The 136,521-nt window shown below is 26.3% G+C and overlaps 8 protein-coding genes across 14 annotated transcripts in view; 3 read left to right on the forward strand and 5 right to left on the reverse strand.

Annotated features, from left to right (window-relative positions):
* The window catches only part of LOC112598922 (formin-like protein CG32138), a 28,752-nt gene extending 21,683 nt beyond the window's left edge, over positions 1-7,069 (reverse strand). The window contains exon 1 of the mRNA XM_025345589.1: positions 6,500-7,069. Coding sequence (XP_025201374.1) covers positions 6,500-6,751 — 252 coding nt within the window. The 5' untranslated portion in view covers positions 6,752-7,069. The remainder of the gene's footprint in view (positions 1-6,499) is intronic.
* A 6,569-nt stretch (positions 7,070-13,638) lies between these two features.
* On the forward strand, positions 13,639-14,382 carry LOC112598859 (translationally-controlled tumor protein homolog). Its single transcript, XM_025345504.1, has 2 exons — positions 13,639-13,992; positions 14,111-14,382. Exons 1-2 carry the CDS (start codon positions 13,639-13,641, stop codon positions 14,276-14,278), a joined length of 522 nt encoding a protein of 173 aa, XP_025201289.1. The 3' UTR covers positions 14,279-14,382.
* A 1,365-nt stretch (positions 14,383-15,747) lies between these two features.
* LOC112598935 (NADH dehydrogenase [ubiquinone] 1 beta subcomplex subunit 9) lies at positions 15,748-17,815 on the reverse strand. Its single transcript, XM_025345602.1, has 3 exons — positions 17,558-17,815; positions 16,989-17,131; positions 15,748-16,070 (listed from the first exon to the last, which is right to left on the reverse strand). Exons 1-3 carry the CDS (start codon positions 17,653-17,655, stop codon positions 15,877-15,879), a joined length of 435 nt encoding a protein of 144 aa, XP_025201387.1. The 5' UTR covers positions 17,656-17,815; the 3' UTR covers positions 15,748-15,876.
* Positions 17,816-18,815: 1,000 nt separating this feature from the next.
* Positions 18,816-24,996, forward strand: LOC112599015 (exportin-2). The gene is made up of 21 exons (XM_025345713.1): positions 18,816-19,080; positions 19,152-19,236; positions 19,317-19,468; positions 20,022-20,223; positions 20,294-20,451; positions 20,545-20,637; positions 20,706-20,798; positions 20,864-21,031; positions 21,129-21,258; positions 21,382-21,545; positions 21,643-21,829; positions 21,927-22,128; positions 22,232-22,335; positions 22,410-22,566; positions 22,669-22,760; positions 22,825-23,033; positions 23,087-23,184; positions 23,244-23,411; positions 23,490-23,636; positions 24,511-24,671; positions 24,727-24,996. The coding sequence occupies exons 2-21, from the start codon at positions 19,152-19,154 to the stop codon at positions 24,879-24,881; spliced, it is 2,925 nt and encodes a 974-aa protein (XP_025201498.1). The 5' UTR covers positions 18,816-19,080; the 3' UTR covers positions 24,882-24,996.
* Positions 24,997-29,287: 4,291 nt separating this feature from the next.
* Positions 29,288-39,929, forward strand: LOC112598856 (erythroid differentiation-related factor 1). The gene is made up of 20 exons (XM_025345497.1): positions 29,288-29,796; positions 30,496-30,719; positions 30,794-30,899; positions 31,722-31,868; positions 32,044-32,196; positions 34,084-34,259; positions 34,340-34,599; positions 34,690-34,925; positions 34,994-35,219; positions 35,274-35,416; positions 35,482-35,666; positions 36,209-36,376; positions 36,438-36,676; positions 36,751-36,927; positions 36,991-37,223; positions 37,316-37,459; positions 37,529-37,683; positions 37,852-38,009; positions 38,072-38,351; positions 39,751-39,929. The coding sequence occupies exons 1-20, from the start codon at positions 29,794-29,796 to the stop codon at positions 39,872-39,874; spliced, it is 3,537 nt and encodes a 1,178-aa protein (XP_025201282.1). The 5' UTR covers positions 29,288-29,793; the 3' UTR covers positions 39,875-39,929.
* A 1,707-nt stretch (positions 39,930-41,636) lies between these two features.
* LOC112598842 (NGFI-A-binding protein homolog) lies at positions 41,637-66,579 on the reverse strand. Of its 2 annotated transcripts, XM_025345476.1 has the most exons (13): positions 65,924-66,577; positions 55,343-55,444; positions 54,083-54,220; positions 50,423-50,637; positions 48,585-48,803; positions 47,475-47,594; positions 47,137-47,270; positions 46,847-46,955; positions 46,245-46,408; positions 46,055-46,166; positions 45,733-45,819; positions 43,156-43,296; positions 41,637-41,947 (listed from the first exon to the last, which is right to left on the reverse strand). In XM_025345476.1, exons 1-13 carry the CDS (start codon positions 66,081-66,083, stop codon positions 41,783-41,785), a joined length of 1,866 nt encoding a protein of 621 aa, XP_025201261.1. In that variant the 5' UTR covers positions 66,084-66,577; the 3' UTR covers positions 41,637-41,782. The 2 variants fall into 2 exon arrangements, with proteins under 2 accessions (XP_025201261.1, XP_025201262.1); XM_025345477.1 differs by lacking the exon at positions 41,637-41,947 and having other exon boundaries at positions 43,212-43,296; positions 45,741-45,819; positions 65,924-66,579.
* Positions 66,580-74,877: 8,298 nt separating this feature from the next.
* LOC112599138 lies at positions 74,878-77,068 on the reverse strand. Its single transcript, XM_025345903.1, has 2 exons — positions 76,984-77,068; positions 74,878-75,302 (listed from the first exon to the last, which is right to left on the reverse strand). Exons 1-2 carry the CDS (start codon positions 77,005-77,007, stop codon positions 75,045-75,047), a joined length of 282 nt encoding a protein of 93 aa, XP_025201688.1. The 5' UTR covers positions 77,008-77,068; the 3' UTR covers positions 74,878-75,044.
* A 4,330-nt stretch (positions 77,069-81,398) lies between these two features.
* Positions 81,399-119,090, reverse strand: LOC112599162 (glutamate-gated chloride channel). Of its 6 annotated transcripts, none has more exons than XM_025345947.1 (10): positions 118,843-119,090; positions 101,794-101,877; positions 100,359-100,513; positions 99,695-99,762; positions 91,945-92,014; positions 91,278-91,431; positions 91,110-91,192; positions 90,894-91,028; positions 87,699-88,132; positions 81,399-83,498 (listed from the first exon to the last, which is right to left on the reverse strand). In XM_025345947.1, the coding sequence occupies exons 2-10, from the start codon at positions 101,862-101,864 to the stop codon at positions 83,262-83,264; spliced, it is 1,407 nt and encodes a 468-aa protein (XP_025201732.1). In that variant the 5' UTR covers positions 101,865-101,877; positions 118,843-119,090; the 3' UTR covers positions 81,399-83,261. The 6 variants fall into 6 exon arrangements, with proteins under 6 accessions (XP_025201732.1, XP_025201730.1, XP_025201729.1 ...); XM_025345945.1 differs by lacking the exon at positions 99,695-99,762 and adding an exon at positions 98,598-98,665 and having other exon boundaries at positions 118,843-119,089; XM_025345944.1 differs by lacking the exon at positions 99,695-99,762 and adding an exon at positions 95,529-95,599 and having other exon boundaries at positions 118,843-119,088.
* Positions 119,091-136,521: the final 17,431 nt, after the last annotated feature.

The raw sequence follows: 136,521 nt of genomic DNA on the forward strand, positions 1-136,521 counted from the left end.
GTATAGCGGTCATAAATCCAACATTCCTCGAGAATATTTACCACTCTTTTCTTATCAATCCTCAGAACGATTCAAACAACAATAAAATGCTTATGATGTAAAATAAGAAATATTAATGCAAACACATGTTTCATGTTTGCGACCCTAGTACCCCACTTCATTGTTTGCTTGAATGCGGGTGCAAATAATGATAAAAAATTTGATGGTTTGTATTTTGTTGGATTTTAGGTACATTTAAAATGATTACATAAAGAAAAATCTGATGACATTAATCCAAAAAGAATATGAAAAATCAGGCATTCATCAACAATAGGATATATATAATGGATAATGCAAATCAAATTGGATAAACTCAGGAATATAAAATAATATTATTTTTAATTAGTAATTTTATATGATATTAAAACTTAAATGGTCACAAAAAGTAAAACATTGTTAAATATGTATAATATTTTTAAAAAAAACTTGCTTTTACTATCAAACTATAAAAATTAATTCCTATTAATATGTCCATTCATGCATAATATTAACAAAGTGCAATACTTTTATTTAAACATAAATTGATGAGGCTTTAGCCTATAAGATATTTAAACAATTTTTTATCTTTACTTTATGGACAGTAAAGTGGAATTCCCAAAATATAAACATAAATAATTTCGTAAGATAAAGAAATTTCGCAGCTAATTTAATTTTTAATGACTATTGACTAGGTACCAAATAACATAGTATGTAATATATTATAAATTTATTTTGTTGTAAATTTATAATCACCCAACAGTAATCTATATTTATTATTTCTACAAAACATGTCAATAAGTGAGACAAACATTTTTAATAAAATACAGAACATTACATGAATATGATGAAAATAATACATTTTAATTAATCTATTAAAACATTAAATTATAATTGTTCCCATTCAATTCTATTATTATGTTAGGTATTAATCGTTGCATTTCATATACCTATTGTTTTAGTAAAATTGCTATTTAACCACTTGTCTTTAATTTCAGCCTATTGTCTATGACTAAACATTATTAAATTAATTTATTTAACTATATTATACAATTAAATTATTGTCCACTAAATAGTTTTACATTAATATAGGAAACTATAAAAAAACCTTGTTACAATAGGTATAGAGACTCCAAAATATTGAGTAGTAATATTACTCGTTTCGCATCGCTCACTTAACCCAGCTAATATCTTATTTATTATCATTATACATTTGAATCGGTCGAAATCTCAAATGAAATCTAAAATAAAACACCTAGGTAACATATACATGTTATTAAGTTAATATCAATAAAAAAAAGCAAAAAAACAATTTTTTTAACAAAGCGTATTCAATATTAAAAAGAAAATCTTTCCTAAGTGAATTATAGATACACAATATAACATTAAACATTGAAAAAATTGAAGAATTAGATTCTAGTTTTAGTATTGAAAATAGAACAAATCATGCTGAGATTTTATATATTTCTAAAAGAAGACGGCAGGTAAAAATTATAATCGAATATATATATATATTTTATTTTACCGTTAATTAAATGACAATTTAACAAAATAATATATTATCCTTATGCAGTTAATTAGAATTTAAATTATAGAAAATCAAAATTAAATTAAAATTAAATTATTTATTAATACAGTCTTATAAACCTTTATTTAATTTAAAAAATGAGAGTTCATGTAATACAATACTTATTAAACTACGAATATATTATACTTAATTTAAAACAATAAAATTAATTATGTAAATATAATACTCATTATATATAAGTTATATTATCAAGAAAATACATATTTCAGAGTCAGTATACTTATCTAAAAATATGTCAATATATAGTACGCAAGTACGCTGTATAAATCAGAGTTCAAAATAAATACTGTAACAGTGTAAAATTAATAAATTTTACAATAGAAACCTATGCCTCCATTTAGTTTTGATTGCTTCGTCATTCTATTATACATTTTAATTATGACAAAATCAACGAAATTTTTTACTGTAAATATTAATAACATTTTTGGTAGATTTTTCTTACTTCAAGTGAAACTAATAATAAAATATAAAATGTTGAATTTTCAATTTTGTTTGTTTGCATTTAGAGTACCTCACCTTTTTAAAATTTTTAAAAATTCGTGTAATTAACACAGTTTTACTATAGTTGAAAAAACTATATATTAATATACCAAAAATAATATTATATTGAGTTACGTCGCTATTTTTTTTTTTTTTTTTTTTTTTTTAACAGTGAAAGTTTGTATTTTAAAGTGTATCCAAACTACTAATGTAAATCCTCGGGTAAATTTAAACTAAAACAAAAATAGACATTAGAAAACTTTTAGGGTTTTACTAAAATTGCACATACATGAAATAATTATAAATAAATATTGAGAAATTTTTAGCTGTTATCTTTGAAAGTTGTAAATGATTCATGGTATAAAGGCATGCAGTAATCACAAAATTTAGCTCAATAAGTACCTGTATTATCTTAATAGTCCAATATACCTCAAACTTTGGATAAACCTTTTAGATTTCTGGTTCTAGTAACCTGCGTATTATACTTCTATGATATATTTATTACTTTATAATCAATCTTTTAGAAATTAGCAATCATGACACCAGAAAATTATTTAGTTGTTCATAAAATATACCTAAAACAAATATTGACGTATAAATTATGTACATTACTGCACCATAAAAAGACAACCAGAGATTTTGATTGTTTAACTACTTTAACTTAAGAGGATGTCAGAGCATTACTTTTATTTGTTTCCCTGACCTACTGACATCATGACAATTTTTTCAACCTTGTATTGTCAGCTTTGGTGATTTGATGTATAATGAAACATAAAATTAAGAACATTATCTATATTCTACCTTTAATATTGTTATGATATTTCAATTTATACGCAAATTATTAATAAATAAAATATTACAATTTTAAAATGTTTATATCTAGCTTAAAATTTTAAATATTGTAAAAACTAGAAGCCAAAGTAAAAACACAGAGAAATATTAGATCAATTGTTAAGGTTGATCCTGATGAACTCAAATTTGATTATTGTCGTGTGGGTCAGAATGAAAAAACAATTAGTTTGCCGATAATTAATATCCTTTTAAAGAAAGGGCTTAACAGTTTATTTTTAAAAAAGACTACCTATATAAACGTTGAAATTTAGTTGTGAGCGTAGAAAATTATTATTAGTATCCATGTATATCCACAACATTTAAATTCTACATGTCACTACTTATGTCGTGTTTAAGAACGCTACTTTTCGCTCAATGTGTACCTAACTTATATTTCTTGTACATCATACCAGATTATCAGTTTATCAATATTGATCGGATAAGACTATATATATATAGTTAGTATACTAACAATAGATTTTTATTTAATTTATTCTTTATTTTTTTAAATTGTTTAACTCAATAAATCACTGCATGAAATATTTATTATTTTTTTTAATTTTTAATTTTTAATTATTCAGAAAAAGGTAGGGAAAAAATTTTAACAAAAGAAAATATCGGTATAAAGTTAAGTTGTTGACAAATTTCAATCTGTTCTTTTAATTAATATGGAAAAAATTGGGATTTGACATAAAATAACACTAAGAACCATTTTTTAATTTTTTTATAATTTACTAGAAAACTGGTAGAAATAACCAACAAATTAAAAATAGTTAAATGTTGAACTTAAAAGTTAAGATAAGATATCAGCGCACTAATAGTTTTTCTTTATTTGACCCACGCACAACATACAAATAAATTTATGTTCACCAGAATCAATCAAGTTTTATTAGGTAGCTTTAGAATTTGAGTTATTTACCTCTTATAAAACTTTAAGTTAAGAATATTATCTGTATCTTTTAGTCACATTTTAAAACAAGATGTAAACATTTTTTAGTTGTAATACTTTACGTACTCTTAACGCTATAACATGTATAAAAATTAAAATATTTATCATAAAAAAGTTAACATACAAACAAAAATAATGTCATGGATAATATTCTTAATTTTAATTTCCATAATAGGTCAATTAACCCTAATACCAAAGCTAACAACACTAGATTTTGTTTTTCCAAACATAAATTTTCTATGATGTGCGTGCCGAGAAAAAAAAAACAAATAAGAGCATTAAAAATAGTAATTTTAATGATAAAACTCAATTTTTTTAAATTAATTTAAAAAATTATATTTTCATAATTAATTAATTTGAATATTTAATAAATATAGTATGATTGTTAACAGCGAACATTTTGTATCTCAATATAGATTGAATAATTTGAAATTTGAAGAATACGTGCATACAAATATAGTATAAAGTTAATAAAAATTAATCATAATATGTAGGATTTATAAAAAAGAATCATATGTTTTTTAGATATATTTAAAATATTCTAAAACATCATTATTTAGTTAATGCATTTGGCAAGTGTTTAAATAATAAATAGTTGTTTTTATGGAAAAAAATATATATAAATGTATTTGATTAATTTTAAAGATGTAGTGATTTACCATTTTTATCATTACTTTAAAAATAATATAAATAATAGGTACAATACTAACTTACACAGAGACCCAATTATATCTTATTCTTGCCCGTTATTGAAATTTAAGAATACTGTTTGAATAGTTAATACTTAATTTTAAAACCGTTTTTATTCCTAATATAGAAAAATAACACCACTTTAAAATATAATATTATACAAATTATGTATCTGATTCTATGGCTAACCCAATAAAATAGCTTAATGCACAAACAATATTCCCTTTAATGTATTAACAAATATTATTTTTAATAATTATTAACTAGTAAATACAATATTCAAATAACAAAGATTAAATCCTAAAATTTCATGATTGAATACTTAACAATAGGGTTATAAACACTAAATAAACATAACAACTCATTTTCTTAATTTTTCCAAAGAAAACATGCAAGTTTTACCATAGTTAAGATTTTTTTTTAGAATTAGTTTGTAATATATTTTAAATTATAGGTAATAACGAAACCAACATAAAAATCCCTGTCTAACACCACTAACTAACAACATTATACATCAATTAAATATTTATAAAAGAACAATTTAATGATATAGGTACCTACTATAATCTTCGAACACTAAGCAATTTATAATAGTTACACAATTATTAATAGGTAGACACTAGACACTAATCACCAAACTTTAACAAATTACATTATACAAAATATTGGGTATACTTTCATTCCAAATTCTTGCACAATAGTCAGATAATATAATAATTTAAATTAAAATAACTTATGGTTATAAATGAGTAAGGTTATATTTTATATTTTTATTTATATAACTAGTTGTATCACTAGTATCTATGCTGAGTAATATTAATGAATATTTAATCACAAAATATTATACCTACTTATTTTATACTCTTACACCACTAACAATAATATTTATAAATGACACACCTTAAAATTTTATCATTATAATTTTTAAGTTTCTATCAGCAATTACATAAATGTACCTAAGTTTATTTCATTCTATATATTTAAGGATCATAAATAATCTTAAAAAATAGCTTTAGATTGTTTACCTATGAGGTTATAACTTATAAATTATTTCATTATTATTAAACTAAATTCTAAGAATATCTTAATACACTTATAATTAATGTACATATTATTAGTTAACACAATAATACGTAATAACAATTTGGTAAGTACCATAATGTTTTCAATACAGTTTTATGTGTTTTTAAAAACAAAAATTGACAGGCAAGTACTTTGATAAGTACTCAATAAATAATAATCTATAATTACATAGATATATGCAGAGATTCAATTATTATATAGGTGCACAATATATTTTAAAAGTTTATTGCATAAATTTAAATATATTACATCAATAATTTCTAATAAGTTATAAGCCAAAACAAACCTACCAATATGGCAATTTTTAAATTACTCAGCCAATAAACAAAAATATAAAAATATTTATTAAAATTTGTTTTTATAGGTAATATAAAGGGACTTTTGATGAATTAAAATGTTATAATAACGTATGAATAGTAAGTAAGCACTTGATTTAAAAACGTATATTATTTATTTAGCTTTTAAATGATGGACAGTCAGTTAAAATATACAATGTGAATAATAGATATGACATAAATACAATAGAGATAGAAACTAAATAGCTAAAATATGTTTCTATAGACTATTAATACCTGATAAATAATTAAATTGGTAGAACATGAGTAATAATTATAACAAATTAATAAGAATAAGAATATATACAATAGATAATATAATATGTTTTGTTTTTATTATAGTAAATAACAAAGTACCTATGTTTATAATCTAACCAGAATATTTATTAAGAATTAACTAATCAATTGTAATGAAACTGGTAATAAGTGGGTACCATAATTTTAATCATAATATTAATAATGTAAAATAATGAAAATTTTATTCAACTATATTTATATTTTATATTAAAATAAAAAAAAATAACATACCAAGACTTTTGTGAACCGCCTTTCCAACTCACTCTTGTCTGGCATCGGTATTTTAGTCCGAATACTCGCTCGCAAATTATGAGTCCTGGGCAATTCTACAGGCAAATGAAGTTGGTGCTGTGGAGTCGAAATCGGCGAGTTGTATTCGGGCTTACGGGTTTGTATATTGCCCATTTTCACGTCATCCAATTTTGATTGTGACACAAAAAACTTTAAACAACATAAAACTCTCACCTCGTCACCATTCCGCATTTAAAATCGATTTGATAATTTTTATTAAATAATTAGAACAAATAACATCAACTTAAATGCAACAGGTGCAAGGCTGAACATATGGCCAGCCACGTACATGAGAAAATCGAAGATCACGTCATAATAATATTTATACAGAACATAGCATTATTGACACGATATAAATGAGGCTGTTGTAATTTTACTTAAAAAACAAAAAAAAAAAAAAAGGAAAAAAAAAACAGAAATTCGAATTTTCTATCACACAGAAGGAAAGCAACAATATCACTCATCCACTTGCGAGTGCTGACTACTACTGAGGTCTGAGAGACTAAAAAGAGTAAAAAGTGAAAACACAAACGATTGACAACAATAATATTATGTAGCGTAGCGGCCAGCGGCGGCAAACTCAGCACTCGGCAGCAGTAAATCCAAAAGACGAAACGAGATGGCAGTTTCTGATCAATGCAGTGTTGCCCGATCGTCATATCACAAAACTCTTGGAAACAATATTGATATATAAATATTCGAATTGAGACTTTTTTATAGAAATAATAAAAAATTTTAATAAGTGTATAGTGTATTTATATTATAATATATATTATTTAATGAATATTGTATTGCAAACGTTGTACGTATTTATAAATAATATATACTATATACGTTTTCAACTTGCAAGTATTGGTGTTTCATTCACGAATGTGAACTAAATATTAAAGTATAGTATATTATGACTATTATGTTTGAGAATAATTATGTTTTCGAACTGACGTATTAATATATTATATAGGTATCTAGATAATTTACAATCGATGTACCTAGTACCTAGTAAAGAGGCAAGGGTAAGCTTTAGATTTTAGAATAATTCAATAATATATTGTTAATATTCAACAGACAACAACTAGAATCTATGAATTTATATTTAATTATTTATACATAGATATTATTAAGTAATACAATATATTATAAGATGCATTATCATACATGTATGATGTATAGCCATTAACCATATAGGTATAATATTTTTTATGCCTATGCCCTTTATTGGATATATTTTACTTTCCTGTAGTGGCTAGTATTTATTATAATATTTATGTTACGTTATAACTTATAAGTAATAAGTAACTTACTATACAACCTACCCATGATCATGAATAATGTTTAGATACCTACGTACCTATCATAATATAATAAGTGTATAGTATAATATTGTCTATTTTTAGTTAAACATTGTTATTTCAAGAATACTTATTATATTACCTATAGCCTAAAGGTATTACTGTATTAGATATCATAGACCAACTTGAACCTACTTGCTCTATACAATAAAATAGGTAACCATAATTCAATATTCAATATTAAAAAAGTATTTGAGTACTCTGATTAGAACTATTTTAATTGAAGGAGCGAAGTTTTACACATACCTACCACCCACGATCCACCCATATTTTATACCTATCTGGCATTTGCCAATCGAAATCGCTCGCTTCGCTTGCATTATACTCTTCACACATTCACAAATATATGTAGGTACCTGGTACATGCAGTGACGTAACCAGGATTTTGCAAGGCGGGAGGTTTAAGTGAAAATTAAACTTAGTTTTTCACTGTTTTTGTTATGTTTGTTACTCAATTGAACTATTTAAGAACACAGTTTAGTTGTAAACTTGTGAATATACAATATTATAATATATTATAAGCACCTCAATATAAAAATAGAATTAATGAAATGTGCAATAATATAAATAATACATTTATTAGATGTGGAAAGACAATGGTGACGGGGGGAGGGGGGTTTAAACACCCAAACCTCCCTGTCTGTGCCACTGAGTACGTGGAATAATATAGATAAGTAGATAACTATCTCGTAACATAATGTTTATATACGCGATACGTCCATTAATCATTAGTCATTACCAGGATTGGGATTTTATAGCATTTGCATATATCTTATGCGACGCTTAAGAAATAGCAGAATAAGCTGAAAATGCATTTTATGATACAAAGAACTTAAATTAAAAATTTGGTTTTGCATAGATACTTTGCAATTTTTGGATTTTAGTGCTATTTTTAGACTTTTGAGACGTTTTGCATTTTTACCTGTTTTTGAATCAAAATTGGTCATATTCTATGAATTTATATTTCAATAAACGTATCTCTAAATTATTGTCAAATTAAATAAATAGAATATAGATAATAAATTAAATTTACATACCAAATATACAAAACACCCTGATGCGACGCGATTAAACTAGTTATCTGCTGATTTTGTTGGGGTTTTTTTCTATTGATAACGACTGCGATTGCCGATTATCATCGAACATGTATTGAAAGCATTAAAAGTATACTCTATTATATTTCCGTTTTTTTGCATTTTTTGTTATTTTTAACGCATATTTACTCATGTTTAAAGTCATATTTATGCAATTTTAAGTGTAATTTAAAATCCCAATCTTGGTCATTGGCTGAACAATAAAACATATTTATACTGACATGACCTGATTCAACTCTCAGTCAACAAAAAAAAATGAATCTTAGTCCTAAGGTATTGTGTACAAAATTGAAAAGTATTAAAGTTTTTGGAAATTTAAATGTTGTTATTTGAAGTCATTACAAAACAACTTTTTTTTAAATTTATTTTTGCTTTTTTATATCAGCTTTTTTTGTATCTACTTTTTTAATATCAGCATACATTTTAAATTTCATATTTCAAAACAGAATATTCTTACTACATTTTGAAATATGCAAATATAATTTCGAACGAGTATCTAGTTCAGGGGTCGGCAACCTTTTTAACCACACGGGCCATTTTTTTTTCAAATGTTCATCAAGGGCCACATTAAAAAAAAAAAATTACATATTATGATATAATACTTATAATTGTATTGCTATTATGAAACGGTTAGATTAGATTTTATTTATAAAGGAAAAAGAATTATATAATATTGAAAATTATATGAAAAATGTTATTGAACAAAAGTAAAACACAAAAATTAACCACCTTTGTGCGGGCCATCAAAAATTGCTCTGCGGGCCGCGGGTTGCCGACCCCTGATCTAGTTGATTAATAATTAACCACTATAGTTATAAATTATTATTAAAGCTCAATGATCGAAAATAATGGCACAAGGGTCTTAGGTATTCCAAAAAAGTTTAGTCTAATGTCCACTACCAACTCTATTCATCTAAACTTGAAATACCTATCTATAAAACAGTTATATCTCTAAGCTTTAAACCAATAATATTTTTCACTGAGGTTTTTTATTGCCTCGTTTCTATTATCCTTATTGTTTTTTCCTGTCGGATTTTTACCTTAACTTTTATTCAGGTTGCAAAATAATACATATAACATGTATATGATCATATTTAATAATTATTTTTTGTTATTTCTGATTTTATCTTATAAAATTAGTAAAATTATTATTAAAATGTTGAAAATCTTAACATAAACTCGTTTGTTCCTTTTGTACATAGTTATATACTTATATCTAGTTAAGGTAGTTCAAAACATTATTGGATAATTAAATATTTTTATTTTCCATAAGCACTGTAAAAACGAGAATATATCGTTGCAAAATTGATTTTTAAATGGTTATTTAAATAAAAAATGTTGAAGTTTTATTTTTAATTTTTTTTTTTTAGAAAAATGAAAATTAATCAATCAAAGAACAATTACAGTTGCATTTTTTTTTTATATAAAAAGCAGTAACTCAATATAATTTTAATAAAATAGTAACCAAATAACAGTACGTATACAATGTACATGTAGAGTACATTTTGGTACCAATATATTACATTTTTCAAACTATAAAGTATATATTGACTATTGAGTGAGCATTTGACATTTATTATTATTTATCAGCTCATTTCATTTTGATGTATTATTTAATTTTTTAAATTGCTATTCAACCTCTAATCTTTTTACGTAATAAGAATTCATAGTTGTAATTTGTTAGAGCACAAGTAGGTACATAATATAATATAAAAATACTAAAATATATTAAAATATTGTTCTAGAAAATAATCACTTTATTTAAAATCTATTATTTTAATTTATATTTAATCAATAACGCCTGTATAGATTTTTTTTATTTTAGTGAAATACTGAAATATAAATAAAAATTATTAGATTTTAACCGTTACATATTCGGGAATAAACCAATAAATAACGATTGTTAGTTACAAAAATTAGTTGCGGTTATTACATGTTATTACGACTAATTATAGATGGTTTTATTTTAAAACCAGTTTTAAGAATATAATTTAGATAGAATTAAATAATTGAAAATAAATAAATTAATAAATTAAAAACGGGTGTAAAAGAAAGTAAATTATCTTTTTAATCTTAGCTTAAGGAAAAAACTGGATAATTAATTAATAAGTTGTAAAAATCATATCATTCGCCCACACTGCAGTTAATGAGGGTGTGATATTTACATAGAGTAATATTACTCTATGGATATTTTTTAGTTTATAATAAATAACACAGAGGGTACATTAGGTAGGGACTGTGATTCTGATATAAGAGTCCTAAATTGAACGAGTGTTAGTTACGGTAACAAAATATGACTCATCAATCATCATCCATACTCCATAGTCCATAGACCATAGCGATCACATAGCGTAGATTACAATAAACTATTGTTTTACGCTAATGTTAAGGAAAATTGGTTTGAACTGTTTGAAGATAGGCATTATTAGATACAGAGACATTTTACTATTATAAACTTCATAAAAACCAAAAAATTATTTTACTTTTACAGTATAGTTATAACTTATAAGTTATAATACTAAATTATTAAATATATAGCTTTACTGGTTTACTGTTAAACTACTAAAAACGGCTAAGCGTAGAAAAATGTATAACAAGTTTAATGACACTTTTAATTTAATGAATAATTTTTAAATCTAGCATTCTAGCTGGTTTACCAACATTCAATGTCAGTCAAACCATTGTAATTTATAGTATAATATAATAATTGTAATAAATTAATAAGTATGGTTTGCGAGCGTGTCGCACCCAATGCCCTAATAATATGAACTAAGAAGTTTAATTTTAATATCTTACGACTTACACAGTTGCACCACGGCTAATGAAATGTGCTGTATCATTAATATATTATATATATATAGGTTACATATGTAAACTATAGCGCCGGTGACATCTGAAATACCTACTAAAAATGTCTATGTATATATATATATATATACCTATAATAGTATATACACCACGCATCCCAACCCACCAGAGTTCATTAATTCCCTTTAAATTAAATAAATGGTAAAAAAAATAAGAGGTAATTTAAAAAAATATATATACTATATTAATATTAATTTATGGAAAAATATCCTGAAATCTGATAACTAAGACTTAATACTTACAGCATGCTAAAAAATTATGAAGTACTTATATTTTTTAATATATACAATCTATAACAAAAGACAATAAGCATAAAAGTAAAAACAAAATAATTTACAGAACATGAAAACTTGAAAAGAGTAACTATACTCAGTGGCCTGTAGTAACACTTGGACGCAATAGGTACTTTTTTTTTGTAGTAACAATAATTAACTTGAAAAAATGTAAAATACCGCGAAACGGTACTTTTCTTTCGTAAGATATTCCTGATGTTTTCTGGAAAACAGTTTAATTCTAGGAAATTTTTTTAAAAGCAATAGATAATATAGGTATCAATATTTTTTATAAAAGCCGTTTACTGTGGTGTATATAGTATTGATATTTTATAGGTAAGCAGTGGAGTATTTTTTTTATTATTATTATTATTATTTCTTTTTTGGAGGAAAGGGGAAGGATGTACTTAATATTTGAATACCCGCGACTTAAAAAAAAAATAAATAGTTCAATTTATCTCAATTCACAATGTATTATTCATGCCTATTATAATATTTATATTCAAATTGCAAAAATGAAATTAATTTTTTTTTTTTATCATTTATTATTAAAATACACAATCTGTAGATATTATTTTATAATAAGCGTATGTGATGGAGGTGAAATGGCTTGAGTGGCGGGAGATAAGAAGTCGCTCATTGGAGGCACTTAAAAGAAAAATTAAATTAGGTAATTAACTAGATCTGACGCCATGTTTTAAGGAATATTTTTAAGCGAAATTTACAGTTTATCTAGAATATCTAGGAATTATTCAAATTTTCCTAGGTTAAAAAGAGAATTTTAAATACAGCTCCGAAGAATTACCCAAAATACGCCACTTTTGGTAAGTATTTATAACTTAACATAATACTATCATATGACAATAGAAATGAAAATCATAATTATATTTTAATGTTTATCGTTTAGTTAATTTAAAGCCTAAACCAAAACTATTGAGAATTTATTATTTAAAAGAATTGACAATTTTCATTTCTTGGCCATTTTTATGAAAATGTTAGATCTTAAAATTCAGTAGGTAGCGTAGATTAAAATAATAAATGTATTGTGTTTTTAACCGTGTCATATACAATTGAATATATTCAGCTTTCAAGTAACTCAATAATATATTATTAACATTATTGTATGTATAGAACATTACAATATGAGCCCAGTAAGTGAAGTTATGAATACATCAAAATTTCTAGCATGTAAAGATGCAAAATTAAAAAATACTAAATAGACACGATTGACGATATCAATAAATTTCCCGCCATAAAACTACAGAGATTTCATGTAACACAAACTGATTGTATTATCCAACCTCTTTGCAATCGAACATAGACAAATCAAAAAATGTTAATGATATCTAAGTGATAAATTCCACGTTATTCCTTTTTAGACGAATTCTTTTGTACTTCGGGTCTTTTGCCCTCTTTCCACTGCCCTGGCCGCGTGTCAGTAACCGTCTGTCGTTTTTATTTTTTTATCGTTCATCTCCGGTCATCTATTTTTAATAATGAAGATCTTTAAAGATATTTTCTCTGGTGACGAGATGTTCTCGGACACCTACAAGTTCAAACTCGTTGACGGCGTCTTGTACGAGGTATACGGAAAGCTGATTACACGAAAAGTGGGCGATGTGACGCTTGACGGCGCCAATCCATCTGCTGAAGAGGCCAGTGAAGACAATGATGAGGCCGTAGAAAGCGGTGTGGACGTAGTACTCAATCATCGTCTGATGGAGACATACGCATTCCCGGATAAGAAATCTTTCACTCTATACCTTAAAGAGTACATGAAACGGTTAGTGGACAAGATGGTCGAGAATGGTAGTACCGAAGTGGATGTCTTCAAAACCAATATTAACAAAGTGAGTTTAATGGGTCTTTTTATTGTATGCAAGATCTGGCTATATTGTGTTGCCTTAATACAATGTGCTGAGTAGTTATTTTTACCACTGTTAATACCGTCTGTTTTGTTTTACAAAGGTTATGAAAGATCTGCTCACAAGATTTAAAGACCTCCAGTTCTTCACAGGTGAAAATATGGATATCGAGAACGGCATGGTAGCTATGCTTGAATACAGAGACATTGGTGACGACAATGTACCAGTGTTGATGTTGTTCAAACACGGACTTGAGGAAGAAAAATTTTAAGCAAATAAATGGTTTAATGATACTGTCATTTGCAATATATTTGCTTGAACATGATTCGCTATACCAACTAAATAAGCGATATAAAAATAATTTTTCGAAACAAACTACTGTATTTTTATTTATCCATACTAAACCAAAATGAATTAAATAAATCTGAGATTTGATTCTTTTATAATTTAATAAGATTGGTTTTAATCTGTTGCATTGTGTTAGGGTAATCACTAATATTACTTATTAATATAAACATAAAAAATCAATACGAACAACACTAAATATACTGTATCAATTATGGTTTAAAAAAGTGAGTAATGACTAATGTTGTCTATACACTATAATTTAGATCAGAGGTGTCCAACCTCTTGTAAAGAGTGGACCACATACATTTTAATAATAATACATTCAGATTTAATGATTATATTTTAATACAATATATTTTTTTATAATTACATGGAAAAATATATTTATAACAAAAAAATTTTTTTTAATAATATAACGTTTTATAAAAATTGGTTGAGTCGGTCAATTGATTACCCGTATTGATAATGTGTGCCTAATGTCCATGCTATTGCTATCGGACCCAATAAAGATAAAAATGTCACACTATTAAATTTTTAAACCTTCTATGGGTTTATTGCTACTGATTTAGATTATGATATTGATACTGGTTATAGAATTACTATCAAGAAATTCAATTTAGTATAATGCATAAAATAATTAAATCTATTATGTTTTATTCTGCTAACATTTTAAAGTTTCAGTTATTTATGTTAATTAATCATTACTAAGTAGTTTATTTAGAAAAAATAATATTTTAATACTTATGGTTATTTTTAAAACCTCACTCTAACTGTCAACTAAAAAGTACAAATAAATGTCATTGACTTTAATGGATTGATATTTGATAATAAAACAATACAAAATTTAAAAAAGTATCAGGTAATTTTAGTAATTAATTTGTATCAATAAACAATTTTTTGGTTTATTAATTTGATAGTAATCAATATTCTGACGTAAGTAATGAACTTAATGAAGTATGTAATATGTGTAAGTAATTTTTAAATTCATTATTAAAATACTTTGGTCATTCAACATTATCATAATATATAAGGTTACTTACATTAATTAAAACATATTTTATTGAAAAGAGTATTTTATACTGTATATCTCATGGTTAAATTATGAAAAATACTCATTTAAGTAATTTATATTGAATATTGTATAATGTTTAAAAAATATTGGATGACTTATTTCATGTATCAATTTAACAATTATTGGTTGTTAGCATGTAGACTGACTAATAACTTTAAAATTAAAAATATAAATAATGATACTATTCAATACAACATAATATGACTCCTCGATATTTTTATTAAATAATAAAATTTAGTTACTTTATTATTTTACTTTTTAAACAATTACTAGTTACCTATAGTAAAAGTTAAGAATATAATTTAAAAGTGAAAATGATGATTTAATTCAGAAATCTAAGTTTATTTATTATTTATTTTACATACAAGATACATCATATTATTTTATGATAACAATCGCTAATTAGCAACAATCAATATTCCACTACAATCCACATAAAGAAAATTAATTTAATGATCGTCATGTGGAATGAATGGCTTTCCCCAGCGTTTTTCCCATAATGCTATGTATTCTTTTTTGCGTTCTTCTCTTTTAGCAAAGTACTTTGGATACTGTGCTTTTTCTAATGGATGCCAAGAATCCAAAACCCAGTCGGGAGGGAAACAATCTCGGTCAAAGGCTGTTCCGCCAGGTGAAGATGGAACTATAAAATAAATAATATTAGCATAGAATAGCACAAATAATTAAAAAAGTTAAATCAATTACCCATATTTAATTTTTAATATTAATGATTATTTTTTAAAGACTCAATTATAAATAATAAGATATTACATCAGTAGTTCTCAACCTTTTTTGATTCGTGTCACCTTCAGTCACTAGAACCAAATACTGTGTCACCCAAACATCAAAATAATAAACAATCTTAGCTGTGTATCGCACGACAAATGACTAGGTACACGTGTTTATCGGACCAAAAGATTAAATATAAATAATACAAACTATTATAAAGATACGAACTTTGAGGTATGTTATGTACATGATAGTGGTGGTATAGGTGTATAATATATTTATTATAAGAAATAGGTAATATGATTGTTTTTGAAAAAATTAATTTTTTTTTCTTTTCTTGTTAAAATTCTGCGTCACCCCTAAGCTAGGTCTGTGTCATCCTAAGGTGACATGTCACCCCGGTTGGGAACTACTGTATTACATTCAATACTCATTAAATTTTCACGGAACCAAGATATGCCACTACCAAACACCATGTCTTGTTTATAGAGTAATTAAATTAGAATTAATAAGAACTTCTACTGATATAACATAATAGGCACTAGTAATATACTTTACTTGTACCTAAATACCTATTAAATATTAATATTAATATTTCTTCATATACAAGGGCTCCACTTTTTAAAATGTAGAGGTCATATTAGGTATGCTAAAATTTCATGTTATTCTAAAATACCTTTCACTTTATTTTAACAATACAAATCATATTTATATCAACAGAAAAGAAAACTATTAAATAGGTATAGAATATTAGAAATGAAATTAAAAAAATGTAATTTTTATAGTTTTTAGTGAATTTTGATTTAACTATAGTCTATAAGTTTTTACTTACACTGATGAGGATAATAATGTTGATTAGCCCATAGCTCATGTTGACCTTTTTTTAACAATTCTTGTGCAGTTGGTACATCTATTATATTCTTGTTGTCATCAAAACGTTTTCTTAAGCGAATAATATTAATTCGCATCAATGGTCTAAGAAAAAATAAAGTAAAGAATGAAACAATAGGTAAAGTATTATAGCTATTTATTAATACATTTTAGAGAATAACACATCACAAGTATTGTAACCACGCTTAATATTAATTTAATAATTTGAATGTCAACTTTAGCTGTGACCTTTATAATTAAATAAAACAATTTACACAATTTAAATCTATAAAGTGTAATATTTTATACTACAAATTTTTGGACAGTTATAGATGATTAAAATAACCCAGGGTTACACATTAACACTTAATTTACAATAAAACTAAGTACAAAATTTTTTTTTTTTGATAATTTTGTTGGTATAATTATATATTTATCTTAAGAGTAATAATGATATTTATTATACTAATATTAGACTTAATAATAATTATAGATATTTTATTATTAGATCTCAAAAATTAAGCGTTTTACCTGTAATGATACCAATCCTCGATGGTCCTGCATGCTTTTTTATAAAGTGAACATACTTGTCTTTTATGAGTAATTATCTCATACGGTATATAAGACATGGTAAGGTAAAATGTAATACCTCTTACTATATTATATAAGAATAAAACTAAAAAATTGGGAAAATACCAGTAGATAACTCTCTACCTATTGAATATTCTGAAATTCCTATTCTGAAATCTGAAAAATTTTCATTTTTATCAGCGTTATCATAGAGCGACAGGAGGTACAGCTCGTATAATTTTTAACATACAAGTACATAATATAATATATATATATATATTATATATATTATATATACTATGTTTACAACGATAACAAAACATATGATTTTCTTTGAGGTGATGGGATATCAAACTATCGTTACAGATTCGATAGATGTCAGATGACAGATACATTATATCTAAAAATTAAATTTTCTTGATTCTTCAATAAGTCTTGAGATTTTAAAAACTCTTTTCTAACAATTTTCGTTCGAACCATTTGAGTTAATCTTGACTATCAAGTGGTTAGTGAATACCCCAGAAAATTGTAACTAGGTTGGTGTCCTTGTAAGACAAATTCAAACATTGGGATGGGAGATTTTCATTTTCATGATATCGCAGTTACAGACACGATATTGTATGTTTTAAAAATACATTGCATGGCGAAATATTATGTTTAAGGTAAATACAATTATAGTTAATTTTTTTAACCTAGTGATTTAAAAACAGATTGGCGCCACTGTCATACCATGAACAACGAACATATTAAAATGATTAAGTTATAAGACCATGCATCTAATGTCAATAATTCTAACCGTCTATTTTAAAACAAGTTACGACTTACGACTAACAAATCAAAGATAAAAGTAAAAGAGTAATTTAATTTGTAAATAATTAACTAAAATAACATAATTATGGGTTTTTTGATAGTATAATCTTCGATTAGTACGATTTAAGAAAATATTTAAAAGATAATTTTACTAACCACACAATACACGTTTTCTAGTGGTTTGTTTTGTTTAATCTCAAGTGTGTTGAATGTTAATGTTACTTAAAAAGTAGTGTATTCAAAGTATAAATAAAATCTATTCTATGGAATAATACTAAAATAGCACAAATTAGTAAATTTTATTATTTATTAAATCATAATATATCAGCAAGTTAGCATTTGAAAATAATTAGTGTGGTAAACCTGATAGATAAACAGTTTTAGCTAATAAAATTGATAATGTTTTGTTTGGTCTTTCTTTGGCCGCTTAGCCGAAGTTTCGTTATTTTCGAAGGAACGGTTGTTAAAATCATAACGTGATTTATTTGTTTTTAGTATTATAGTAATAATACACGTTAAAATTTATTTCCGGATTTCTCTAAATATATTTTTAAAGTATCTATACGTTTTCTTCACCTACATTTTTCATCTAAATTAGTATAGGACATAGGTTACAATAATTTATACATATCCAGATCAATTTTTTTTCTTCACTTATTTAAACGTGCTCTACGGTGAGTTGGAGATTATTTACAATTACTATGTAATGTGTATTGTAAAGTAAATATTTTTATTTTTTTTATAGATGGAAATTTCAACTGATAATATTAATAATTTGGTGAAATGCCTCCAGGGTACATTAAGTCCTGATCCAAGTGAACGCAAACAAGGTAAGAATAATTAACAGCATTTAATTGTAATTATCTGCAACATAAATTATAATGAAATACCTATTTTGTTCATTTTGTAGCTGAAAACTTCTTACTTTCAATTGAATGTAATAAAAATTATCCATTATTATTACTTCACATTATCAGTGCACCAAATGACGTCAATGTTGATTTGGTTAAGAAAATTGGATCAGTTACATTTAAGAATTATATTAAACGAAATTGGCCTATTGTAAGTATATTAGTTAATTTTTAACATTAAAATGTTTTAAATTACAGGAATAATAATTTTTCTCCAATTTTTATAACAAGTTTCCAATAGTTAATTAGCACATTATTTCATATCTGTTATTAATATTACCTCTACAACTTATTAAACATTCTGGAATTAAATATATTTAGTCATTAATTACAACTCTTAGAATCCTCACAGACACATTATTGTTTTGAATTAAGGAATTCAATTTTTTTGACTATAATTGACTATGAAATCATCCTAATCAAGTTAAAAATAACTAATAAGCTGTTACATATTTTATTATACAACCTTCATTAGCCATTATTAGTTGCCATAAGTTTTAAAGTATAGTTAATTTCTTGATTATTTTTAAAATAAGTAAAATATTGTGTTGAATGTTATAAGCTATTACTAGAAAAATAAAAAAATATAACATAATTTAATATTTTTTCTTTAAAAAAAAAAATGTAATTATGTAGTTAAAATCATTGATAAATAACATGTGGTACTTTATTACTTAGATTTATCAAAAATGTAATTTTTTTAGGATGAAGACACACTTCAAAACAAAATACATCAAGAAGATCGTATATTAATAAAAGAACAAATTGTGACTGTTATGTTGAGTGCTCCAGATGCTGTTCAAAAGCAATTAAGTGATGCTATTTCACTTATAGGCAAATATGATTTCCCAGACCAATGGCCAAATTTATTGACAACACTTATTGAAAACTTTGCTGCATTTGCTAGTATGAGTATTCGTTATTTTGTTACATATTGTTTTTATATTATAAAATGTAATACTATGATATGTTATAGATGCACCAGCAAGCGATCTAACACCTATAAATGGAGCATTAGAAACTGCTCATTCGTTGTTTAGAAAATATAGATATGAGCTTAAGTCACAAAAGCTTTGGACTGAAATAAAATTTGTGTTAGACACTTTTGCCAAACCTTTAACTGAATTATTTGTTGTAAGTTTGTTAAATTCCCCAAATTAAAGTTATTATTTTTATGTATGAAATAAAATGTGCATTATTAAGTTACTAATAGAAAGTTATTTCCAGCTTACTATGAATTTATGTGAAGTTTCAAAAGATCCTAAAGTTTATAATGTAATACTTGTATTGACTAAAATATTTTATTCATTAAACTATCAGGTAATTAAACATTGTTATTTTTATTTTCTAGTGACTTAAAAATTATTAATTATTTTAATATTAAATAGGATCTTCCAGAATTTTTTGAAGATAATATGCAAATTTGGATTGGCAATTTCCAGAAATTATTAGAATTAGAAATTAAAGAATTGGAAACTGAGGTTGTTTTTATTATAAAAAATATGTTTACTAGTGTATATTATATATAAATATTATTTTTTCTCAGAGTGATGATGAAACTGGTGTATTGCATCAAATTCAATCACAAATTTGTGAAAATATATCATTATATGCACAAAAATATGAAGAAGAATTTTCATCTTTTATGCGATCATTAGTTACAATTATTTGGAAATTATTAATTAAGACTGGATCACAACCTAAATATGACACAGTAAAGATTTATCATTTATTTTTTAAATTAATAATTTTTATTAAAATTTAATCAAATTTATGTTTATTTATTTAAAAAAACGTTATCATTTATTTAGCTTGTTATAAATGCCTTGCAATTTTTGTCAACAACTGTTATTAAACCACAGTACCGTGACCTTTTTGATGATCCATCAGTTTTTTCTGCTATTTGTGAAAAAGTTGCTATTCCTAATATGCAGTTTAAAGGTATGCAAAAAGTTATTTTTTTATTATTAAATGAATGAAGGTATTAGAAACAATGACTATTTGTTTTATTAAATGTATACAGTTTTATCTATATTTTATTAATTAGTCCATGTTTCACTATAGCATCAGATGAAGAGTTATTTGAAGACAACCCAGAAGAATATATTAGAAGAGACATTGAAGGTTCTGATGTGGATACAAGAAGAAGAGCAGCATGTGATCTAGTTAAGGCACTTTCAAAGGAGTTTGAACAAGTTACTATGTCTTCATTTGGTTTATATGTAAAAGTAAGATAATTTTGTATTATTTAATTTAAATTTTAAAAATACACACATATGTATACATATTTATTAATATAAACTAACATTTTTGTTTTTATTTTAGTCTATGTTAGAGCAATATGCAGCTAATGAACAAAATTGGCGTAGTAAAGATGCTGCATTATTTTTGGTAACAACGCTAGCTTCACGGGGTAGTACTCAACGTCATGGTACCACTAAAATTAGTGAACTTGTTAATTTAGAAGAATTTACCACTATGCATGTATTACCTGAACTGGCAAAACCAAATAGTGAGTTCACAGTGCCTTAATATGTATAAATGTTTATAAAAATTACTTAATTGTTTATAAGTATGTTAATAAATGTATCTATGTTTAATGTCTTTAGTTAATGGAATGCCTGTCATGAAAGCTGATGCAATTAAATATATAGTAACGTTTCGTAGTGTCTTACCCCCTCAAGTTGTTGTTAGCACATTACCAGCACTCACAAAGCTTTTAGAAGCCGAGAGTGTAGTTGTTAGAATTTATGCTGCAGCTGCTATTGATAAAATTTTACTTTTGAAACGACCTGACTCTAAAATTCCAGTGTGGGTATATTTTTCATTAATTATATTATGTTAATTATTATAAAAAAAATTAATTTATGATTAAGAATTTATAAATCTATTATTATGTTTATTTTATGTTTAGGGTTGATGCAGCTACATTATCTCCGTTTGCAGAACAACTAATTAAATCTCTTTTTGGAATTTTAACAAAACCTGGCTCAGAAGAAAATAGCCACACAATGAAAGGTAATGTTAATAATTATTTTTATTCCTATTTGATTGTTATTATGTGTAATATAAACATTTTTTTATATTAATAGCTATAATGAGAACATTTTTCACACTGAAACAACAAATAATTCCCCTTTTGGCTGAACTCTTACCTGTCCTGACCGACAAACTTACTATTGTTGCTCGTAATCCTAGTCAGCCAGAATTCAATCATTTTCTTTTTGAAACCATTTCATTTTGTGTAAAGTAAGTTTAATTGAAAATTAAATTTCAACATTCGTAAATTATTAATTTTATTTAAATTTAAATAGAATTATAGTGTATATTATTTTGTTTTTTTTATATTAGACTAGTCTGCACTGTAACACCTGAAGGAGTTGGTTCATTCGAAGGAGTATTGTTTCCTATATTTCAAATTATTTTGCAGCAAGATATTTTAGGTATAATTGGACAATTTTGTTATTTTATTGTATACTCTAATATTGGTTTTATAAATTGTTTTAGAATTTATGCCGTATACATTTCAATTGTTAGCTCAACTACTTGAATTCCACAGTCCCGGCAATGTAGGTGACACTTATACAATATTATATCCATTTTTATTGACACCAATGCTGTGGGAGAAAACTAGTAATATTCATCCATTAGTTAGACTTTTAAGATCATATGTGCGTAAAACTTCCCCAGAAAATTTTGAGAAATCTTTGAATATTGTAAGTGTTAAAAATTTTATCTTTAGAAAATTATTAATTTATAAAATATTTAGAATGGGCTTTTAGGTGTATTTCAAAAACTTATTGCATCAAAATCACAAGATCAAGAAGGATTCAGATTATTAAAAACAATAATAGAGCATTGTCCTATGTTAGTTAATACATTAATATTTAAAGATTTTATTTAACTATAAACTCAATTAATTTCAGGGAAATATTACAATCTCAGATGAAAAATATATTTGTTCTTTTGTTCCAACGACTAACTTCGTCTAAAACTACTAAATTTATACGTGAACTTATTGTGTTCATATTCTTCTGTGTTATCAAATATGGTGCATCATTTATGGTAGATCTTATAGATTCAATTCAAAATGGGTTTGTATTTTTTGTAAATATTTTCATTAATAATAATCATGAGAAATTATTGGTTAAATAAACCTTATTATATTTTAGTATGTTTGGTATGCTGTTAGAGAAAATTATGTTACCTGATGTTCAAAAAGTAACTGGAAATATTAATAAAAAAATTACTGCAGTTGGCATTATAAAGGTACTTACAGATACTCAAAAACTAATTGACGGACCTTATGCACAATTTTGGTATGTTTTTTATTTTATTATTTATTCACATAATATGGTAAAATAAATTTGTTATTTAAGTAGCGTACTTTATTAGTATCTGAACATTTAAAACTACAAAAATTTGAAAATTTTGTTTTATATTTTTCATTTAAATAATTTACTAATTCAAATAAATTATAATCTATGGAAATAATTAATTTTTTTATGTATGTTTTTGATTAATACTGATTAAAATTTAATGAATTGGTATTAATAAAATCTGATTAAAAGGAAATGTTTAAGAAATGTAGTATCATTCCCTTTTCTCTTAGTGACTTGACTAGAGAAAGAGTATTATCCTTCTTTTGTTTAATATAAACCTATATGGGGTCTTTAAAAATGCTGTCACCAGGAAACTTGATCTTGGCATACAAAGTAATCTTCTTCGGTTTTTTTAAAGGCCATTGAGGCCCATTACCGCAACACAAACTTGCTTCCATCTGTCTCTGTCTTGTGCTATTGTTTCTTCATCTCGTATTCCGATCTCTGTTAAGTTCTTCTCCACTTTGTCGATCCACCTTTGTTTCGGCCTACCAAGTGGTCTTTTCCCCCGGGGTTTCTATTTTAAAACTTCTTTCATAAGACCATTTGACCTCCATACATGACCGGCCCATGCCATTCTCCTATTTTTTAATACTGCTACTGTCTGGCTCTTTATATAACTGTTGTATTTCTATATTGTTTCTTTTCTCATATTGTTGTGTCATGTTATTTATTTTTGGCCCAAATATTCTTCTTAATATTCTTCTTATACAAAGTAATAAATTTATTAAAGTAATATTTCATAAATTATATAAGCTGTAACTATATGTTACTAAGGTTATAATTAAAATTGCTAAAAACAATGTTACAGGGCTCTCCTTCTTCAATCTGTTGTTTGCTTATTTGAACTTCCAGAAGATGAAACTGTTTATTCAGAAGACAAATTATTACAAGATGACAATGATAATTCTTATGAAGCTGGTTATTCACAACTTGCTTTTGCAAGTGAAACTGAATATGATCCTTTAGAAGGTATGTAACAAATAATATATGATAATTAACTTTATTAATGTATTATGTATTTCAGGAGTTGAAGCAAAAATGTTCCTAGGTCAATCATTAACCAAACTCATGAACCAATTACCTGGACGAGTTTCTATATTAATGAGTCAAGGAATTACTGAAGAGCGGCGTGCCCAAATTCAAAACTATCTAATTAGTCTCAATGTGCAAATTATGTGAATTATATGTGTCACTGTTTCATTGATCAAAGATCCCAAGGTTATTTTATAAATAAGTTTTGAATCTTGTATGTAACTGAAAAATAATTTATTTTTCTTGAGTTTTAATTAATTATTTTGTTTAACAGCCATGAACACAAAATATCTTTTTTTCAGTTCTGTTACAATATTATAATAAATAACATGTTTTAGCTAAGTATTACATTTAATCTTACAATGTGTATATTTTTTTATCTTGTTTACAAAATTGTTTGAATAAAATATGTTCATTTTACTGTAGTTTATAACAACTATTAATTGCGAGAAAACAATTAATTACTAATGATATGATTATAGGACAATGGAATCTTAAATTCTAATTGGATTTTATTTTATGTGATAAAAAAAAAAAAAAGAGGAATAATGACAATTACCAGATATTTAAAAAAACATTTTATTATAATATATGTGATGACAACCAATTAAAAATAGCAACATTTGTTTCAGTTGTGATATCTTGTAATTTTAGGTAAACTGTTATATAAAATATTTTCATGCAATCTGTGATATAGTATTATTTTAGAATGCTCACCATTCATAGTAAGATTTATAACCCAAGCGAGTATGTTAAAAAGAAATGACGAATACATTTTTGTTTAACACATGATGCCAATGTATAATTTTTTTTAATCGATACGAGTCAAATAACAACTGTATAATTATTGTATTTATTATTTATGCAGTTTGATAGTTAACTTAATGTAACTACGATATAAATATATATTTTGATTAATTAGCAATTTAATCTAATTTGAAGTCAAAAATAAAGACAACCAGTTTATTCTTTGTATAGCAATAGAAATAATCTAAACTGTGAGTCTGTTGATATTTATTTATACATTTTAATTGTTAACTTATTCGCTTAAAAGAAGAAAAAAATGTAGTTTACAAAAATAAAATGCAATACGATGACATGAATTATGAAATAGGTAACTTGGTAAATTTACTAAAAATATTAATTGTAATAATCTTGGTAAAAGGTCAAAGTTAAGATCTACTACTAAGACAATGACTACGGTAATGTTTATAATTACCTAATAACTTAATTCTTGATAGAAATGTATGGAATTAATAAATAATATTCTCGTATTAATGGATTGAATGTTAATACCTAGTTAGTATAGGTAGTTATTAGTTAACAGCCATCTATCCGAATATTGGATTTACGATCACACAACCTTCCCCCCAACAATCTTATGGTAATAGGATCTTAGAACGGTGGAAAGAGGATAATGTAAACAATTTAAAATGCTCGTTTTTTAAGAATATAATGTAAGATAATGTACCTAATTATGCTTTATTTAAAAATAAAACAATTTTAAAATAACCTATATACAATCATTAATATAATAAATTGTTATGGTGATATGTGGCTTAGAGAAATGAAATAGGTAATTAAATAAGGTCATAAGCAGAATAGTTCTGAATTGAACACCGAGAAGGAAAAGACCTCAAGGGTGGCCTAAGAAAAGATAGTATGATGTGAAAGACTTTGATAGAATGTGAATACAGTAGTCAGTACTCAGTATGACTGTAAGACTGTAAAAGGAATAGTTAAAGATCGAAAAAAATGTAGGAAAATACCAACCCGGTCGAATAGATTAGGATGCTATTGTTTTTGTGAAGTGCCATTAATCGTCGTTACCTAAACGTTAAAACTAATTTCCAAAAAAAGATACTTCGTTACTGAATGTTGATACTGCTAAAATGTTTGGCTGCAGGTGAGTTCTGGCCCTTGTAATTACAATTAAATAATGTTGGATATACATGGCAATAAACGAATAGATAACAGTAAATGAAACATTCGATACGAATGGGAAGTTATATTTTTATATAATATGATATCTCAGATTTATAAAAGTACCTAGACGTAGAGCAGTTACTCGTCCCGAGTGACTTTTACTTATAAATAAGCCCGTCTTCACGTTGTTACCACAGAATCGAAGCTAGGTGAATTGGGTCCGCGATAATTTTGGTTCGTTTTGAAAGCGGTAAGTTGAGTCCCGGGTATAAAATGGTATAGTAGGTAAGTTGGGTCCCGGCTATAAAAAGGTAATAAGTAAGTTGGGTCCCGGCTATAAATCATTGGCACAATTAGGTCTAAAATATTAACTTAAAACTTAATATATTTCATATTTATATAATTTACTTTTGAATAATTGTTACAATAATACGTCATATTGCATACAGTGTGGTACACCGCCTGGACACCTATTAATTCTACGCATGATGTTAATGTGTGTATAGACAGCTATTCTTCTTTATTTAGCTTATTAACATTTTTAATATTATTTATACCACATATTGTAAAATTTGACGTGCTATATTATTTAGCGTATTGACATTTTTTTCCCGGTACACAATTTTTTAATCATCTATACCATATATTATTTATTGAGAACATAATATTATAAAAACCATATACATTTTAATTTATATATTTTTTCCGGGACTCAACTTACCTACAACCTTTTTTTTCCGGGGACCCAATTTACCGAGATAAGGTCATTTGGGACCTAATTTACCAATCCCGACAGAATCGACTTCATTACTTTTGTCGCGCTAAGCTGTATGGTCCCGTTAAAACTGTCATATTTCTGAACGGTTTTTTGTGCTGTACATTCGTAGCCCGTAGGTACTCGTGTTAAAGTCGTAGGAGCCTCATGACAACATATTTATATGTTATTATTACACTTCTAATTTGATTTTGTTGTGAGTATATAATATATATATTATAAATATTAATATGTAATATATACATTAATGCATGGTCGCAATTCGTACGTACCTACTATCTCTCATTAATCCGGGCCGTAACTCACTTACATCGAAATGCTAAGTTTTTGTTCAAAGTGTGTATAGCACACTAGTTACTACGTTTATTGTTGAAATTGAGAAATTAGAATAGATAAGTAAGTAGTGATATTAGTTAATCGCTCTACGGGAAGTGACTAAAAGTAAGGTGATTAGTGAGGAATTACAAACAATTGTGAACTGTTCAATATTATTTAAAAAAAAATAATAAACGACTGATGAGTGATTACTTAATATAAGTGAATAAAATAGAAAAATATTTTAAATCTTTATTTAATATTTGTCATTTGTGGAAATGATTTAACTCGTAATCGATGTATGTGTAAGCGCACAAATAACATTTTGAGCGTTATTCGTTGAAATATCATCGAATTAATCTGATACTTTTATAAGTATCAACGCCTTCAAATAATATGTTTAATAATAATTGAAAAATAAATTATATCACTATTTGTATTTCCTGAATAGAAGTTACTAGTTACTAGTTATTGTTTTACAGATTTAAGAGAAGGTACCTAGTACCTAAGTACCGATTAAGCGATTGTCGCATTAGCAGTATTAACTCTGTAATAATTGATAATTGCACTTTGTAGTTACCTATTAGCTTATTGCACAATACTTATATCACTAACGTCGCTGTCTATTTCTCTATTACATGTTTGTTAAATTTCTGTTTTTTTTTTTTACTTTTATTTGATAGATAATTATTATTACATAAAAAGTATACCGTACTTTTTATTAAAGGATAGAAATATTCATATTTTTATGTCTCTACAATTCGACTTTTTAAGTTGATCGAACAAATAATGTTATAAAAATTAAAAAGTAGAATATGAGTGCTGCCCTCATAGTGTAGTCAGTGTACTAACGAAGGTTAAGATAAATCTATTAGGTAGGTATATATATGGATATATTAATTATTTAATAACATTATGTACATATTTTGTGGATATATCTTAAATGGTACCTATTTGTGACACAATTTAGAGGTTATAGAGTATAGACTATAGTTAGGGACAAATTTGAAATTATCGATATTTGATTCGCTAACCAATAACCATACATCAACTAGCAGTACTAGCACACTATAGCATTTCACTAAATTGTGTTTACTGTATTAATCCCTATTCTCTAAAAATAAAATAGCTTGTAATTGTAGCGTCATTACGTCTGAGTGCCTGTCTACTAAAATTATGAACAAATTTAAAACTATTAAATTATTAGAATACAAAAAGCAAAAGATTACTTAGATCTTTGTACATCATAAGAACACGATATTTTAAAAACAATTTTATATTTTTGAAAAATGTAAGCAAATTTAGAATAAGTATAATTATTGGATTCAATTTTTTTTAACATGTACCATAGTTCCGAGTGTTCCGACAGATATAACTCAATTAGATGGCGCGGCGCTAACGCAGTAACGCCGTTAACTATCTAAGACAATTTTGTTATTTTTGTATTATTATCGTTATGGTTTGTAGTTATCAAAATATACCAAGATCACAGAATTTGAACGTCGCTGCTATCAGTCATTTTCCTTTATCATCTAACATCAGTTAAATTCATTATTATTTTCAATTTTACTTATTTTAAATAATATGGCTTGTAATGATGTTGATGTACCTATTGACGTCCTATTCTGTTGACTTATATTTATTTTTTGTCCAATTTTGTTCAGTCCCGGGATCGTACTGATATATACGTGTGAAATTATTATATTTAAAAACTATTTTTATTCTGTGCTATCATTGACTAAAATAGTGTTGTTAACTACAGTAAATACTAAATAATTAAGATCAAATCTATCATCTATCTTTAATCGTACTAGTGTATTAATTTTACTTTCGAGTCGTTACTCGAGGTGATATCGCTGATATTGCACTTCCTACTATTTGAACGGTGTTGACCATGTCTTAGTGTTTTACGCGCGGTTAGTATTGTTTTAGTGTGAAATATGGAAAACTCGTTCAGATTTGGCGTTTGACGATCAATACATTTTGCTGTTTAAAAGTGTGTTTTAACTTTTCAACAACGAATTGTTTGTAAGCTCAACAATCATGGTAAGATAACAATTTAAAATAATTGGAAAAATGAAATAGATTAGGTATAACGAATACAACTGTGATAGTCTATCTTTAAGACTAGTTCTAGTTTAAAATCCAGCCTACAGTGTGACAAAACTTATTCTAGTCGACTAACTAATCATATTTTTTACTTGTTATACTTTAATAATATCTTTTGGGCTTTGAATGTTAATTTTTTTTTTACACATACCGGCTATTTAAAGGATTTAAAATAGGCAATTTATTGACATTTTGAGAAGAACTAAAATTTTAAATCTTAAATACATTTAAATACTAATTCAAATTAAAGTTTTTTTTTTTTAAATGGTCTGTTTATAATACAATTAACAAACAATGATTATTAATACAATTTTTAGATTATTTAGGAAAACAGTTCTGGTGTAGCACTAACTTACAAGAACAATCTGATCTTTCGATATTTTTACGTTATATAGAATACTTTATCTGTTATTTAGCAAATAATACTTATTAATTTGTACTTAATAGATGAAAAAAAAAAATGAATGATTTAGATTATTTTTAGGTTAAGTATATACATATATATATAATGTTACAAAATAGTTGCATTTATTTTCATAAAATAATTTCCCAAATAGTCAATTATCTATATGAAATCCTTAGCCTCACTAAAAAAAATATTTAAAATTATTATATAATGTTACAAATTTGTTTTAGGATAAAAAAAATAATAGAATTAATTCTCTTCAAATATCAAAAACTGAATTTGATACAATTAAATCAAAGGCAGTTGTTAAATATTCCTCAGTTCTTCGACCACCTAATTTTGCTCATCTCCAATGTAATACTGATCTTAATTTACCACCATCAAATTGGTTGAGCAGTGCAGCAGAATCATATGGCTTAAAACACATGTTATCTCATTCAGATGGGTTTTCTAGGTAAAAAAAAAAATATTAGATTTTTAAATTATTATTATTTATTGATTTATTGTCTTCATTTTATGTTTTTTTAGTTTTCAAATGGCTCACATGTTTCCAGATTGCATTGGTGAAGTTGATGTTGTATCAGATGCTGAAAATATCAAACGACTATTAAAAATACCCTACAGTAACAAATCTGTAATTTTTTAAAATTTAATAATCATGTTAGCTTATAAGTAATAATGTAATAAACTATCGTTGTATTATTAAGTTGTGTATATCATATATATAGCAACTTGGTATTTATTGGTGAGCATGCAAGTATATTCAATGCATATATTATTAATCTATAACAAAAATGATAAAGCATAAAAGTTATCAGAGTTTAGACTGTAATCATACATATTGTTACATAATTTTTAATAATATTAGACATTTATGTTTGGGGTTTTTGCATTTGTTTGTCTTTTATATGTTTGTAGAATGCCTTATGTAAGACATTATGCATTTATTCTGTTAATGGGTGAAAATAAGTATACATTTTGATTATTTATTTGTTACATTTTACAAAAAAGATGTTTTTGGACAAATTCAATTATTTTAATGACAACCAATAGGAATGCGTGACTGTAATCCTGACTATACACCTAGAAATTTGTATTTAAATTATTGGAGCTTATACTTTGATCTTAGTTACTATTATATTTTGAATCTGAAAATATATCTATTTAAACTGGGCTCTAATAAATAAAAATATAGTGGTAGTGCTATTTTGATAAATTTATGTTTCATTGCGTTTTACTTTTATCTTAGTCTACTGACTTCTGAAAACTGAAATTTGATTATTATATTATTATCAATAAAATCTTAAATTTGTATACATTTTAATCCAAAATTGATAAATTAAGTGTGTAGTTAACAATTAAAGAGATTGTTATACTATAAAAGGTTATATAATATTATATTGCTATTTAAATAGATAATCATTCATTTTAATTAAACTATTAAAATTTATTATAGGTGAGCATGATGGTTCATAGAATTGAAAACACATTGCTTCTAGATGAATTTGATGTTCACAAACATTTAATGGTGCAAACAGTAGATGATTGGGAATGGCTGAGAAAATTTTTCTATGGTCATATTTTAGAATCATTTGATAGAAAAGTAAGATAAATTGTGCTTAGTTATTGTATATCTGATTTAATATTCAATTCTAATACATTATATATATATTTTTTTTTAAATTCATAAAGCAACGTAAATTATTATGAATACTTTTTAGATGCTAAGTTTTAGATTCTAAATTATGATTTATTTTTATTTTTGTTACTTAATATAGGAGAAATGTATTACTCACAAAGTAAATACTTTTGATGTAATACAACAAAGAAGTTTGATTTCAAAGTTCTTACATTATAGCATTGCTGAGTCATCAAATTCTAACAATGACTACCAATCACCAAATAAAATGTTACCTAGTCCACCTTCTTTAGTATGTATTTCTTAGTTATATAATTACACTGGGTGATTCTTATATTGAACAACACTCATTATTTCAAAATCTATAAATGTTTTTGAAAATATTTTTTTACATACTTTCCACTTGAATTAAAAAAGTTAATTTTTAATTTTTTTATATTTCTTAATATTTTTTATTATTATAATTGTTTATGTTTTTACTTTTTTTAAATGAAAATATACATTTTTAATTTTTAATTTTGAAGTTGAATAAAAATCAAAATTTGGACAAATAGTTATGAGTTATAATGGAGAGTGAATTAGTATACTAACATTTTGCAAGGTATCCCTGTATCTCATCACTCTCTCTGCTCATCTAAACTTTAAATACTTAGAACTCATAAACTACCTATTTGTCCGATTTTTGATTTTTATTTATAAAAATACTTCAAAAAACATTCTGCTTCAAAATATATAATTAAAAATGTATGTTCTCATTCAATAAATTAAAATTTTTTAAAAAATGTGGCTTAATTTTTCTTCTTCAGCTTAACAATTCATGAAGGATCTGAGTAACCACAAGCAAGTTTCTCCTTTTTTATTTATTGAATGCTAATTTAACAGGTGCATTCATATTTATTCACTGAACGACTTTTTTTCATAGAATCTTTCTATTACATTTGTGGTCTACCCACTCTATCCAGTAATTGTTTTTCCTGTATCGTTGCAGTTGTAACCTTATTTAATATATCTTCTTCAGCCTTTCAAATATAATCGAATTACTCTATTTTCTTGGTTCTTATATGTGTTAATTAAGTTGTTTTTTCATACAGTTAGTACAAATTTTCATTTGTCCATCTTTCGAATGTTCTTAGATTGAAATTGTACATCGAGCCAAATATTTTTCTCAAAACCTTTTTTTTTAATTATTTTTTTTTGTTTTAGACCAATTCTTATACGCGTAAGTGATAACCTCAGATAACTGATGTAAAGCAGTGTTTCTGATCTTCATGACAAAAATTTAAATTTTAATAACTTATGCATACTATGACAATATTAGTTCCAGTTTGCTAATCGTGCAGATATATTCTTATGCATATAATTTTTACTGTTAATGTTCATACCCAGATACTTAAACTTTTTACTTTTTTTAAACGTGAGATTATAAACTTGTAGATTTGGTTGATCATTTTCTTTCTTAGAAAGAATCATAAATTTTAATTTTTTCTTGTTTATAAATAGTCTCATCATTTTACTAGCTGCCAAAAGATTAGACATGTTTGGGTAGGTAACATCTTGTGTGAAATTTCTTAAGATGACAATGTCATCTATATACACCAATATTATTTCTTTATTTGCCTTTTCTACTTGATTTAATTCTCTTTTCACCCTTTCAAACTTTAAGTTAAATAGGGTTGGGGTTAATGCATCTTCCTGTCTTAAACCTAGGTTTATTTCAAAGACTGACAATAATTCGATCAGAAATCTCATTTAACATTTTGATATACAATTGCATTGTTTTAGTATATTATCATATTTTTTCAGGATCCTGAAGTATATCATTGTGTTTCATATTTCTTCTCTATTTATACTATCATACACTTATTTATGGTCAATGAATACCAATTATAGATTTTTGTTAAATTTGTAATGTTTTTATATTATTTTTCTTAAAATATTATTTGATTTGTAGTTGACCTTCCTTTTCTGAAGTCAGAAATGCTATTGGTGACATAAAGTTGAAGTTACGTGAAATCATGTGAAAATATTATTTTCAAAAACATTAATAGATTTTGAAATAACGAGTGTTGTTTGATAAAACAAACAGTCTGCATATAGGTACTCAGTATTTATTGAAAACGTTGATTACTTGTTAAATAATAAATATATTTATGTGTGTATTAAACTAAAATATTTACAGTCAGCTCCTCCTTTACCAGAACCTACACCTGAAGAAGAATTTCCTGATGATCCTAAAACTCATCGATTATTCAACCAAAATGTTTTATGGAATTTTGAAGATCTGCGAATGTTACTTGGCACAGACTTGCCAATTTTTGGAGGTGGCACTTATCCTTGCATAAGTTTGAGATTAAGGTTTAGTATTTAATTTTAATTAGAACCTATAGTTTTGTATTCTATTAAATTTAATGTTAATATTTAATTTTTAAATTTAGAGACATGTCAAAACCCATTAGTGTATTAACGGGGATTGATTATTGGTTAGATAATTTGATGTGCAATGTTCCTGAAGTTGTAATGTGTTATCATTTAAATGGCATTGTTCAAAAGTATGAGTTAGTAAAAACTGAAGACTTGCCATATTTGAATGACTCAAAATTTTCACCCAAAGTGATTAGAGATGTTGCACAAAATATATTATCATTTTTAAAGTCAAATGCTACTAAAGCTGGACATACATACTGGTTATTCAAAGGTATAAAATAAAAATTTATTAGGAGCTTTAAATACAAGATTTTTGATTGTTTTATGTACAAATGTCTTAATTACATCTATTTCACTGTAGGTAAAAATGATGACGTTGTGAAACTTTACGATTTAACATCATTATGTTCAGAATCACTAGTCGAAGGACGATGTGAAGGTCAAAATCCATTTACTGTTCCTGTTGCTATGCTGTTGTACCGTGTTGCTCGAAATTTAAAACATAACCCAGATGTTGGAATACCATCTAGTCCAATTACTATCCAAATGTTGCTAAACAATTGCTTAAAATTATTAAATAAAACAAAATATCCTCAAGTAATCATTAATAAATAGATGAGTTTGTAACAATTTTAATAATGCATAATCTATTTTATAATCTATAGATTGTTACATCTGTAAACTATATGTTATCTGATCTCTATATCCCAGTTAATACCAATCCCACATCTCCTAAACTAGAAGATTTAACTAACATCGGTGAAGATTCTCTCACGTCTCATATTGATTCTGATGATGACTCGTCATTTGGCTCTGATGATGAATCACCTACTTTTTCTGTTGGAGTACATGATTTATGTTTGTCACACAAGAAAAAAAAAAAATCCAAAAGTAATTAAAATTTATTAAAAATTAAAAATTAATAATAATTATTTATTATTTTAGAACATAAGTTTCCTCGATCAGAGCCTGTAGTAAAGACATTGGAAGAACGTTGTCAAAAAGCATTATATCATGTTGGTTGTGGTTTGAGTTGTCTACAGTATTTTAAGAATCTTAATCCACATTGTATGGATGAAAATAATATGGTATGAAAACTAATAATTTATTTTATATTTTTTTCTTAAATAATATATAAATGCATTAAATTTAGAGACGATCTGAGGATGAACCTAAAATGGCAGCATCTTCTGATGCAATTCCTATGCCATATATTGTTTCTGAAACTGATCAAAAAATGAAAGAAGATGAAAAAATTGTTAACAAAGGCATTAAAAATAAAAATCGTAAACGTAACAAAGCTAATATTATTGAGAATGATAATGAAACTAAAAATATGTAAGTACTTGTTAAAATATGTGCATCAACATAGTATGTTACTTGATATTTTCTTTGTTATACATAAAAACATTGAATTATATATATATATTTATATAACCTCATAGATATATTTTTTAATTATAATATTAAAAAATGTATCTATGAGGTTGCTATGGTAACATAATAATTATATTATTTTAATCATCGGTTGCTATACTCCAGCTCTTAAGAAAATTAAACTGTTTCCTAAGTAAAACATTTTATTTGACGTACTAACAACATTAGCATTGATTGATATTGGCCACTGTTGTCAGTTTATATACTTAAAATGATTTACTTCTTTTGTGGGCTAGAGTATAATGGCATAGATAAAAGTAAAAATTTCAATTACAAAACAAAAATATATATTCATTTTTAGTAGATTTTATTTTTTAATTGCCATGGAAACTGTAATGCAAAATTGGTTAGGAAAAAGTTGTATCCAGCCCAAGAACATATATTATGTTAAAAAAAACTGATACTTTTAAATCATTGCATACTTTTGGTTTCATTGTTTTTAGTCCTAGTTCATTGCTCTGTAAATCTATTGCTGAAACTTTGCCTACTTGGCATAATCCACCTGATGCTAAGGACAGTGATTCATGGAAACAACATTTACGGGTATTACTCTATGAAAAAGCATGTTTATCCTATGCTACATTAGCTGAATACGAATTTACATGTAACAAGTAAGTTGCAAAAACTATTTGTCATAATGTTCTATGTTAAACAATTTTTTTTTTATCATAGGTATGGAATAGCATTAAAACACTTTCGATCTGTATTTGAATGCCGGCTATGTATTATTAATACAAATATCAACGACCTTTTTGGATTTTTATTAGGACGTTGTGGTGATTGCTGTTTGTTGATTGCTCAAAATTGGGATAAAGTCCAACAATACACTGATGAATTCAAAACTGATGTAGATTATGATGTAGAAATAAGAGAAGCATTGCAAATTGAATGTAACAATTGTACACAAGAAGGTAGTTTCTGCTTAAAATTATTAGCTAAAAATATCTATATTTTTATGAAAAAATATTTATTTTTTATGTTATAGATTTCAGTTTAATACCAACATCATTTGATTCAAAGGAGGATATGTTGAATGCAGCAGCTAGTTGTTATGGACGTTCTTTAGAATTAGAAACAAATGAAAAAAACAAAAATAATCTAAATAGAAGAATTGGTAATGTTTACAATGAAATCACATCAGGATACATAGATGAAATTGCAAGTAAGATTTTTCCCTAAACCTAAAATAATTGGTATTGATATCAATTTTACGAAATTTTTATAGCTGCTTTAAGAGATAAAATTGAGCTAACTCCTTCAAGATTACAATGGCTGCTAAAACAATCAAAATATTATTTATCCAAGGGAATAAATAAATTTGAAAGTACTGAAGATCTAATAAATCTCGCATTATTGTATTCAAATATGGGCCGATTGTATAGACATGTATCATACTATTCATCACAATACATGGTTTCTTTAGGAGAATTTTTAAAAAATGAGGAATTTACTAACAAGGTTAGCTATTGCTTTGAAATTGAAATCAAATATTTTAGTTGATTCAAGAGTATTGTAAACAATTTAATTTTTTTATACTAATATATTATTAGGCTGTAGAAAGCTATACAAAAAGTTTGACAGTGCTGGGTAGCCGTCGTTTTAATCCACAACTCTGGGATATGGTTTGCTGGGATTTATCAACAACCATTTATAATATAGCTATTCAATCTCAAGATGATCCATCTGCATTCAGTGTAAGTGTATAGAAGTCTGTTTAATTTAAAATTTTATTCGACTCTTAACAAAAATCATACAACCTTTAGGATAGGGCTGAAGCTGAGAAAGAAGTTATCAGTTTACTCTTAAAAGCTTTAAAATATTGTGATTTGGAAAATGATTCATCTAGAAAATTGTTGTACGAATTTCGAGCAGCATATATTCACGACCGATTGGCTTCTTTGTATCATCATCGTTTAAGGTAATAAGGGAATGTTGTTAAAGTATAATTATAGTTTTAATAATATAATTTATCGTATGTCATTATAAACACTAAGTCTATATTATTTATTTTTAATGATAAATTGTTATTTTGTATTAAATTTTTATTCTCAGTTTGTGACTACAAGTTCTTAATTTTTTTTATCAGGTGTTTGGAAGTGGATATTCCAAAATTTAAAAGTACCCTTCATCAGTGTACATCTCATTATAATCGTGCATATGAAATGTTTTTTAAAATGGATCGCCCATTGGAGTGTCTTGAAATACTCATAAAAAATATAGCTTTAGATGAGCTTCAATTTGATAGTATGTAAATGCCCTTTATTTCCCAATAATATGAATTAATTTAAATTATTATTATCACTTAGGTTCTACAAATTCTCAATCTAAAGTAAAATTTATCATGTCCATAATACAAACTTTGGGAAAATGTATTCCTATATTAAAAATGTTAGAAGAAAATAGTATTGAAGAGTACAAAGAAAAATATTCAGATGATCATAATGATAGTCTTGAAAAAACAGATCGGAGTAGTGAAGATGACCAAGATAGCGAAAAGAAAAAAAAGAAGTTATTAAAACTTTTAGAAGAAAGATTACAACATATATTAAAGTCTATGATTAAGCTGGCTATGGCAAAAACATCAAAGTAAGTGTGGTCTTTTATTAATTATAATGTATATTATTATTCAGTATTTTTTGGTTTATCCTGGGGTTTAACCAAAAATTTGGATTTTTTTTTAAGGGGAAGAAAATTTTTTTGTTTGTTTTATAACTTGAAAATGTTGTACATAATTTTCTTATCAGTCATATTTGTTCTTGTAGAAAATTTAAAATATTGAAAATATAGACAAAATTAATTTGATAAGAGTTATAAGCTAAATCGTTGACAAAATTTAATAAAAATGTAAATATTTTTAAATTATTTTATAAAATTCATAAAGTTTTGAAATTTAAATAAACGTCTTAGCTGTTCTTACAGTTATTAATAATTATTGATTAAATATAGGACACTTTTTTTTAAAAGGCATTTAAAATTTAAATTTTGACAAAATTAGAAATTTGAATGAATAGCCATATATTCCTATAAAGTTTTTACTAATCATGTTGTAATTTAAAAAAATTAATTGCTTTAACTTTTGCTATTAAATATATTTTATTATTTTGATGCACAACAAAATTTTCAAAATATATTATGTTATATTTAAATTATATGACATAATAATTAATATTTAATCACCTCTATGATAGTTAAGTTTTACCTACTTTTTTTACTATGTTACTTAAAAAAAAAAAAAATTACTTATGAAAATTTATATATATATATTATAAAGACTGATACCTCACTTGTGCTCTGAATTGTTTTTTAAATACAATGATTGATTATTGAATTTAAAGTTAACACATCAAGTACAGTGAATTATTCAATGACGAGGTATACTTGATACCTACTTTATAGCAAATTATAACCAATTCTTGGTATTTTAATAATTATTTTATCTAATTTAATAGTTGAAAATATCTAAGAGACTTGTTTCATAAATACTTGAAAAATTTCTAGTTCTGAGATTTTTTTTCAAAATTGTTATTGTTAATATTATAAAACCAGGTGTATAAATGTCTCATGGGGTTATAAAAAAAATGTCTTTTAAGCAGGATTGCATATTACAATTTATTGTTGTAGGAATTATTCTAACTTGAGAAATTGTAACATAATATAATATGCAATTGCCTAATAATGGGATATTTGTATTTTACTAAAGCTAGTTCACAGTTATTGTTGATTTAAAATTGTTGGATAAAATACAGACAATGGGATTTGACATGGTCTCCCTGCATTTCAATTCTTAGTTAAGTTGTGTATATGTAATAAAGGCTAATCATAATAAAAAAAAAAATTAGCCGGTTAATATTAAATTTACAAATACTAAATATTAGAAAATTATTTATATTAAGTGTGAGATAGGTTTAAGTCATTTTTTTATTTTACTAATGTATAAAAAAATGTGTAATATCAATAATTATAAATGTATTTGAACTTATTATAGGTTGGCCAATAAAACAAACGAATTAAAAATAATCTATGGTGAATTGCTGCGAAAAAATGTCGATGCTGATGATTTTTCACATTTACTTAGAGTCATTACACAGATATCAGAATTAAGTTTCTAAGTTTAATAATTGGGTTTAGAGGTTAAAAAAATATCATAACACTTGTGATATTAGCCATAATTACTATATTTGTTATTGTATATTACTTGTTTTATTTTTTATGCTCAACAATATTTAATTGTTGGATACTAAATGGTTATTATTTTTTATACTTTAAATATTAATTTTGTTTTTTTTTCAATACGGCAATACAGCCAAATTTGACTTAAAAAAAAAAAAAATCGAAATAAATAACTATTTAGTATGAACATTATGTAAAGTGATTGAAAACAAATTTTTGTAAGTGTTCAGCACATGTTTATTTATGTCAATGAGTTTTAAATTAAAAAATACACCAAAAATATTTTGTCTTATTTTCACTTTTAGATATATGTCCATTTTTTTTTTATTGACATCTATATAATGTGTATGATCACAATTGTTTAAAAAGAAAAAAAAATTGTACATCATTAAGTTAAATTGGGTTATATTGTTAATTAATTAATAATTTGTAATGATTTATATTTAAGTATTAAAGAGATATTAAAGTACATTTGAGGAATCTATAAACAATAGTTTTAAATTCTATTTACTTAAGGACATTTATTAATGACAGTAGCTGAATAATTGAGCTGTCAAAATATAGTTCTAAACTTAAATAGACTTGCGATCGATCTCAGAGCTTTTTTTTGTTGTCTCAATTGACCAAAAAAAAAAAAGGGTGTACAATAAACAAAAATATATCTCATGTATATTCGTGTTAGACTTTTTTTTATTTAAAATATAAATAAATAATAAAAACATTTAATTTCATAGTTTTACACAACATGTATTTTTATATATTTGATTACAAATTATTACTTTTAACTTATTATTATTTGTTTTCTGAAAAAATTCAAGAAAAGACGAAAGAGAATCACAATTAACATGTTGACCATCCTTGTTATAACTCATGTATAAGTGGGTAAGGACTAAGAATAGTCTTGCCAATTGTTATAATGGTATTTTGTTAATTTTGATAAATGTTTTTCGATGGAAATTTTGATGCAAAATGATATTTTGTTAGTTTTTTTTTTCAAAAATTTTCGGATAGTGAATCAATATAAAAAAGATTAACAACTTCGAGAAAAAGAGAGATTTAAATTTTTTTTTATTATAAAATACAAACAGTGACATTTTGTGAGAATTGTACAAATTGCAACATTAATGTGTTAACTATCAGAAAAGTGACGTAATGGAAAATGCAAATTGATTACCTGTCGTTTAGGCGCGGGCGAGAGAAAAATCGAAATGATCAACTTATAATTTTATTATGAACTACATAATAATGTCATCAAAAGCAGTCGTTGCAAGGCCGGTCGACAGAAGTCGTTGACATGGGTAATTATAATAATAATAATATGATATCAACAGCAAAACAACAAAGAAAACAAATTAATCGTAAACAAAGATAAATAAACAAAACGCGTACGCAATACAACGTAATATCATTATAATAATATTTAAATTAAAATAGCGTTATAAATTAAAATAACATATTATACTTAGGTATCTCGGGCTGGCAAGTCGTGATGATCTCAATAAAGAGCGACGGACGGCGGTGTTTGTTTATAAATTATAATATACCTAACGTAAATAATTTTACAACATTCGTATATTTTATAAGAAAATTTACTGTGTATAGGAACATGATCGTATTTTAAGCTTATTATTTTCACAATAAGGGTACTGCACACGCGGTTTTATATAATATTATTAATACGATTGAATGACTGGGAAAAAATAAATAGTAATAATACGACCAACAGAAAACGATAATAAATAATAAAAATAATAATAATATTAATAATAATAACTAGTAAAAACAACGAAGAAAGTCGGAGATCTCCTCAGGCTCACGGGGACACGTCTGCCTCTGCACTTTATCCATCAGTCGTCGTCTCGCGCCGGTGAAACTGGTTCGATTTTCAACGACAGCGGCGGCGGTGGAGTCGTCGTCGTCGTCGTCGTTGTCCCTGCGGCGGCGGCGGCGGCGGACATCAACAGCGCCGGATTGGTGACGGCGATTATATTGCCTCCGCTTGACGATATTATCTGCAAACCGGAAACGACGATGTTTATTGTTTTTATTCGGCGGAGGGCTTGTTTGGAACGTTTGGACAAATAAATCGGATTGCGAATTTTTCGTTTTTCACCTAGGTATCCACGTATGGGTTGGATTATAGTGCGTGAGAGCTAGTTTGTTTTATTTTTCTACCTCCCGCGTTGTTACCATCATCGTGGCGTAATAGCCATACTTACACCTAGAGTACTCGTATATTGAATTACCGAGTTTTCGTTTTACGTAATGCTCAGTAAAAACTATATTTTAACTTTCTCGTTTTATATTCTATAATTAATATTGATGTAACAGTAGGTACACGCGTGCGGGAGTCGGGAAAACTATTTACCTGTAGGTATATTATAATTTATAATTTGTACACACAGTATAGGGTCTCGTTAATTCCGAACGGGTGTGGGGAATAAGGGTCGTTTGGATTATCGATTTGTTCGGATTTGTGTATGACTACATAAAAAAAATTAATTTTATCACAATTAAAACTTGGAAATTAATTTTTATCTCTCATTGAAAAAGACAGAGAATACAATCACAAATACAATTATTATTTTTATATTTAATTACATACATATTCATTAAAAATATTCTTAATAATATTTATTATATTTTAATTATTGTTTATATACGGGTCCTTGAAAAAATGTTAAAGTATAGCATTAGTATATAAATTGTTTAATTGTGAATATTCTTTTAAAGAAAAAAAATATATGGTGATACATATGCGATAATTATCGCATCTTTCGAATTGACAAGATTTGACTGTAATATTATTATTTAAGGTAGTTACTAGTTTTTAAATTTGCTTATTTTTCAGTCATCTACTTAACTGATAAGTGATAAGTAAGGCTCGGAAAAACATCAAATAATAATGACATATGTCTTATTAACTATGATTCAATAAAATTAATAGTATAAACTTATAATTTTATTATTATGAAGTAATGCATTAATAAATATACGTGTGTATGCGTTTAAAAAGTACAAGTAATTTTAAAATTTAATTAAAATTGATTGAAATATATTTTCAGCTAGGAAATCATCGTCTAAGACGTTTCAAAAAGTAACCAATTTTCGAAAAGTGAAACTTTGGCTAAAACACTCTAATCTGCCTGTTTATGCGTGGTAATTATGTAATATGTTGTAATTTATTTATATATACTCCTGAGATTGGATAATTTTTTACCTGGATTTCGTCGTTGAAAAATCGATCAACTAGACGTCTGTTACCGTTAATGTGGGCTGAGGGACTGTGACTGTGATGGCGGCGGCGAGGTTCTCTGTCGTCTTCATCCGTGTCGTCTGTATCGCCGCGAGACAAGTTACTCTGAAAATAGAGAAGTCTGTTGAACGTACGAGAAATAAGAAGATAAACAATATTTTAGTTTGGTTAAAAATGTTTTTACAGCACACTACTGCAAAGATGTTAGTGTATACAGATAAAGGTACGTGTTTAGTTAATATTAAAATTAGTTAGAGTATTAAATTATTAGTTTATAGTTGTTATATTACATAAAGCTGCTGCCGTCCAAGCCACATGTAGGTTAGGTTATTCACGTTGATGTGTCCGAGAAATTTGTTATTTAAAACAATATAATACATACTATATTATTTACATACATACCTGGGATTCGGAAAAACACAAACAAAACAAAAGCAAAACAAGCTAAAACAAACATAAACTGAAAAGGTTTCGGTTAATAACGACGCACAAATATGAATCATGAATTAATAGTAAATTACATTAATGTACCTATATAATATATAATAATATAAGTATATACAAACATACATGCCTGGTAAATAAAAACACAAACTGCATACCTAATGGGATATTTACATAATATGCCTACAAAATAAATATTAAAAAAAAAAAAAAATATTAAAACAAATAAATGGCTCTAGCTACGTTTAAAATATACAACAGTAGTATGCATTTTTTTATTTTTGCTATAGTGTTATGCTGTTTAGAATCGAAAAGGATCATAACTTTAAATGGTTCATAAGAATTAATTTTAATTTTGAAGAATTTCGATACCTATTTATTTATTACAATAGATAATTTTTATTTTATATTTTCAATATTTTAACAATTGGGATAGGAACTACTTAAAACGTAAAAACGAAATAAGTATCAAGTGCGATTATAGTACAATAATTTATTAAGTCTTGAATGCGTGGGTGGTACTTTTATTTTCTAAACACTACTTTTCAAACTCATTATTTTTTCTGGAAATCGGTCTTCGATGTTACTAAGTTTAATATTATAACAGTACCTACTTCGTATTAATATTATAAATGAAATTGAAGTCAAACTTTTTATAATGTTAAATTGAATTGTTACATATTTCTCACATTCATATTTTTTTTTGTTGAAACTTTACTGAGAATTATATTTTCTTTTATTAAGTTAAAATGTTACAATATTTCACTAGAAAATGAAATATGTTCTATATTTTAAAAAACAAAAATATTTATTATTTTTTTGAAAATAAAATTTAAAGAAAAAATAAAATAGTTAAGTGGGTACCGCTCTTTTATAAATTAAGTGTCGAGATGATCACTATATTATGAATATGATAATTTCGAGTTTCATTGTAAACTAAAAATGATTCTGAGCGGAAACAATTGTCAGTCTTTATCACCAAGTATATTTCAGGATAATATGTTTTTTTTTTTTTTTATATTTCTAACTACAAAATAACTTGTATTTTTTGAGATTTTTAGCGATTTTGTCAAAATTCTAAATTTAAATGCGTGTAAAAAAATAATATGACTATTTATTTTTGATATTTTTTGATTGAGAAATAAATCATTTATTAGTAAATTAGTATTCAATTTTAAACATTTTTACCAATTCATAAATTTTTATTGATATTAAAAGAAAAAAAAAATCGAAAATTTCAATACCCTTTAAATAGCTCAAAAAATTTAACATATTTTGTAAATAGAAAATTATAATTTAAATACTTAATGAACATTTTAAGTTTTTATAGTCATTTGAGTTATGACAAAATAAATAAATCAATTTAGTCAATAACTGGTTTAACATAAAAATTGTCGTTTTTTCTTAAATTTTTATTTGTTTTTTTGATTATAAAAAAATTTAATTTTGATCTTTATTAAATACAAATTAGATCTAATTTTATATCTTAAACTACCCTTGAAGTTAAAAATTTAAGCATTTTATTAAAAAATGATCGAGATGCACTTATACACACACACAAAAAAAAAAAAAAAAAAACACATTATTGTAAAACCAATACATTCATCTTTCCGCTCAGAATCTAAAATACGATCAACAATATTCCTACTAAAACATGTAATTGTTTTAAGATATTTTTTAAATTAATGATTGCTCTTTTTTATCAAATTAAATTTTTGTTTTTAATATATTAATATTTGCATTCTTGTCAGTTGTGTTAAATATATATGTTTTTGTTAGCGAACCGTGAAAGTAAATAAATTAAAAATGTTCACAAGACACAAAATTCCTGACCAATTTATAAATCATGCGTTATTTAGCGCAATTCACACAATATTAAACATTAATAACTATGTTATTATGATGGTTTCGAATTTGCACATGGTGCGTATTTTTTCGAGACAATTGCACTAGATTTGTCCACCAACCAAATAACTTAAGATAGAATAACTATAGGTCTATTAAGTATTGTGTTAGTTTTGGGGTCGAAAAATCTCAAAGCGGATCGGTGCCGCAATTGTTACCACACTCGCCATCACCGCCGAGAACACGTTTTACCTGATTACCGGTATTCTGTGATGATTTTCCGTCATGCTGGTAGTCGACGTTGCAGCGAATCATCGAATCCCTCGAGTCACTAATGTCCTGAAATTCAGTTAAGAAATTTAGTTAAAAAAAAAAAGGAAAAAGTAAGAAAATGGAAAAATATAGTAGGACATAGAATATTAAACAAAAACTCAAATCATATTATTGAGCACATCCCTGACTGTGGAAAGTCGAGTTAGAGCACGTGAATATAGAAAGACACGACAGACCCGATTGTTAATTTGTTATTATTTTCTCTTTCAATGCGGTTATGTTCTTAAAAAGCGAACCGCACCTGTAAAGGAGAACTAGTATTGCTGTACGACATTTGAGAGTCTGTGTCGTCCGTGTCGAAACCGGCTGATGATGACGTCCTTCCGCCGCTCCTGTCCCTTAGCATCATCGACCTGCGTGTATCAGACGTTCCGCGTTAATGTTTAGTTTTACTGAATTTTTAACTTTAAATCAAATTTGACGCGAATTACTTATTTTGCCGCAGGTCGTTCTGTTCCACTAACAGCTGCGCTTGACGATTTTTCAGAGTTTCCAACTGTTGTTGGACTGTTGGGTCATCTTTGGTACTTTGGTTCAACTCTTCTCGGCGATCGTTGACTGCTTTCAGTTCGTCAGCGATCTGATCTAAACGTTCCTGCGAAAATAACATGCCCAACTATTATCTAACATAGTTAGGTACCTATTATGTAGATTGTAGATTACCGCGTTTATCGAATTAAACTAGTGATCTTAGAATATAAATTAAAAAGATAAAATGATCAATTGGTATCGACATCGCATAATAATAAATAGTAGCTAATAATTAGAATTATATCATTATATTTTATACTCGATAAAATATATAATATAAACGGCGCATATTGTATCAATTTGATGGATATTCAATGTCATATTAACAATATTTAAGTGTAAAATAATAAAAATAATACATAGTTCACCACAATTTTGTACAAATAATGGTGTACGTATATCATTGTCCTTTCATAATATTTTAATTGCTCAATTTATATCTATCTTTTAAGTAGGTGTTGATATTTTAGTCCGAGAGTTGTTAACAGCATACGTTTATTACCTGTCGCCGAATTTTTAATAGCTCATCGTGATCGTCTAGACGGGGTCTCTTCGACTCGTAACTACAGTCGCCGTTCGAAGTCAATCCTCTGAAACTCTGCATGCTTGACCTGTTATGATTTTAAGATTTTTAATAAGGCAACAATCAAATTTATCGAGATTTGCATTAAATGACATTGGTTTTATTACGAACGATTAAGTGGAATTTGATGAGATATAAAGATATGAAATAATAATGGAGTAATATATTTATTTTCTTATTAACTTATTATTTAGATAAAATTGATTTACTTTGAATGTCCTTTAGAGTAATGATATCCCGAGTCACGGACCACTTGTCGGGCTAAAGGGAACAGTTCGTCTCGTCTAGTCAACAGAACAGGCACTAATTTGCATATCTGTGCGGCAGCTTCGTTTACGGACACCTGTGGGTTTGTAAACATCGTTTTTAAATTCATGTGAAAAAGGTGCATTTTAATGTATTTTTATTATCACGATTTTTTTTTTAAACATTAAAGTTCTGTTTTATTGTTCGATGTCGATATTCACTAGCCAATAACGCTTTATGATTAATATGTTTCTATAGATATCCAAAGTGTATAATATTAATACTTAGACAGTTTATTTACCTCGTGCAATGTCAAAGGTTTTTCTGGTTTTCTTTTGCAATCAAATCGCCCATAAATAGCCGAATACTTCCTTATGGATTCTATGCGTCTTGGATCTTCTTCTGGCATATTCATGATGCACTGTAAAACCATAGTATACTATAAAATACAATGTATGTACAGATCAATGACAACTATAATAATCTATGTTTCGTGCCGTATTGATTCGTAGTGTAAATTTATTCTTAATTAAGATTAATTAGAGTCAGTGATCAATATAATATCGATTTTAACAGCAAAAAATAACATCAAACAGCTAAGTTTTATTAAAACAGTTATTTATATAATTATTTAGGTATGATGTCTCAAGCATCAATTATTTAAAATATCATGTTAAAATTCGAGGTTCCATCGTTAGTATTGGTTAATATCGTAAATCATTGCATTTAGATTTTAAGCTCTTTTATTTTAACCCTTTTCAAAGTTATTCGTTTTTATAATGCTTATAATACGGTCTAGATAAAAAGTAAAAATCTGCAGTGCTATATTTATGTAAAGCGAAATTTTAAAAATAAGAACATTTTATAAATACTGGAATAGATGTCATTAAACTTTGTAAGTCTGATATATTTTCTAATATGTATAAATTATAAAAATATTTTTCTCAGATTCTATGTTAACGGTAACACTTAAACGAATTTTTTTATGATTTAAAAGGTTGAAAACCTGTTTTAAAAATTTCATGAATGAAGTAAATATTAGTTGTTCAGGTATAATGTGTACAAAAAAAATATTAATAATGTTAGACGAAATTTTTAGTGAGTCAGTAAATGGATAAATTATTATAAATTATTACAGTTTTACCTTATTTCCTTTAGTTTAAAAAGTGTTTTACTGATTGCAGTAAAAATGATACATTATGATAATATGCTATAAGTTGTTAACTAAATATGTTTATTTTGTGTCTTGTACTTGTTCAAAACAACAGTTCGTTTGTATTGTATTATGTGTTATATAAATCATATATTAATACGCCATTGGTTACTTTTCCGTATAGAATCGCTTAATAACTTCACTATTTCTCTCCTGTAAGAAAATCCTCTGTACGTCTATGTATGAACTCATGCTTACTTCGAGTTCTTTATTCGCCTTCCGTTTCGCTGTTTGTGCCTTGGGTTGATATTGTGGTAGCCTTTGCACTAGTTGCTTAGCTGACGTAGCTAACCGGGCGATTTGTGATTCGTCCAGTGATGGAGATAATTGCAACGGCGAACCTGGGCTTTGACCAGGACTATTACTATCTCCATAGTGTTGACCAGCCGAAGTTGTTGCTTCACTCGTTTGCGCAACCTGAAAAACACACGTGTGCAGTATGGACCACTCGTTATAATGAAATATTTCTTAAGTCTAGATAAATATATTTACAAATAATTTTTAATCTATATAGTGTATATTAATATTATTATATATTTGATAAATAAAAAACAGTGATAAATAAATTGAATTATTAATTTTAGATTCTGAGCGAAGCAATTTATCTATTTTACAATGATATATAATTATATAATATTATAATATATTCAATTTTTGTCAATATCTGAATTTCAGACGCTCATATAAATATACGTGGTTTTACGTTGATTTGGTTTTATATTTTGATAACAAATGTAAAAAGAATAATTATGTATTACATTTTTAGGAATTAAAAAAAAAGTAAATTATTCATGAAATATTCAATAATTTTTTGATTAATATTAGTTTTTGGTTAATAGTAAAGTAAATTACTTTAATAGCAATATCAAATGATTTTATGTGAAATATATTTAATGATTAGGGTTTGGATTTAAAGGCAATATAACTAACAAAAAAAGTATTTATAAAATTTAAAAAAGGCAAAAAAAAGGATTTAAATTATGAAAAAAAGTTAATATAAAATTTATAAAAATTAAATAATTTGTATATTGTATATTTTAACTAGTTTTTATTAAAAAGAAAATTGTGGACTGACTAATAATTTTTGAATCTAATATCTATGCATTATAAACATATTTTAATCTATAGATACGTAGTATGGGTATTTTTATAAACGTTGAATAACTGGCAATACCAAATATTCAGCAATGCCGATAAATATCGCAAATAATAGAACCCATTAAAAATAATTGACAAACGACAATTTACTGTCTTCAGAAGATGTATTTTGTGTATAAAATTATCAAATACATTGAAAATTAAACACTAAAATAGAATTTATAAATCAAAAATGTACTTCTAAGTAAAACAGCCAAAAAAGGCATTTATAAGTAAAAAAGGAAAAAAAACTTATCCATCGTCTTAAATATTAAATGACACATTTTTATGTCAAAATTATTTTTCTATTATTATTATTATTATTATTAAAAAAAGGTTTTTGTCTTCAAATTTGAACCCTATTAATGATCTATGCTGATTTCTAGCAGGATGTCTCTACTAAAGACCGTTATTTCGTATAAAAATAATGATATATTATTGAATTAAAATTTAATATTTCCATTAACAGTGATCCATTTAACATATACTATACAGCAGAGTGGTATACCCAATTGTCCTCATTTTTTTTTGTTGTTTTGTTTTTCTGATTATTTTGAAAAGTGTTATGCTTTTTTTTACCTTTTCTCAAAGATCGAATTTAATTATATTTGCTACTGGAAATAACTCTTAAAGTTGATAATTGAAGCATTTTTCTATTTCAAAAGGTCAGATGACGGGCACAAAAGAAAAAAAAATAACGAAAACCATACACTATTGTAAAATATGTAATCATATAACTTCACTCAAAATCTAAAATAATGATTTAAAAATGTATATTTATGTATTTGTTTAGATTTCAATCTCGTATTTCCGTCTTTAATTATATGTAATTTAACGGTGTGCTTGTAATTTTTGTGTAATAATTTATATTACTTCAGATATCTAATAATAATATTTACCTGTGGTAGTTGGTTGGTTGAGCTGGGCACGTGCGATGGTGACGTGGGCGGCTGATAACCGTATCCCAGTGGTGTGTAGTAACCGTGATGTATGGATGTCTGAATTAGTGGGTTTGGACAGACGTTGAGAAACGGTCGGACCGGATTTGGTGGTAGGACGATCGCACTAGGACCACCACCTGCGACAGGAGACGTCAGTGGCGTTTGGAACATGGCTGTGGACAAAATTCAAGATCGAGATGACAGGAGTTTTTTGAATAATAACCATGGTTTGAAAAGGAATATTTTGAGTGTTTAAATTTGATATACACAGACCATCGTATACGATGATAATTCACTACAATTTACAATTCATTATGTTATATATACCAGCTGTCGAATATCGTGACGTGTACAACAATATTGTAGTTACAGAAACTGTAGCGATTCAATTATTGTAATATTACAACATAAAGGTACATAAGAAAAGCGGACTGTTATTAGTTATTACACTCATATTAATCACACTATACTTATATACATAGGTTAGCTTAGCTTATGGTAATGTGTCCTATCCAAATAAACTGAAATCATTTATTGCGCATATATAGATGTACAATATTAAGTCATTATATAATTTAGATTATTGAGACTTAGAATAAGACAACTATTTATATAAATATAACCAAGACAATAAATTAAGTACATATAGGTGTTGTATGCACAATTACAAACGTAACCGATGATTATTGTTATGATTTATAATATGTCGTCTTACATATTATTAAAATGTTAAAAACATCTAACAGTGATAAATTCTAAAGATTTACGTTTCGCGCATGTAAGTACTTTTATAGTTATCTATTTTAAACTGTAATACATATATATATTATATATATATGTGTGTTCAGTAAAATTATTTGAATATTAATTTTTACGAATTCAAACGAATAAAAATTAGTCTTTGACTCGTGACTGTAAAACATAATATTTTATTTTTAAATAAGTGGATTTTTGAATTTTTTTTACATTTTACGTCAATTACAGCCATATTATTTAGATTTTAGACTCATGCACGCATTGTATCATTCATAATGTATAATTATTTTTTTCCTTACTGTGTTGTTATGTTATTAACTAATAACATTTTTACACATAAATAATTATTTATGTATACGAGTATTATTGAGAACTCTTGTTTTCTTTACAAGCTTTTATTGAATTTAATGTTTATTATAATATTTGATTATTATTATTATAATTTATTTTAAAAACGAAATAATAAATTAATGATAATAATAAAGAGTTATACATGCAACTTTCAAATTAAGAGTTAAAATATTTAGTTTAATTTAATAGGTACTATAATGTTTGATAATTTTTTTTTTACTAAGATGTCGAAGTTTATGAAGAGACCTAACCTGATTAACTAATCTATTCTATATCAACTAAATTCTTTATTTTATGTAAAATGAAATACAAATTTTATATTATCTTTTCTAGTTTTTAGATTTTGGGATGTTTTCTTCAAACGAATTATTGATGGTTCCTAAACTGAAAAACTCTCATTCCCAGAATTATGTACTTTATTCGCTGGGTTATCTGAAAACCCCTCAACACATTGCAGCTGCGACAGAAAAATTGATCGAGCAAACTTTTTTTTGTCTTTTCCTCTCTCTCTTATTCACTCACTTCGCCACTCACTCTTACACTCTGTCTCTTTCTATCTTTTCCACTCCCCCATTCTCTTACGTTTTCTCTCTTCCCTCTTCGACGACGTTATTCCACAAATAACAAGAGGTAGGACTGGGTAGAGGTTTTATGATTCGGTTCTTTTTTTGCTCCTTTTTTTTTGCTTCTTTTATTTTTATTTTTATTTTTTCCTCTCTCTCTCTCTCTCTCTCTCTCTCTCTCTCTTTCTCTCTCTCACTCTGAGCGATTTCTCTTGTAAAGAGAAAAAAAGGGGTAGAAAAAAAAACCTGCAGACTGCTATATATGTATATATACATTGCACACACAAACACATATACACACTCGAATACATATATATAGGTGATCCCGTTGAAAATTTACACCACAAAATGTTCAGGACGTCGGTTAGGGGACGGGAGAAGCTTTTGGAAAAAGTCATATATAATTTTTTTTCATTGCAAAAGGTTTTCCCTCTTGGATTTTAACTTTTAATGTTCGTTCTAGATTTCGTGGACAGGGCACAATAGATGCAAAACAAAAATTTCTAAAGAATTCTGTCCATTTTTAACATTATTATTATTTATTAAACATTTTAGAATTTTTAGCTGTCTATATATTTTATAAATATATTTTAGAATAAATTCCAACAAACATATACTATTTAGGAATTGTTAACTACAATTAACAAATTCAAGACGAAAAAAATAATAATAAAACAATTATTAAGTAAATTACCTAATAACTCTCAATTAGTCTATCATTATCCTTATAAGTATCTATATATTATTGATCAATTAGAAACTACTGTAATAAAAAATTATGTTAATACTATTAAATAATAAATGTTAATATATGATCATGGTAAAAATCTAGTCTATAAAAGTATTCTGTACATTAATTCTTATAAAATATATAATAAAACATATAATGTTTAAAATACAAAATATTAATTCGGCTACTAATTACCTCTGTAGAATTATTGCAGAGTTATAGTTGGAAAAAATATATTTTACTTATATAAGTTAAACTTGGAACAAATACTAAAACTGGAATTGCTACTAAAACCATACTATATTATTTTCAAAAGTGTTTAAAAATTTATTGAATAATGAAACAGAAAATAATTTTATTAGTAGGTAATTTAAGTTACACCTATATACAACTTGCACATTTCATTATTAAAATTAGATTCTAGTAGGATGAATTTATATCTATACGCAATTATTAATCAACTAAAAATCAGTAAGTACAATATATATTTCATACCTTTTTTGTCAATAACTTACATTGCACCTTAAGAAAAATAATACAATGGTAAACATCACATTTTCATTACACCTATATTGTAATACACGCATGTACTTATGTTATTTGTATTATATACGTATTATAGTATATATATATATAAGCATATTCCTACTGTATGCATACAAACTGAGAAACTACATGCTGTACTAATCATAATAATAACAAAAGGAATGACTGGTGTATAGAAAGGGTTAAATAATAATAATAATAATAATAATAAACCCGGTGGCTCACCAACTGCTCTTACTGCTGTTTGGAACCTTATTCATTGTCATTCACTCATGTACATTTGAGAATATTATTATTATTAGTTTCATTAGAATTCGACCTACATGTATATGCCTATTAAAGGATTATCATTAACTACCTACTGCTGTAATGACCCAACGACATTTGGTCAACGGGCCCAAAACACCGTTTGTTGGTAATAATGCATTTATAAATTCGACCCAGAATAATGATCAATCAAATTTACTTCCAAATAATCATGATATACGTGTTTTTAAAACATAATATAATAATAGAATACAATTTACAAATATATACAAAATAATATCTATTACTGACCTACCTTACACTAAATTTGTTTCTATCATATTTTATATTTATTAGTAGCATATTTGTTTTATTATGCAAATTTTTATTATCAACTAAATTATTAATTTAAGAGGAAATACTTACTCGGGTTGCTGACCCACTCGTGCAAAGCTTTCTGCAATCGTCTAACGTGCAGTGGCTTTGACGCCATTCCGACCAGAGCCATTATCTCAAGAAATTCTTCTTCGCCAGCATCACAAAGCTGTTGCAAGTCATCGCCTCCTGTTCATTAAGTTGAGAATATAATATAATGGTATAGTAATAACTAATAACAGTAAATATATATTAATACTTTCTGTTTATAATTATATTCTTTGATAATAAAACATATGCACTTTTCAATATTTTTCGTGTGTTTTTATCTCATGTTAATTATTAAAATTATTAAATAATTAATTGTATTATTATTTATAATTATGTCAGTACAGGTTACAACAAATTCTACATGACAAGTTTTATTGATTTTAAAATATTTGTATTATCCTTCGTGCATAGATAAATTATAGAAATAAAATTAAAATTTAAGATCATTATCTTTTCAGGCTAAAAGGTTTAATGTAAAATAAAGTGACTTTCATTAAAATATATATATATATATATATCAAATCGATAAGTATAAAACAAACAGTATAACCGTAACTTTATATATATTTATTTATTTATAAAGAATAAATAGGTATACAATGATCAAATTAACTAATTTTATCTCTGTTTATTTAATTTTAAGTGTATTTTTTGTCGAGAATAATTTTAAATTAATTGAATCTTAAAATATCAAAAATTATAGTATTCTTTTTCATTAGTCATATAGGATATTTATTTTGTTAGTTGGGTGAAGAAAAATTCACTATATAGTAACTCGGAGGTGAATTTTATCAATATTAAAATATTCCATTATTTAATTTAAAATATTCAATTCCAAAACGTAAACAATAATTATTTTAATGAACGCATCTTATGCTAATAACATATTGGATTAATATCTAAAATTATTTTAAATATATTTTAGTAAGTACTTTTCAAATCAAGAAAAATATCGTATTAAGTATTAACGATATTAATGGATTATTTAAGTAAAAATATAATATATTAATTCAAATTAATTTACATTTTTTTTATCAAACTTCATTATTATATTCATATTTTTATAGAATGGTCTTAAGTATGTATAAAATTTTAACCCTTTATTTAAGTCCGTTAGTAATTTCTGTAAGCACGTTATAAAAAATGAAATAATGGTAAATAGTTTAAATTTTATAGTTTATGTCTACTTTGCATAAAATTGATTATTTTTTTTCGATGTATGATTTTTTTATATTAATAGTGTTAATGTATCTGTCTTACCCATTTCAAGTAGTGTATCATAATACGCTAAAAGACTAGCTCTCTGCATTACCCTGTACAATTGTAATTCAGCTTCGTTACTCGGACTAGACGTCATGATCACTGCAATACAATACAATTTTCACGGTAAGTAATAAGTATAATTAATATTTTAAAACCATATTAGAAATATCTAAGTTAAGAATAAGTTTTTAAAGGGTGTTGCATATGTATATTGTATATTATATTATTAATATCATAAAAACCCACGCTGATTCGTATTTTTAACCTTTTACAATAGACCTTAACCTTTACATATATTTTTCATTTGACGGGGGCAGTGGCGAAAATACTATTATTATTGTTATATTGGGTATAGGTATAGTAGTGATAGCGTTTAGAATTCGGGTCAACGATAATAAATGTGTCTGCTATTCCACCCCCATCTCTTTGTTGCTGAAGGGTAATATTTTTATTTTATAATATATAACATATTATAGTGTTTTCCTTCATTCTTGTGACCAATATTTTATATTTTGCGACTTTGTAGAAGTTTTCTTCCTTTATAATATATGGGTGGCATACTGGTATAGCCCCTTTATCTATATATTCGGATCTACTGAATTACATATGAATATATGATATGTGAAGAGAATAATGGCTTAGTGCCCTATCCGCCTTGTTGTTGAAGAGAAGAAATAGATGGTTTTTTTCAATCGCCTTGTAATATTATATTGAATTGGCGTCTCATTGTCGTTGCAGTTGCATCGAGATTCGAGAACTGCAGTTGACGGCGCCATATTGACTATACGTCGTGGTTTGTTGAGAAAAACTTTATGATTTTTGTAGTTTGTTAAAATAAATTGCTAAACTGTTTATAGATTATTTATGTAATTATACGATGCATTTATTAGAATTACTTAAACTTGTTAGTAGTTTTCAGTTAAAGAGTTCTAAATTTTACTAAATCTATGCAAACACTGCTGCAGTATTTCGAATTATGGTAAATAAATTAATAATTACTTCAATATAATTATATTATTTCTGTAGTTTGTTATAGATAAAAATGATAGTTATTAAATTATTATAATGTTGTGGTATACACATAAGCTTATACATTACCCGGAACGAGTGCGTATATTTATTCAGCACTTACTGGTTAAAAAATTGAATTAATGAAAATATAGTAATTAATACTTTAGATTAAAGAAAAAAAAAATACTAATTTTAAGTAAATACACTTAAATAATAAATTACTTTTATTTTTCAACAAATCATAATAATTGTTATTTAGTGTAATAACAATATTTTCTCAATCCCTCGCAGTTATACTCGTAAGTTATAACCATATGTATGATTAACCGACGGTGGTCGTCTAATATTATTTATTATTATTTATGTTATTAACATTTTTTTTTTTTTTTAAGGGTTGATGGTCAGAATAATTTAAGGTGGGGATACCTTCTGTTTATTAACCAGAGGTTCTATAGTATACTCGTACACTACAGTGTTGTTCTAACGACTTCCTGAGCTATAAAGTGACCCGGGGCCGTTTAGTTCGTTGTAATTATTGCACAACGTACATCGGACAGCAGCTGAGGGTTGAACTCGTTTTCAAGGCTACCAGCACCACGGGATGTCCATTATTGTAGTAACAAGAAAAAAAAATAAGATAAAAACAACATAGGTCAATAATATTGACCTTTAATAATATTTTAAAGACGGCATATCGATGATTACTTATAGGTATTGACAAGTTCGTTTTATTAGTGCTCAATATACGACATTTAAAATGAATTATTATTTTATTTTTACATTTTCTGATATTACAACTTGAGTTCTGCACAGAAAAGTGATTTTTTGATGTAATAAATAAACAATAATGCAGTTATAAGTATTCAGTGTTTCATCAATTTCAATATTGTATTTAACCCTTTAAAACTAAAAATAATTTGGTTTTAACTTTTTTTATCCATGATATGTTTTAAATTTATAAAATTATTATAGTAAACCAAAATAATAATAAATAAATTAAGGATAGAAAAAATTAATAATTTAGAAATATATATCAATATTGAGTAACTCAAATTATGTTTTGTTTTAACTGTGCCAACATTATAAAGATTTTTTAATACTATTTAATCTCAAATATGATTTATTTGTTATACGTAAATAAAATTTAATATACCTATCCAATAATGTGTGGTTGTGCTGTATAAACCATAAAATGTTACGCGCGATGGATTTTTTCTACCTAGGTATGTAGTAGACGTGTTGACTGGGATTTAAATAAAGAACAAAATCATCGAAGAAATCGGTTTGAATGCTTAACGGCAGATGTGGCCCGTACAATGGACGTAACAGTAAGTAAAAAAAAAAATTATGTGAAAAAAAAATTGAACCAGAATCTTCTAGTAGATAAAAAAAGATGGATATGTACACATCAATTATAATTATATATAGGGTCCGTCCATCTGTCTTTGGGTAGTCCATCTATGTAAATGAACCTTTTGTACAGCCCCAGGGTCAAATATAGGTATGATTTGTTAACTGATCAAACACGTACACAATACACATATGTAATATTATACATAATATAATATGTGCTATATGTACGTGAACGTTGTGGGAGATATGAGGTCAACGATCTGGTTAAAATAACAAAACACCTTTTCACGTCGTATAACTGATCATATTTTGATAAGAGTCATGTTATGATGGTGTCTAATATTTATTTTTTTATGGTATGATGTATGGAATTCATAAGACCTTAGACAAAATATCAATAAACAAGGTTGTAATAAGTGATTTAATGACCAACGACACAAATTTATAGGTATATAGGTTAGGGTTTATATGAATAAGAGATCTTGGGAATAAAACGTATAAGTATATATATAGGTGATTAATGAACATAAGATTCGATTTAAAATTTAAAAAATAGATGCATTCCTTTATAAAATATTTTTTTACACATCAACAGATTTTTCTATGTAAGTGTAACAGTTTCATGTTAAACTTAGATGAAAACAAAAATATTGAGAGTTATTAATTATATTAGTTTTAGATCTTCATAGTATAAACCAATTATAATATGTATTTTAAAGTTAAACTTTATTAATTGTTATTAAAAATAAAAAATTGAATTTGATAAAAATCATACTTATTTTATTAAATCATATTATTCGAAGTCCAATATTATAAAATATAAATTTATGTTATTCATTGCATAAATGCAAATGGAAAATTAAAAATAATAAATAATGAATTTATTTTCAATTTTTATAAAAACAATGTATATTATTGTTTTTAAAATTTAGATTTGGAACTATATAAATTTACATACAATATATGTATAATTTAGATAACTTATTATTTATTTAATTAAGTGATTTGGTTATTTTTTTATAGTTTATAAATTTTAACTAATTAATTGTATTAATTTTTGAAACAATTTTAATTCATAAGATAAAAGCAATTTTAGATTATTATTTAGAGTATTAATTGAAAATATATTGTAATTATAAATAGTTTTTACGAAAAAAAAAAAAAATATTGACCTAAGTATTATTATCTATTACTTTTCTGCTTTTTATTATTTAATCAGTAAAATGCCTAAAAGTGTGTATTATATTGTAAAAAAGCTATGAGTATAAAATTTTTCTCACGAAATTAAAATCACGAGGGGTTATATATTTATTTTTGTTTTCGAAATAAAAAAATGTAATTGTGTACGACGTTATAAGATAAACTTAACAAAAATATGGAATTATAAGTAATTTGGAAGTGTAAATATATTAAATTATATTACACGTGAATAAAATGAGGTTCAACTTCCAACTTCAATGTTTTTTTTTTCATTTTAAAACCTTCTTTGAGTCTTATGCTGATGACGATCGAGAAAAAAATGGACAGTAAAAAAAAAATAAATTATAAAAAACACCAGAGAATGTGAACCCTTCAGGCAGAACCGGTGGTTCTTTTTGTTTTGTTTTGTTGTTTTTTTTTTAGAACCGAGGCCATTAACATTATTTTTTTTTTGTCTTTTTAAAGTCCAAGAATGTCTTTATGCATGGGAAACAGTAAAAAAAAAAAAACAGTACCATAGACGGCACATAAAAAAAAATAATCAATACACCTAGAGTTCTAAGAATAAAAAAAAAATTGATAAAATTAAATGGGGTCTGGGTACCTCGCGTGGTATATTCTGGTGAATGATAATGAGTTTTAATAAATTGGTACCAGCTGTTTTGATGATTAGTATTTTTTCGTTTGAGTAAAATTGGGATTAAAGTTGAAACTTCTATAATAAAAATGTCGTAAATTATTTATCATAAAAAATAAATATATCAAATTAAAATTTATAAACAATAATAATAACAGAAATTAATTAAATAATTTTTTTTTATTTATATATATTTAAAGAGAAAATGCTTTTTAATACAAACATAATCATGACACGATGCATGTTAAAGAATTAACAGATAAATTTGAAATGTATTTTTTATAAATTATCATAATTATTAATAACATAACTGAAATGGTATACATTATACTCTATATAAAAAATAAATAACAAATTATATTAATATTTACTCCAATTGCAGATTTGAATTGTTGAATCTCAGTTCAATTTAACTTATGCAGTAATAATTATCATGTAACTTATGTTAAATTATTAAACTACCTATCATATTAGAACCTAAAAATTAATTGAACATTTATTTTATCAAAAAATAAATTTAAGATAACTTATTTAATAATAGAAAAAATATTAAAATGCTTAGGCGATACACATGATAAACAGTGGATGATTTATAATATAACGTGTACTTTTGTCAAAATGCATTTATTGCTTGAAAATAAGTTAATAAATTATTATTAATTAATAGATTGAAAAAAAGCGATTGAATGTGAAGTTGTTGATAGAATGACAGCATATTATAATAGTCATATATTAAATCAATAAAAAATACTTAAATAAAGTTAATTATACTTTTTGAACAAGAAAATGTACTTAAAAATATAATTTATTTTTTTGTCTAAGTATTTTTTATTTTTTATTTAATATGACTTTTATATGCTGTCATACTATCAAAAATTTCATATTCATTGGATTTCTTTTTCTATAAGATTAAATAATATAAAAGATTTAATTTAATTAAAGTCTAGGTATGTAGACGTTAAATTGTGTGGGTATTTAAATTTAAGTACCTAATTAGCCTATATAAATATTCATTAACATAATTTAAAACATTAAAATATAATTTTTAAGTTATATACCTAATACCTACATGACATAATAGATATTATAAGTGAAAAAATGAGCTTATGTATTGTGTAAATTACATTGAAATAATTATAAATATAATTTGTCAATAAAATATAATAATATATTTAATAAACTACCTACTCAAATGTTTACACAATTAAATTATTATACCTAATCGTGTAAAAATAGTTAAAAATATCGTACCTACTCAACTGTTTATTTTTAAAATAATACTTATAATTTATATTAATGTTATCCTAAATTTTTGTTTTATACTTAAGCATTTATTTTTTTCTGGTCAAAAACATTTCAATTATTAAAAAACTAGTGATCGAGTTACTAATTGAGCCCTGGCCAGGTGGCATCCATACGTGTGTAGCCTTTAGGTCTAGATGATCTCTATAATTACATTATTCAAAATTATATAACATCTGAAAAAGTAAATGATTGGCATAAAAAGAAACACCTGTCCTGTATTTTAAAAATATTCCCATTATAACATCCAAGTTTATATTAGAAGTATATACATTTTTTAAAAACATTACACTTATAAAACTACATATTTTGATAGTGTATAATATAAATATATAAATGTATATTTATATATTATAATATGTCAGATAGGGATAAGTACCAAATATTGTTGAGTTAACACTTTCTTAGGTTATTCGATAAAGTATAGTAAAGAATTAAAAAAACATTTTTTTTTCTTTTGAATATTTACTATTTACGTATCTATTCCATGCATAAACTAAAACTAATTGAATCCCTTTCTGTGGGAATACTATTTCTGTAAAGATCCCACTCATGAAACAATATTCGTATAAAAAAAAAAGTGTTGTCCAAGAAAAAAACTACCTCGCATTTTGTTCACGTAGGTACATGCAAATATCGTGTGACTATGTTAAAAAAAAAAATCGTCTAATTTTTATACTTCTATATTTTTTTTACCTAAAACAATACTCAGCTGCCAGTGTATAAGTACGGGGGTAGGTAGGTATGCGTGAGAATGAGAGGAAGGGTCACAGGTGTTTTACATGGATATAATCCGTCTGATGCATGCAAATGCTCGTCCACGCTATTATAATGTAGTGGAAGAGAAGAAAAAAATTTACCCTGCGTGAGATTCTATAACGACGGCATTGTCTTTGTACATTTTTTTGTCATCTATAACCCTTTTCTAAGGTCATTCCCAAGTCGGTGCAAAAAACGGACCCCTTTTGCATAAAAAATTATTTAAACTTTTTTTTTGGCCACCCACCAAAAAAATTGACTCTACATGGTTAGATATACGAGATGGTTCATCCCCAGTGGGATTGTTTTTTTTTTCATCATCCATATACGGATAATTAAGGGTGTGAGGGTACGTCCGCCATTTCGCTACCCTCCGGTATTGTTTAGGGGTGGATGCTATTTTTTGTTATTATTTTTTTTAAGGTTTCGTTCTACCCTCCGGATGACTGTCCCGGCCCAATGGTGAAGCGGCAGGGGTAACTGAAATATGGTTGGATGGGATCAACGGTTTTTGTAACGTTTTCGCAACGGTTTACTAAAAACAAAAATGGACGAACTAAGACTACTGATTAGTATGAACGCGTGTATAATTATGGCAGACATTTTTTGGTTAGTATGAAATTTGATTGAAGAATTAAATTTGTTTTCATTTTATAAATACTATAAACTCTTAGAATTTTGGGTAAAATGGTTTTATACATGATAAATAACTCTAGATAATGCTTAAGTAGCAATAAGAAAATACTTGCAATTACGACCAAAACTCATAGTAGAGGAAACTTTTGAAATATTCTGCATATCATAATTAAAAAAAAAAAAAACATACATAGTTATTGGTACTTATATAAAATTAATCTTTTTCGGTCTTAGAGGAATAATTTTTAAATAAATAATAAACTATATAAAGTCGATAAACTGATGCAGTCTACTATGATATTTTTTTGAAGATTGAACTAAACAATTTAGGATTTACGGAATGGAATTTTAAATAATTATTTATAATAATTATATGCGTCGTACCTATGATGTACAAGGACAACAAATCTCGGCGTGGCTTCCTGTTAATTTCTTCTTATTTACTGTTAAACATGATTTCAAGTCTTATAGAATAAATCAACAGGACTCTTTTGTGATGTACCTATATTATTATTTTAAAACTATTTGTGCCTATATTATATTATTATATTATGCTGTAGGCATATTCTTGGAGTTTTTAATTTATTTTTGTTAAAAATTAATACTATTGAAGAATAACTGCATTAATGCATAATGAATAAAAGTGGGTCAGTGGTGAGCAAGACTTATGTGATGAATTTGCCCTGAGGCAATTTTCTGTTTGATTTAATGGATATAATTGTATTTTTATGTTCTTAAGAATTACGTTAGAATATAATTTATGTATAGTATGTAGCTATAATATATTTTTGTGTTATTAAGTTTAATTTTTATGGATAATTAAACAAATTATTAACCAATGTGTATAACATATTTAATTACTGTATCATTAATAAAATCTAAAAGGATAATTGAATATTATATTGTAAAATCTATAAAAAATATATATTTATAAAGTTAATGAAATATTTTATTTTGAAAAATATATCTTTTTATATTTAATAAAAAACTTATTTATTTACATACATTACAATATCTTATAAATAGGTAATACATCATTGGAAAATTGTATATTTATAAAATTAAATATTTACTAATATCTTTTACCTATTTAAATAAAAATTTTAATATTTCTATTAAATTTAAATAAATATTTAAAAAAATAATAAATTTATTTAATTTTATTTAAAATAAATTATAAATTTGTGTATAATATATATTTGTTTATATGTCAAGTAATAATATTTAATTATCTATTTAATAATATAATATATAGTTGTTATAGTTATATAATAATACATTAAATATAAATAAATTATCCAAAAAATAAAATAAATAAATTTTTTCTTATAAAATTAAAAAAAAATGGATTAAAAAATAATTTTTTGATATGTTCACTATTATTATAGAATTTCCAAATAAGATAAATTATACAAAAAATGTTTCTCAAGTATCTTTCTAAATGGTACGGCTTTACCATTTACATATAATTAAAAACCATACAATTTAGTTATTTAATTTTTAACTAATAAATGATAAAACAAAGTGAAATCTTTAAAAGATTTATTCTCAAAATGTAGTAGGATAGTTATACTTTTAAAATTTAAATGAATGTAATAAAATTATACATGAAAATAACCAAAAGTTTTCGTCGGATGACATATTACTTTCCTAAAATAAAGAAATGTTTGTAGGTATATTTGCAACGTTTGAAAATAAATTTTTTCGCTCTTGGAATTAATTTTAAATTACGCATTTGATTTCTTTTTTGTAGCGGATGCATAAAATACGCCGAAGAAAAGTGAATAGTAAGAAGGAATGATAAAAAAACCAACGAAGAAAGAAAAAACTGAATTCAACCTCTACGCTCCAAGGCATATCATCAGATAAAGCGGTTAACTGAAAAAAAGCAAAAAAAAATTTCTCAACGTCCTATTTATTGGTTGAAATACGTTTTTTGTCTTTCGTATTATCATTGTGTTACATACCTACGTGAAAATATTATATCAGTGAAAAAAAAAATACTAAGAAAAATCACTAAAGGAAAAAATAGAAATAAATAAGTCGATATTTTACCAATCTACGTGATGCATAACAGAATGAATGAAAGCAGTATAGGGATAAGAACCAAAAATATGTTACAGAAGGAAAAATCGATTCGTTTCGTTACTATAATCATAATTATATTACACATATATTATGAGATGATAAAAACAAAATTAGACGCCTACGTGTTGATCAGATAACAATATGTTAAACTGTTAAAATTAAAACCGTTTCTTTTCAAAAACCACTTAGATAATATTTATTTTTTCTTTACGCACGTACGTATCATCAAATTGATGTGTAATTTTTTTTATTTCAAAATTCAACAAATATTATAATATATATGACTATTAAAAATACTAGGGTGCAAAAAATGTTTCGATGTCGTGTATGGAGTTTGATAAAAATAGTTTAATCTCAATTAAAGTTATGTTTAAATTTTTAAAGTGAAAAAAATTGATTATGTAACAATATGTGGATAAGAAAAATTTGTTTAAATTAATTAAATTTACTAATCAGATCACAAAAATAAATTCATTTTTGATGTACCTATATAAAATAATATAAAGTATAAACCAAGAAATATCAAAAATACGTCAAAAAAAACTTGCATAAAGCATAAAAATTAAACTTGAAACTCGTAAATAATATATAATATGTAGAGATAATTTTAATAAATCCTTATATCTTTGAATATTTTGTTAAATACGTAATTTAATTTATAAATCAAATGCATTTAAAGTTTTGTATCATTTTACTCATTTCTTCGAGGAATAATAAAACATTGTTTAATCACGACCAATTTATTTAATAAATTTGATTATCAATTTATTTAGATATTTAAATTTAAGTTGTTTGTAAAGGTATAGGTACTCTAAATAGGATATTGCAGTGATAAGGAATTCTTGTTTATTTGGCATATGTTTCTAACTATACTACAATATTTTTGTTATAAATTAATTGGAATGTAATAAATTATAAACGTATCTTACTATAGTTGGAGTAAAATTGTTGTATAATTATATTTACAATTGGGGAAATTATCAAGAAAATCGAAAAATTATTTATCTCCCACTTAATAACGATACACGATTTTCAATAATCAGAAATCATACGAAAATTATTGCATAGGATCAACAGCACACAATTAATTATATATAAAAAGTAGAACATTTTTAGGACTAATACCGTTAGTTATTGATATAGGTACATAACTAGGGATATAGTCAAGTTTAGATATCTCATATTTCGAGGGGGATAAAAATAAATTAGATTTCTGTATTTATTGAGTTATAGTAGCACGTAGGTATAAAATATTTATTCTTATACAGCATTGGGTATTTATTAGGTCTGTTTACCTTAAAAAGTACTTTAATTAATTAGTGTTTTCATTTAAAATAATTTAAGGTGTTCTTAAATATGTATACATTAATAATTTATATCACACACCACTTATATACATATATTGAATAATAATCTGTTTCAAAAGTCTGTTCAAAATTGTATATATAATATCCTACTGCCATATGTAGTAATTAAAGATGATCTAGTTGCAATATGTTTGCTCACGCGCGCTCGCGCACAGCGCGAGAAAAATGCGAAAAGACTAGAGAACAAAAATGAAATAAAATATTATCAATCAAAAGTTCGCTCACTTGTGCCGTTTGAATTCTTGCTCAGGATCTTCGTACCGGAAGAATGTTCCGCCGGTGCGCCGACCGCAGGGGACGTGCCGCAACAGTTGCCCGCGCCGTTACCACCGTTGGTCGGCGGTGTGCCGGTAGACCGAACTTCGGCGCTTTCGTTGACTTCCATAAAAATTACAACGGCCGGTGAATAAATAGCGTTCCGTGCAGTCCGCAAGAACGCGATTCACGATGACATTATGTCGAGTAAAAGAAAAATATAAAAATTATAATATGAAAAAAAAAAAAAAAAGTGAAAAAAAAATTTAAAAAAAAAAAAAAAAAATCGATAAAAAATTAAACACAAACTCATACGATAATATAATTCGATTCGAACGTAGAGGTCTGTGGACGAGCTATAAAATGTTATAATAATAATAATATAATGATTGGTAAATAATATTTTATCGTTTGATACAATATGATTGTGATAATAGTGTCGAAAGTCGAGCGATGGTTTGTCGACCGGCGTCGTAAGCGTCCGACGGTTAGCGGGCCCGTGACGATTGCCGCATGGCGACTCGGCGAGATACTCGAGGGAAAACGCGTAGCGTTGCGCCGCCGCCGACGCCACCGCCAGGCGTCCGCCACGCCATCTGCTGGTTGGGACGACGGCGGTAAACGCCATCTCTTTAACCGCTCGACCGGACTGCAACCGTAGTTGTATATAGGTACTAGTAACCGCCGAGTGGTCTTAACCGTTTAAAATAATTAAAATAATAAATATTATTTACGTAATAATCACGACCTCTATCGTGTACCTACCTATACGATAGCCATTATTTCCACTTACAGTACGTCATAACGATATTGTGTTATATGCGGGATAATTCTTTTATGTAACACTAATTGTTCAAAATCTTTTTACATTATTTATGAAAATATTTTTTTTTTTTACAAAATTTCCAATTGAAATAAAAACAAACGGTTTTTTATTTAAATATTTTTATCGTTACAACTTTTTAAGTTTTTTTTTCTTTTTTGAATGACAACATACATTTTTAAATTCATATTATGAAGCAGAATAGTTTTCGGAGAATTTCAATCTAAATTCGGGCGAGTAGTTTTTTGGTTATATCTACCTCATAAACTACTCTCATCCAAATTTCAATTTTACGTAAAAGAAAATTAAAAAAAAGTATTTCCAATAACATTAGAGGACTTTGAAATAATGAGTGTTGTTTGATAAAAGAATCACCTATTATGTATATTGAATGGCCATTAGGTATGAATACATACTAGTGGTTTTCAACCATGTCATGTGAGAGTAGGTACGCTGTACGCAGTTCTATGCGTTTAGGTATTTAAGTAATAGGTTCTATTTCAACTATAATATTTATATTCTATAATTCTTAGGTATTTAATTCGAACGATATTGTTTCAGGTTTAGATTTCATATCTTTTATACTAAAGGTACCTGATCTGTAGAACAGTAAAAAAGGCTAATTTAATATAGTAATCATGATTTGATTCAAGTTATATGATTCAAAAACGTTTATAATTTATCAATGTATCTGTACTCGTGTACATATCGATAACAGTAACATTAACTATATGGTAAATTTAATAATATAATAATAATAATTATTATTATTATTATTATCCCCTCCCCATAGTTTGGGAAACACTGTTATAGACAATGGTAGGTGGGTTTTAAAAAAAAAATATTTTTCCCTCCTCTTACCATCACAAGCGCACCGGGGACGGGTGAATCGAAGTGCATCGGCATCGTACAAGAACGCCGCCGTGCGAATGGCAGGGGGACGGCTATTATTTAATATATTATGTATATATATTCGATCGTTGACGGGCGGGCGAATGGTATGATGGGTGGCGAGTGGTTGTGGGGGGGTTGTCATCGTTGAGAAACCGGACTTGAATGGGCAGGAGAAAAAATTAAATGAAAAAAAAGACCGTTTCGGGAAAAGAGACTACAGCGGGGAATATTATCGTATACGCGAAAACAAAAAAAAAAGGCCGAAAGCGGTTTTTCGGCGCGGTGTGTAATAAAAATATAATATTAATTGAACGACTAGGGAATAGAAGACGGGAGGGAAAAAATAATGATTAAAAAAAATTGTGGGCATAGAATGTCGTGATCCCGCGGGAGAAAACGTCTAAGAACAAAGGGTTGTGAAAAAAAATAGTCCGTTCGTGACTACACACGCTGGTTGAGAATTATGACGTGTTCGTTATTATGTATTATTATACGGTGCAAACGGCGAAACGAAAAATTCTTCGCAATAACGTCTTTTGTACGTATGTGCAACAGAACGGTTTATTTAAAAAAAAATAAAAAAATATTTGTATGCACATTTATTATTTGCAGTGGGCAAACACATATAAATAAAATACCTTCTAGACGATCTACAATGGAGTACGTTGGCGTCACTTATCAAATACATTTAAACACTACAGTAATTACATATTATTATGCGTGTCATATGTAGGACGAGAATTTTCAAGTATTTATTTACCTTTTTTTTTTTGTTTTTGAACGGTTCTCAATAACCGTTTGCAATGTATTAGTAATAATGCGTTGAAAACGAATGCGCGTCTTACCGGATTGTGGTTTGGCGGCTTGACAATCCCTCTTTTGTACGTTTTTGTCTATACGTCTAGATATCTGCAGCGAGGGACGAGCGTTTAAAGCGGTGGATAATGAGACTACCTTCAATAAATACAATGCGTTTCGATGTGGAAGCTGGCATCCGTGTTTTCGACGCCGGCACGCCGCGTGTTGCGTTTGGATCCGGTTGACGAACGACGGAATGTTGCGCACCGGACATTGTGCGGTCACCTGTATATATTTATACAGGCACCGTCGTATATATTTATATTTATCAATGCGTGTTACGTATTTTCAAATTGCTCACACTTCGTACACACTAGTAACATTTGCGTGTAACATAACGTAACAGCAATACGTGTGTGGACGTAAAGGCGTAACAAAAGTTGATACGCGACAAAGTTATATCGCGTTCTACGAGTTGTTGGAAAACTCTAGTCGCATAAAAAGATTGTTGCCTGGAGAGATTACGAATAGTGCGTCTACGTTACGTTACGTGCAAATGTAATAAGCGTGTATGCAGCTTTACATCTGTTTACGTTTTTATTTTCAGTTTAAAATAAACAACGACAATAATGTAGTTGAAGCGCACAGAGTCCAGTGTTAATTAAATATGTTCATATTAAACAGCTCTACTTATACGGCACTTAAATAATCACTCCCCTTGAATATCTATCAAGCTTCAGTATTACAGTTTACAATACTTATAAAGAGAAATTTTTCAAACACGTTTTTATGCTAAAATTATGAAATAAATCGTTAAAATTTTGGTTTTAAAACTGTCAAGTATCATAAATTATATTTATGTTGTAGATATTATATTTTTAAATAAGTTTATTAACAGATTTCAACGCACTATTTGCTTTTTTCCCCGGTCCACGTACAACAAAAAAAGTTTACGTTCCACAGTATAAATGTCATGTTGTTCGATTTTACATTTTGGTGAACTCGCTTATATTATTAATCTTAGTGTAAGTTAGGGAATATTATTGGTGTTCGTACATTGAGTTTTTTACGTTGGTGCTTAAATTTTTTGCGTTATGCAAGCATTGTTAAATTGTAATATTGGCTATCATTTTTTGCAGATCAACTGACAGGAAATATTGTAGTTACCCACTCGTAAGTAACGCAAAGAGGATAACGTCGATCGTTTTTTTTTTTGCAGCATCCAATTTTCGATCATACCGTTTTAACGTCACTGTTCACCCAAACTGAGTTTACAGTATTTGCAGACCACAGTGTACTATTAAAAAAACTCGGTCGTTGCCAGCCATTTTATATCAGCGCGCCGTTCGATTCTTGAACAAACCATTCGTGGGTCGTCGTCCGTGAGTTTTTTTATTAATATAGTAGTGTGCAGTGTGACGAAATTTTAGCCAAACAAATTTTTTACCATTATAATATTGATGTGATATTTTAGTTACGACTTGCGAGTAGCAAATATAATTCTAGATTCGACGAAACTCGTTACTCGTTTAACGGGGATTAAGAGTTAAAGGTAACACAGCTAAAGCTTAGATAAAATTTCAATTTAATGTCATACATTTGAAATATATTTTTAGATATGAAAATTTTTATGCATTTTGAGATTTTTTTAAATATACGAGTATGTGCATTAAAACACTATTTTAAAAATAAATTATATATTGTTTTAAATTTAATTAATTAATTGGCTTAATAACTAAATGTTTTTGTTATAAATTTACTATAAATACAAATATACATAATATTTAACTTGAATTAAAATTGACTAAATCATAGTAGGTTAAGTTTTTTTAACTTTTATTAAAAGAATAATTATTATGCGTTAGGTAAAAAAATAATATTTTATTGATTATACTTAAGTATATATATATAAATTATGACTCTAAAAAATTAATTAACTAAAACTGTACAGAAATCTAGCAGGTAAATCTATTTCTATGGATTATCATAACAATAATATCCACATTTCAATGTTATTAATTTAGACTTAATCCATTATTACTGATAAAACTTAACTATTCTTCTATCAAAAATCAAAAACATAACCTGTCCTATTTAGGTTGATTTTTACTACATTTTTAATGATTTTTTTTTTTTAAATAGTATACATTTTAACATTTTCAAAATAAATTTCATAACATTTTGTTGAAATTTTTGAATTTTATTTGAATGAATATTATAAACTACATCGAAGTACATGACAATATCTATATTAATTAATATGAAGATTCTTAGGCTAAGCAAAACTTTTTAGACATAGGAATATAAGTAACGTATAAAAAAGGTTATTTTAATTTTAAATTATAATATATGTTTAAAAATATGATATTGCCATACTTGCAGAAAATAATAATTACAGTAACTTTTATCATAATTTATCATTCATAAGTATTAGTTTTAAATATGGTATATAATTAAATAAAAAAAACAAATTCCACAAATGTAAATAGTCTGTTATTTATTTAATTTTGAAAATCAATAAGAAAATATCACGGATTTAGAAAATATAAAATTATTTAAATTCGATGTCCAGTAAGTAAAAATAAATAATTGATTAGAAAGTAAGTTTCAATCATAATAATGGTTAATTAATAATTAAATAAATTATAATAAGTGTAATCTAGAGCGATTGTCTACCCTTTTCTTATGATATGTCTGCATGTCAAGAAAAGGGGTAATTAAGTATCCATGAGTTAACATAAAAAATTCGTTTATGACATCAACAATATTTCAATTTAATCCATACGTCACTGAAAGCGTGCGCAAGAGCTCTAAAAAACTTATATGTGTACAATACCGAATGCCGATATATTATAATACATACGTGTTAGTGTGGACGTGTATCTAATGTAGTGTAAGTGCGGCACTGATCTACTGCAGATGATGTGGAAATTCTATCTTGGTATAAGTGTGCATTGGGAATAATTACACTATCCATCATCATTCGTATAGATGTCCTGCAGAGAATTAATAATAACAACAACACCCTAATGCGTTTACCGAGCCAGTGCTTTATTTCTCCCAGACCACTGTATAGATTTGTAGACAATTATAATGTAGGTATATAATACGATACGCTGCAGCTCCGGATAAATGTATACGAATAAACGGTATATATACTTAGTTAATAAAAAATACATTGCTCAAAAAACATTTGGATAATCCTTCAGTACGTTCATCGCTAACCTAACGGCTGTGTTAAACGTGCGAATGTCATATTATACATTCATATTCTGCTAATATGATCTAACCCATCCACCCATTCAATTTGCGCAATTATCCTCAAGTACCTATATATACATAATTAGCTCTGGATATTACGCATGCTGAAATATTGCATAAAAACTGTAGGACCTTAAATACCGAATGTTGACCAATTTATTTAAAACGCGGTATACAACGTCCGTTTTTTCCGTCGAAAACTTATGTAGAATTTCTGATAAATCCACAAAAGAAGACGTATTATACTGCTCTTCAAATTAGTAAGTGAGTGTACCCATTATGTTTGATTACAAATTTATTATACCTATACTAAGTAGTAAGTACGCAAAAACCGTCTTGCTGCAATGACTGAATTCATGAAATGACAATACACTCGTCAGACGTGCAGCCACCACAACAAAAACGCATGTTTGTGTATTCAAAAACTACGGTGGTAAAACAGACGTATGCACAAAGACAAACGTCTAAGAATTGAACGGTAATAAATAAACGTTTAATATAATGTTTTAAACGATATTAATAAAGTAAAATTATTATATATAAATTATCTTCGTTGTAATTGTTTTCGTTTTAAAACGTTAGACATATTGTGTGATTTATATAGTGGCATTTTAATATCGGAAATGACTATAGAAACTATCGGAAAATGTAATAACAGTAGTTTGAACTTAAATTATGTTAATTGATGATGGCTATGATGTTTTTAAATATATATTATTACATATCATCAATAATTAATATTTAAAAATGATTGTAAAAATTAATAATTAATAACAGTACATTTTTATAAATTGTAAAGATTGAATATAAAAATATGAAACATTATTTTATGAAATGAATTTAAAATAATAATATAGTGGTAGGCATAAAATATTATTATTTATTAGGTTATAATTATTTATATGTGAAATGTCGTCAGCGTTGGTATTTATCTATCTTTAATTTTAAGCCTCTTATACATTTTAACACAATAAGTAGTAATAATATTCATTACCTATTATAAATTAACATTTAGAAAAAAAAATGGGGTTATATCAACACGCGGTCGTGACTATACGCTGCGGCTAAGAATTATAAAAGGTTCCTGTTTTATAAAAGGCCTGGGAAAGAAGAAAAAAACATGGTAATACATTGTTTCTTTCGAACAATGTGCGATCGTAAAAAATAGTCATGAAATATATTTTTTTGGTAAGCACTAAATAAAATTATATTAATATGCATATGAAAAATAAATATTCATAAAATACATTTTTTTCTAAGATACAAAGTTTATAGTATTTATACTACGACTGAAATTAATTCAAAATATTAGTTAAGAATTGTATAATAACATACGTTGCAACAAGAACTCATTAAACTATTTTTATAATTTAAAACCCAAAGTGAGATTTAGGTAGTTAATATTTTACGGTAGATTAATTTACGGAAAAACAATTCAAATACTGGTTATGTTGTAGTTTGAGATCTTGAGGAATTAAAATTAAGTATATATTATTTAATATGTTTTATATTAATACGTTTCTTTAACATTTTTCATCTGTTATCTAAAATTCAAATCAATATATATATATAATAAAATTGTTGTATTTTTTAAAAGTAGTAAGGATCATTATTTAGGTTAAAAATTTAGAATTATTAATTTAGTCCATTTAGTCTTTTCTATGGGCATATTTTCGAAGGAGGATGGATTATGATAAACGTATTTTCATAAAATGATTCAGATATAGATAAATATGATTTTGACAAAATAGATATAAAATTTTTAATTTGTGATTGATTAAAGCGTCTCATCAGTGATTATGTCGGAAAGCATAACTATTAATTAATAGGCTTAAAATGTAACAATTTGATAATTTATACTATTTTTATAATCATTACAAACATTTGTATTATTGTATCCATTGTGAAACTAATGAGTAATAACTTACTTATTTCATTTTGTGTATTAAATTACGAAAAAATGGTTTTATTATTAAAAATATAAAAATAAGTTGATAGTTTGATACTCGATATTTACATTACATGGTCACTGAACCGGAATAAAAATATACTAATATAGACGATACTTTACCAATAATTGCATATTATTTTGTACACTAAGTAAAATAATACAATCATATTTATAAAATTTATTTCAAACAATTATTGGTCCATTTTGCACAGTTTATTATTTTTATTTAGACCTGCGTGTGTTTTATAACTAATAGTGATATTCTCTTATCTCTTTATGACCTATGTATTAGGGATAGATTAGTTACTAGTATTAAGTTAAGTTAGTGTCGGTGAGCGTTATATTTTTTTAATTTAAAATTTTTATGATTTGTATAAGAAAAAAAAGTTAAAAATATTTAAAGGATAATCTACCTATGTAATATTTAAGTATTTATTAAAAAATTGCTTTTTGTAAAGTTTTAGTAGTCCATTTTCTCAAAATCATATAATGCGTATTATGTGCTATACCTAATTGGTAATTAATTTTCCATTAATACTATCTAATGGAAAGCGTCTAAATTTAACATAAAATAAAAACATTTAATTTTATTTTTGAAAAGTAAAATTCTTTTGAATAATTCAATTATTCTTGTATGGAACTTTATAATTTTCATAATGTGTATTATGTTGCGTCGACAGATTTTTTAGGAGTACGTTTGTTGCCTGTCTTCATTGATTGGTCGTTGCCAGTAGAGCGCTTGCGTGATATAGTAGAATACATTTAGGAATTTAAGAATAGATAGGTTATAATTTGGCTCAAAATTGATTAAAATTTTTAAAATAATAAAATATTATCTATTTTTAATTTTTTTATTGGTCAAGCATCAATTACACAGGTTATTAGCTTTACAAATGTTAAATTTTTACATTAAGTTTGTTATATGATATTGAATAATTCCATTTTTTTTTAATATAAAATTATGTTTTGAAAGTTTGAAAACGGATCATTTGCTTTATACAGGTTGTTTAGGATGAATAAAATAATATCTACCATTTTTAATTAGGAGGTACCTCATTGAATTTTATTTTGTTAACATTTTAGTATAATTATATTTTTATTTGTTTTTAACTACAACATGGTTTACATAATATTATCAGTTAATATAGCAGATAATAAACAATTTATTGTAAATACATATATTTGGTGGTAGATTTATTGTATGTAAGAAGTGGTACAAGTTGAGTTACTGAAGTGTGATTATTTTTAGTTAAATATATTTAATATCGGTTTTATTGTATTTATATGTGACTGAGACGTAAGAAAGTATTTATTAAAAAAATATTACATAGGTTCTGGCTCAAAAATGGTTCTGTGCAATATGTTCAACGGCTATAGTGACCGTAATAGTTGCCTTGACAGTATTGTCTCCATCCATTATTTGGATGCCATCTCCACATAGACTCCGGATGATACCAGTAACCCTCGTCACGATGGTATATCCACCCATAGTTTTCTCCAAATCGCCTACCGCCAGGTGATGGTCGCGACGGTCTTGGATATGACCGGTATTTACTATGGCTCTTTTCAATGTCGTCACGATCGCACCACACTTGATGCAAGACCAATAGTACAAAAACGATCTAAAATGGTATATGTTATATGAAAATGATAAAAACCTTGAGTTCCAGTATACAGGATCACAAAAATTGTGAGTCGGATAAAAACCGCTTAGAAAAAGAATATTCACCGAAAACTTAATTTTATTTTGAGTAGACGGAATTTCGAGAAAAAAAATAGAAAATTTTTAGTATTTTTTAAAATATTAAGACTAAAAAAAGATTACAAAAAAGAAATACTTAAAATAAATTATCAAAAAAATAAATTTTGTTGTAATTTAAAAACTAATATTAATGTAGAGACTTGAAAAATTCATCAAATAATTATTTTTTAAGTATGATAGATTTTCTAAGACATTTCAGCTTTTTTAAATTTATTTATATGCATTTTAAATGTTTGATTTTTTCAGTTTTATTTGACTTATATGTGATCTAATTTTTGCTTATGAGGAAAATATTTTAAATATTTAATAAAAGGTTTCAAACTTATATATGTAATTAGTTCAAATATTGTTCTTGATTTAAATAAAAATAGTAACACTTGTTAACAAGACATTTTTTATTTTTTTATATGTTCGATAAAAAATTATTTGTTGGGTCAAAATTATTGGTAATTTAATAAAATATTCCTCATAAGTAGTATATTGAAACCATAAAATTTCAAAATATAAAAAGATAATTATTTTATATAGATATTTTAAGTTTGAATTTGGACAAAATAATTACTTATATTCAAAGAATGAATAATGATGTTAATCATTTTTTTATAATTTAAAAACATTGTTCGTATGAATTTGTCTATTTAACATATATTACTTATTATGAATTTTACTACATATAATGTCATTCTTGATTTATTTTAAAATGTTTTTATTTACTTTTATTATGAATCTATTTTAGCTGTTTTATGATATTCACATTATTGAATTCCATAAATTAATGATCAAAACAATAAAATAAAAAATAATTCAATAATATTAATATTAATATTATTGAATATTTAGTTGTATAAGTTGATTTAATTTGTATAAATATATATTATTATAATTATTAAGTACTAATAATATAATAAATGCAATATTTTCGGGAAAAATTGTATTAACCTACTGTAATATTAAAGGTAAAATAAATTAATTTAATATAGCTACACATATCAAGAAAACATTATGAAATATACTTGGTAATAAAGACTCTGTGTCTTTGTCAGACTGTTTCCACTTTAGAATCATTTTTTGTATTCAATGATATTTCATTGTTATATAATTTTAATACATCCATAATAGTGAAACTCTCGACACTTAATATACATAACAGTGGTACCCAATTGCTAACATTTTAAATGTTAATTTTGTTGATGTGTGTTATTTTTAATTTTAAGATTACTATTAGCTATTAAATATGAACACATAATTATATTTAAATTTAAAACTACACAAATAATATAATACACAATAAATACTTAACAGGTATTTATTTTTTATAAAATTTATATTTTTAATATTAATTTAATTGTAAAGTAAACAAAGTATATTTTTATTCCTGTACTATAATAATGTCAGTATTGGTTTTAATTTTATAGAGTTGGTTTGTATAGACATATCACATGAATAAATATACTTGTATACACATATATATAATATTATTTTAAAATTCTTATAAATATGTGATTAATCTATCTGTAATATTTTTTACAAATCATACTTACCGAAAATATTAAGATTCTTTTCATATTGTATTTTATTGACCATCAGGTGATAAAACGTGTCTTGCTGTGTAAACTGTGAAAAATGATCTGAAAATTTCACGAACATATTTTTTTTTTATACGTAGGTACTTATAACAATGAGCATCATAAAAAAGTTAACCTTGGAAATCAAAACAATCCAATTAAAAATACCAACCGGGATGTATTTTTTTATGTGTAATTATACTATATAATTATTTGTAAAATAGTCTTTATATAGGTAGAGTATTTTTGGAAAATTCAAGACTTTGTAGAATTGTACCTAAATAAATTCGTATAGTTTTTAAAAATAGTAAATTATTGTCACTCGGATAATATCATACTATTATTTATGTAGTTAGTGAGCGCGTCATAATTAGGTATTAGGTATGGACGTAATATTCATAATAATTATTATTATAATTAATATTAAAAAAAATGCAGAAATACATCATTACTGTATTATAAAGCAGTAATAATGATATATTTGTTATTTACGTTCACCTTACATTTGTAATAATTATTTTATTACTTTTTTAAAAATAATTATACATGTATGTATTCTATATGTTTTAAATTTGTTTAAAATATAATAATTTACAATATGTGTGTAGTAAACATTAAGTACAATAACTAAATTTGACAGAGATAAGGAATCAGAAGGCGTGAGTGGGGTAGTTCCTAGTTGCGGCACCCCAAATGATAATATTAGATTAAAAAATCTGATAAGTATCCACTATATGGATAATTAAAAAAATTATGAGATATGAAGTAAAAATAGAAAAATAATATCATTATTCGACGCGCCGCTTCTACTTTAGTAATTCGCAGTTAGCGGCTACAACTTACGAAGGTTAGAGGATGACAAGGTGATCATATAATTGACATTACCAAAAAAATTTGAGCGTTATACGCAATAATAAATATATTTAACAAATATTTATTTTAATGTTTAATGTTTATATATGTATAAAATATTATGGTCATTTGATTTCAAATTTCAAGTAAAGAACTAATAAATGAGTAAACAAATTGTTAGTAATTATGAAAATATTATTCTATAATCAATGCTACTACGTTTGACATATATATATATACTTACATTTGTTTCAAATGAGTCTTAATATTTTTTTTTTATACGTTTTAAACTTTTTATGGTTATTCATAATTTATAATTTATTAATTTCATTTTTTAGTAAATGTATTAAATATTTTACTTCTCTTTTGTATAATTTTAGTTTACCTATGTAGTAGGATGAGATTTAATCTTATTTTCGTTAAAATTTAGATATATACCTATTTAGATTTAATGAAACAGTAGGTATTTATGTTTGATATGAGAATTGTTATTTTACAAATATTTTAAATGGTCCTAATAAATAAAAGTAGTAATTTTATAACATAAATTATTGCATATAGAGTTTAATATAATAATATTGTTATAGATTGTTTGGAATTATGTATTTACAAGTATACGGACACTAAAACAATGTATACATTTTACAAATTAATGCCTTCGCAATACATTATTATTATCATTGTGCAAAATGTGGACTATCCAAGATTTTTTTATTAAATTATATTGCACGGATAAATGTATTTTATAAAACCACTAGCTAATTTTGCACGGCGTTGTCTATGATAAATTAAATGCCTATGGATTTACTCCTCCTTAAACTCCGTTAATATAAATTGTACATATTTTTAAGGTAAAAGATTTTATTATTTGTGTTATAGAGTGTATATTATTAATTAAAAAAAAAAAAATCCTACTAAGAAATAATGTTTTTCATTTTTCCGATTATTATATTTTTTAACCCCTTTTTTACCCTTAGGAGATGCATTTGAAAAATCTCTTCCTAATGAATTTCTACTTCATAAAACAATACTAATAATTAAATATCATACTCATAGCTCCAGCAATTCCGACTAGATGATGATGAATTAGTAAGTCAGCCATCAGGATATGTTATTTTATATGTATAGATAGGTATGACCATAAGTATTTATTTTGAATACATAAGTAGTCAAATAATTATAAACCATAAAAATAATTGATTTTTTTTACACATATTTTATTTTTCAAGAGAATATTTTCAACATCTATAATATTAAAAATTGTAATTCAATAAAATCTTATACAACCTTATACACTAACACATATAAATATAATATATATATTATATTAAAACTCGTTATCACTCGTACGTCTAGTTAATGACACATTATTGGTATTGATTTTGATTTATACATGTTCATATTTTGGACAACAATAATGCGACGATCGTTAATAGTTGTTATTTATAACACGATACACTTAATATTATTATATATTTTATTACATTAAAATTTACTTTCCTATTTTTTTTTTTCATAAGTACTTAACAATGTTAAATAACATTTTACGCTTTGACTTGATTATAGAAAGCACCATTACTAAACCGTAAAAAATGCTTTTTTATAATAAAATGATTTTGATTTTTACACTCTAGCCAGATTTCAGAAATCTTAACCATAATAATGTACCTAACTCAATGCTAACATTTATAACAAACAATAAATCCAATCAATAATAATAAAAAAAAAAAAATAAACAAAAAAAAAACATAAAAATTTGAAACAAACTTACTGAGTACACTAATCGTTTATAATGCTTTTAATTAATTAATAATCGATTATCCTGCACGATTACTTTAATATGCGGTTATAAACCCACAGAGTATCTCGGCAATAAAATCAAATGAAAGTTTTATTTTTACTTTTAAAAATCACTGACAGCTTACTTAAAAACTTAACTTTACATAAATTTACAAAGTGCAAAAATATTTTCTGTGTATGGTGCTCACACATTACGTGGAATTTTCCATCACGAAGATTCAATATTTATTTATTTTTAAATTTTAACTATGACTAATGGCGCCTTTGTCTAGGTACATAATGAATGGAGCGCGAGAACCTATATTAAAGGTTTCAAATTTCAACTATGAGGTTTTAAAATTTAAATCAATAGAAAACTTTTTCCGTTTGTTTACCTACATTTGCATCTGATGTTACTGAAATTAGCAACGATATTATCGAAAAGATAATTCTATAATATATTACAGATACATGAAAATAATAGATGGAAAATAGAAAGTTGATTAGATAGGTACAAGAACAATAAATTGACGTTTAAAATATTTAAAGAGTTACCTACCTATATAGGCAATACCAATTAAAATTACTATAAAGACATTTTCTGTTAAGTCGGATATTTTTTTTTAACGACTACCTTTATGTATTGACATTAATCATAAAATTGATTGGCTTAAGATTTTTGAAAATTTCATAAGCTGTTTATTTTATTTAAAAATTTGCTCTTTTATGAATTACTCAGATTACGTAATGGCCTATATATTTTAAAATGTTTTTTATTTGTAACAGATCTTAATTTGTGTGCATACTACATATTTACTTTTATAAACCATACAATCAAAATAATTTCATGCATGGTCGAAACAAACAAAAATATTCAAAGTAAGATGTCAGACTTTTGGTTATTTTCTTTTTTACAGTAATATAAATGTCAAATGATTATATGATACAATATTTAATATTAAATATATATAATTTAGTGATTACTGATTTAAATTATTAAATGAGATTTTATTTTAAATTATTCGTATTTTAAACCTGTCCAGTTCATCTTAATGGTCAGCGTTACAACCAACGTGTACAAGATTATTGCATAATTAAGTGAACCAGGTATTAATATTAAAAAAAAAAATCACATTTTAAGCATTCTTTACTGGCAACTAATATTCATGTTATACATTATGATATAGCGTAAAATGTGTTAAACAACACAAATTAATAATATTATCTTATCGATTAAATTATATAAATTGTATATATATATATATATATATATATTTATATAAACCTTAATTTTAAATTAAATATTCCTATTAAGTATATACTTTCGATCGGGGGCGGATGTTTTTATACAAAATTAGACTAAACGATTCAGCGTATTATGCCAGGGGACGTGAAAAGTTTTAATCTGACGTAAATGGGCTACAGGAGATAAGACAACGTTAGATGAATTAAATATAGTTGGTGTATCGTATGACGTTTGTTCTATACACACGCGTCTTACATATGATGCAAGTAAACGTGATGTGTGGGTTTCTATTTTCAAAAATAATTTAACCGTGACCATTAGACCACAAAGATGCGATTGTATAACTGGACATAAACTAATGACGGACGGAAAAAGACGATGGTCAGTTGTTGTTTCTTTATCTTTGATTTCGTCAACTGAATTTGGGTTATATATTATACACACACATACACATAAATATGACAGAAAACAAAAATTCATTAATTGTTAATTAGTTTAAATGATTTAAATAACTTAAACATTTTAGTGGAATTGTGAAAAAAAAACTTTTTTTGTAATATCATGATAAACTTATTTAATTTGATTTATACAAGAACAATAAAATCTTTCATAACGTTGACAAAATGTTTGAAAATTCAGGAACAATGGAATGTTTTTAAAACACCATTTATTTTATAATAGAAATATATGATTGAAGAAAAAATTATATTTGACATATTTTGGTTAGTTTAAGTGTCTTAAATTTTTTCTAGTCCCGTATAAATATATATATAGTATATACATATGTGTGATTTTAAGTTAATGGTCAAATTCATTAATTATCTGTAACTTAACGACTATAAGACATTAATATAGCATTAATCGGGTTTAAAAATCATCGAACCGGTAGCATTTTCGGTCAGAACTTTCCATCTCACCCTGTTTACCATACGGTATGTCGTCACAGTGGCCTTTTGCGCGTATGAATATAATACAGTCTTGATGACAAATAATATAGTATGCACATAAATGATAAAATATGAGTAATTAACATTCGAGAACGATGTTTAATATCTAATACCATATATGGACTTATTAGATAGTATCTACAACAGTAAGTTATATGTTAATTTTTATATAATTACTAAACATGGTTGTTGTGATAATATAACGTAATATAATATTTGAAATTGTGCTTAGACGAAAATTGAATTTTTATGCAATGAAAAACAAATATCGAATGGCACAGTAAACGGTTTGTGCACTTCATATGAATTATCAGTATGATTTGAAAAATATAATATGCATATATTATTCGGAATACGCACGCATACGGATTATATTTGGTGTGATATTTCATCGTCTTGATGGTAGTAAACAAGGCTAAAAACGCGAAAAATAGAAGAAAAAATAAACGAAATTGAGCGTTTGTAATTAATTAATTTAATTAACTCGAATGGGAATGACGAAATGGACAGTGCAGGTTTCAATTCGACGGGTTATGGAAAACGCCGATGGAGTTTCACGTTGACTTCTATGAGGTATAAACATGGCTTTTTATATGTAAGAAAACTCTTGCTCTTCCAATAAATTAAATTTGGATGGAATCGATTCGTGCGCGTCAGACACGCGAATAGATTTCCCCGACAGATTTCGTATAAGGACCCTGTCTCTTTGTATCTGTCAGGTGTGTAACAAATGAATCAAATGGTTTCGTTTAAAGGTAAAATTGAGCATGGAGAGTAGAAAAAAATTACAAAATATCGATTGAGATGGTAATCGATACATAATCATGTGGAGTGGACACCATTTTATAATATTTTATTTATCATATAATTATCGGGAGATCTGGTTGATTTTACTATTAATAATAATAATTGTATCGATGCGAATAAATGCACTTCAAGTTGAGAGAAGATTTAGGCTAGATAATGACTACGTATATAGAGATTCGTGTAAAAAAGAAAGAAAAAAAAAGCGTACTCGATAAACTAATAGAACAAAACAATAATCAAACAGACGAACAAAATCGACCGTAATGGATAATCGTTTGATGCAAAACGGAAATTAAAATACACAGAACGCATGTCATTTATAATCGACGTATAGTGGGCGACAATAATAATAATAATAATAATATAAAAAAAATAATAATAATGATAATAATAATAATAATAATAATAATAATAATAATAATAATAGTAATAATAAAATAAACGAACAAAATCGATCGTAATGGAAATCGTTTGATGTAAAACAGAAATCTAAATACACAGAACGCACGTCACTTACGATCGACGTGTCGAGGGTTACAATAATAATAATAATAATAATAATAATAATAATAATACGACGGCGGCGGTGGTGACGGTGGGTGGCGGTGACTCGGCGTAATAAATTACTTGTCCTCCTCAGTGTCCTCGCGGAACAGGTACGTGGACCAGTAGGACATGTTGAACATGGCGAACACCATCGGGAACAGTATGCGGGATATGACGTCGATGCGCTTAGATCTGGTGGGGAACTTGGACATCCACGACTTCCAGCACGAGTTCTTCTCCATCGGCGGCGCCTGGTGGATGATCTGGCTCATCTTGTCCCGGGACATCATCAGCTCGGGGCGCATCAGCGGTTTCTGCGGAAATACACGGCGCGCGCGCACCGCAACATGCGTTAAACGTCGTTTATGATGCGACGACGACGGCGTGCCTACTGCGAACGCCGATCGGGTCACGAGGGAGGGAGGGGGGTTTGGAATTTTTTTTTTATTTTTTATTTTGCAAGTCTTCCGCTCCTCGCGGCAAACAAGAAAGTTAAAAAAAAAAAAAAAAAATTCCAAAACCCGAGTAACGTATACCGGGCGTCCGAGCGGCGTTCCGATTGAATTATTATATCAGACAACTGCACTATCCTAAGTTAATGTTATTTTTTGAAAAATACTTTTTTTTGAAAACTTTATCAAATAGATCAGGTACCTATCGAAACAAATGATTGCACCACATATCAATGGATCACTCGATATACGTTACTATGTTTGTTACCATTTTCTGCTAAAATCATACATTTCCATTTTCCAGTTGTAAATTATGTTTTTAATCATATATGTCGTTTATAGGTATAAGTGGTATAACGAGTTTAATATAAATTCACGTGTATACTACAATATCACATTATATAGATAGAAATATAGAACTCGTAAATAACAAAAGTCATAAAATCGCCTATTTATATTAGTTGGGTTTGTCTATAACTTTAAATAAAAATTAATAAATTAACTCTATGACTTTAACTTTATAAATTTATTGTTATAGTTAAATATTTATGACGTATGAAATTGACTTCGTGACTATGTAAAAAGAGAAAAATCTTTATAAAAATGATATTATTTTTTTATTTATACATATAAATACCTAAATACTTTTACTATATTAACATTTTTCTTTTAAATTGTGCAATGGGTACGAAAGGGTCGTAATCTCGTCAAGCGGAAACAAGTGATGGTGGAAAAGGAAAAAGTATGATTTTAGCGGAAACGTGGTTTATAAACCAAGTGCAATATACCAGTCACGCACCCAGGAATTTTTTTGTCAAGAAAGTGATTTCATATTTTATTTGTTAAACTCTATACCATGTTAACGTTAAACAAAAAATATTGAAATATTTGATTCATAGTCAATTTAAATAATACAGAAATATTATTGTAGCGTATATAATAAATACACAACTTCTTCATTGTTAAATTTTAAAATTATTTATTGGTTTTTATAAAAAGTTGTTAGAAATCATCTTGAGATAAAATTATATGTTAATTTTATGAATTTATCGTAATTCGAGTATTAAAACCAGCGCTTCCCTTTGGGTGCGCAACTGTATATAAGTATTATATTATATACCTACATGTTATGATTTAAAAACACCGTAGATAAAATAATATATAATACGAATACACGTAAAAGTACGTATTCGTCATTGATACGGTTGATTTAAAAAAAAAATCATTCGGGCTAGTGCCAAGCTTTCGCATTAACCGTGTACAAACATTTCTCAAGCGACATTCACGCTATCCGTTCAGATTTTCGTCATAATTGAAAATATGTTAAAATATGATAGAAAAAATATTCTATTCGGTACGCACATTATTTTTTGATTTTCTGCTTACAGAATTATGTGCACAGTAAACGCGTATTGAGTATCGACCAGTTTGTTTTTTAAAATTAAAATTGGTTTTTCGGGATTTATGACATAACGAGATGGTGGCGTCATGTCGCTTGAGAAACTATTCACCTAAAGGATGCAGACCATGCGGATAGTGCAAACATTGATTCCCAGCTTTTCATTTAAAAATAAATAATGAAAAATGCGTTTGTAAATAAATTAATAACATAGTTGAAAAACTAAAATCAAATTATACTTAAATAAAATTAAACGATTACAGGTATGACGAAATACTGCAGCATCGGTAAATGCATAAATAAACAGTTTGAAAATTTTAAGAGTTTAAAACATCGTGAGGTAGATTCATATTCGGGAACAAATAAATAATAAAAAGAACACAATAAATGCACTACAATATGTACGTATAATATTCTAAATTCGAACTATAACAACCGATAGCTTATTATATTATCGTGTAAGGTATTATTGTATTATTGTATTATAAGGTTTTTTTTTTTAATCTCACTGATTGTTTCTATGTTTATCAATAGGTTGACCCAATCAGTATAAGAAGAAAAAAAACCATTTTCAAACATTTAACAAAATATTACTAATAATTAAATTTTGATTTAATACGTGTCCCATTGTGTAGTGTTTGATCTGTTGGACGTTTGTTCATAACAATAATATTAGAAAAATCAGTATCATAATTTCAATCAACTAACACAAATTTCATCTAATTTGGAATGTAAATATACAATTATGAATTGGTAAGTATTTAATATTATCACATAAGAATTATCGTAGAATAGAATGAAATAAAATATTTTTGCTCTTTCTGTCTTTCGAAAATCGCGTATTGATTTATTCAATTTGTTAAAATTATTTTTAATGTAGAACCAATTATTCATTAATAATTAATGAATGTATAATGTATAATGCTTAGAATGACTTTTTTAATATTTAAATTCATTACCTATTTTAAAAAGTATTAACTTTCACGCGATTTTATAATAACCCCGACTGGTCAAAAGCGTTACACCAAAATTCTAAAAGTTTGAAATATCGACAGTTTAAGATCTTGAAAATTTGAAATTCCGATAAAATAAAATAACTTTTCATATCTTATCTTATAAAAGTTTAATCTACTAAATCCTGAGTGAACAGTTGAAAATTTAAAATGAAGAAATGTATATTGGTGTGTTAATCGTATAGTACTATATTGGTATAGTATCTATATTTAAAAATTTATTGTTATAATATTTGAAAATTAGTATAATTTGTCAAACAATTACATCCATAAAAGGAAAGACTAAAATATGTATCGAGGGATATTTAATGAAAAAACATAAAAATTGAGAGGACTTGTATTACTGGTACTGTGAAAAAATAAAACTAATGGTCTACAAAAGCAAGTTATTAAAAATTAAATAAATTTATTAATCACCCGTAAATTAACGAATTTTAATCGAATTAATTAGATACGTCGTGTACACGTCTTTTGTTTTATAATGAATTTAATATTTAAATATGTTTGGTGATATAGCCGAGATTTTAAACTGTCGGTATTTTAAATTGTCGGTTTTTGAACTGTCGGGGTTTTAAACTGCCGAGATTGTGATTTGTCGGGATTTGGTATGTCGGTATTTTACATTTCGGGATTACGAATGTCGGGATTTTGACCCAGACTCATTTTATACTGCTCTTATTAAGCTTTAGATGTTTGTTAATAAAAAAAAGTAAAAACCGTTCGTTTAACATTCGATACATGCGTAAGTACATATAATACGTTTTTGAATTTAGCTTTACCTAGTAACAATGTAATATAAATTTTCGTTTTAAATCTAAAGTTGATATCGATTTCACTAATAATAGACAATATATAGTATTGTTTATACAATAACAATAATCGCATGATATCATTCTCGTGAGTTTTAAACCTTTCAAAACGAAATTTCAAAAGAAGTTAATATTTTTAGAAATATAGGATGATATATATCATGTAGTAATAAATATATGCGCGTTTTCCGTTAAAACAATATTACCTCGTACATTATGCACACACTATAGGAAACGAGACGAATAATTACATATTTACTTGTAGTTCTCATGGAAAAGACACAGTGTGTGTATGTGTGTCGAAGGAATACTGAACTTAAGTAGTATCCAAACACTCGAAGGGTTAAAGAGACTTGTGGTAGCGGCGGTGGTGTAATGGTGGAGGACTGGAGGAGTGTGTTAGCAAATACGGGTGGGTTATTTAAGACTGAATTGTGATGAGCGTTTGTTAATCCTCAAGAGTTTGCCGTGTGTTTGTGTGTTTGTGTGTGCGAGTGTGTTTGAATCTAAAACCAACGAAAGTAACTGGTCCGTGGTACGATAAAACAATTTAACGAATCGAAACAAAAATTAATAATAATTCATCAATTAAGTATAGTATAATATAATATAGTAACAATAATATTTAATTATGTCGCTATTACGTTGTAAAAAAAAAAAAAAAAATAATAATAAAAGTTAAAAAGTAAGACGAAACGAAATTAAAAAAAAAAAAATAATAAATAAAAATTATGTAGGTAGGTATAAAAATGAAAAACGAATAACGATAAGAATGAAAAAGCTGGAAAGTAAATGAAGCGCTTCGAACGAACCGGGTTCTCCGCGCTCGGTCAATGCTCACCGTACTATTCGACCTCACCATATTGAACGAGTTCGGGCCGTCCTCGTAGTCGCCGACGTCCATGGACACGGTGCGCTCCAGGTCGCACTTTTTGCTCATGTCGTCCCGGTGCGTGTCCGACCGGGACGCGTAGTTGACCAGCGCGAACTCGAGCAGCGCGCCGAACACGAACGTCAGGCACACGCCCGTCCACACGTCGATGGCCTTGGTGTAGGACACGGGCGGCAGGGACGCGTTGATGCCGGACGTCTGCGTGGCCATCGTCAGCAGCGTGGTGACGCCCAGCGACACGCGCGCCGGCACCGCGCTCTGGTCCAGCCAGAACGACACCCACGACACGATGACCAACATGCAGCACGGTATGTAGATCTGGATCAGGTAGTAACTGAACTCGCGCTTGAACAGCAGGTCCACTTTCAGGCAGCTGTACTCACCTGCGACGTATCATCACAAATAATATTACACATCGCGCGCGGACACGCGTGCGATCCGACTGGTCCGCAAACGACCGTACATCGTCGATTGACGGGCGGGAAAATGACGACTGCGGCCGCCGCGGTGCCGGACGGCAGGATACAATCGGGTTTTAGGACTTTAACCGGCCCAAAACCCGTAAAAAATGGGTCGGAACAAACGAGTTTAATATGTATATATTATGCGTATTTAATCCACCGAAATATGGTCTATGATATTATGTAAACTCGGTAACTCGGTTAGCATTCTATCCGGACCCGAGCGGACGCATAATACCTGACTTATACGCGGATAACGCGTTGAATCCGGTCCGGACTGTTTTCAGGTGTTTAAGTTGAACCCGATTACTGATATAATGTCGAACGAAGAAAACTTAGGACTAGTTTCATAGGTAATGATTAATGGGTTTGAGTGGTATCGATTTCGAAAATACGCCGGAAGACGCGGTTCAACAGTGTACTTGTTGTGACCATGTGTGCAAGTGCTTATTCAAATAATTGTCTTCTATAATAACGCAGTGTTAGAATAGATTTCGACAAACGCAACACAGCGAAAAGTTTGACGAAAAATGCTTAACAGACAAAAATTAGTAACTGTGTTGAAAGGAAACCTGTGGTTTTTTTTCAGTGTAAACAAGCAGGTACACATTTCTTTAGAGATTATACGTATTCAGCTAACATTCACGTGGCGTTTTCAAAATAACGTTTCAATTGGCATGAAACTCAATTTGAGCAACCGAAAAATATTTGTTGAACTCAATTCAATATTACCGACCCGTAAACGACATATTTTACGTGACGTGTAATCGCGGGTGTTGGTTATACGTTTACGTATGTTTTTTTATAATCCCGGGTGTGAATTTAATTAAAAAACTGGGATGCTGAAGCATATTTTTTTTAGGTCTTTATAGTTTTATAATCGTAAATTATCCATGATAAGTAAATTCGACTGCTCTTACACGTTCGTAATATTATTACATATTTTTATGTACTTTGTTGTTTACATAAAATAAGAACTAATTAACCATATTATAAAAATATCATAAATTATACGAGAGTGCTGATTTAAAAATTGAGGGGAAGTTAAATACATCAAAGTCCCTCCCACTTCAATCGCGCCTATAAATATTCATTCAGGATCTCAGAGATTTTATCGGTTTCAATCGCTTATTATATCAACCATACTAACCACCACTTTTCATTTAATAATCAATATATTTAAAATCTGATTTTTGAAATTTGCAAAGATACTTTAAGACAGTCTTTACAAATTCTTAAGATTTTTTTTGTAATTAATACTTAAGAATTCTCACTATAGCTTCCATATATTATCTTCCAAATCCGATATCATATATAGACCTATTATTCTTAGCTTATAAAAGTAAATAACTCTTAAGTTATTCGTTTAAATTCTGTTTTTGATACATTGTCATTTACAGAAAAATTACCTATTAACTAAACAACAGTATGTAAGAGGAATCTCATTTGAAAAATAAAAGTTTGTATTTTAACAAAATACTCCTTAAGTAGTACAAATAATGCCAAGAAATATATTCGTATATTCAAAAATTCGAAAAATCAGATTTTTAAATAATTGCATTATTGAAGAAAAATATGGTTGAGCGTGTTTGGCGAGTCGTTCAATATTTATAGGCGAGCGCTAAACTTAAAACCACGATAAACTTTTTTTGATTACGATGCCTACCAAATTTTATAATATACTGTAGTCATGCCTATTCTTACGAATTGATTGTTTTTTTATGCTATTATGTGGATGTATCTGCAATTGGCATGACTAAAATTATAATTAGAATCATCGTTGTATTAATATTTTTCATATCGAATCTCGAGTTTCTGTAGGTATGAGAGGTTTATAGAAACTTATCTGAAGTTAGGTTTATGGGATAGTGCTGTAGGGAATTATTTCGTGTTTCTGCGTTAGAGTTTGAAGGAAATCCGCAAATATACATTTCATTAAATTACCATAATTAATTATATTGTGCTGTTTAAGTTTTAATCAAATCCGAGTATCTGAATTATGAATAAAACGAGTCCGAATATAAATTATTGTACGAGTCATAATTTACCATTAATTCATGTTGCGGCATGTAAATACTGTTTTATTTAATCAAATTGTAATAATGTTATTTAAATTATTAGATTACTATTAGTATATTGGATTATATTGGATTTATGGGGTGTTTGTAAAAATTATGCATTTTTTTTTTTACTATTCGTTACTTGAATGATTTAGTTATTAATATTACTATAAAGTATAAACATAACATTTTTTTTGCAATGTTTAAATTGTATAACATACACTATACAGTATATAGCCATCCAATTTTGAAAACACTTAAAATAATATTTTTTTGTCACAAAAAGCAATCAACTTTTAAAACGCATTTTACGTGATGTACGAGAAATAAAATATTAGAATATGTAAATTTAGAGTTCCCAAAATACATGTAGGATGTATTTGTTCATAAAAAAAATATACAAAAACTCTGTTTTTCACGATAACGATAGATACTTCTTGCATTTGGTTATTACGTAATTTGTAAAAAGTACCTACAATAATGTACATATTTGTTATTGTTTTTTGAGTATATCTAGAATATAAATCAGGTATTTAAAGTCTTATAAAATTACGCTGATATTTAATTTATGTATTTAATTGTCTCTACATTGTTTTCAATGTAAAATAAAAACTTAAACTAACCTGTGTTAGTTTTGCTGTTGCAATAATCCGTGAGGAATTTTTCTAAAGTGAATCTGGGTAAGTGTAAGTTTTTTACCACTTGCACTGGATCGCCTTCTTTCCATAAAAATACTAAATCATCAGTTGTCCAACCGTCTAGGAAATCATTTCAAAGCATTTGAATTTGTTGCTTAAATAATTTAAAAACTATTACATTAAATTATTATATTGACTTACAGCTGACCATTCGGAGTGAACACGTTTGTCGATCTAGTGGATATAATTTGAGATTCATTGGACACGATAAAGTAAGTGATATTCTAAATAACAATAATATTAATAGCAGTGAAAATATAAAGTTGTAATAATTTTCTACTTATTTAATTGATTAATATTCATATTAACCTTATACTGTATAACACTAGTCCTTGGGGAAATATCCTGATATACACGTTTGGCATAATTATATTATGGAAATGACCTTCCTTTTCGTTAGAAAAGAACAAGTCTGGCATCCACACTCTGCTGGCTTCAGTTAAAGTTAAGTATTTCATCTTACCTATTCAAACAAGGAAACATAAGTTTATTTTTTCGCTTTGAACCAATTGTTAATGCAAATAAATGTTAACATGTTAACGTTGACAGTGACTTGATTAAAAGAATTTCTCAAATTTAAAAAATATAAAGTACTAATTTTTAGAATTTTCTGATTATTGTGAATATGTATAAATAATTAATTATTCGGCTATTTCGTAGGCCACTAAACTATATTTTAGCTAGTTATATGCGTAAAATTATATACAAATACTGTCCGTAAAGTTACGGAAGTGAAAATTCAAAAAAAAAAAAAAAAAAGAAAGAAATCGAGTCGTTCGATTCGAAGTAGAAACACATGAAAAGTATACATTAATATTGTATGTACGTAGATCATATAGAGTCCGGTTGTACGTGGTGAGGGGTGGTGGGTAGGTACTTCACTGTTAAACTTGAATCCGGACGCGCGCTCCTAAGTTATGCCGGTTGTATTGCTCGAGTACGCTTTTAGTAAGCAAAGTGATTTCAATGTATTTACCGTTGTAATCGTTAAATTTTAGCCTCTCGTCCATCCATTGTTCGCGGAACGTCAGTTGCACACTGTACTCCTAACACACAAAATACACGTTTAGACATATATCACATAACATTACATGAATATAACGCGTACACACGCACACATACACACACATTTATATATATATATATATACATATATCATGTATATATATATATATGCGTGTGTGTGTGTGTATGTGTGTATACATATATAATATGTACGTTATATACACGTTATAATATTTAATAACAACGATGAAATACATTCGAGGCCGGGGAAACGAGGCATTTCAGCTGCTAGGAGATGCGTGCGCTAGTCCGAAAACAATATATAATATTATATTATGTCTTTGCATTCTGTATGTTGTACACCGACATTTTGGAATGAGAATTGGACACACACTTGCCGTACAGCGTTGGTTTCAAGTGCTCAAATAGTGACTATGTAGGTACGAGTCACGTATTATAATAATTATATACACTTCTGAAAATTGTGAAATTTCGCGAGTCTGCCAATAAATATTATTCGAAATTTAATTGTGATATATTATAATAAGAAATGATTATCATATCATTGGATCCCTGAGTGTTATCCTTGTATAACAAGTATTTTAGCAATTTAGTATCGGATCGCATAGCACAGCAAATCGATAAGGTATTTTTTCTTCCAAAATTTTTCATTTTATTCTTATAAGAGTTATAAGTCACTATAATATATCAGTTGTTATTATTTATAAAATATATGAATTTAAAAATATCATGATGAATACAGGAAGGTTGCTTACAAAAAAAAATAAAAATAATAATAACAAAAATTGTAGGTAAATGACTAGTTTTTGGAAAAAGTAAAACTACAGTCGAATCTAGTTAACTCGAATCTCAGGGGAGGGGGTTAAAAGTTAACTCGATTTATGTGTTTTTTTTAATTATATATTTCAATATAACTTATAAACAATTCAAGGTACAGGCTTTCGAGTTATCGTGACTTGACTTTGTGTTATTATTTTTAAATATCATATAAAAAGTTAAGACGTGTAAATATAAAAATCACTTTAGTTCTTCAAAACTGTGATTTTATTTCTTTCTCTTCAACACTACATTGATATCGTTGGCCAATCACTATGCACGCGCATTATATGCGCACAGTGTTTTACTGTGTTTGTCCTCGTATATATCCGCCGGATTACAATTATTCTATACTAGAAACTCCTGCTGAAACTCGAAGATCTATAAAGATATTTAAACACTTAACAAAAATTAGTAAAAGTGCAACTTTTAAGATATTTAAATGGATAATATGATCAAAACAAATTGGCTTTTATTAATTTTTTAAGTAATACGAATACCTATAATTTCATGTACCCTGAAATAGAAAAAAAACAGTAGCGTTTATGGGTACAATAGTTATGGCAAGACACCTTGTGTATTATAATATTGTATGTATAGTTGAAATGATAAATTTATTTTACGGATCTATATGCGCAATCATCTCCTACCACTCCCTCAGCCCCAAATGAAAATGCGTGCGCGAGTGATTGGTGTCCTATAGAACATATTATTATATTATGTATATAGGATTCCTTGGTCACTCGTCTTCACGATTACCGGACGAATTTGTTAAAAGCGTCCATACCCGCTCATTACAATAATATTCGTCCAGAATCTGCACGTTTCAAGAAATAAAAAATTATATCATATTTAAACAAAATAAATAACGCACAAATACAACAACAAAGTGACATGCTTGTGTGGGTGTGTGTAAACGGAGACCAAAAATGCAATTAATTGGTCTCCGGCCGTGTATATACGACCGTCGTATCGTTGCAACGACAATATGCAGGTGGAAACGAACGGTAATTTTGTTTTGTGTGACGCGTGAGAGATGGGGTACTACGATATACGGAAGCATAATAATAACAAAATTATTCATACGTACGTGCAAGCATGTAGCGGATTGTATATAAAATTTTATTTTTAAAAATAAAGCATGCAAAATAAAACGAGTTATCGAACAAAATCGTCATAAATACACATCTGAGGCACAGTAAGTTACAGATTAAAAAACAGTGAGGCAGGTGACAGTCATAATGTATAATAATAATAATCAAAATAAACGCATTTCAAAAAAAAAAAGAAAAAGAAAACCAACAAAAGCATTTTTAATCTTTTTCTCTTATGAATTATTAACATCCGATATACGTTAAAGGTTATGAGAATTTTTTTTTGTTTTGTTTTTTTTTATTATTCACCAAAAACCCGGTAATTTCTGAAAAGCAACGAATGTTGTGCCACATACGTGTTAAATTTCCTGTATTTTGGTTATTTTCTCATCGCAGAAGTGCGTTCGACAGTTTGGTATACCTACCTAAATTTGTATACATTTTCAAAGTGTATAATGTTAATACGCTGTCGATAGTGTCTTATAGCAGGATGAATAAAATAATATAATAATATATTGTAGGAGGAAACTGAATTGTTACTTAAATACTATTAATTTTAATAAAATTTTAGGAAGAGTGAAATACGGAAATTTAAATAATGCAATAATAAATAACTTAATTCAATGTTTTTTTTTTATTATGTTTTTTCTTCGTAATGTAATATTCTATAATAACTATATATTATTTTTCCCAGGAAAAGTTCTATAACTTAATGTTTATTTAATATATTTTTAAAATACTAAACGTTTTAAAACAAATACCGCTTTAAAGTGCCCCGATAAATTAAATTAAAAAAGTGCACACAAACTGTTTAATTTTTTATTTCTACAACAAAAGTTTTTAATTTAATAGATTTTCATAAAAGTATAAATGTAAAATAACTTAGCATGATATTGTATTATGTATAATATAATATAAATATATATAAGTATATATGCATATATAGGTACACACATATACATATAATATGTGTGTGTGTGTGTGTGTGTGTGTGTGTTAATATAATATATATAATTGATTTAATTCAATATATTATACATATATATATATAATATATATATGTAATAATTTATATAAATTTATATAATATTATGTTGATGTATGATTGTATGTATTTATATACAAGACACAAAATGCCTAAATACACACACCATTTCAATGCATTATTTAACAAAAATAACAAAAACAAGATATGAGTTCAGAATAATCAATGTTTAAAACGAAAAAAAAATATACTTGTAGAATTTTATTCAAAAAAACACATCTTGTCCAACAGAAAATAATAAATGTGTAAAGAAAACTATCATATTGAATTGAATTATGTGTTAGGTGCTGTATATATATATATATATATATATATATATATTATATATACACATAAAAAGTGGAATGATAAATCGGATCTCAATTGATTATTGTGCGTCAGACGAGCAGATCTCAGGACTTAGTTGGATTATGATTAGGTGATCCTGTTGGTCAAGACATATGCCTACGGCCACGAAAACAAAAACATAAAATCCGCAAATAAATTGGGCGCAATATCACAACAGAAAACCAAATAATAATATTTCATAAAAACAAAATAAATCCAATAAAAATTATTTAAGGCCATCACCCGACTCACCATTTTGTAATCATCAATTCTGCTGATGGACCGTACCAACATGTTGACAAACACAATGCAGGGAGAGTCGCCTGCGGGATACAATAAAGACCGACAAAATATAGTCAGCGGTTAGAAAAACAAATCAGCATACTACATATTAAATTATTTCAAGAGAAAATAATTTTCAAATAAAAAATCAAAAAAAAAAAATCAAGAGTAACCTAAAAACATCGCGGGAAGTACTATGTATAAATTTTTTTAAGAAAAAATTCTAGCGCTATTCGTTAGGCCATTCACTATAATATTTTAAATATTATCCTTTGCGGATTTTAATTATACAGGGATGTGCGATGGACGTCAGATGCATACATTACTCATGGGAAATTGTTTGCGTATAAATTAAAATAAGTGACCCTGAAGTTAAAATTTGTTTTTGGAGATGGCTATTATATAATGTATAATAGATAATTCTTATATCTGTGTATAATTATAATAAGTAATTACTTAAAATTAAATATATAATAGTAATGTGCATGGTCTGTAATAATTATTTCCTTATTACTGGGTAGTATAAGTTAGTATGTATTTACTTCTAAAATTATAGAACTATTTATAATATTTTCGGTCTTATTTATCCAGAGAAATAAAAACTGTTAAACTATCATTAATTTGTAATGTTATGAGTTTTTCCAAAATATTTCAGTATCAAGTATTAAAATTATGAAGGGTAGTTTTAAGTGGAAATAGAGAAAACTTAGAAAGTTACTTTAAGTTTACAAGAAGATCAGCAAGACAAATTATTTTTGATTGTTGACTAAACGAGTTTTAAAAATAAGTAGGAAATAATAATTTTTTAAAAATAATACAATTTAGTGAATTTATTAAATTTAAAAGGTCATATGATGTAATTTAAATTGGCAAATAGAAAATTGTGATTTTATATTACAATTATTAATGCATAATGGAATTCAAAAATGGTAGTAAATTTAGTTCATACATATACATTTTTATTTATGTAAGAAATATTTTGAAATATCAGTGAAACAAAAATATTGTATGTATTGTTTTCCAATTATTATTAGATTTTAATTTATGTTACACAGTGTTTTTATGATATTTAAAGTTCATAATCTGCAAACATTATTTTTTTTTAAATTTGTTTATAATTGTTAGCTTTAAATAACTGTTTAGAGTATAAAGCAAAAAAAAAAAAAATTAATAAATGCACGTGATTTATTTTATTAAAATTTAAAGACCCAATGAGTTAAAATGCTCAATTAAGAAGGGTAACTGGATATTTTATCTGTGTAACAAAAAATAAAATAAAAATATATTAATAATCATTAGTATTTTTATTCAATAAAATAAAATTATAGTTTAAATCGATACTTGTGAATCAAAAGTTAATATTTATAAAACTTATTTAGACATTGTAGCAAATGAAGTGGAAGATGTCCCCTAAAATTAATAACTGAACAAAAGTGTCACTGGATTGAAAGAGGGCATCATTGAACATCAACACTGGTGAAGTATAAAAAAAATGTAATCAAGTATTTTTGACATAATTCATCATTATAAAGAGGATGTTTAATCAAGTTACTGGACAACTGAAGGCGCTTCTATAATAGCTTGAATGAAAATAAGTAAGTTGAAAGTTTAATGAACCATTTTAGATTGTAAAAATGTCTTGCAGAAGAATTAGTGCTGATTTATTCTATAAAAGTTTAAAATCACGAATAAATAAACTATATTTATTTTGATGGGATGATAATAACTTAGTTACTAAAGGATAACTGTATAAATACATATTTTAAGTTTTAGTATATTTATTTGTGTTACAATTTATTATTATTTTATACAATTCTAATTGTATATAAATAGTCACAAAAAATGGTTTGAAATGGATTGTTAGTGTTAAATAATTAAAAAAAAAACCATAAAAATATTAAAATTAGTTTTAGTTATAATATACTATTATTTTGGATATATTTAGTGTAAGTATTGTTTTTTGTTAGATTAGTGCATGTTATACATACAGTTGTCTACATGTGATCAAAGCAATAATAAATTTAATTTCTGAAATCAACTGATGGTTTTTACTTCAAAATAAAATATATACTTAGGATATTTTGACGACAAGTCTCACAAGAATATGACAACAATTATTTTAAATGAGAATAAAATTTGTTTTTTAAATCTTTCTTTGAGTTTTACGACGATGGCACGCGTTCAAAACTTTAAAATCAATCACAATGTTCAATTTAATTTAATATTATATACCTGCCTATAAAATGCAATGATCACGTAATATAATAATATTATAAATATTATAATTTTATATTAAGACGCATATACTGCCAAACCTAAATTACCGTAATATAATGTACTTCAATAATATCTTAATTTATATTGCTTACATTAGTGTTACTAATACGAATATTCTATAGCACTTATCTAAAAAAAAATCGACTCGTTAAGTATCTTGCAAGTTTACCATTATATATATATAGATAATATACAATACGGCAGTAATTATTTAATAATTATAATAATATTAAATGATTTCTGTCAATTAAGTCAACAAGCGTATAATTTAGTTCAGCAATAATTCTATGTTGTTATTATTATTAATTTTTTCTAAGTGTAGATAGTTATAGTAGTCATATGTTACGTAGGTACTCCTGAAAAAGCTCTCTGTCAATCTATCGGTTTGAAAAACATGTATTTTTATGCGCTTTACAAAGGTAGGTTTTCATTTTTTTCGTTCTTAAAATGTTATATAACAGGTTTTATTATTTATTTTATACACAATCATTCCATGTAATGTACAAAAATAAAAAAAACTGCTATGAATGCAAAATAAAACGTTCATTAAGAGCGGGTGAAAGATTCAGGAAACATAATATTATTATAGTATATAATATATAGCGGACGGGACCATCTACAAATATATTATTATCGATAACGTTTACGTTAACAATAAAAAGTAGAATATATTTTTCTCTAAGTATAAATATATAAAACAACAAAAAATTGCGTTTGTTTTTGCTCAAAATACCAGCATCCAACCTAGACAAGATGACTTACCATCTTGTTGTCACTTATTGTCATGATACTTCTCACAAATAGGTTTATGTGCACGATTGTTGGGCCATCTAGGAGTTATAAAATATTTTAAATATATATATATATATATATTTATTATTTTTTTAATTTTTATCGTTTAAAATACAATACATTTTGCTTATTTCTGTAAATATGATGGTTAATAAGATACCTAAAATATAATACTATAATATATCTGTCGCATTGCACCATAAGATGTATTTTTGTTGTGTAATTGTATTAAAAATTATTTTGTGAAACATTGCACGCATTAAGCACATTTCAATAGTTATTAAATTGTTAAAGAAGAATACACTATTATTAATATTCATTGAGCGTGGCAAAGAGAGCGTTGGAAAGTTTTGAGCAAAAATCTACATTTCAACATATTTATGTACAACTTGTACAAAAAAGAATATAAATATAATATAAATTAAAAAAACATTATCTTCTTTGAAAAAGTTTAATCTCTTTTATGCTTAAACTGTCGATATGAAAACGTGTTTTTTATTAAATTATTAGAATTAAAAAATATATGCATTAATGTCTGAAAAAATAATTTTATACATTTCCATAAAGTAAAAAATAGTATTGACTGTTTTTTATATTGTGGAATTAGATGAACTAACTCTAATACGATGTATTAATGATTTCCAGTATGATTGAAATGCAAATGAAAAAAAAAACTGTTATTTTTGTTCTAGCAATATAAATATAAAATAAATACAATTGTTCAATAGATTTTTGCTCAAGAATATATTTCAAATAAAAATAAAAAAAATGTGTAATGACTGTGAAATTATAAATCTCATTTATAGCTTGAAAAAAACGAACTCATTAAAAGATTGCTGTTTAAACGATAAAAGAAATAAAATATCAGTGCACGTTATCATATAAGAACATGTAATCCTGCAATAGGTAATAAAATATGTATAAGAGTCGTACGTAATGCGGGCATAGTGCATAAAATATTGATAAACCGTAACAAATAAATGGTTAAAAAGATAATTGTGACATATTTTGTTTGTAAAAACAATTGAAAATTGAGTGAATCAATGTGCTTAACTGATTTGACTTACCATTTCTTTGTCATTAATTTTGTCGATGCCTCGTATCATTAAATTTACTTTAACTATAATCCGGTTATCTAGGAATTATTATTAAGAGTTTTGATTTTTAATGTTTGTTACCAATATTATTATTTCGATACAAATAAATAAATGAAATATTATTTATATAAATATTTGTTGGTTGTTACAATTAGCTAAAATTCCCCACATAGACAAAGCAAAAATGAGTGGCCACTCGAAAGTTAAAAATTAAATCCTGCTCCACAATATAGGCATCATAATATAACACAAAAGGGGATTTGGCACTATGCACAAGTACATATAGAATTTTTTAGTTTGGCAAAAAGCCTAAAGTACTTCGAGTATTTAAACAAAAAATAAAACTTTGAAGGGAAAATTAAAAAAAAAGTAATAATGAAGAAAAAATAAGGTATCATTTTAATGATGAACTCATAAGATTAAATCAATCCCTCCCCCTTTTAATGTTTTACAAATATTGTTGAAGCTGCGGTGAGATTGTTAGATGTAAAATGTTCCTAAGTAGTTTTAATAATGTTAATTTAATAGAACATATATTTATAACTAAATAAAAAATAAATGAGCATAATAGTCGAGAGTATGTAAAGATTTTTGATTTTTATACAAAACAACATAATTTTTAATTGTATTTTACCTGTGCCATTAACTCCTGAAGGACGGATCCTAGCATCGTAGCTTCCTGGACCTAAAATTTGATCAAGAACTTCTTTTTCTTTGTGTCTAAAGTTGACTTTTGGAACGCAATTATTGTGTTTATTATATTTGCAGTTATCATCGTCAATTCGATTGCTGTAATAAACAAGTCATTTTTTTTTTTACAAGATAATAAATATGCGTTATTACTGAATAAATTTAATTTATGTTTATTTTAGCCATGAAAATGTTATTTAAAATCGTTTTTTACAGTGGTTATAGTTTAAAATTAACATTAATTTTATTTGTTTAAGTAATATTAGAGTATGGGACTATATAGATGAATATATCCTCTAATTTATTATTAATATTACAGAAAAAACTATTTAGTTTTTAAATTTTGAGTGGAGCTATGAATTTATTGATTAATGAATTATTATTATATATTATAAAAAATTATTTAATGAAAAAACCTGTTGTTAATTTTTGGAGTGGCACAAATGTTTTGTTTTTCTACTTTGAAGGATGGTTTTTGTTAGTAAATAAGATCTAGTTGGTATTTTTTGGAGTCAATTTTCGAAAAAATTGTTTGAAATGTAATACAATATTCCTCATAACTCATAAGTAGTTAATATTAGGATTAGAATCAAAAAATCTAAAGCTATGAAAACACAACTATTTTTATAGACATTCGAAATTTGGACTACATTACATTTTATGACAACGAATAACGATATTAAATATTTTGTTATAATTCAAAAACATTATTCGTGGAGACTTAAAACTTATATGTGTCTTATGAATTTTATGATTTGCGATGAAAAGTTCAAAATATTTAGATTAATTTCAAGATATTACCTATTTATTCTATGAATCTTTTTCCACTGTTTTATGGTTAAGTAATATTGACTAATAGTTTTTAATTATTATTCAACTCTAATTGTTTTATAATATGATAATATGTATATATATATATTATTATAATAATACAATTCTAATAATTTTTGGAAAATTATATCAACCTACCTTAATACCAATAGTATAATAAATTATTAGCAATAAAAATATAATATAGTTATATGAGTAAACGTATCTTAAAATATACTTAATGTTATGTAGGCTGATAGACCGTCTCTGCTCAAAATCATTTTTCGTATATAATGATTTATCATTGAATTCAAATTTTACATATCCATTACACTGACTCTCTATTCGATACCTACTCTATAGCAAAGTTTCCCAACTTGCACACATTTTATTATTATTTTGATTTTCGTTATAAATATTAACAATAGTTAATAAATAACGAATTTTCATCTCTGATACAATGTTAACTTTAAATTTAATCGAAGTATAACTCGTAGTGAAATAATTGATTAAGTACTAATAATACTGTATAATATTATTTAATTTGGTTACAGATAAGAATTTCTTACCAGCAATATTGAGCTAAGTGCACAAACAAAAATACCATCAAGAATGACGGCAACTCCTTGAAACTAGCCATTCTCTGCAGTAACCTTAAAATAAAAACAAGTAGTAAAATTAATTTCAATTGCTTAGTGTATACGTTTTGCATATAGATAAAAACAATACGTAATAGGTACTTCCTTATATTTCTCGTCTGTTGTACGAGAAACGTATCAATTTTTTGGATATACGTTTTGATTGCATACTAATGGCAAGAACTAACTCACTTAAATACAATTTTATGATAATAATATATGGATCGCACGCTTAAACTATTCCAATGCATTATAATATATTATTTTGTTCGGGTGGTTCGTAAATCACGATGATTTATTTTTACTGAATTCGGGTTATGCGCTTTTACAATGTTATTATGTTTAAACGGTACATTGACTATTATAATATAATAATCGTTGTACTAGTCGGAATAACTATATGTAATCTCGAAGGGTTTGATACTATGGCATAGAAGTACTGTGTTGTTCACTCATACGAAGGATTAGTATTATGTTACAGCGTCGATTATATTATCTGAAGACATGTAACGATATCCAACATAATTATATTATTATTGTTATGTATACGCATGTAACGCAGTGGTAAACGACCGTATATTGTCTGTTTTAACATTTAACACCGAATTACACACTGGTTTTGTATTATAATATTTCTCAAAAAGCAAATTTAACTTATTTCTGTATGTTTTCGAATGTATGATTTATGCCTGTGTACGCCCACAATGTGCACAATATTATGTTAAACTGCGGTGCTGAAATAATGCTTATTTATTTATTTGTTTACTATAATTTCTTAAATGCAAAATATACCTTTAAATGTAACATCAATAATGATATAGCGTGTTTACAATGCAAGTTGTGCTTTAAGTAGAAAAAAAAACGAATCAAAAAAAAAAAAACTTGAATTACGGTTTGTCACTGCCGTGCGAAAAGGCGAACAACGACAACAATGTACACGAGTATAGTTACGAACGCGTTGGCATTTCGTAGGACAGTCGACCCTGCAGACGCGGTCTATCCTAGTTGACCCAGTTTGTCGGCGACGTGTGCGCTCGTCCGAGCACCGCAAGCAACTCGGAAATTGATACGAAAAAAAAAATTGTGATAAAAATATTCTTTACGATATAATAATATAGTATAGGCCATTTCGCTTATTCGAGTATTCGATGACAACACTGCAACGTTTTTACGATACTTATAATAATATTTATCCGTTTTGTATTATTTGTGACGTTATACTCAATCAAAGACGATTAGTCCACGTGAAAAAATTAATTTACGTACGATTCGTCCTGTGTAAATATTAAAATGGCTGATGGGATATTATAATTGGTAGAACATTTGGTCCACAGTGTATAAGGTCAGCTTATAGGATGTTTGCTCTACGTGGTATTAGGAGTCTTTAATTAAAAAAAAGAAATAAAATGAAATATGTTTGAAACAATTTTTTATACTATGAAAAGTTCAAATAGGAATATGCGGATAAGTGTTCACAAGAACTTGTGCAATGGATTACTGATTGATGATAACTGTTTTAAATTTAGAATTTTGTTTTGAAATTAAAAAAAAAAAAAAAAAATAAAATAAAAGAATAATAATCAGGTACCTAACTTGACCGAGAAATAATTTTAAACTAATATTCAATTGATTTATAACGATTAAAATATTAGGCGACTAAAATTTGTGTAATAATTTCCGTGGATAAATCCTCCTAACTTAACACGTCTTATTAATTATCTATCATACGCTTATCGCGACTTGAGACTACTGTTGACGGTAAACGGTTTGCCTGTGCAATGCGCTCGATCAAAATTCAGTGGTGCCGTGTATTATGTTCGCTCAATAATTCAAGTAGTGGATTTCAACAAACTCGAAAATTGGCTGACGACTATGCCCCGCGAATGGTTTATCAGCGAGTACACGATGGTATACGTGGATAATAATATTAACCTTGTATACAATTTGCAAGTACCTTCGGAATTTCCGGTGTTTTAGGGCCGTTGCACACGTGCGATATTTGGTCGTACGATTTGTATGTCGTACGACGTTCTGAAATCACACGCTTGTAATTAAAAGCTGTTCACACGATCGCAAAAAAATGTAGTAAGATAATCGTACGACGCCTCGAAAGTTGTCGGACGCACTTTAACATTATGGACGATAAGAATATCGTACGGTGAAACACCGCTCGTGTGTGACGGTCATTTGTACGAAATCGCTCTGTCAACATGATGTTCTACATGCAAAAAGACGGGTAGTCGGTGTCGAATCAAATTTAGACCTATCGAAGTGCACTACGCACCATCGAGTCAACAGTTTTCGAAAAAGCGAACCACGGCGACCGTGCAAAGTCTCCAGTTTTACCGGACGAGCGCAATAATCGATTTTATCGGGCGGGATGGGAAGCTTGGCGCGCACGTCATAATATTATATTATTATATCTTTACTAGGTAATCGGATTTAAAGGGATTTTCTGGTGACTCACCCACCTGTATTTCCGTATACTCTATAGTCTATATTATTATGCGACGACGATAATATTAATTAATAATACGAATTTACCAGCATATTATACATTATACGCGATAACCGTGTTTCAAATATATATATATTATCGGTCGAAGGGTCAGAGGGTATAATTATTTTCACTCTTTTTTCTCTTTCTCTATCTCTGTCGTTAAAAAAAAAAAAAAAACAGAAAAAAAAACTAACCATGTTTTCTAGGGTTTTTGTTTTTTTTATTAATTATTATCGTTTGATAAACGCACGTTGCGCGCTGCTACCCTGCACTCCGGCAGGCCGAGAGCCAAACTAATGGCTCTGTTGTTATTATATATATATATATTTATATGTGTGTTATGCTTATGATTATATTATTATTTTCCACACGATGCACATAATTATTCAATTTTTATACGCGTCTCCCGTTAGTCCCGTTTTAATCTTTTCGTCCGTTCGTAGTAATTCCGCAACGGATAATCTAGATTTCATTCATTCGGTAAATAACAAAATATAAATAATTATAACGAGGAAACAGCATGTTACATTGGTGCGTGCGGTTGTCTCTATTGGATATGAACGGATTTGACACGTGAAATATTACAATAATATTTCATATTGTGAAAGCAAAAAAAAAAAAGCCGAAAAACAAGTCCAACCGATTCAAATGTACGATAAGTATTAACATTTTCAGATGACGGTTCAGGATGCCACACATTTCAAATGACGAGTCGGAGAGGGTGCAAATGTGGGAATGGAGAATTTTGAAATGCGTATAACAGCCATAATATATTACATAAAATATTATATTATTTGAGTAACTGTACACATTTTTGTTGGATTAGATTTCCAATATTATAATAATATTAATATTTTATATCGCGTTTGGAATATATTAAAAAGCGGAGGCCACACGAAACCGCAAAACACGTGTCTGTATTTTATATTATTATTGTACATTACATTAAGTATAGGTAGGTATATAAAAGTGTATGTGTAGCCGCAGGGCGCTCATAACGATAATAAATAAACCGATCCGAAACGGATTTCCGTCTAGGGAATCCGAAATTAAACTTTTCCAAAATAAAAGTAAAAAAGGTTAATTTATGTTATGAGGTTTTTTTATTTTTATTTTTATTTTCCACGGCCGCTTGCCGCAGTGACAAAAGTCTCGTGCACTCGGGAGAAATAAGACGTTATTGCCACCGCGAAGGTGTCGCCGGCGTATTATTATTGTTGTTATCACCATCATCAGTGGCGACGGCTCGGCTGTTGTTTATTTTTAGCGAACTGTCTGCGCGAATAACGGCGGCTGCAGCGTAGGCGGGGGGCGCTGCAGGTAAAACGACGGCGGTGGCGGTGGCACAGGGGAAATTGATCTCGTGTCCTCCGCCGTTGCCCGGGGCTACCAGGTCGCCGCGACGAAACCCGTGACGTAATACGCGAGTACGTCATCGTTACGGGAACACCGAGCTCGTGTATAATGATATAGGTAGGTATGTATTATATTATATTGTACGCGCGACAGCAATGAGTATTATCGTCTCGTTATAACATCGCGTCCCGTTATTGTTTTTCGGTCGTATTTTTTTTTTTTTTTTTTTATATATTTGTTTTCCGTCGGATCCTCGTCGGGTTGTTACTTTTTATTGACTCGTATATATGGTTTTCTGCCAGCTCGTGGAAAAAAAAAAAATTCGAAATCGAAATGCTTATCTCATTTGCAGTGTATATACGCTTTTATAACGATATGCCGATGGTCGTCTGCAGTTCTCCGGGGAAAATTGACAGTTTTCTAATCCCCCCGCGGCCGCGATTGCCTACGAACGTGTAGCGTACGCTAGCGTCAAAACCGTAACGTTATTTCGGGTACATTAATAACAATTTTTTTTCGAACCATTCGTATACAAGTTGCTTACGAATAATAAAACTTTTTACTAACAAAAATCAAAGTGATAAATTATCTCTTTTAATATATTTTATTTCATGAATAATATAATTCGATATTTTAAAATATAGTGTCAACTTTTCTTTTATATCAATAACTGATAATTTTCCAATTAGATTTCATAATCATTAACTAATTAAATACAAATACATATTTACATATTATGCATCACTGACATGCGAACCTTTGAACATCTTAATTCTATAGTTTTTAATCTTAAGTTGTAAAAGTGTATACTCACTACTCAGGCATATAGATACTTTAACTTTAAGCTTCCCTGACGACAAAACTGAAAACTTTATGCAACCTAATATGTTAATTTTTAAATAATTAGTCTGTAAGAAATAATTGATTTCAGGTTTCAATCGAAGTGATACATTTATTATATTTTATAAATATTAAGTTCGAATTTAATTAATATATTATATATGCAATGGAAATTTCCTATTTATTTAAGACATACATTTAACTGGAGAAAGACAGAGATTAGAAATGTATATTAAACATTGCTTATAAGATATCTATCACAGCATACTTATGGGTATTTTATATTCCTTTGTATTTGGATAAATTAAATATCAAAATAGTTATATTTTCAATCCATCACTAAAGTGATTAATATTAAAATAAAGTATTCACACAAATAATTATATAAGTTTAGAATTGGGTATGAATAAATAAAGATTTCATGGTGGACTCAATTTCGTGACTCATGAACACGACAAATAATATTTTTTACTTATTTTAAAATAACATGAAAAATGTAATTAATAACATCGAAAACCAGAGTAATTTACAAGCTATAGAATCTATTTTATGTTGAATGTGGCAAATTTAATACAAATGTAACAACTAACAATTATTAACGATTATTTATAGTAGTATTATTTGGTTTAGTTTTTATTGAATACAAATTATTAATAGACATTAATTACATTCGATATATTGAATTTCTACTGAGAAGTATTTTTTGTTTAGATGTGTGAAAGTGAGTTTAATACAATATTATTATTATTGATTAACCTATAATTATTTTACGTATTTAAATAATTATTAATATATAAGTTTCAAATATTTTAAAAATTTACGTTTTGTTCAATAATCAGAAACTTATTTATATTTCTATAGATATATAAGAATATATTTCTATATTTTCAACTAAGTGGTAAATAATTTTATCACGATTAAGTATAAAATGTATTATTGTTCTTTTCGTAATAATAATATACCCTAATAAGTGGAGTGTATAATCAATACATACTGCTGTTCACTTATATATACATATAAATAGCAGTGTTGTCTATTCTTATAGTGTCTTAAACATCAAATGAGTGTATTATTAGTAGAAAGATAATTTAGTTATATTTAAGTCCTAGAAATAGTTGCAATGAATAAATACATCATAACGTTTTTATATTTCAAAAGAAAAAATAAATATAAACGCATAAATAATGATAAAAAATAATCTGATTACGATTTACAAAAACCTAAATATTTTATAAGCCCTCCATAATTTTCTTGATCATTATGTTTAGTTGGACTTATTTTTGTAAAAAAATATTTCATTTTATTTTATTCTCTGTTTGAAATTTTTTTAAATATATTTTTTTCATAATAAACTTGATTACCTACTCAACTAAACATCATCAATCATCAAGTTCATACTCATGTATTAATTACGTTAGATATACATATATTTTTAATATTTAATGAAAAACATATATAGATCTATATTATTTTATTATCATTATTATTATTATTACTATTATTTTTTTTTTTGAGGTAGAGGAGGGAATTTATATGAATATATAAATGATATATATTTTATTTGAAATATTTAAATAAGTAAAACAAAAAAATAATTGTATCAATCATATTAATTTTAAATCAGTTTTGTAGTTTGAATACTGATAAAGTGTCCAGTATTATTAATTATTCCGTTGTAGTTTCATGTTTAAATTATTATAAATTTAACGTGTAATATATTGAATAATTATTTAATAAATGGTTTGAATATTTAAGACTTAAATACTTAATTGGACGAAAATAAAGTCTAAACCATATGATTTTAATCCATCATGTTTGGTTTATTGTGGTCGACACATTTACGCATTTTAAGATATTACAAACGTAATACTGCAAACGTGTAAAACGGTTGAGTAAAGATATCTATTGGGAAAGCTGCCAGCTACCACTGCGTACAGTAGAAATAGAAACGAAAGGGTGCTGGGTTCTTCATTTTTCCACTCAACTTGTAAGTCACGCCGGAAGCTTTTAATTTATACCACCTGCAGTAAACTTAACGTGTTTGCACACGAATTCGAAAATCTCGGATGTTCAGGAAGCAATAAGTCTGATAGTTTTCTCACGTCAAGTAAGACTATACGTTTATTATATAGGTACGTATATACTATTTACAACATATACGAAACGGTAAAACCACATGCTAGTCACACAAATATTATATACGAATACATTAAAAACGTGTTTTTAATAAAAACTTATAAAAATAACTATTTGTTTAAAAAAAAAGTATTCGCAAAAGTATTTTTCTTTTATTATAACTTTAATACGGAGAGCTTTTATCATTATGTTTTTATATAAAAATGAATTTTTAATCATAATTTGTGTTTCAAGTAAAATATAATGACAATAGTATTGTAATACCTTATATTTCTGTATGAAATTAAATTGCTTTTCTAACGTTGATATAATTGAATAGAGTTTTGTTCGTTAATTAAAATATAAACGTCAAGTCAGGTTATTAATGTTTATGCAAGCGAACAATCGAATCAAGTAAATTACCTACTGTGCGTCTGTGCATCTGCGCATCGCTTTACTGCATAATATAGTCTCTAACATGCTTCTCTTCATTAAGTTATTATTTTAATCCTAGGGCCAAATGGATATTATACTGTATAGGTCAATTTTTTTTGCTGACTAAATAATATTTCGATTTAATTTCGATGTAAATCGAAATACAAAATATTATCATCGCTACATAAAACGGCGTATTGGAAAATAAGCGATATTATAAAAGGCCGCTAACAAATCGAGAGATATTTTTGTATTCAAAAAAGCACAGTTGACCTTCAGTGTTGTCATTTCATTTTCCGGGAAAAAATTTAGCATATTTTATATTATTAATTATTATTTATTCATATGGTACACGATTTGTTCTCGACAAACGTTACTAAACGGGGAAGAATAATATTTTGATTTCGGTTGTTATGAGGGAAGACGAGAAAAATGTTTGTGGACTTAATAGTGATTCTTATGGACCACCGGTTGATATAGTATAGATTTTCCTCTTTTCATTTTTTTAAATGTTGCCATATTAATATAATGAGACCAATGATCGTTAAATAAAAGTGTTGAGAAACGCGAATGAGCACGTTTATTTGCAAGAATGGATTTCGGGATACGCCGTAGTTGATCTAAAAGAATCGCAATAATTTGATAGGTACTATAAATAGTCGCTTATAATATAATACTATAAATTATAATAATGCATTAAATTATATTATGTTATTATTTTTGTTATTATTTTTGTCAGCATATCGGACGCAATAAGTATACAACGACGACCGTAATCCGTTATCGACGTTTTTCTTTTCTAAGCTTTGTGCACTTATAATTTAAATTTTTATCAAACAAAATAGACACAAACAACGAACTATATATATTTTCGCAGTTTGCACGCGCGTGATGTTTACCTAAATACTATGTAAGTTATGAAACGCAAACGGTGCGCTAGTACAATTATTATTTTAATAATATAATATGATAATATACTTTATTTACCGTGGTGCCAGGTTACGGTTGTCGGGTATGGAAAATGCTGATATGAACTAGAATAAGAAAATATTAAATGAATATCACCGCGTGTTATTCCTCTAGCGTTTGTATCATCACGTTTCAAAGCTTTTAACGGGGCGTGGTTCACAACGAATAACACCTATAAATATATATATTTATGTAATGCTTTGTGTTTGTGTTAAGTACATGAATGAAAAAAAAAAAATAAAAAATGAAACGAGAGAAAAATATAAAACACCAAAACAAAAACAACCTGACAAATTTGTACTGCATACACTATAATATGTACGCGATAGTGGTGTATATGCACACGCCTCTTGAATTCACCGGAGCCCACAGTCTTACACTCATACACGCACACACATATACATGTATATAAATATCATAAATCAAACAATAAAATTAAATAATGAAAAAAACTACGAAAAACAAACAATTTATAGCTCGAAATGTAATGCAACTAAAAAAAAAAAAACATCAGAGTTTGCGGAACGCGTAATGTGACAAACGTGAGCGTCGGCAACGACCGATAATTAAATTTTATGGGAAACGCCGAAATCGTGTTTTTATTATTGTTTTGTTTTGTTTTTTTTTCACAACTTTATCTTATCGTAAGTATAAAATCAAATTATTTTCGGTGGTATGAATTCAGTTGTTTTTTGGTCAGACTGACACCCGATGGTCATATACCAATTATTGTATAGATTTCGCCAAAAACAATATAATATACTATTATCACATCCCAAAGAAGCTGTGCGATATCAGTCCAGTGCACTTATATTATTATCTGATACAAGCAGCCAGACAGATATATATTCTGTAGCTGGGTGTATTTAAAATTCAAAATCTTATCGGTCTGTGGTATTTCTATATTGTGACGATATTATGTTTGCGTTGAATATACGTACAGACTACAGAGATAATAATATGGTCTTATTTAAGATGATGCACCAAAATTATTATTAATGATTCACTAGACCGTCTGTTGTATCCAAAACGAACTGTTGTCTTAAACACGTAGCTAATACTGAAATCATTGTGAGGCTTTATTGAAAATAATGATTTGAATTGTATAAATGAATACGTAGTTGAAATCAACCTAATTAATAAAAATTATAAGAACTTAAACTACTGAGGTACATCTGCGCGATATTTATGTATGTTCAATAGTTCAGAATTATAAACAATTAAATGGAAATTTTATCGTAATCAAATTACACCGACAATGTCGTGTAGAAATACACTCTCGCTTAAATGCATATATTGATATATGTATTTTAAATTGATCATTATAATTTTAGGTTCTGTCTGTATAATATATATAATAATATATAATATACACCATCATACTGCGTGTATTTATGAGACAAGAATGTATAATAACTATACAAAAGCTCTAGTATATAATATATACCAAGTGGGATATGTGACTATGAATTATGTCTTTTTGATGAAAAAAAATTCCACCTCAATTAGACGTGTATTGTGATGATACTGTGCGTTTAAAAGAGTTGTTTTATTTAGTATAACACTATTTGGGTTATATATGGTATTATTTCGAAAATATTAAAGCCAAAGATTAAGTTGTCGAAGAGTTAAGAGAAATAATGTACTTTTGTTCATATTTATATACATATATTATGTATAATTCTCTATCACATTTATGTATTTAATTAAATAGTCAAAATTAGAGTTCTATAGACTATAATCACGACATAATAAAGATTATGTTACATCGAAAGTTTTAAATTTTTCCATTAACACCATTTAAATCGCATCATCAAATAAAAATTAACTATCACATAATAAGTGTTTTAATTTAGTTTAATATAGTGAACAAAAATAAAAATATTATTAAAAAAAAAAGAGATAGATAGTAATAGGTATTTAGTTTTACTAACATTTATTAAATTTGAAGTATAAAAATAAAAAATAAATTAGCTAACTGATAAAAATATTTTTTTTATGGAATTTATCGTTCAATATGATTAAAATTACATGCATCAATGTGCATCAATGTTTTTACATTAACGGAAATCATTGAATATTCAGTATCATATATATAATTATAGTTACTGTCGTAAAAATTATCAGAATAGCCTAAGCAGTACAATTTATTAAACAATAGTCAATCAATTTATCATATAAGTGCCGACGTATAGAAATTTTCTATTGGGCTGAGCGAAAAGTATAATTATTGTTATAACTTAAAATGTATACCATTAAAAATATGATAAATAAATAAAACGAAGTAAAGTTCTCTCGTGTATTGTCCACACGCCCGTGATGATTTTGGTATTGTGTAACAAACACTATTTTCCATGTTATATTTAATATATAACAAACAATTTTGGTCGTTGAAAATAACGTCCAAACACAGTACCTACATTGTGCAGTTAAAATTATGTTGTGTATACTTATTATTCTTTGGTTCATGAGTTCATTACAAATTTATTCACGCGGTCAATTGTTCGGTCGGGTTCATGAAAAAATTTGTCTGTGTATTTTAAAAATAAATGTCATAAAATGTCCATGTTATAGCGTTTTCAGGATTGACGCACTTGAATAATTTTTCATTCAAGATATTTGATAAAAATAGTAGGTCGAGTGGTGTAAAAAGTTTGTACATAAGGAATATTCTAGCGTAATATATGTCGTTATGATTACATACCTACCCTTTAAGTTCACACGAAAAAACTTTAAGCACATAGAAAAATTGTCCTGCTTAATTGCATTCATAATAATAATAAAAATAATATTATATGTATTACAGTGTAAATCGTAATATTTATTTTTCGTTATGATTATGCTATATTGAATTATATATATATTACATATATATTTATAGTACCAGATCTAGAAGAGGAAGTGGGTGCCTTTGGGCTTTGCTCCAGGCGTTGTTAGTAAAAGGGCGCTCTTCAGCTTATGATAAACAAAAAAAAAAAAAAAGCCATGAACACAAAATATGTAAATTCATAACATATTTTCAAATTTCTACCGAGAATAAAAATGTAATAATATATATTAGGTAATGTTTAAAAAATATATGATGTTTATCTTGAAACTATTTTTGTCCGATATTGACATCTTTTAAATAGTTGCTAAATCTTTATCAGTTTTTTAGTTAACAGAGAAAACTCAATTCGATGACCTACGGTGATTGGATATTATTTTAATATTAAATTGAAGTACGATTTACAAATATACGATAATATATTTGATACAGTTAATTTGTTTTAACACTTTTAACAATACAATTTTGATATAAACCATTCTTTTTACAAAAAAAAAAAAAAAAAGGTATACATAATATATTGATAATATGTATGTAAAAGTTAAATATTAAATAATACAGTTGAAATAATAAAATGTGTAAAGTTATCCAAGTGATGTTAATTTTTTTTTTTTATTTATATATACTCTTGAAAAATCGATTTTTTGTTATAAGGTATCTCTTGTTTGTTATAAATCACATGCCATTACCACTTATTACTTAACGGGTTTACTTGTTTAAGAATTAGGAAACCAGGTGATAAATACTTGCCTCCCTAGAAATTCTATGAATCGACTTGGCTAAATGCCAGAATTTTCAACATCAGCAAATTATTGCCAAAACATGAGTTTTTATGTCTATTCTATAAATTTTACATAAAAATTATAACGTTAATGGAATTCACATTTTTTGAAAAAAGAAATAAAAAATAATATAACAATTAAATAATAATTAAAAACTGATGTACACGCCAAGGCCGATTGGAACTTAAACGTGTTTCGATTTAATACATTCTATATTCTATGTATACACTGCATTGCATCAAAATTGGGATTTTTGAATTAAATATGGCACATTTTTTTTTGTTCATTAATAACGCACTGTCGGCATTTGTGCTAATTAGGTATGACGAGTGAACATTTATTGGAGATTATAGTGTCAGAGACAGACAAAATGAATGTATCTACATTCTACTCACAATAGCGAGCAAAAAATATAAAACAGATCCTTCACATACCCGTATTATATTGTTTTGTAAAATATTTCGTTGTTTTATAAATTTAATGATGAATGTGTAAATATTGTACACATTGTAGGAATTGTAGCTTTAGTGTCAAGCGCATTACGCACATATATTATTACAAGAGGATACATACACAAAAAAAATAAAATAAATGTACAGCACTTAGAATTTTGTACAGTTAACGAGTTATAATCTCGTAACGCAGCCAAAAGAAACATTTTTAATACTTTGCCGACAATATTTTAATTGGAATCCGGAAGAAAGTAAATATAATAAAATACCAAATCATGGTATATTTATTTATATATATTCTCCAATTATAAGTTGTTTTATGCCATGGTCAATGCAGCAATGCATCACCGGAAAATCAAAGTTAACAATACGCAAGTTCAAAACGAGCTTTTAGTTTGCTAGAAATGTATAATAATTGAATTGTTATAGTAAAGTTTATCATATCTTTTAAAGTTTTTACAATCTGTCGAGGACAATTAAGTGTAAAATGTTTATCATGAGGTTTTTTTTAAAATTATTATCAAAAAAACAATTTGGTAGCTGTGGTCATTATAGTACACATTATTTTAAAATTGATTTTTTTTTATTGATTTTTACAATATTATTTTTGTATATAGGGTAATTCACTATAATAAACCCCATTTTTTTAAATTTAATAATGGATCAATTCAAATTTTGATTTTTGGAACGTTTAAATATACTTAAGGGTCATGTTTTTAAGTTATTCAAACTTTTGTATTAGGTATCTAAAGAGTGTCCTTTGTAAAATATAAACTTCTGTTTTTCCAATAAGGACCCTCTTTATTTCTGTATGAAATAGGAATAAACTACATACATGTTATATAATTATATTTAATATACACAACTATATAGAAGGATAGTAGGTGTACAATGTACATTAATAAATAATAACATACATCATTTAAATACTTTCCATCTGTATTATCTTTTTTTTTTTTTTTTGATAGTAAGCAGGAAAATTCTCAACGTTTTTATTTTCAAATTATATATTTTTTTAATAAACATAATTATATTATTTTTGTTTCTATAGTTTTTTTTTAAATATATATTTATAAGAATTTTATCTGTAAAAAAAATACTCATTAGGCATTTGTAGAATAAAATATTTATTTAAATTTGAAAATGAACATGCATTAAGTTAAAAATGAAGAATGTAAATTACGTATAATGACTTAACGTAATATATGGGCTACATTTTTAGTTTGATATTTAATGTTTCCTTCACTTAAAGTTTAATAGTCATTAAAATGTTATTGAATTTTATTTTTTTTTACTCTTCTTAAATATAGAACAATAATGTCAATTAAATTAAATTGTGCATTTATAACATAATATATAATAAATGAATGGCATAATATAAGATACTTAACTTTTCATTAAACTTTCGTCTCTATAATGATGAGAGTGTATTATAAGTTCTTAAGGATTATAAATGATAATAATATAAGAGGTAAAAAAAAATTAATAACAAACAATTACAATTGAGTAAACTACAATATTGTGCATGAAGAATTTCTTAAGATTTTACTTTGTTCTCAATTTTAAATATAGATTATATGTTTTATATTATTGTCATCATGTACATATATTAATAAATAACATATTAAGTTTAATTATTTCGTACAGAAACAAATTATTTGCATCCGCTATCCACATTGCGCATTGTTGACTAAATTTCAACTAATTTAGAAATTTAGTTATCATTCTAAACAAGCGCATATACTTATAATACGGGTAAAAAATGAATTCGTTTTTAAGTCAAATCAAAATTGATAATTAAGTAAATTTAGTATAAAAATTTTATTTTTTTGACTGCTGACAAAGTTACAATAAATTATAATGTATACGAATAACTTCAAGCACTATAAATAATGTAAATTGAGTGTGTTGTACGTGATTGTACTTATGAAATAAGTTAATTATACTTGAAGTAGAAATTCATCAAGATAACAGGAAAACATTATTAATTAGTATAATAAACCATATATTTTTGGGGGTAATCATGTTTTTAATTATTTAAAATAATTAATAATACGAATTCCTAAATAAAATATAATTTGAAGTAGGTAGATATCATATTGTAAGTACTTACGTCCTATATGTGTTATTCGTGTAGATTATACATGCACCTTTAGCCAGTATTTTAATTAACTATTCTATTATATATACCTATCTTCGTCTCATTTTAGTCACCATTAAAAATTTGAATTATATGCAATTTGTATTTTAAATTTTATAGATAAAAAGATAAAATATAATAATTAATATTCAAGTATAATGATTCAAACATTTTAAATTTTTTAAATTAAATGTCAAAAACGTGAGATTATTAAAATTTGAATTATAGTTAGAATATAATGATATTATTAGCATTTAATCTTGCAACCTAAATACCTAAAATTACAGTATGAATATATATTTAAAAAAATAACAAATCATAAACATGAATTAGACTTAAAAATGAAGAACAATTATTATTACTTAACAAAAATATTTTGCAATCAATTATGATCATATTCAATAAAGTCAGAATAGTTTAATAATACACCAAATTCCCAATAATATCGTATTTTCAATGGGATTTTCTCGAATATATTTTTATTTTTTTCAAGAATATTATTTGATTTTATTTTAATATTGATTTTGCAATGTGTTATGGGGGTCGACCGGAAATTTGGTAGACAACGTACAAAATGAAAGGTAGCTTATATAATACACATATAATTTATAGTATAAAGTTTAAATTTATTATGCATAGATTATAAATTAATTCATATTGAATTGTGTTTTGAAAAATATTTTTACTTGAAGGAATAAAAAAAAAAAAAAATGAATTTTAAAATAGTTATTTTAATTTGTCTACAATTCAATAGATATTGTTCAACTATACTAAATTATAATAAAAATAGTAGTAAATGAGGTATAAATGAATGCATATTTCCGTAATAATTTAAAATATAATATTTAAAAGTTAGTCCCATATTTATTTTTATCTTCATTAATAAAACGTTAAGAAAAAAACTTAATTTTTTAAACACTATCTATCCATATTGAGGTTTAAATTACTATATAAAGTTATGTACAGAACAATTAATTTACATTAATAGAATAGATTTGTAAACATGTTTTTGAATAATGCAATTTTATTAAAGTTTTTTTTTTAAATACAAATAAAACATATTTTATGTAAAATTATATTTGACATTTTTTTTCTATGTAACATAGTGAAGTAAATCAAGAGAGGCCTTTTTTAATAAGTAACCAAACCTTGATTAACCGTATTTAAAAAATTTATATCTATTCTGTTATTTATGATTTATGAAAGGTTAAAATATTTTTGTTATAATTTACGAGACTATTGTATAAATACAACGTAATAAATAAATTTCATAGTTCTTGAAATAAGCAAATGTTATATAATTAAAATATTTAAAAAACAATCTAAAAATATTTAGTTATGCTTGAAAATGTATTTATTTTTTAGAAAAGTGATTATAGTGCATGATATCATTCATCATTGTAACAATATTAAAGGTTTAACAAGATTTCATTTATTTAAAAAGTGTATGATATATATATATATATATATTATAGCGTGTAACTATTCTTGTTGTAGATATTGTACGTATTATAGTAGCATATTGTAATAATAATATTTAAAAAAATGTATTGTTTTAATAAAATTTGTTCTCGTTAAGAATTGTATGGTGTTACAATAAGTCAAATTTCATAATAAATAATTTTTGGTCGGTACCAGTTAAAAATACATATTGTATTTTTTGATTTTATACAAGATAAAGGTACAAAAAAATTTACCCCTTGACTATATCAGGTAAAACTTAATATCGTATAATTATGATACATATATATTCAATTATACTATATTAGTATATTATCAAAACTTATTTATAGTAAATACGCCTGAAAAATAAAACATTATTAACGGATTTAAATATTTCTAACATTATTTCTCCGATAAATAATACATGATTTTGTGTACACAACAATAAGTGTAATTTAATATTAAAATTTAAAGTTACAACTAACTACATGTATATGTAAATCGTATACACAGGATTAATATCATACATCAATTGTATTTTTATTATTATATAAAATTACTCAATAATTACAGCATATGCGTGAGACTAAAACGTGACAAATAAATGTGTAGGTGTTACACTATTTCGCGTACCTCATACCACCTATATAATATGTACACAGTATATACCATATTTCATCGTCCTATAATCCGCCTGAACTAGAAGAACGTTAGGTCTGAGAAATAAATGAAATAAACGTTTAGTTCGCGGCAATGTTATATGCATATTGACCGTTGCGGTTTTTTTTTTTTAACTATCCGAGAACTAATAAGTAATAACAACAAAAACAGGAGTTTGGTAAAAATAATAACCAATCGCAGCTGATAACGTAAAGACCGAGCACACGACCGCGGTGGCGGTGGTGTCATCTGTTCACGTCGCGACCACGGTATTTCGGCGGGACGATAATAATAATAATAATAATAATTTCGTATACCTCGACGACATAATATAATAATAAAATAATTATTGTTATTAATGTCCGTCACGACGACGGTCTTAATATAGCGATAAACATATTATTATTTATCATAAATATCATAAAACAAAATAAAAATAGTCGCGTGCTCGTATTACTCACCGGTTGTCGGCGGCGTCTACTCGGCGGCGGCGGCGGCAGCGGCAGCGGTCTCGCTACAAGAGAACACGGCCCATTTCGCGCCGGCGGGGCCCACGTCCGTCGCTGTCCGTCGGCCGTGGAGATGTGTCGTCTGTCGGCGCGCGCGAACCGAACACGAAGCACCACCACCACCACCACACCGAGCAACAGAGAGAACACCTCCTGCTGGTGCTGCTGCCGCTGGTGCTCTGCATGTATACGCGGCGCACAGTCACCGCGCTCGTCGGTGTGCGGGTGTCGGTGTGTGCGCGCGTAACCCACCACCGTCGCCGCCACCGATCGCGGGAGTGCGCGTATCGACCGGGCGCGGGCCCCGAGACTGCCTCGGTGGGACCACCAACGCAAGCGCCGTCCCGGCTTTTGTCAGGGTGGTGACGACGGGGTCTCTTGTTACGGTGGGCGGCGGCGGTGGCGGCGGTGGTGGTGGTGGTGGGTGTCGGGCGGCGGCGGCGTTCTTCGATGAGGCGCGCGCGACGACGACCCCGCCGCCGAGGGCCTAATGAAGCGCGAGCGATTGACGTTCCGCAGCAGTTTTTTTTTATCAAATAAAAAAAAACCGTTCATTATTTTTTTCGACATCGGTCTCCTCATCTGTCGTTCCCAAAGAAAACCATGCGGTAAACCGTTTTATTCTCGTACACACGTCGGCAATGCGGCAACGTGTGTGCATAATAATTAATAGGATTGCGTACCGATTGCGAACCAACGGTCACGTGGGTGCGAATAGGGTAAAGTCCAAGAGAGGGAACGGCGCCGTACCCCTCACTAAAAATTTTACCTTGCTACGTTCAAATAACTCGCGAGAGCCCCCTCTCACCATATACATGCCATCGGCATTTTTAGATTCTGAGCGAAACTAATTTACGCAACATTATTGCGTAATGCGTGAGCCAAACCATCTTATCATAGAAATGGTGTGCACAAAATTCTATACATCTGCATTGTAATATTACTAAACCAATTTTTTTTTTTTGACATCTAGATATTATTAATATGAATTTATTTATACATTTAAAAGACAAGAATAACAAAAAAATAATCATTTCATAATTAATCATTTTTTTTTTCAAGAGAGCCTTAGTTGTGCCATTCAAAACGGATCATACATATAAATTATATTAAAATAAACAGAAATGAACGATAGTTATAATATGCATGTCATTACTTGTAAATAATTGTAAAAATAATATTTATATACCATGTCTTGTATGGCGTGTGCACGTGAATAATTATCACGGAGAGTAAAAAAAAATATTTTTAATCCTTTTGAATTAGGGGTTTAACGCGATTGTCAATCCCTCCCCAGACGATGGTACCACCGTTGACCGACGATAGTGTATTACACGTATTAATTTGACACACACATGTACATACCAGACATATTATGTATATACATATAAACAGGTAACATACAACAACATATTATTATAGAAATATTGAAAAGTATCGAATATTATTGATTGCGCATCGTTGTCGCAAAAACTACAACATTATCTTGTCTCTTGATTACGATTAACTAATCCCAGATTGTAAATGGTTCATGTTAACACAATTGTTATTTTAATATTAAAAGGTATTGATCACACTCAAGAAAAAATAAAATATTTTAGGTTTAAAATATTTTTAGTAGACACATATACATTTAGGACAAAATAAAAATTTAAAAAGGATATTACAATAATTTCTATATGAATAAACGAAAATAAAAACAATATAAAACCTACAACTTACAAGAATATCAATGTGCTATACATTTTATATGCTATTATATTAACAATATTTTAAAAATAATGTTAATTTATTAACTGTCTAAAATTTAAACGTGGAAAATGAAAAACCAATTATTTGTTATTGCAAAATTGTTTCTAGTGTAATTTTAAATAAAACAATGTGTGTACTATTCATAATATAATAGTATTGTGAGTAGGAACAAGGACATTATGTTCATACATCAATTATGAATTTACGATATACCTTTGTGTATCGATACATAATTGTTAAACTTGTTAAAGTAATAATACTGGCCGTGTGAATCATTGTTGTTATTTTGTTTATTGTTTAATAAAATAATCAATCTAATCGTCGTACTTGTTATCGTTAACATATAACGATACCGACTAGTTTACACGCCCCAGAAATTTCATTTTATCCTATTATTTACTTCTCATGTACACAATGTAAGTGAATAATCACGAGGGATCTTTATAATGTTTAATTAATTCATAAATGATTTGATTTATTGTTTTTATTTGGTAAGTGTATAAATTACACCTTGGTGTTTCATGAAATAACATAAACATACCATTAATTTTACCATAAACATACTTAAAAAGTGTTTTAACCCTAGCGGCCAAACTCCAACTTTTCCATACAAAATTGTGCTATTTTTATTTAGTTTTTAATATTTATACAACGTTATAATAACTAAGGATATGAGTAATATTGTAGAATGGAATTACAATGTGAACCTAAATTATTCGTTTATTTGCATGTACCCGATTGAATACACTAGTGTGCCTATAGCCCAATTTTCGAAGATATCTTATGCACTATATTCATGGGCGTCCCCGGGGAGGGGTTAAGACGGAGCCCTTGTCTCCCCTAGAATTTTAAATTTGTTACCTAATTGTAATAATTTAATGTAATAATGACGAAACATTTTAATGTTCTATAAATAAAATGTATGAAAACATCTATAATTATTTAAAATAATTAACCAAGCATGTTCATCTCAATTTTTTCATTTACTAATTTATTTATTCAAAATTTGATTTTTCAAGCTTTTAAATATTCTTAAAAACTATATTTTCAAATTCTTGAGATTGTTTTAGGCTCCATAACAAGTATTCTACGGCGATACAAACTTCTGTTCTTCAAATGAGAACCCCCTTTTTTATTGCAAATCATTTAGTGGATAATTAAAAAGAAAAAAAATGATGTGTCTAGTTTAAAATTTAAGTAGTTTTACAGCTATTAAAATGTTTATATTAAGGGTTATAAGATAAAATAGTTTTAAAAAAATATAAAATAGATTTACAAGAATCTATATCTATTTTTTAGAATATAGATTTAAATTTGTTAGGTATTTTAAAGATAAAAAATAAAAGTAATAATAAAAATGAAAGTAAATAGATTTAAATTTTCAATATGGCGTTTCCGTTGATTCAAGTATGTTATTTAATTATATATTTTACATAATTTTGATACAATTATAATTTGAACTTGTACTTGTAATAGCCCCTAATGTGCTGAAGCATTTTAATTATAATAAATAAATAAAAATTTTAACTAGAATTTTCACACAATCATTAAGTGATATAAAAATAATTATTTTAATAAATCTATATATTTGTTCAAAAATAATTCATACAATAAAAATAATTAAAAAAAAAAAAAACGTTATTGATATTTAAAATATTCTTATACACAACAATATTGAATATTAAGTCTTATAATATACACGGTGTTAAAAATTAAAACAATTTAAAATGTTAATTAATACGAATAAGTTACAGTAGGATAATAAACAATTTTTATACTTATGTAGGTATTGTTAATTTAAATTGAGTTCGGTGAATGTCAAGTGTCAAATCATAGATTTGGAGAGACCTTTTATTGAAAGAATTAGGTAATTCAGGCTGGTAATTATTCTAAGTAAAAATCCATTTATGAATTATGAGCGATTAAAACTGTCAATATATTAATTATTATATGATATTAGTATATTTACGTCAAACTTTAAAATAAATTAACCAATTTTTTTCAGTTCACAATTTAATTATAAGCAAAGAATTAAAAAATAAATATTAAATCAGTATGTGAGTTGTATTCAGGTATTTTAAGATCAGTGATAATAATTATTAATCTTTCTATGCTTATATTATATAATTAAAAAAAAAAAATGTATTCCCGTTTGATATTTTTTAATTTTAAAAATGTTTTTTTATAGGTAGGTACTGTATTGAGTTGTTTCTTGAATTTATACGAATAAATTGTTAGTTATACGCCTATACTTTACATATTATTTACACGTATAATAAGCTGATGATATAAAGACAGTATACGTCTAATGTAAACTCGACACGAATGATAAGTAGATAATCACAATTTATAGGGTTTGCATATTTAGCATACGCGTGTATCTTAATGAATTAATGATACAATAAATAAATGTAAATAATTATATAAATAATGTGAAACAAAACTTGAGGTTAATATAAATTTATCTTTTTTTCTCTTTGATATTTCAACAATAGGTAGCATTGTTACTTATCTATGTTAGAAATATTTCATTATGTAGAATACACATTATTTATTAGTTTATTACTATATAATTAAATAGTTAATACTTATTAAGTATTATATATAACTAAAACATATAATATTAAGTGTAATATAAATCATCTACCTTTAGACTATTAAAAAAACTATAAACAATTATCATAAATATAATTTAAAATATTTTGAATTATTTATTTTTTAGTTTCATAACTTAAATTTCAATAAATTACTTTTATGTTTCTACCCATTTAATTTTATTTCAAGTCATAAACCAACATCATTGTATTTTTTATAAAATATTATATAATATACACCATTCTAAAAATGAGAGTAATATAAAAAAAATTAAAAATGGTTTAATAAAAATGTCATTAATGCTGAAATATTTTAAAATAGTACATAAACTCATGTGATATCTCGTGTATAGATACTGTATAATAATTCTTTATTGATAGGATAAATATTTAAAAAAAAAAAAAAAAACAGAAATAAGTTTTGAGTAGATTTTTATATTTTTTCAGCACTGAAATATGTACTTCAAATTTGTAGTTTTGTTATATCTAACCTAACTATAACTCATTGGTGTATTTACGGGGGAGAGGGGTTCTCCGGGTTCAAACTCCCCCCAGAACAAAAAATAACATATATCTATGCACCAACACGTCGTAGAAGTTTTTAATTAAAATATTATTTATAAATCATAAGCAAATACCTAACCAGTATGTGTTTATGGAGTTTTCGTTACATAAATTATAAAAATATTGTCCATCAGTGGCGATGAACACGGTATAAAGGAAGGTGTGACAACGGTCACACCTTTTTAAGGGGTAAGTTGTGGGTGGTTAGGTGGTACCATACTATCGTTAGGTTTCACCTATGCAATACAAAAATAGTAATACTTAATAGTATATTAACATTGTATATAATAAAATTGTATAGCACTATAGCTAATACAACAATTAATAGTTGTATAGCCATTAGCTACAAATTAAGATATCTTATAATATACAGTATGTCTGTATTCTAATAATAATACCATAAGCGAATAAGCTATAAGTCTACATAATTAAACGGCCATGCAAGACGGTCGCGATGGCCGGTGACGTGTATCATAAATAATAATATGTACATTGTACATTCGCAGTTTTATCTTTTTATAATAATAACTGGCATTAACTGTAATTTAAAATTAATTTAAATTCAACAGTTATGAGAAACTTAAGTTGCAAAGTTGAGGGATTGCAATTTTTAACCTGTGAGGCCTATACTACAGCTTTGATTGACATATACGGAATTTTTAGGTGGATAGCAATTTTTTGGGGGGGGGGGGTCTTTAACGCTCGCCTATATGTACCTTAGGGTGGGTGGATGTCATAATAAAATGTTGTCACACCTTTATTTTGGCGATCCGGCGCCACTGTTGTCCACAATCTACAAAAATCATAATAGTAGAGCGTAGAGCGCCGATGACCGATGTCGACACGTAGTCGACCGGCGGAAATTTGTTGCAGTGACATGGCAAAAGCACTGCAAAAAGGTCGAGGTATTGAATGTGTTAAATCAATATTTAATTACGGGTTTTCTGATAATTGAACGATATAGACAGACTGTCTATATAACTGTCTAAGACAGTTGAGTTATTTTGGTGTGGAGTATCTATTATCTTTTTAATTTAGAGAAGACTAAATGGGTTAGCTATGTTATCCATTAACTCGAAAGATAAAATTACACCAACAGATGTAATTGAAGAACTGATGAAAACACGTTTACATTTTTTAATTTAAAATTTAAAATGAAGAAAAATGTAAACTAAAAGATGACATTGTATTTAATTATTTTATTTTATAAATTATTGTACTGATATTCTAATAGATGTAATTAAACTAAAAGTTAATTTTACTAAAATTGAGACATTTTTTTCAGTTATTAAATAATATTGTTTGTATTCGTTTAATCTTTTTGTACCTTGTTTAAAATAAGTAGGACTGGAATTTTAATATCTTAAAAAATTTCAAAAAATGCCCCGAAAAAAATACGAAATTACTTAAATAACTTAAAAAATATATTTACATGTATTCATTATAGCTTAAAAATTGGAAAAAAAAGTTAAAAATGATACAACAGAAGTATATTTTTATTTTTAATACTTGTTACTTATTTAATTGAATAATCTTCTGTTTTTTATTAATCATTAGCGGAAAGACCTATCTATGATAAAATATTTGCTATCAACGATAAATTGTCGTATTATATAATTTATTATTTGTGGCGTTGGCAGTTCGTCTAAAATATCTTGTTAATCGCAATAATTTTTGTTCATTTTATGAAAAAATTGTGAAAAATATTCTAAAACTTAAAAAAATGCATTAAAATTATCAAAAAATGCCCTATAAATTCATTTAAGGTTGATTTAATCAAAAAATACAAAAAGATGTAAACAAAACTTACTTTAAATCTTTAATATTATCAGTATCAATCAAAACACATTTTATACTTACGAACCTACGTTTCAAAACATAAAAAAAAGATGCCTTTGGATCAAAATCCCAGTCCTAAAAATAAGCTTTGTCATATGATTTTTAAAAATTTTAACTCTCCCCCTTCCCACAAAAAAAAAGAAAAGAAATTATTGAAAATACGCCACTGCTTAACAATACTACTAAACCTACTATCCATTATCTTAAACCTATATAGTATATTATAATTTTAATAGAATGTTATAAAACACAAATTAGCAATTAATACTATGTAAAACTATAAAAAAAATTCATAAGAAAAATTATCGTTTTTCACTGTATTCTTAAAATGAAAAAACTTTTTTAAATGTTTGACTTTATTAATATCCAGTAGATACCAATTCAGATTTTTAAAGATAGGTTAATAAATCCCCCAGTGTGGGTATATTATTGGTAAATTTATATTAGAACTAATAAAGGTATATTATATATTTTAAATAAACTATAATCTATTTTGTAAATGAATTTCAGACGTACACTAGTATAAAAATACGTAAGAAAATTTATAAGATGATTACGAAATTTAAAATTAACAGATTTTTTCTTTTGTTGATAAACATCATTTTTTGTCCACATCCCATAACAGCTATTTCTGTATAAAACTTGAATGATTGAATGAGTTTTGTCAACACTTAATATCCTCTTTTTATAATGGTTCTGTGTACTAATCTGTTGGGCCATTTAAAAAGAAAACGTTTTAGCTTACAAGTTGTCATACTTTAAACGTTACAATTCATTTTGATAGGATTTTTTGTTGTCGTTGTTGATAATTATGACGAAAAAAAATAAACATCTTTTCATCCCTTCTTTTTGCAATTTAAAAAGCGTATTAAGATCATTTTTTATTGTTGTTTTCACAGTAATTTTGAGCAACAGACGATCGTCACTGACAAATTATAGAAAAAGCACGTACAGGTTAGTCTCTATAACGTAATTATAATGTATTTAATATAGGTACTCTAGAAATAATTGTGTCTCAACTTTCAAGTGTTTATAGCTTTGAAAAATGGTATTATAAATTAAGCAGTCCACTAAGCGGTTAACTGTTCAGCGATTGGAGAGATATGGCTGATCAAGCGTGTGTCTTTTCATGTTAATTATTAAAGTTCGTGCTTTTTTGTCAACCACCGATATATTAAAAGATGATTATTAAATATAAAATAATTTTTATAAAAACCCTTGAAAATTATTGTGTAGCATGGTTGTTATACATTTTTTTTTCAAAGCTTACAAGGAGGCAAAAATCGTTTCATACTAAAACAAAAACATTTTTATGTAGCCTATGTGCATATTTAAAACAGATAAAAGTACGTATTAATTATTAAAAAAAAAAAATAAGAAAATTGGGTTATAAGTCAACAATAATGCCACGAACGTGTAAAATTACAAAATTATAAATGAAGATGCAATTTCGTGGCCATGGTGTCTAACGTTAAACTGTTTAATTTTTAATAAGTATACCTACCTATTTAGTTAGTACCTGTGTACACGCAATTCTAACATTATGGAATTAAAAACACTTGGGACTCACAGGTTATAATTTTTTAATTGAAATTCTGGGCCAGAGAAACACTTTCTTTTGTTAAAACCATATTTAAAACATGTCGTATTTAATTTAAACGCGATTCTCAAATAGTCTGTTAATAAATAATCTGTTTAATGTGCGTCATCGTAAAATACGTTTTCCTCTGTACTATGATAAATTAAAAATACATTTGTAGTTTAGAGTTATTATCTAAATACAAAATATATTAGCTTATTTAAATTTAGTTAAACTCTGAGGAATTGAAGACGGACGTTTACCCATTATAAAAATAATATTTTTATGTATACAATGAAAAAAAAAATAGATACAAATTATAAATATATATTATTTGTTATTTAAAATTTTAATTAGTGTTTACTGTTTATTTATCATTCAATTAAAAATATATTTCTTTAAATGTAATAATATAATAATAAATATATATTTTAGATCACTGTATAAAAAGTAAAAATCAAACATATAGCAAGTATAAAAAAAATGTCATTCGTGCGTCAATGAATCAAAATAAAAATAAAAACCATCCAGCTGTGGTAATTTTATGTTGAAACGAAACAAAATTGATGTCAAAAAATACGTGGTTCAAAGAAAAACAGAATTGGTCACAAGGTTTTTTTTGATGTTTATATATTTTGATAACTACGAAGTTCTATATATTTGGGCCTTGTGAAATAATGTGAAAAAATCGTTATGGCCGGCACTTTCCCAAACGATTCAGATACAAAAATATAAAATACTCAACGTATATTATTATATATTTTATGATACCATTGTGAATATCTCATACAACCAAGTATTCATAAACGTTTACAAATTACTGAAATCAGTAATATTCAGTAATGTCTATTAATCGTTGGAATAATTAAAATGTTAAGCTAATTATGTTAATATAATGTGATTTAATTTTAAACATAGCAATTTGTCATATTGTGATGTTTGTTTCATAATTTTACGAATAACGTCTTTAACATATTTAAAATTGCTATGGAATAACAATTTTACTAATAATTGTACTAGCATGCATAATGTGTATTTCATGTACAATGTAATACTCAGTTCTCATATACATAAATGTTATTGAATAAATACACAATATAGTCATACAGACATATATTTATACATACATACTAGATCTTAGTATGATTTATACACAAATACGAATTATAATATAGGTATACGTTATTACATTTTTACACAAAAATCATAAACTTACCTTAGGAGTATAAGTAATATATTCATATATATATATAATATATTTGTATGGTATATTAGAGGTAATATGAATTTTATTTTCATATGAAAATTATAGAATTATTATTTATTGCTAAAATATTATTAGTTATTACTATTTCAAGTAATACATATTTTATATGAGATTAAATTTGAAAAAAAATAAAATAATATTCTAGATAAGTGTATTGTAAATTATTTCAAAAATGTATTTATTTGTTCCATATTATGATATATTTTAGTTACCTGTTTTAAACACATTTTACATAATACGAGTAGTTGTAATAAAAAATATAAAATATTTACCTATAAACTAAATCAAAGAAATAATTATAAAATACATTTTTAGTTTAATAATATATTACATTATATGCGGTCTAAAGATTAATAACAAGATATTGTTAATTTATCTTTCAATAATTGTCAATTCTTGGATATAAAATATTGTACTTCACAATATTAAATTAAAATAGTGAATAGTTTGATTTTTTTGGAAAGAATATCTAGTAGTATAAATTTAAATTAAGTTATAGTAAAATTATTCTTCAACAATTATACAACACTACTAGGTAGTACACATATAAATAATGGGTAAATCGGTACCATACTGCGATACAGTAGGTGTCGAATGTACCTTGTTATTGAGTAAGTTACTATAAAAGATGTACTTAATTTGAGTACAATAACAAATTATTGTATTAAAAAAAAAAAAAATTCCAAAGGGAGACCATCTGTCACTTGTCAGTTTATCTTTCTAAGTAAGTATATTTTATCATATATTAATATAGAATGGATTTTTATGTAAATACATAATTTTATTAAATGCAGTTTTCTTAATTACGTTTCATAATTATAACACTATGAATAAAAGAGGACTTTTTAATTTCACATATTTTTACATATTTTAATGTAAATACATATTTTTAAATATTTTCCCAATAAGTAGGTACATATTTCATATTTTTATTCGTAGGTATCTTTAAAGTTTAAAAAAATATTAACAATAACCATTATTAACCATTATTATGTCAGAAATTTTAGTTTAAATATATAATGAAATTTTTATTATAACAGCTACCTACTGATATCATGCTAAATAACGATCTGAAAAATTATTTAGCATATATTTTCCACAATTTTTTGTTTTTTTGGTCAAAGTAATAAAAATATTAGAAACTTCAAATCTAACAATTTATTGAATGTTAAAATCTTAATTCTTCGTTTTAATATCTAGCTTTGTTTATTTTTGAACTTTAAAACTTCAAATGTTTATAAAAAAAAAAAAAAAAAACTGTGTTCATATATATTTTTTTAGATATTTTAAATTTGAGTAAGAAAAAATTATAGAGAAACTTAGCTATAAAACTTAATCATTTTTATAAACATTTTCAAAAAATACAATATATAATCCAAAAATTTCAAACGCTCAAATACGAGTAACTTACAATTATTCGCATTATTGTAGAATAAATACATTCATCAATCTGTTAAAATTTTTAAATACACTATATTAGGTATATTTTAATGATAATTTATGATAAATGAATAGTAAATACATACAATTTACCTAAATATATTCACTTCATATATTAAAAAAATAGATTTAAAATAAATATTTTTTAATATTTTAATGTCTAAAAATATAAATTATAAGCTACACGTAAAGTGAATTAAACATTAATCAAATATTTTATCGTTTCAATATTATTTATTTTAATTTGAAAACAAAAAAAGTGAAAAATTATGATCTAAAATAATTATTAAATTATTATATCTTTTAAAAACAAAGTAATACACTGACAATTATACTTAAAATATTTATAATATTAAAATTCAGTACATTTGAATCTCTGGTTAAAAAAAAAAAAAAACTATTATACTTATAAAATTCACCTATTTAACCTAATAACTTTCGAAAACTTAATTTAAATTTTAAAATAATATTTTAAATAAATATACTTCAAAATAATAAGAAAGGTATTTTTTGTGTAAATTGGGATATTAAACATATTGGCTAAGTAAATAAAAAATTATGGTGTTTATTTTGATAGGTCAACGAACAGTTAAAATATTTAATTTCTATTTAAGAAATATTATATATCACAACGTGAATTTTGTGCTCTCATTTCTTTGTAATTAATGATTTCGTATATAAAATGTATTGATTTTTCATTTGGAAAGTGAATCATACTAATATGCTTTTGTTATTTTGACAATTTTGCTTAATAAATATTGATTTATTTCAATATAACATAGAACAGTTGGTTGTTATTATTTTGAATAATTATAATTTCGATAAATCATTTTTATATGAATATAATTTTGAATTTTTTATTTACTGTAAATATTTTTATAGTTAATTTAGGGAAAAAGTTTTAAAACTTATACAACAATTTTTTTGATAATATGTAGGTATAGTGAAAATCTTAGGTAGAGATCAATAGTTTTTTAAAAACGCTTATAACGTATAAGTTTCTGCAGAAAAGTCAATAATTAATATGAAACACGAATCTATTAAGTAATAATATTTATAATTACGTTTTAAAAGAAATGTACAAAGGCATATTTAATTAAACATTTTGTTTATAGATAGGCATAGATATGAATCATAAAACAGTTTTAAAAATTAATTTTTATGATGCACTGCAGAGTATTACTGAAACAACCACAGTAAGATATTAAATAATTAATTGAAATTGCAACGAAGAAAAAAACACAACGCAACGCAATTATTTGATTATATTTAATTTGTTTAGAACAAATAATTTGAAAAGTATATTTCATCATTCATGCATGTAAATATCATATCAACATTATCAAATAGTGTATTGTATACATAAAAAGTATAGTATTAAATTGATTATTTAAGTTGTAAAAGTAATTCATTTAAAAGTGAATAATTAATCTAAAATACGAAAATAGTATCGGTTTATTAAATATCTAAAAAAGATGTTACACAATTCTTAGTTCTGCAATTTAAATAGAATATACCTACTATAGGTCATAGTAACGTATTGTTCTACAAAATATAGGTATACTTAGACATTATAAGTAAACTCGGTAAATTTAATTTCTATTTATGTATTTAAAATGTAATGTAGGCTTTATACCAAGAGTAAAGTTTTAAACTTAGTTATTTTGAATAGTATTAATAAGAATATAATTCTCACATTGTGTTTAAGTAAATATAATTTAATTTTAATAGTACGATTTTAATCAAATTATATCTTTTGAATTTGACTCCGGGCAATATATCTAAACTTGTTAACAATTGATTGATGCTATTGGAAATTAATGTATTGAACTTTCCGGTTCTAGCTTTCATTGTTTAGTACTGAAAACAAGTTAAATGGAAATAATTATATATTGTTGTTATTATTATTACTATGTCAAAATTCCTTAGAATAATATCAGGATGGTCATCACTGTACATTAAAAAGTAAAATTCTGCATGCGCTTTAATATTAGCTGCGTAACAATAAGTTTAAAATTACTAAATAATATAATACGTATAATATTATGACATTTTTAATCAGAATATAAATGATACATTAAAAAAGAATCGCAGTGTTATTAAAAAAAAAAAACTATTTTATGTATACAGAGTGATTGATCCAGAACTTGACTCCTGTTATATTCTTTCTTTAACAATGAATTTATTTAAACTCTGAATTTTGGGAATTTTAAATATACTGTAAGGTTATACTTTCAAATTTTTGGTCTTTTAGTTTTATTTAAGGAGTGTCCTTTTTACTTGAAATAAAAAATTAAGAGTATAAATAGTAAATTTCATTCACTAATGACCACGGAATAACCGTATTTCGTTAAAATCTTATATTATAATTTTATCCAAAACTATAGACACACTTACATGCTAATTAGTATCTAGGTATTATAAATAATATAATTTAGAAGTATAAACAATGGTAATAATACGAGTAGTACGGTTGATTTCAAAATTTTATACCAATATATACACAGCTTTCTGTTTAGGGTTAACTATAAAGATAAAAACCCTTACGGAAATTAAGAAATTGATATTCAAATAAGTTAAATGAAACAAATCCAATCGCCACAAGGCAATTAAATATAATTCATACGTTTTTGGAAAAAAATTAAGTATTTATGCAACTATGATGTGGTTTGTATATAGGATATTTACGTACCGCTTTAAAGATAATTTTGTTGATTTGGGCGCAGAATATTAATGTGAATCAAATGTACGTGACACATTACGAACCGTTTGAATAGAATTAATGAAAAATAAGTGAGATTTAATGAGATTTTGAAGAAAAATTATCATGCAAGTGAAATAAGTGCTTGTTACCGATAGACCGGAATTATGTATAGTGTAAATTATATATAAAATTACATTTTAGATGCGTATAACTACATAAAAGACGGATATCCGTTTAAAATGTAGATTTATTTTTTTTTCAACCATGACAATTAATAGAACAGTTATCATTAATAATTTTTAGCGCAAAGAGACGTGCGTCACATTCAGTTTACACCAAACTGATTGAAATGAAATATTAAATGAAACGTCAAGACTCAAGAGCAAACATTAAAGATATTGAAATGGTTTTAACAAAAAGTGTTTGAAACAAAGCATAGACATTTAATAGTTAAAATGCAATGCTGAAAAAAGTATGGCATCTCGCAAAAACGTGTTATAATCCTTGAATAAATAAATAAATTATACGATTAAAATTGTTCACTATAATTTGAGAATTGAATAAGTAAGTAATCATACTAAAAAAACAAAATATATAACTATTTACGTTTAGCTTGCTAGAATATACTATCGTATTTTAGATTCTCAGAGTAGTGATATATGTATTGATTTTGCAATATGTTTATTTTTGTTTGTCTGTAAACTTTTTGAAGCAATAAAAATGATTCGATCTTAAAAAACGTGGTGTTTTTGGTAAAAAATTGAATTTATTTAGTAGTTTAAGAGAGAAGAGGCCAAAAATGAAAAAAAAAAAATACTAAAAAAAATCGTGAATTTTTACGCAAATCTAATTTTTGATAAAATCGATTTTATAATTTTTTTTTTTTTTTTGGCGTGATTCAAAAGTAAACTTGAAACAATCGTTTTTTATTTACGATAACATTTAAAAAAATATATTACCTTTTTTTAAGCTAAAAAACCATTTTGTTCTTCAGACATGCTTTAAAGTTTCACTTTTTTATTATTAAGTAAAATTGAAATAATTATCTATAAAAATTCGTTTTAATTCGAAGTGCCCAAATGCGAAATATGCTTAATTTGGGCAACACAACTTCATCTTTCATAAAAAAAACCATTGAATTTATCACTGCTATTGCAGTTATATCATTTTTAAGAAAGTTTTTAGAGTACTGCTATAATAGCACTATAGCAGTAATATTTTAAATTGCCATTATAGACATAAATAGACGATTACTGCTATAACGTAAAATTGATCGAGTCCGTCAATGTGTTAAAGGCATGAGCAGTTTTCAATTTTTTTAGTTTTTTTTTCTGAAAAATTTATTAAAAATTACTTGCTTAGTAAAAATGTTTGAAAATGTATTAAAAAACTCCTAATAAGTCGTTGATTTTTAATTAAGAAATAACGAAAATCTATAGCCACATTATGTTTTTGTAAGTGTTTTAAGTTAGAATTTTGATAAAATTTATAAAAATTGTGAATATTTGCAAATTACTTTGTAGTTGAAAATTCATAACAATTTTATTTTTATACCTAAAATTTGAAAATTCAATATCTATGAGAGGTTTTACAAGTTTTTTAACCTAAATAAAGAAAAAAAAATTCTACTGGAAAACTAAATTAAACTTTTATGAACATTTCAAGTTTAAATTTTTATGACATTAGATATTTACCTGTCAACTTTTGATATTTTATTTTATTTAAAAAAAAAGTAGCACTGAATATTTTAAAAATTAATTTAATGATATCATTTTCATTATTTGATAAAATTTTAAAAACATTAACTCTATTTGAGTTATTTAAAAGTATGATCAATTTTCAATTTTTTTTTATAATAGTTGATAAAAAATTATTTGCTGGGTCAAAACCTTTATTAAGAAAAATCTATTACAAGGCTCTACAAAAGTTTTTCGTATATCTGTATAAAAATATAAATATTAAAAATACATGTGCATGTTTAAAGTTAGAATTTTAATGAAATTCTTCTTTCATCGCAAGTTAGGAATTCATTAAAACTTTTATTTTTATATCTACATTTTGAAAATTAAATACGAAATTCGGCATAAGTATTTTATATTGAAACCATAAAATTTAAAAAAAAAAATGTTTACAGATAATTATTTTTTATACTCATAGATATTTTGAGTTCCAATTCGAAAGAAATTACTTATTTAAATAATAAATAATGCTATTAATTATTTTTTTATAATTTAAAAACATTATTATTCATGGAAAATTAAAAATTTTACGTATATTATATTATTTTAAATTTTACAATATGTAATAGTATTTTTGATTTCATTTAATATATTAATTTCATATTTCATAATATGTTTCTATTTTTACTGTTTTGCGGTATTTACAGATTATATATATATATATATACATATTTGAGTTTTTTAAATTGATATAATATTTTATAAATATATATTATTATAATTTATAGTTATTAAATAATGGTAATGTTATAAATTCAATGTTACTACTTACTACTTAATGGTATAAGCTCATAGACCGTCTTCGCTCAAAATTGTTGTGTTATACAATTATAAAGTATTAAATTAAAATTTAACGTACCCGTAATAGTGACTTACTCGATACATTACGTACAGCGTAGTGGTACTCACTTGCCTACATTTTTAACTTTATACAATGCAATTTATAATTATTTTATCGAGGAGTTTAGATAACAGTGGTCTATGTTATTTAAATAATTAACAACATTTTTGTAGTTTTTTGAAATTACAAAGTGAAAATACAATTTATTTTTATAATAATATGTATTTTGGTATGTATTAAACGAATAATAATGATCACAGTTTTGTAAATTTTGTCCTATACACATCATTTAGTAGTAGAAATATTATGTAAGTATAATGGAGATGTTTTTTATTTTTCTAATTATAAAAGCTGTGTTGTGTACACTCTATATTTAAAGTAAACATAACGTTTTAATTAAAAATAAATATAAAAGTTTTAATCAAAATTCACACTTGAAATAAATATAATTTTAGTAATAGGTAAGTACATATTTTAAAGCAAAATAAGCATAAAATATCTTAATTATTTACACATAAAAACAAAAATGTCATACAATATCCTATATTTAAAAGTAACAATCATATTATAAGCGTAATTTAGGGGGTGTAGCTTAACAAATCTCGTAAAATATTTTTTTGAATATTATTTAAAATGTTAAAGGATTTTTTTTTTTTTTATATAAATATTATTAATACTTAACCAGCTACAACTGAAGGCGTCCGTGCAAAAACCAGACAGCTCCATTTTTAGTAATTGTTCAGGAGCCATAAAAAACCATTTTAAAAATATTGAGTTTAAGATAAAACTAATGTTGATATCAATTTAGATATGTAAGACCACGATGAAAAATATGCCACAGTAGGTGATACGATTTTCGTTTTTGATTTGAAATTAGAGCTAATACTAACCTAACATTTTTGGAGTTACCTTGGTTTTTCCCCAGAAATTTTTGTTCAAATTTATATATATAATTATATTTTAATATTATTAACTCTAATTATATCAAACTTAGTTTCATTTTCTTAAACATAGTGAAATGTAGTAAATTAAGAGAGAAAGAATAGAAATTTGCAAGTACAATATTCAATAAATGATTTATTTCAAAATATTATGTTCAATATTACATTCTTTTTCATCTATTCAAAAATAATATAACATAATAAAACTAAATTCCTACCTTGAATGTAAAAATATTTATGTTTTTACTCTTCATAACTTGTACCATTTAAATGTTTACCCACCTATAATAACTATTATTAACATTTTTTTTAAATTTTATGTAAATAACAAAAAACCAAACAAAACAAAATGTAATAATTTTAATAAATTC

Source organism: Melanaphis sacchari, unplaced genomic scaffold (assembly GCF_002803265.2).
Source record: "Melanaphis sacchari strain LSU unplaced genomic scaffold, SCAv2.0 Contig4_pilon_pilon, whole genome shotgun sequence".
Taxonomy (NCBI): domain Eukaryota; kingdom Metazoa; phylum Arthropoda; class Insecta; order Hemiptera; family Aphididae; genus Melanaphis; species Melanaphis sacchari.

What these genes read in the sequence shown, in the direction of transcription:
- LOC112599138 (XM_025345903.1), bottom strand. Translation starts at nt 77,007, where the DNA reads ATGAAAAGAATCTTAATATTTTCG. An exon ending in AAAGAATCTTAATATTTTCG is followed by an intron (nt 75,303 to 76,983) that starts GTAAGTATGATT and finishes ATACCATTTTAG; the next exon opens with ATCGTTTTTGTACTATTGGT.
- LOC112598935 (XM_025345602.1), bottom strand. Translation starts at nt 17,655, where the DNA reads ATGTCTTATATACCGTATGAGATAATTACTCATAAAAGACAAGTATGT. An exon ending in GAGGATTGGTATCATTACAG is followed by an intron (nt 17,132 to 17,557) that starts GTAAAACGCTTA and finishes ATTTTTTCTTAG; the next exon opens with ACCATTGATGCGAATTAATA. An exon ending in ACATTATTATCCTCATCAGT is followed by an intron (nt 16,071 to 16,988) that starts GTAAGTAAAAAC and finishes TTTATTTTATAG; the next exon opens with TTCCATCTTCACCTGGCGGA.
- LOC112599015 (XM_025345713.1), top strand. Translation starts at nt 19,152, where the DNA reads ATGGAAATTTCAACTGATAATATTAATAATTTGGTGAAATGCCTCCAG. An exon ending in TGAACTGGCAAAACCAAATA is followed by an intron (nt 21,830 to 21,926) that starts GTGAGTTCACAG and finishes TAATGTCTTTAG; the next exon opens with TTAATGGAATGCCTGTCATG. An exon ending in AAATAGCCACACAATGAAAG is followed by an intron (nt 22,336 to 22,409) that starts GTAATGTTAATA and finishes TTATATTAATAG; the next exon opens with CTATAATGAGAACATTTTTC.
- LOC112599162 (XM_025345944.1), bottom strand. Translation starts at nt 101,864, where the DNA reads ATGGCTAGTTTCAAGGAGTTGCCGTCATTCTTGATGGTATTTTTGTTT. An exon ending in CACTTAGCTCAATATTGCTG is followed by an intron (nt 100,514 to 101,793) that starts GTAAGAAATTCT and finishes TGTTTATTACAG; the next exon opens with CAATCGAATTGACGATGATA. An exon ending in GAATTGATGATTACAAAATG is followed by an intron (nt 92,015 to 95,528) that starts GTGAGTCGGGTG and finishes TTTGTGTGTTAG; the next exon opens with GAGTACAGTGTGCAACTGAC.
- LOC112598842 (XM_025345476.1), bottom strand. Translation starts at nt 66,083, where the DNA reads ATGGAAGTCAACGAAAGCGCCGAAGTTCGGTCTACCGGCACACCGCCG. An exon ending in AACGACCTGCGGCAAAATAA is followed by an intron (nt 46,167 to 46,244) that starts GTAATTCGCGTC and finishes TGATACACGCAG; the next exon opens with GTCGATGATGCTAAGGGACA. An exon ending in ATACTAGTTCTCCTTTACAG is followed by an intron (nt 45,820 to 46,054) that starts GTGCGGTTCGCT and finishes ACTGAATTTCAG; the next exon opens with GACATTAGTGACTCGAGGGA.
- LOC112598856 (XM_025345497.1), top strand. An exon ending in TACGAATTTACATGTAACAA is followed by an intron (nt 36,377 to 36,437) that starts GTAAGTTGCAAA and finishes TTTTTATCATAG; the next exon opens with GTATGGAATAGCATTAAAAC. An exon ending in TTGTATCATCATCGTTTAAG is followed by an intron (nt 37,684 to 37,851) that starts GTAATAAGGGAA and finishes TTTTTTTATCAG; the next exon opens with GTGTTTGGAAGTGGATATTC.
- LOC112598859 (XM_025345504.1), top strand. Translation starts at nt 13,639, where the DNA reads ATGAAGATCTTTAAAGATATTTTCTCTGGTGACGAGATGTTCTCGGAC. An exon ending in TCAAAACCAATATTAACAAA is followed by an intron (nt 13,993 to 14,110) that starts GTGAGTTTAATG and finishes TGTTTTACAAAG; the next exon opens with GTTATGAAAGATCTGCTCAC.